Consider the following 123,326-nt stretch of genomic DNA (forward strand, 5'->3'; position numbering starts at 1 on the left):
CGAATTGGAGAATTCTGTGAACTTTAATGACTTTTAGACCGTGGCATTCGGCTTGTTTCAAAACTTCATAATGACAGATATAATTTTTCTTCTTCTCTAAGGTGGCTAGTAACTTGCATTGTTTAGCAAAAGGAGGCGGTTATTATACTGGAAGAAATGGCAACTCGTTGCGATCTAAATCCGGTTGAGTCTCCGGGTATTCAATATCGACCTCGAAAATGAATCCTATCCGGTGTTCGGTAGGAATGCTACACACGTCTTTTAGAGTAATATCTTTTAAATCGCCGCAAACCCACATAAAATTATTGAAGGATAAATACCTACTCATGGCCAGCCGTATAAGTTGTTGGCGTCAATATAGGTAAGGTACTTCCGACAGGAGTGAGAATCAAAACCGTCTTCTGCATAAGAATTATTTGCATAAGCATATTCTGTGACACAAATTGAAATCCCGCCTCGATTACCTTTCTCTAGGAAGAGAACCATATCATAATTTGACAGGAGTTCGAGATTTACTTTCGTTTTGTAGCGTCAAACGAAAAACCTGGTGCGGCACGGTAATGTGCACAATCCAGCCCGTATTCTGTAAGACACAATGACCTAAAGTTTTCAAATACGTTGGCTAGCAACAAAAAAATCACACTTAACATATAGATTACTCTAATCTGCGAGGGTGAAGACGCCATTATGTTGGGATTTAAAATAATCTTACACAGTTTTCTCATGAGCATAATTCTTATCATCTACATTCAAATTGGTTAAACTACTATAGAACTGTTTTAGGTGGCAGCTCTGTATCGTCTAACACAGACCACGAGCTGATATATTAAAAAGGATTCACACCTTTACGCGTTACTAATGGGAGTTCTTTTAAAGTAAATTATTTCATGATATGATTCAATTTACATACCGAAAGATTTAAAACTACAACCTTAAGACTGTCCGGAATTAACCAAAACGAATCCATGAATTTAACAGACAGTTTTTTGATATTTTGTTAGAAAACGAGATACATTTTTCTACTGATTTTGGTATAGTATAAATTATTTTCGTATCGTAACCTTACTGCCTTATAATAAAGCGCGAATCATAATTGGACGAATTATGGATGAATACAGGAATTTTAACACGGTTTTACCTTAGCAGATTACATTTGTGACATAATGCGTTGCGATATTTCCCGGTAAGGTGGCAATGGCCACTCTGAGGCTGCAAGTCACGTGTAAATTCCTTTTCACACTTTTGACAAGACCTAGTTCATTGAAAACCAATCAAATCATCGTCCGTCATAATAAGAGGAATATTTTTATCCATCTCGTGAGATTTTTTCTTAGCCGTGTCAGTAAGACATTTCATAATCCTCTCAGTTGCATAAGGACCTCCATGAAGGATAATCAGAACAGGGACTAAATCTTTAACTGCGGGCAGTCCAGTTTCATCAAACACAAACTACCAAATTATATATTCATCCGAATATATAATTTGGATTCAACAGTGAACGAAGATTTGGGTGATGGTAACCAAATATGGATTGGTTTTAAAATAGATTCAAAATATGCATAAGCTACAATCGGAGCAGGAAATTTATGGTGATAGTTTTTACATTTTAAAATCAGCGCTAATTAATTTTCCGCAGTAGGAACTACAGCTTTCATACTGTTTTTATCAAAAATTCTAAGTTAGTGGCCATCTTACGTTCAATTTCAGAATCGTGTTTTAACGCATAAAACACTGTTTATAAATGATTATTTTGTGACCGTGTTTACTTAGTTGGCAAGAATCTAAACGGGAAAATCTGATATCTAACAATAGTGATTAGTATCATTCTGCTTTAATAAAAGAAAATCGAAATGATCTGCCGACTTGCTATCACATGCCTTGACAGGAAAGACTTGTTTCTTATCGTCTAATCCGTATACGTTTACAGAAACGTTTTTTTTTATTTTCGAAAAGTGTTATTTTGCGTAATAATGTAGAAAAACTCAGCATACTAAAGTCGTACCGTTCCATAATGCTTTTATATCTTTCGTCTACGCGTTCACAAGGCGGTTCTTCTACGTATTTTCAAAGGATAGCCCATTTAAAGCCGTAGTTATATTTTTTTAAATATTTATATCCACTTTTGGTCATACATTTAAATTGGTAAAGGGAGATACAAAGTGTTGCGCAACGGACGATATTTATTATCCTTTTCAGAATACCATCGATAATCATTAATGTCCACCCGCTCTCTTTACCTTCAAAAGCGTCTTCCTCGTAAAGGATACGCCAAACAACGTGATCGACACGTTTGGCTAAGCTAAACATGGCTTAGCTAAACATGTCATTTCTATCTTGAGCGCCTCTACATTTTTTGTTTTAAAACAGATATCTTTGATCTCATTCAGTAACTCCTTACTGTATGTATACTCTACTAGCACATTAAACTTTAAAGGACTTTCCGCTGTTATCGCTTCCGTTAGTAATTCTATTATCTCACTTTTTAAATTTTCTAAAAATTTCTTAATATATTTCGCATTACTATTACTGTTTTTATACCAATAGGTTTGGAGATTGCATGCGAACGCATTTTCTACCAATTGAAATCGGTCTTATCTTATTTGAGCCAATCGGTTACGTTTGCATCTATGTCTCGGTTACTCAAAGCTAATAATATAGGACTCATTGACGTTGAGGTTGTACCACATGGTACAATAAATAATTCCAAAGGAGTAGTTATTGGCAGGGATTGGATGAACTCCACAGAAAATGAAATTGTAGAAGAACTGTTCAGGCAGAGATTTGTTGCTCGTCGACGACTGAATACTTGACGAAACGGAGAAGTTATACCTTATACGTCGCATGTCTTGACGTTTAACAAATCTAATTGTCCTGAAAATAATAAAAGCTTATTTTATAGGCTAGATGTTCGTCTATTAATCCCGACACCATTACGGTGTTTTGAATTTTAGTGACTCGAACATTCAGCAGCGAGATGCATGAGAAAACGAATTGCACGTGTGGCGATCAGTTGCATCAAGATGATCTATGCAGGAACCCACCGCTTTGTATTAATTGTAATGGATATCATAGTGCAAGATCACAAAACTCTCCGAAATGTAAGGAAGAAGTAGCGATACAGGAGGTAAAGTCCATTCAGAAGGTCAGCTACTTTGAAGCGAGAAAAATTGTGCACAGCAGAACTCCAAAGGCCAAATCTTACGCTTAGGTTGTTGCTGCTCCTGCAGCCTCCTTCAAACCAAAGAATGTGATAACAGAACTGGGGTCAGCGTTAGTAGATTTAGTAGAATCTATCATTGATCAAATGCTGAAGACTCGACCATGTAGGACAGTAGCCCAAAGCCGTCAAGGATAAAAACAGACACGATTAAACAAAAATGTTTTTCTCAACCAATGAATGAGCCTTCGACCAGTTTCAAGGTGAAGAAAAATGAAGCCAAATTTCAAAAAAATTCCTGAAGGAAAATTTAAAATTGAAAAAATCTCCATTCAGTGACATAAGAAAGAATAAATTAAAATGTTAGAAAATGAGGATGTAGGACACAATGAAGTCCAGGTAGGTTGAAGAAGTGACTGCTTCACTCACTGAATTTAAAAAGTTAACACTCAATCCCCTTCTTTTGCATCACATCATAATGGAAGTCCTACATCAGGTTCTTGCTCAATTCGAGCACGGACAAGCCCACGTATATAGATTTATCAAAATATATCTTTACCCTTGGCGTGCTAACAGCGCATACGGTCTCGTTATAAATGAGGTATCTGGGTGATTGATGACGTTCGTATCCGTCTGAGATGTAGGGGTTGTTGGCTTCCGCATGTTTTTTGATACAGACCGAAATACCACCGCGGATACCTTTTTCTAGAAACATGTAGATATCATAGTCTGTAATCAGTTCGAGTTGGATATTCGTTTTGTACAACATCGCATCAGAAGAGAATCATCTAGGGTGAAGCAATGCGCAAAGTCTAGACCATATTCCCTAAGGAATAGGGATCTGCAATTTTCGAAAACGTTAGACAGGAGCAGTACGTCATTTAACGTAAATATCACTATGTTAATGTAATGTGTTTAGTTTGAAGTGGACCCATCGTCTTTTTGGATGTTCATAGTCCTTTTCGATTGTAACCGATCCCGTGAGCCTGCTGTATAATTTCTCTTTTGAGGGAAGAGAGGTCTCTTCTAGCGTTTCCTACGAGGTGGTGTACGCAAATGGGTAAACTCATTTTCTAGTCGCTAGAGGCATATCCGACTCGTAGAAAAACTATCCAGTATGGTTGAATTTATCGGTGGGGGTTCTTCCAGCATTTCGGGAGTACTACCTTTGAGGGTGAGTTACTGCTACACTTTTCCATGTGTTCTGCCAGCTTTCTTGCGCAGTCTGTCGATTTGCAGAAAAGAAAACACCACTTACAAATGTTTATTCTGTAATGACATTTCTTTAACTATGATCGAATCAAACATTCGAAATCGGAAATGAAACAGAAATGATGACAGTCGCCGTCGACTAGCATCAAAAGATCGAAATGATCGTTATTTTCAACAGAACAGACCTTAATGGGAACAATGTTTTCGTTCTCACATTGACAACGGCATGTTTTCCTGGGATGGATTTGGGAAGAGGAATGAAAGATGACCCTTTGAGTTGATGATGACAGTATATGCGAACCCCATCGATACTCAGAAGCGTCCAGCTACTCTGCTTACTTAAAATTGGCCTCATTGCAAAGCACTGATTCGAACACCGCTTCTATCGAGCATTCGATATCGTTCATGTTGATGACCTCGAAGATTTTTGTTTCAAAGTAGACGTCTCTATAGTCGTCGACTAGCGGTTTTTCGTACGAAAGCTCGATTAATATGTTGTATTTTATAGCTCCATAACAATCTAATGATTCCGTCAGCAACGATCCAATTCAACCTTCATAGAATCTAAAAGCGGATGGCTACCCTTGTACACCTGGTTGTCGTTCTTATAACAATAGGTGCTCAGGTTGCAATTGAAAGCATTTTCGACGAGGGTGAATTGACCGACCTGATCGACTGCGGCGAATCTTGTCCGCTTCAACGAATTTCTGCAGACAAGTTGCTGCAAGAACGACAATCACGAATTAAACTGTGATAGATTGCGAGCCTATATATATCAAACAGACGACTTAGGCACCTGCAAAAAAGTTTTAAAAAAGTTTTAAACTATCGGGCTAAAATCAGTAAAGCTATCGGGATAAAAAGAGGACAAAACCCTACCCTACTCCGACCCAATTTAAGCGTGTTTTTTTTAATTTGGTTTTAACGGAGTCTGTCTAGATGCTGCATTTGACTACCAATTGTGATGTAATAGACGTAAATTGAACCAAATGAAACTGGTTAAAACTCGTTTGACTTACAGATAAAGAATATTAAAGTTGACTGCGTAAGTAAATCTAACGCTGGTTATCAGAAGACAAACACTCGTGCGACTCACTCTCACGAAATTCAATGCAGGACTGAAGAAATCGGAATGGAATGAAGAAATCGCCCAAAATTGACTGCTTAAGTAACTGTATGGTGGAGTTTAAAAGGAACAGCCACTTTAGTTGTTAGCTGTTTTCATGTTCGACTGAGTGTGTGAATAGAGATACTATACTCTTACAACTATAATCGTTCAGATTTACAATCGGGCCAGAGCTGATACATATATCATGCGAATAATATTTAAAGTAAGTACTCATCGTCCATTTGACAATTCAATTTATTTTAGTAGTCAATCATTCGAAGCTATTATAATGAGATTCATAAAAAAAGATATCATGATTCAGAACCTTGAGCAATAATAATTTGATCACACATTTGTGAATTAACAACATTCTTAAAAGTTTAGACCATTATTCCTTTTGAGACTAATGTTTAGGACTTTCAGCTAAGCGTCAGAGCAGAACGACTTCCCATGTAACATAGTTAAGCCTTCCCTGTAGTCCCGTGTTTATTAGATTGGATTGTTCCTTACTTGTAATTAAATCCTAAATTGCGAATGCCGATTATGTCCTTATCCTTGAGCTTAATATACCCAAGCATTGTCAAAATCGTAATTTTTTCAAATCATCAAGTGCTACCTACGTTCAACAAGCCAGTCGAGCCAATTTTTTTCTCAGTATTTATGTGATGTAGGTTCATTGTTTGTTCCCAAGAAAATATTCACATCTATCTTTTTTAATTTTTTTACTGCGCTTCAGTGATTACTACTTTCTAGCAGAGGATCTGTTGTCTAAAGAATTTTTATGTAGTTTAACGGAATGGTAACAACTCTAGAGTACAGTCGATTCGATTATTAGATGTTAGTTTGTTTAGTTAGATTATTGATTCCCAAAGTGGTCCAGGTGGACCCCCAGGGGTCCACGAGAGACTCGACGGGGGTCTACGTTGGCGTGACAAAAAAATAGGGGTTCACAATTCGTAAGCGGGGTCCACGAAAATTCATCTGGTTTCGATAGTGAAGAACTAAAATGTTGGCTTGACTTTGCGTATCAATCTAGGCAGATAATGTTTTGAGAAGCTCAGCGACTGTTACTTGTAAAAACTTGCATGTTCCATATTCAGTACAACGAACGTGTCGAGACTTGCAAAGCGCCGCCGCCGTCCGCAACGCTTATTCAGACGTGCAAAGGGAAATACGACTTGTGGTGTGTGTGCTAGCAATCTTGCATGAACTTGTTTGATTCTTCACTAATATAAATATTTTTTTGATTGGCCAACTTTAATTTTTTGACATCCACTCACAGCACAGTCAATCAAAAATTAACCAATCAATTCTCACTTTTTTTCGGAAGCTGTTAGTTCGTGGAACTCAGCCGTAACGCAAATTTTCATAGTTAGATCTAATCTTCACATTTTCCGTCGACTGGAAATATGGTAGAAATGTAGCTGCAGGGGGTCCACCGGAACCAGCAAAATTTTGAAAGTGGTCTATGAGAAAAATAAGTTTGGGAACCTCCGAGTCAGATACTTTGCTAGTTCATTAGCTTTCACCTCGGTTCAAAAACCATATTCTTGACGCGAACCTTCGTTCTGTATACATATTTCGGAAAATTAAAAATATTATGTAATTGCAGGTAAACGTTGGAAACGGGTTATTGTTACGTGCTATTATTTTCTAATCAGAATTGTTATGTTTACACGTCTAAACGCTAGTTGTTCTTACGTTTGAGTTGTGGCTATAGTGACTAACTTACACGGTTTCTGTTAATTTTTAGAAATAATATTTATTTTTGTTATTTTATTCCTAGTGCTGCGATATTTTTAGGAACAAACCGAAACTTCGTTCTGCTTAGGCACAGTTTCGATTTATTTTTGTTTATAGTTATGGTTAACATGTTGTTAGGTTAGTTAATTGAAATGGTCAATTCTTTGTTTTGGTTTCTCATTGACCAGGATTAAATTTGTTATTGAACGAATGAATGTTTTTGTTAAGATGAAATTTAATATAACGCTTTATTTTTGGCCAGTTTGATGTAGCTATCGGCAGTTGTTTCTCTTCGGGCAGGCGGTTGAACAATTTTCTAAAACAATTAATAAAATTGTGGTACATATTTATTTACATATCTATGTTATATAGTATTCTGAACAGATAAGTAAAATTTAGTGTTTGATTTTCTGTTTATTAAATCGTAAAAATATAGTAAGTATAAAATTATTACGAAATATTTTTTATTAACTTATGGGTTCTAACGGATCGAAATTCGTAAGGAAAATTGTTTCTCCGTTCAATTCGACTGGTGCTGGAAATTCCAATAGCGAAACAAACATTTGTTGTTCGTCTCTGAAAGGACCTGGCCTAATCGTATTGTCTCGTCAAGGGTGAGTTACTTAAGTTTTGTAGGTTAATTTCAATTTTATATTCATGTGACAACTTTTATTGAGTAGTCATTAATACCAATGTAAATTAGTGTGATTCCGCTAGAATGTAATTCTTAGGTAAATATAAAAGTGTGTGTTTAAAACACATTCAAATATCTATTTTGAAGAATTCTACATTTCTCCCTATTCTTCTTTACTAGTAATTTATATCTCTCCATCTCGAATTAATAATGGAGTCTGTGTGTGTGTTATGAGTGGTATTTTGTTTCTTTTTAATATACATGTAAAATTAATTGAAGATCCCCAAATGAAAAATCTAATTTCTTGGAATATAATATGTTACTGTAATTGGTTACAATTTTTTAGGTGTTTTATTTTACAATGTTGTCTTTTTAAAAGTACTTGTAGTAGTGTTACCAGACAAACTTTTATTTTGATGTTAGAGATTTTCATAATTTTGCTTAGTAGAGGTAGTAATACATTTTAGCCTGCTAAATCACATAGGTTATTTGGCCAATATCAGTATGGTACGGGAGTCCATTTAATGTATACAAAATATTTTTCTTGGAAAGGTCTAAAAGTGTAATACATTTTCTTGAACTAAGTTTGCATCAGTTTCATTCTGTGCAATATGTTTTTTTTTACATTTTGAAAGTTAAAAAATGTTTAAGGGTTATCTGAACAATTAACTTCCAAAGTTTCCCTCTTGCCTTAGAATTTGGGAGTTCTTAGTAAGATTTTACATTCAATTTGGGGAAACATGTTTGTAAATCACATGCTAATTGGAGATTTTTACCTCAGATGTGGCCTAATGTGAATGAGATTTATTTTATGAATTTGTAACTGTACTTGGAATTTAGCTTACAATTCTTGAATAATAGCCAGTAGTGATAAATATTATACAAGAAGATCATCTTGTGGTTAAAATATTTCTATTTTATAAAGAAGTGGAAACTTACACCATTCTAACTGATTCTTTTCTGAGCTTAGTGCCCATAAATACATCTGTGGTTGGGATTTAAGCTGGTGTTAAACTGAGCCAGATATTTTCAATTCTTCTATATAATGCTTAAATCATAGTGTAAAGTAATTAAGATATTTTTCATATATGCTGGATTATGAGATATTATATATCTTAAGTTCTGTAGGAGGCTTCTCAGGTTTATTGAAGAACCCAGCAAAGTTATTCTAAGGTTTTTCTTAGTCTAGATAAGCAAAGGCTTTGATTAGTGATTTTTTTATCCTAAAGGTCATGTTATGTTCAAAAATAATATTAAAAAATTAAGTTACATGTGTGAATTTTTTCTTTTAGAGAAAATCCTAGATTTAGATTAGACCAACTATTCTAAGATATATATCTGTTAGTATTTACTTCTCTTCGATTGCAAGAGAGTACATAATAAAAGAAAGAATGTATAGTTCATATTACATTTTTAGTGTACCATCTTTCTTGGGTGTGGGTTCTGATTTTGTAAGCTAGGTTGTAACTTTTTAAAGACAACTGGTTAGAAGAATTAGGAATGAATGAAATGTTTTCTTTTTATAGGCTTAGGTGAATAGGGTTTGACTTGCCCACATTAAATTTAATGTGTTTAAATTAAAGCAATGATTATTGGTTTTAATTTCTGATTTTAATTAGGGTTTATGGCTATTTTTTCTTTCATATTAATATTGAAAATTTATTCCAGTACAAAAATTCTAATAAACTGAATAACCTGTTTAGCAGTCTGACTATTATTATCTATGAAAACTGCAACTCTAATCTGTTCTTATGATTTCTTGTTCTGGGTATTTTTGTAGTATTACTCTCATTTCTGTTGTTTACATGAGTGTGATAAGAACTATAAACTTAGACTATCTGAACCAAACTTAATATAATGTATCTTGCAGTCATCTCTGAGTTACTGGAGATTTCTATAAGAGCAACTGAAAATGTTACGTACGTTTTGAAAATTTGGCATGATTTGTCATTTAAAAGTTTACAGTTTTTTATGTATAATATTAAGGGATATAATAACATGTGTCAGTGTTAATTTTTTTCCTACTATACATATTAATTTTTTGTGTACTATCTAGAAAAATTACATTCTTTACTACTGTATTTTGATTATTACATTTTAGTAACTGATTTTACACTTATAAACTTTTGCATTTGCCGAAACAAACAAGGAGAAGATACATTTACTGCTACCAAAAGCAAAAATTCAAGAAAATCTGTTCCTGAGCATGTTAAAGAATGCCTGTCCATGAACAGCTACCTCAGAATGAATTGCAACTTTAAGATCACTAGGAATCAGGTTCAAGTATTATCTAAATAAAGTAGTAAAATATATTTTTCTTTTCTAGATCAATGTTTTTTGATGAAGATGGAGATCTTGCTCATGAATTTTATATTGAAGAATTACCATCAAAAAAAGGTTCTAAAGCAAAAATGAAAAGAATTGTTAGCAATCTAAAGCCTCAGGTAATTATGAAAATTAAATATGCATCAGTTGCATATTATCTATTTGAAACTATATTGTTTATTGTATTGCACTTCCTCAGGACATTTTATTTTAACCTGTTGAATACAGTTGACACTTTGGAATCACAACAAATGAGTACATATATCTGGTTTACTTTTATACTGAATTAACAATGTTTCTTTGAAATATCAGATATGTGTGTAGATATATTATTTACAAAACTTGTTTTTTTCCATCTCTTTATTTTTGCATATAAAATAAAAATTTTTGACTTTTGATACAAAATTATCACTGGAATACTTTCTTTGTAGTTTATATATATATATATATATATATATATATATATATATATATATATATATATATATACTTGCACACGGGTCAGTCCATTTGAAGTAACCCAAGGGTGGGTGATTGCTTGGCCATTACAAAAAAAATTGAAACTTACCCACTTGTTTCCTACATGTCTCAGAACCTTTAAACTATTATTTTTTATTTAAGCTGTTTACCTGTGGTGGCCATTTGTGTTATGGTGCCTACTTTTGTGATTGTAAGGGTTTTCAGAAAAAAATCATAACTAAAACACTATTGGTCCTGGAAGGATGAAACAAAAAGCAATTTAATCATATTTTCTCAAGGTAAAAGATGGGTCCAGAGGTCTATTTACGTATCTTTCTTCTTTCTATGATAAAATTACCAATAAATTTGGACATGAAAAACAATGACATTTCACTTTTGGTTATTTTTTCCAAGAGGCAGGGATGGCATACACAGTTTGAATTATTCTTTTTATATCTAGGTATATGTTAGTAGTTTTACCATATATAATATTAATGGTGATATACTTACTCTTAAATTTTTATGAATTTTTGAAAACCAACGTTTTAAAAAAATTCAAATTTTGGCTTCAAGTAACTGATGGGGCTGTTGATAAAAATCTCAAATTTGCACATCTTGCATTGTTTTTGTAGATGTTTATGGCAAATAAAAAATTTTCTTGTGTATTGTACTAATAAAAATGTGTTAACTTCTCAAAAATCATGAAAAACTTGTTAAAAGTGATACCATTTTGACTCGCTAAAGAAATGCTCCAATGGGGTTTCTCGTTTTCTTGGCGCTTTAATATTTTGTATACTTATTACTATAGTTGAAATAGACTTTGTTGAACTATTCAACTGCAGTGTTCATGTTATATCAGGGGCTTGAAGTCATTTCCAGTTGTCAGGAAAATTCATGTTGCAACATGCTCATTTATGCTTGTTGCATCATTTAGCTTTGCAGTTACAGACTGGTCAGTCTGACATTAGTCAGTGACCTGTTCACATCTTTACCAAGTGTCTCAAATTTCATCCTGTGCTTATTAAATAAATAAGTTTTACTTAATATTATATTTGTAAATTTTAAAATCAGTTAAATTTTTACATTATTTTCAAGTAATTTCACATAAAACAACGCAAGAACAATGCTCCATAGGAATGTATTTGAATGAAGAGTGTCAGAAAACGGTGTGTGGTACAGTGTCAAAAGAACTCTGTAAAATTTGTGAATTTAGTGATGAAATCAACAACCAGATCGTTTGACAAAATTCAGCAACTGTATGGATAGTTCTGTTGTGACCCTTTGAGAACTCATAAAAAACAGTTGTGAAAAACTGAAGACAAATAGCATTAGAGCAAGCTCCTAAGATCACATTCTTCCAAATTTAAATTTAGTTTCTGGAAAGTCTCTTTGTGTTAACTGTTTTAAAAGTATTTTTTCTCAGCAGAACAAAGAACTACATGAATGCAAAGACCAAGAGCAATACATTGCCCCACATCACAATATTGAACAACTGGATGCTGCTTGTAGCATTTTGGTTGTATTACCTCCATCAACAACTAACTAACTAACTACAGTGATAGGTTGTTCTAACACAATCTCAAGAGAATTATCAGAACAGATATTACTGCTGTTGGTTAACCACACCAAATAATAAACTTTCATTGCTATAAAAACAGGCTATTTCATTGAAGAATAATTAAAATTTTGCTACAATTTTTTTTTCTTTGATAGTGTTTACAAAAATAAAAAATAAATTCTTGAAAAAAGATGTAGGCTACTCATTGAAATTACAGTTTGGATAAGTTTTACAAGCATTTTTGAATCAAAATTGTATTAGGTTACTGGTATTGGTTAAGTTATTATTAAATTACAGCCTATAATTAATAATTTAAAAAAAAAACTATTTTAAAAATATTGAAAACATCAACTTCAACAACATAGGGGCTAAATATAAAAAAATGTAGAGTGTAAAGAAGACAATAAACCCCCTTGGAGCACTTCTTTAGTGAATCAGAATGCTAGCTTTTTCATGATTTTTGAGAGGTTGTAACTTTTTTATTAGAAAGTACACATGAAAATTTTCTATTTGCCATAAACATCTACAAAAACACTGCAAGTTGTGCAAATTTGAGATTTTTATCACCAGCCCCATCAGTTATTAGAAGCCAAAATTTGAATTTTAAAAAAAATTAGTTATCAAAAATTCATCAAAATTTAGGGGTACGTTACCATTAATATTATTTATGGTAAAACTACTAACATATACCTACATATAAAAAAATAATTCAAAGTGTATATGCCATCCCTGCCTCTTGGAAAGAATTACCAAAAGTAAAATTTCACCGTTTTTCAATTTCAACTTCATTGGTAATTTTCTCATAGAAAGAAGATAGGTAAATAAACCACTGGTCCGATCTTGTACCTTGTGAAAATATGATTAAATTGCTTTTTGTTTCATCCATTCAAGACCAATAGTTTTTTTAGTTGATTTTTTTCTGTAAACCCTTACAATCATAAAGATAGGTGTGTGCACTGTAACTAAAATGGCCACCACAGGTAAACTACTTAAATAATAAATTTAAAAAAAAATAATAGTTTTAAGGTCTTGAAACATGTAGGAAACAAGTGGATAAGTTAAATTTTTTTGAATTGGTCAAGCAACCAGCATATGATTTTTGGGACACTTCAAATGGATTGACCCACACAATTATTTGGTGTCCCAACAATTTAGCTTTCAGTAGGACAGTCGGACATCACATTAGATAAAGTTATAAGGTAGGAGAAACTGATAAATGAAATTCAGGATCATTTTTAGAGGTAACCACATATGAATTGATTTACTAAAAATCAGTGTTTTCCTGTTCTGTTTAAATTTAGTGTCAGAATACTTTATAAATAAATAAATAGTGTAATTTACTTATTCATCTGTAAATATTTTTTGTTGTAAAACTAAATTATCATTAAGTAGCTGACTTTCAGGAAAAAAGTATTTCACTCAGTTAATTGTGTAATTTTCTTTGGAGTAATAAATGGGTTGAAGTTGTTTAAAGTTAGTTGATACATTTTTGTGAGCTTTTTTGAAACTGATAATAGTCATGAACATACAGGAACATATTTGAAAATCAAAAAAACATAAATGAACATACTTGTAAATTGTTTCTTGATTACATGTAGAATAATGTAATCCAGTGAGAATTTCAATGTAATGTCATTGATTCTTTAAATGTATTTGTTTGTTTTTGCGTCACATGATTTAATATAAATTAAAAAAAAAATGTTTTATAATTAAAATATTGTTTCAGGGTGAAGTGGCATACTCGTGCCCAAGACTTCACAACGACTTTCCAATTATTTTATATCAAGTCTGAGTGTTCACAGTTACAGTAAAAAAATAATATTATTTTATAGTGTTTGACAAAGTTTATTTTTAAGAAAAATGAATTTATTAGTTTCATATAATGAAACATTATAGTGCTGCTACTTCTAGCTGGCTATAATTCAAATATATTTTTATATATAATAAATGTAAAATTGTCTAGAGATAAATAAATATTTTTTAATTATAAGCTAGAAATGTTTGTTATTAATCAAATTTTATTGATAAATAAGCTTATCGTTAAAAAGTTTTTGGTGATATAGAATTTAAATAGTTTTATTTATTGCATTATGAGTTATGTATTAATTTTTCGTTTTTGTGAGAATGTTAATGTAGAGTTTATGTACAAATAATCGTTATTATTGTTATATATATAATAATGTTTTGGTGAAGGCAAAAATGGCACTTTTTAGGGCAATAAGCATTAAACGACCCACATGTGGTAACTGCACTTCATTGGTATATTGAGTTAATATATTTGTAACTCATTACTTCAGTTTATGTTATCTTTTTTATTTTTCACTCTAAATTTTAAGATCATGAGAAATTGGCTTAATTTTTTTTCATTTACATTTTTATTAAATGCTACAGTAATAATTTTCAGTTTACTACAAATCTTTTGTTATGGATTATTGCATATATGTAAAAGTACTTTTACTTTTGTCTGATCTTTTCTTTTCTATAAGGCTTTAGTTATTTTAGATTTCTTGCATGAGCATGAACAAATTGTTTGCAGTGACATTTATGAAACTTTATTTTATATGTATATGAATAACTGTGGGTTAAGTTATGTTGTTGAACATTTATCTTGAAATTAGTGATTTTTTATGTAAATAATTAATTGACTAAAAATTAGGAAATTATGAATTTTAATAAAATTGTTTTACTAACAATTAATATTATACATAGTTGTATTTATTTATTTAACTGAATATTACAAACTGTTTGGTTAAAACACAAGTAATGGTTACCAAAGATAATAATTGTTATTAGTATTACATGATTTTGATGGATTTTTTTTGTTTTAACTAATTTGCTTAATCAGTGTATTAGTCACTTAGTAGATTAACAACTGTTCTATCATTACAGTAATTGTTTTATTTCACAGTTAAATGCATTTTTTTTTGACATATTATTAAAATTATTTTGTTGGTTAATAGCATTTTGTTTTATTAATAATTAGTTATATTTTGTATGTTGTCTGTGTGCAAATTTTGTAAAATACATTTTGATGAGTTGTTTAGATTTAAGATTGTTTATGTGGTATTTTGTGTTTTAGCTGTCAATATAAGCTACGTTGTTGTTGTTATTACTGTTATTTCTGTTGACATTTTTGTTTATTCTTTCTATGTTATAATAAGAATACAAATTTTTTGTTAAAAATGCTAATTAAATATTTTTCACATTTTAAATGTATATTCCTTAATGGACCTGTATTGATAAGAATGATCGTTGGCAATCATACTTTTTATCTGAAGATAAAAGTTGACTGTGTTGGGTTTATCTTTTAAAGGTGTACTTTCTTATGGATACATACCTTAAGACTAGAAAAACTCTGTCACTGTAACTGCATCAGAAGGATGGATTTTTGGTATTAGTTAACCTTCAAAACATACCCAAAAACCCAGTTTTTTACCTCTTAACACCGGTTCCTGTGAACCAATTTGCTTGAAAATCAAGGTTATATTTTTATATAATATAAATTACAAATAAATAGAATATAAATCAAGGTTTCATTATTAAAGCAAAAATCAGCGTTCTATTTCTACTAGGGTTACATAATCTTACAGAGTTTCATCAAAATTGGTTAAAAATTGTGTCCAGTAGAACAGAACATCTGAAAATGTACTCAAAAACCCAGTTTTTTTGGCTCTAACTCCAGTCCTTGTGAACAGATTTGGTTGAAAATCAATAGTGCTCTATTCCCAATAGGTTTACATCACCCCACCAAGTTCAGTTAAAATTGGTTTAGATTTGTTTTTGGTAGAGTGGAGGAAAAACTGTTGCATACTTATGTTTATAAACATTGCTTAATCTTGTTTAGGAGACTCCAAAATATAAAGAAAAGTTTGTGCCCTCTCCCCTCTACACTCCCTTATAAAATGTGACTGGGCGCAGTAGCGATTTTATTAATTCTTTGGAAATCTGCTAAAAACAAAAAAAATTGTATTATTGTTTAAGTATTTAAGTTTCTTGGTTAGGATATCAAAACTTAATCAAAAAAAATATTTCTAGTGGCATATACTTAAAACATTTAATTTAGTATATATCATTTATTTAAATTACCTAAGACTGTATAAATAAAAGTATTTTGTATGCTTCACCAGTGTACATAGGCTTTGAATAGAACAGTTGATATGCATCGAACCAATCTTATCTTTTAAAATAATTTATTCATAAGAAAATAAAAAAAAATTTTCCCAGTATAATGGAAAAAAAAGGTGAAAATGTATCCAAAAATCCTGTTTTTTGGATCACTGTGGTTCCTGTGAATTGATTTGCTTGAAAACCAATAGGGCTCTATTCTCGGTAGGTTTACATCACCCCACCAAATTTCATCAAAATCAGTTAAAATTTGCGTTTGGTAGAGTGGAGGAAAAAATCTGATATACATGACCAGGTGTGATAGCGATTTCCAAATTCGTTGGAAATCTACTGAAATTGAGTTACTGATTATCGAACTAATATACTTAAAACCTTTACTGCTCTTTTAATGTTTTTATTTTACAAGCAGTAGTTAATTAGCATATTATCATTGGCAGTTCATGATAATATGTAACTTTTTTTATGTGATGTAATATTCCTTTTATATTTTAACTGAAATGCTCATGCAACTCATCAGGAAGTAGTACCCATACAGGGTAAACTTGTGTACTTCTAGAAGCATTACTCACGCTTAAAATTCTCAGGTAAGTGAGTTCACTATAGTGACAGCTCTGCTTGGTTGGGAAAAAGTATTACTATTATTTACAGGGTTGATGGGTTATTGGCTGAGAAATTCTTTCAGGGTAGCCAGATCGAACTACACTCAGTACAAGTAATGTAAAAAGGTTTTTTTTAAACTTGGAGATTGTATTTTATTTTCAACAAGCTTGCTCCACCCCATCAATGGTTATTGATATCACCATGCTAATGTTTTTATGACGGAGACCTTTAACAAAAAGATGTTTAATTAATTTAAAATTCTAGTCTTTTAAAATCTGCTACTGTTATTCAGTAAAATAGTTTCTCCATCATTATTAGTAAAGTACTATTCCCAACTATCCAAATGTAATTTTAGATTCTAATTAAAATTTGTTTGTAATTGGTTTTTGAGCATCTTTTATTTCAAGATTTATTGAAAAAAGATGCTTATAAATTTTTTTTTTCTTTATATTTTTAAATTGATTTGTTTTCAGCACATTGATTTTAATGCAATAAAAATTTTTGTATTTTATGATAAAGAAAAGCTCTCAAATTGTTTATTATATAAATTTTAAGTTATGGCCTTTCTTTACTAAATAACTTTAACCTGTAATTTATTCCACAAATTTCTGAGGACTGTCCAAAAAACAATCCTGGGGAATACTTTGTATTAAAGAAAGTAACTAATTGCAGAGCTGCAGGACCAAGTAGGAATAAATATTGACATCGCATGTAAATAATTTGATGGTACAGTAAATCCTAGCTTCAATCTTACAAGCCTTGAAAGTTATTGTGACTACCTTTTGTAAACAGTGGATATAAAATTTTTTTTACTCTAGTTATTATTTTCAGTAGCTGTTTGAATATTACTACTTTTGAGGCACCTGCTTGTTAAAAAAAACATATATCAATACATGTCCTCTAAGTATATTCTTATGCTTAATGTATATAATATCTGATCATCATATGAACAAGAACTTCAACATATGATACATTTTTTTTTTGTTGTGAATTTCCCAAAACTAGAAAAACTTACTGCAGAAAAGGTATCCACTATTTTTGGAGTAGTAAATAAATAGGTAGTTCTTGCTTGCGGGTAGCAATTGCTCCTGTTACTCTAGGTTGGTTTGATTGTCTTAAGATACTTACAATTAGTTAATTTAGTTGTACAAAGAAATATAGAGGGTAAAAATGTAAGGAAAAGAAAGCTCAGTATATATGAAATGTAGAATTAAAAGATACAATATAGTAAGAAGTAAAAAAATTTCATTAGATCCGTCATAACAGATAAGGTAAAATATTACGATTGATTTAGTTCAAATTTCACACTGTGTATGTATTTATATATATATATATATATATTCTATCATCTGAGAGGTCAGTGAAATATTTATTTATGCTAAAATGTGAAATTATGTTAAGGGAAATATTTTAAAATAGGGATTTATCTTTGAAGAAGCAAAAACTGATACAATAAACTATGCAACACCAAAAAAGTACAATATTACAGTATGGTCATATCAAAACTATAAAATATGATCAAGTTAACAGGGATTGCTGCTTGTGAAATTCAAGCAATGATGTTCTTGGATCATGAAAGCTTGATACTAACAAAAGTTTTTGTAAAATAACATCAAAATTAGTGATAAGGGTAGCTGACAAAGGATATCTATATTGTTGCACAATAATCCCCATATACATTCTGCAGCTGACACCATTTGCTGAAAATATTTGAATAGGATGTTTTCAGTTGTCCACCTTGCATCCTGGACTTGGCTTCTTCTCTTCAAAAAGTAGAACAACTTTTTAGGTGAAAAAGTGGAGCAATGGTTAAGTGGAATAGTTGCAAAGAAATTTTGTAGATGACAAGATATTTTGAAGCTTATTGATTACTATGACAAATAACTCAATGTTGGCAGAGATGATGTAGCAAAGTACACTGGGAGAAAATTTAGCATGATAACATAAAACAATTATTAGCATATAATAAATAAATAATAAAAACAGATAATATAAAAATTTTAAAAAACATGACTGCCAAAAAAAAATTGAACTAATAAAAGAATACAAGGTAGGAAATAAAGGACTACACATCATTATGGAATATTTAATTAAATAAAATAATGGATGAGCAATCAACTTTCAGACAGTTTTAATTTGTTTAAATATACCTTTTCATATTGTAGAAATAGCAGGCAGTTAAGGTTGTCTAATGATTAAGTTCTCACCAGGCATTACAAGAAAATTTTTAAGTGTAGTTGGGGGAGGGCTCTTTAATGTAGGATTGATTACAATTCAAGCTCTTTAATATAGAAAAATTACTATTCAGAGCCCCCTGACTGCATTTAAAAATTTTTTTTGAAGGGAAAAATTTTCTTATCGATGTAAGACCTGGTGAGAACTTAATCATTAGACAACCTTAAATGCCTGCAAAATTCTACAACATGAAAATATATTTAAAAAAATTAAAACACTGAAAGTTAATTGGCACGGGTTATTTCATTTAATTAAATACTTCATGACGATGTTTAATCCTTTATTTCCATACCTTGTTTACTTTTTTTTAGTTTGAATTATTGTGTTTTGGTTCAATTTTTTCTTATTTGTTTTTTTGGCAGTCGTTTTAATTCTTAAATTAATTGTTTTTTTTACTTAATAATTTTTAGTGATCAAAAAAATTCACAATTTGAAAACTTAGGTTTATAACATAATTTAAAGTTCTGAGCAAAATGAGGAACTGTAAACATTTCAATTTACTTATTTAATTGGCTTATACCAATCCAACTTATAGATTTCTAAAGCAATTGAGTTCCTCAAGAGATTTTATAGTGCAGATCATACAGCAATTTTCTGGGATCTAAACAACTAATGGCTAAACTCTCCAGTTGTCTCACACCACTGAGTGCTATGTAGGCCTTGGCCCTTGGCAAAGATGCGAGTGCTCAGATCTATGACAACTCTATCTAGGGTACAACCTTATAGTTTGTGCACCGTCACAGCCCAGCACAATATTAGGTACAGCATACGCCATTCCACTTTGCTCTGTCCCTGTAAAGCATCAAATACAACAATAGTGAGCTTGATTCTCAACCCGATGCTGACAGCATTACCTCTAATCTTACTACCAAACTCTACAAAGGCCGTTTGTGTGAGTTCAACAGGCAAAAGCTGGTCTCGGCATAATGCAGGCCATTCAATTTTCTGAGTATATCAGTTAATTTTTGTTCTGGTTTTGTTCCATTATGAGTGATTTCATATTATACTAGCAAATACCCTGTTTGAAGTATGATAATCAGAAGATTGTTTGTGAAGATATAACATATCTGAATAACCATGATTTGTTAGATCGAGAGTGTACCTAATGCATGCAAAAGTTAGTCTTCAACCTAACAAATATCCCATTTGAATTTTGAAAATCAGACAGTTGTTTGCAGAGATATTATAAGATCACTCCATTGCACTTCCCAAAAGAGCAACCCGTTTGTTAGTTTATGGTGATGATTGGTCTAGCTTTGCATTAGGTGCTTGCATCACCTCACCAGAGTGGTGAGGTGATATGCATATGGTGAGGTGACTGCATATGAAGCTAGAGTAGCTTCATATGCAGTCCCCATGGGACTCCATTGCTACATCTCTACTACTATATATATATACATATACATGAGGTGCTACCCAAAAGTTTGGGGAATTTGAATTTCGCACACGAACCATTGCTGGTACGACCTGCTGCCGCTAGATGTGGCTAACAGTACTCTTTGTGAATCAGTGTTCCAACAGCTGTGACGGTGAGAGGCTGCATTGTTGACTTTCGTGCGGTTGTGTAACGTTGTGTTTACTGCTTCGGCGAAGTTCTAAATGGCAGATTTTAAAGAGCAAAGAACCTGCATCAAATTTTGCTTCATGCTTAAAAAAACTGGTGCAGAAACCCATCGCGTGCTTGTGGAAGCATTTGGTGACAATGCTATGAGTAAAAGTAAAACTTTTTTGTGGTACAAATGAATCAAAGATGGACGACAACAGTCGATGATGATGAGCGTCCCGGAAGACCATCAACAAGCGCAACACCGGAAAACATCGTGAAAGTGTAGAGGCTATTGTTGCAGATTGTAGACAAACAATCCATGATGTTTGTGCAATCGTACAAATGTCATATGGGTCTGTGCAACGCACCTTGTCGGACAATTTAAACATGAGACGCATTGCTGCAAAATTTGTACCGAGACTGTTGAACAGCGACCAGAAACAAAATCGCATAGCTGTCTGTAGTGAATTGAAAAATTCAGCAAGAGATGACCCTAACTTCATCTCCAACATCATAACCGGTGATGAGACATGGGTGTACAGGTATGACCCTGAAACTAAGCAGCAGTCATCGCAGTGGAAGTCGCTAAGTTCACCACGGCCAAAAAAAGCACGCCAAGTTTGCAGCAACATGAAGTCCATGGTTGTTTTTTCGACATCAATGGCATTATCCATAAGGAATTTGGCCCTCTTTGTCAAACTGTCAATGGGATGTTCTATTGTGAAGTTTTGAAGCAGTTACATGAAAGCATCAGGCGCAAATGTTCACATCTGTGGAGTAACAACAGCTGGGTTCTGCACCATGACAACGCGTCCATGCACACATCACTAGCCGCTCGGAATTTCTTGGCTTCCAAAAAGATGGAAGTGATTCCCCACCCACCCTATTTGCCTGACCTTGCCCCGTGCGACTTTTTTCTCTTTCCGAAAATAAAATTTCAATTGAAAGGCTGTCGTTTTAACACAATTGAGGAGATTTAGGAAGAAACGCAGAACGTGCTTTGAACACTTACAGCTGCAGACTTCCAGGGGTACATGGAATCATGGAAAAAATTTGGGATCACTGAATCAATGCCCAAGGGGATTACTTTGAAGGAGACAGTAGAAATTATAAGTTATGGTAAGCTATTTTATTTTTATGGTAAAATTCCCCGAACTTTTGGGTAGCACCTCGTATATATAGCCAATGACACTCCTGGTAATGTAAGAATTCCAATGCTGGGTTATACATCTAAATCGGTTCAACTGTTGAGTTGCTATGGTGGAACAAACATACATACTTACACCATAAATACAGTGCACTACACAACTGGGCAGTCATGTAAAAAGCTTGTATTATCAGGAAATAGAATGGTTGTATATCACGAAGTTCTCTGGGAACTTACATGACTATTCTACTCGTGAAAATAATGGAATAATGAAAAAGTTCAATAAACATATGGCCTAAAATACTTCGTTTGCGAGTTACTAGTGAAAGATTTCGTTTGGTTTTCAGCTACTCCGGTGAAATGAGATCATACTCAAATTTTTAGGATGTTAATTAAGGGGCAGAATTAGCAATTTCTTATGGTTTTTGACCTGAAAAATTAAACAAATTAGGTCCCAGAACTGTATCTGCAGTAGCCTTTGAGAAATCGGGGATGAAAACCAATAAATTGGGGTAAAAAATCCTGACTTTATGTCTGACATACAATAAATTTGTTAAATGGATAATAAACATGTGACATTTTTAAACAAAACTTATAGAAATTAAATTCTAAACAAAATGATGTAAGATATGTTGAATAAAACAAAGAAAAGTTAAAAACCAAATAAATTACTCAAAGGTTAAATTCAGAAGTACTATATTTAAACTTTTAATAATAAAATGTAGTACAGTAAGTCAAGAAACTAATCATGAACAAGCTTGAAATTGCAGTTAGACTTCAATAATTGCTACAAATGAAAAGGTGATTAAATACAAACAACCTATATAAAATAACTTTCGACATTCATGTGATTTATAAAATCATATCGGTGTAGGAACAAAACAAACAATACTACTGATATGGTTAGTAAAATGTATGCAGATCATGCTGGGGGATGTCAGGAGAAATATTCTTTCATCAGTGTTAATAAGCACAACCAACATGTTCTTATCAAAAGTTCTCAATTCAGATTTTTTACAACCTCTATAAATAAAACAACCACTTTCAACAATCTGTAAATCTAAGATTAGCCATTTTATAATAGATCCAATAGAGTCTGTTTCCTTTGACAGCCTGAAAGGTAATTTTATTGTTTAGGTGGATATTATATGTAAAAAGATTTCACAGTTATTTTTTAATAACTTGTTTATTCATTACTCCAAAACCAACTTCTTACAGATGGTAAAAAATATATAACAGGGATCATTGTTGCCACCTATATTTTAGTACAGCAATATCAGTTTTTGCAGATCCTCTTTGGAAAAAATTTCATCACTAGTGTAGCCAGCTAGACCATTTTGGTGCAGAGATGACAAGACCTGACTTCAAGGTCAGGTTGTAGGGGGTAGATAGTTCTGCTTGAATGATTCACCTCATTACGAGGTGTGATAAAAAAATACGGTGAATGAATTTTTATAGCGGCAACTGCCGACGCTACATCCATATGCTGTAATTTGTCCAATAGCGTGATCAACTGAGACAGGCAGGGACAAGTTGTAACACATTCGAGCTTGCCAGTCAGCTGCCAGAGCCACTAGGGTGAGGTTGTGTTTATCGTGTCTGTTGCGCAACATGGATTTTGAACAACACATTAACATTAAGTTTTGTTTTAAGTTGCAAAAGAATGCCAAAGAAGCTCTCGAAATGTTAGAATCTGTGTATGGCGATAATGTGGTAACTTTGAAGACTGTGTACAAGTGGTATGACCGATTTAAAAACGGAAATGAGTCTGTTGAAGACGAGCAGTGTGCGGGACGTCCTCAAAACAGTTGAAAATGTGCAAAAAGTGGAAACAATGGTTCGTTCAAACAGGCAAATGACTATTCGAGAGCTATCGGAAGACCTTAACATCTCATACGGATCCGTTCAAAGCATTTCAACTAATGAATTGCAAATGAGACGAGTGAGTGCAAAATTTGTTCCCAGACTTTTGAGTGATGAACAGAACTCGTGTGTCAATTTGCACGGAGTTGAAGGGTCGTCTTCATGCACAATTCTGGACTTCATGGACAAAATTGTAACTGGAGATGAAAGATGAGTCTATGGCTATGACCCTGACACCAAAATGCACAGTTCCCAATGGAAAACCAGTTCATCTCCTCGCCATAAAAAGGCACCTCAGTCAAAATCCAATGTCAAGGTCATGCTCGTTGTTTTTTTCGATAGTGAGATCAGAGTTCGTTGCAAGGGGAACAACTGTAAACTCTGAATTTTATAAGGGTGTACTGCAACGTTTGCGAAACGACGTACGAAGAAAGCGACCAGAAAAATGGAGCAATGGCTTCCTTCTTCACCACAACACGCCGTGTCACACCTCGCTTCTCATTCGCGAGTTTTTGGCCGAAAAAAGTGTTCCTGTCTGTCCACATCCGCCATACTCACCGGATTTAGCACCATACGACTTTTGGCTCTTCCCAACTGTGCTTAAAGGAAAATGTTTTGACACCATTGCTGACATTGAGACGGCCACGACCGAGCAGCTGAAAGCCCTTCTGAAAGACACCTTCCAGAAATGTCTCCAGTCATGGAGTCAACGTTGGGATAAGTGCATTGCTAGCCAAGGACAGTACTTTGAAGGAGATTAAATCGAATTCTATGTAACCTTATTACTTTTTTTAATAAAAAATTATTCACCGTATTTTTTTATCACACCTCGTATGACTTGTGGATTGGGGCTGGACATTTTCACACAGAACAGCAACCATTATGAGCATCCAGAGTTATTTGTCTTTCTGACATTATTGTTGTCCAACATTCCATACACATTACCAGGAAAATTTCCTTTGCAATCCCAAAACACTGTAGTCATAATTTTTCTATTCGTTAGTACAGTGTAACATTTTGGCTCATTAAGTGAACAATTGTATCTATTCATTTACCCAATTAAGCTATAGCAATATAAACACTTCGTCCCTTCCTCTTCTTATTCTCTATTTCTTTTTCATCAGATAAATGCCACTACCCTGGTGGTAATATAATCTGTGACAGGCAGCTACTTTTTTATTTGGAGTGGTTATCCTGTGCCTGTGAAACTGTATAGATACTGTTTTCTACACAGCGGTTACAAAAAAAAAAAAAAAAAATAGTTTGCAGCCAACTTTATAAAGAAGACTGTATTCTTCATGAAATTCAATCTAACAGACATTATAATTATTATAATAAACACAACACAACTGTTGAAGGGTTTAGGCAGTGCTGTGTCCTTCCACCTGCAAAAATCAGAAGTGTCTGCCAACCAGAAGTCATCTTTTGAATAGTCCACATTTTTTTATTTTTTTATCAGTGAGTGGGTTACAGGAAAAATTTATGTTTAGTTATTTTATCTTTCATAACCAAACATCTTATTTCTTTTCTAAATATAATTAGCTATTCCAATTTAAAAATCGCAAGTGAATAATTTACTTCAGTATCATTTACTTTTATATTATAAATTTTTAATGGCCATTAATTGCTAATAAATGCCAGCCAACATCATGCAGTAAAACTACATTCTGTGTTGTTCAGCTATGGTTATCTACTGGAGCTAATTGAATAATTGAAGCTTTAGCCATGAATATTTCATCTATTTAATACTCATCAGTTTTCTGAATGTTATTCCCTAAGAAATTTTCAAGGCATCTTAGAACCATTAGGCTGCAAATGATACAACAGTTTACATTGCCCAGAATCCCACTCAGATGTTACAAGCACACTCCATATAGCAAAACATCTATCTACTAAGAGCTGCAAATAAACATGCCTTGTGGTAATCAAAATCCTATTCTTCATTGCGATATTTCTGATCTAAAAAATTAACACTAAATTAACTAATATTGAGATAAGAGTATGACTGATGAATCAGAAAGTAAAATTAAATTTATGTATAAAAAGTTTTTCAATGAATAAATTTGTTATGTTGATGTATATTAAAAAAACAAATATTCTGACTAAAAAAAATCTAAGTGAAATAATTCTCAAACTGTATATAATAAATATGTAATAAAATTTGCAGATTTACACGCAACTAACTTTTATAAATATGAGGAGATATATTAAAACAATTCTATTTCATTAAAAATATATTTATTTTTAAATTAAAACAAAAGTTACTTTGATAATTATCTGATCAAAAATTACATGGAATGTAGTTATTACAACATAATATTAAATACAATTTATTTCTATTAAAAAAAAAATATAAATGGTATTTAGATCAAAGATAACAAAAAAAAATTAACATAATATTTTATAAATCAGCATAAACTATAGTAGTTACCTGAAGACTGAAACATTATATCGTGGTAAGTGTATGAAAATAAACAAAATTAATTTTACTGAACAGGACTCATACAGCCAACACCTAAACAAAGTCAATGATATTACATTCAAATTGTTTGAACTAATGAATCTAACTTTACTCTCTAAGCTTCATAAAACTTAAATCATTACGTTTATAATCTGAAAATTATAAGTATTTATCAGATTCTAAATTAGTTATATCGAAACTAATTTTTATGATTAGCAATACCATATTAATGAATTTTAAGCAGATTAAATTACTCATATAATCACATGTGATCAACACTTACCATAGATTAACTAATGTGGGTAATAAAAAAATTAAATGAAGTATAATAAAATGAGACCTCTTGTCTCTTATAGTTTAGTAGTATATGACCTAATTATAATATTATACCACAGTATAAGTACAAAACTTAAATTATAAACTTTTCTAATGAGCTTGTCTACAATAAATCATTTGCTAGTATACTGCAGGACTGGCAGAAGAGCTTGAGTCAAGGCACTGTTGAAAGCTGTTGAAATTCTATGATAAAAAATTAATAAATAAAGAAATTAATGGATTTTTACTAACGCAATCATAAAAAGCTTGTAAGAGACTTCCTGCTTTTCAGTTACAAACTTGTATTTTTACTCAAAATTTAGTGGAAGATCTCCCTGAGAAATGGAGTTTAGTGACAAAATATAAAATGGTAAATTTGTACTACCTTCTTTCTTTTAAAGAGTAGAATTGTAAAAGAAACATGAGGAAACTGCAGCAAGTGTTAAATGCAATGAATGTATGATGATAATGCAATGGGTATGACTTTTGGAAACTACTTTTTTAATTTTGTACTTTTATCTGCTACTCCCTGAGATGTTGCAGATTTGTAGGTGGTAGAACTTACCATCCTACCCAGAAACTTTTAATAATGTACCTGAATCAGTAATTTCTAACAGGGGGGTCGTCATTGTAGTTTTGACTTAAGAAAAACAATCGGTACAACCTTTTTATATATAAATGGTAATTTAACTGAAAAATAAAAGGAATTTATTGACTTTACAAGATCATTAATTTATATTTTATGTACATTCCAAAAACTATTTAACACATTGGCTGTCGCAATGTATAACAAATAACATTCCCCAGGGGCTGTGAAAGATATACTATTAGTATTACTAATAGTGATGTATATTATACATATATAGGTATAAATACAATGAAAAACCCTAAATTTTTGAAAAAATGTGAGATCACCGGTGATCCTCACGGCCCTTAGACAATATTAAATAATTGCAGGGCCGTGAGATCACCGGTGCTATTCACAAATATTTCATTTTTGTTTACAATGGTGAACTTAATGATTGTTTCTTATGTTTGTACATAAAACAATTTACGCACATATATATGTCACATACAATGCACTTTGTTGAAATAAGTTTAACAGTTTTTTGAGCAACTTTCTTAGTCCTTTCTTAGATGCTTCTGCGTAACACATTTTACAATGTCGTCTAATCTTCCTGTTATTGTTGTCTGTAACTGTAGTGGTAAGTAATTTATGTTGATCAGGTAATGGTTGTATGTTTACAACCATTACACAGGATTTCCATCTTTATCAATGCCCAAAATTTCAAGGACCAATTGTTCTCTGAATTCATTGATTTCAATTTGTTTTGAATGGAAGTGTTTAAAAATTATCCACGAATTCACAACGGCTGTGCTCAAAAGCAATTTGAACACTACCTTATGGTACCACCGGATTGTCTTCCATAGAGGAGTACAGTAGCTGGACATTTGGTCAGATAGGTCAACACCTTGTTTCCTTTTGTTGTAGTCTTGAATAGCCAACGGCTTCATTATAACTTCACCTGTTCGGTTACAACATCCAGTTTCACTCACTTCTAATGTATGTTTCGTTGAAAGAAAATGAACTTTCCGTTTGTCCTTCCATTTCCCAACGACACCTTTGCTGTTTTGCTTCCCCCTTTTTTTTTTCTGCAGCATTACGTCTTCAGATAAGTACTTTCTATTTTTTCTTAAAGTTCCTAATAAATGTGTATTTCGTTGAAGTAATTTACTAGAAAGTGGAATGGACATGTAAAAATTGTCAGTTATCACAATTCTGCCTTCTTGAAGGTACTTTTCTGCCAGCTGCATTACAATGTTTTCAGCAACTCTCCCTGTTTTGTCATCAGACCGACAACAGTACACGACACTTGCAGAGTATAACCCAGAGGATTACACAATTTGAATAATTTAACTCCATATTTATGATTTTTATTACGAATATACTGGCAAAAAAAATAATCGTCCTCGGAAAGGGATCATTGTTTCATCAACAGCTAACATCTCTCCGGGACAATATTGAGCGTAAAACTTTGTTTGTATCAAATCAATATCTCTAATTTTATATAACCTGTCATCTTTATTTGCAAGTTCTTGATCTGCAAAATGTACGCATCTCAATAATATCTGAAACCTGTTGCAGCTCATTACTTTAGGGGCAATGGAATTTCTGAACAAAATGTTGGTACTCCAGTAATCACTAATTTTAGGAAACTTTACTATACCCATGTAAATCAATAATGCAAAAAACTGTTTCATTTCAGTTTCATCTGTACCAATCCACTTAGAAACTCTATATGAACGTCTCATTTTGGTTCTCAATTGAAAATTAGCATGATTCTTGTTAGTCTGTAACACAATCAGTTTCAAAACATCATCGTCCATAAACCTCTTGTACACATCGAAAACAGTAATTTGATTTTTGTCATCTGGGTAGTTTTCTTCATTGTATCGTTCTTCTCCACTAAACGTAATGTATGATGGTAATTTTGTTTCATCAACCTCATGCCATATATTATCAGAAGCATTGAAAACATTATTTACATTCTCATTTGTGGTACGATTGCTGACTGAGGAATAATTAACGTCAGTTTCTTCTTCTGAAGATTCTGTCGAGTCTGAAAATAGAGAAACTTCATCTTCCACATCACTCTGTGAATCCGAATCGTTTTGTAGATCCGCCAACAACTGTTTTGTTGATAATGAAGATCGTTTTCTTTCAGGCCGGGTGCCACTAGTTCCCGGCTGATCCATTGTCTATGTACTATATACTATATATTTTCTATGTACTATATACTACTTACTTGTAGTTCAAAATAAAACACACATACGAAATTGCAAGCACTATAACAATTCAACACACTGTAAACAAACGGACAAAACCTTAGAAACGTTATCCACTTTGTTCAGCTATTACAAGTATAAAAAAAATCTGCTAGATGGCAGCACTTGATAGACATATTCAGTGACATTTCCTCTGTGCCGTGAAACCCATTACAATCATTCACAACAGGCCGAGTAACATTTATAATGAACTAAACTGAACAGTGACTGAGGAACCATCGTGGATCTCATGGCCTGCCAGTTATACTAACGTGGGATCCCCGGTGATCCTCACGGCAGCCAACGTGTTAAATAAAAAATTTACTGTAGATCTAACATAAAAATTACATAATATATTACAAAATATTAAAAGGTGGTTTTTTTATTACAGTAAACAGTACGTAACTTGATAAATCCAAAATGTAACACAACAAAATTATCAAAGTATTAAAATAATACAAAGATAACTATTTACCTATAGTGTTTTTTCCCTGTCCTATGTGGGTAACAGGTGTGTCCCTGGCTTGCGGATAGGAGAAGGGCCATTAGCTGATTGTTCAGCTGCGAATAAGGGTAAACTGAATAAGTAGTCGTGGATAGACAGAGGCAATGTCCAAGGCACAGTGGAGTAGTAGCTAAGAGGAATGGATGGTATTCCTATAAGATGCTACAAAACCGAAATCCCTCATACGCAGTAGCAAAACTTTCAGTCAACAGCAGTGTGTGACAGAAAGTGGTGGAAGACAATGGAATACCAATACCTTAAAAATTTTCCAAGTATAAGCATCGTGGCAGTCTTCTTCTGTTTAATTTTCCAGAGAAATAGCTTTCCACTCAGATCTCTGGGGGAAGCAGCATGAGAAGCTTTGTCAGCAATTGATTAGGGCATATGATAAGAAAATAAGGCACTTGAAATGTGAGAGACTTTTACAAGCTGGCAAATCAAAAAAATTGAAATGCGAGATGGAAATAAATAAAAAGGATCTAATCAGATTACGTGAAATGAGATGGGGAGGAAAAGGTGAAATTAAGAGAATGTACTACTCAGAAAGTCAAAGTGGTACTAATTGGGTAGGAGTAATTTTGAACATAGATTTAGCAAGGAGAGTAAAAAGTACAATTTTCATAAATGATTCAAGCATAGTTGTAAGAATAAGAATGAACCCAAAAAGCTTGCTATAAATTCAAGTTTACATATCTATAAGTAATTATTAAGATGAAACAGTGAAAATGAAGGATATGAAAAAATGAGGCAGATTATGGAAAAGGATGGCAAAGATTGCTGTAAGAGACTAAAGGGAGATAGGAATGCCGTTGTAGGTGAAGGAAAGGAGGATTCCAGTAGTTAGGGAATATGGTCTGCGTAAGCGCAATGAAAGCAGTTGCTATTTTGTCCAAATGAATTTGGAAATTGCTGGTGCAAATAGTACAGTTCTACATGAAGAAAACATGATGCTTAATAGATGGAAAGACTATATGGAGGAACTTTATTATCAGTCGGAAAAAAAGCCTAGAGATATTTCAATTGAAGATCAGGTATAGAAGAGAATGAGAAAATAGGAGCCCCGATACCAGTCAGAACTCAGACAGGGAATAAGGATATGAAATGTGGAAAGACTGTTGGAGTTGATGAGCTGCCAGTGGAGTTGTTTAAATTACTGAAGGAAGAAGGGTTACAGGAAGTGACAAATTAGTGCAATGTGATCTATGACAGAGGCAAGTGGCTGGATGATTTCCTCAAAACGATCATAATTCCTCTTCTAAAAAGTGTGGGGCAGAGAGAAGTCATGATCACACAACAATACGTCTAATCCCTAATGTAGTGAAGATTTTCTATATAATTTGAAGATTAGTAAACAAAATGGAGCAAATTGTTGCTGAGGAACAATATGACTTTAGAAGGGGTAGAAGCACAAGAGATGCAATTGGCCTAATACGAACTACTGGTGAGAGGTATATAGCAAGAGCAAAAGGAGTTAGTATGTTTCATAGATGTGGAAAAGGCATTTGACGTGTAAACTAGGTTAAACTGATGAGCGTATTAAAGAAGGAAGGAGTTGATTGAAAAGACAGAAGATTAATAAGAACTATTAATAATTATAAAATTATTATTAATAAAGAACTATGCCTAAATCAGAAAGCAGCTACAAAAATGTAGGATAGATTAACCGAATGGTTTGACTTTGAAAGGGACAGGCAGAGATGTTGCCTGTCCTCAATCTTGTTCAACAAGTATGATGAGAATATGTTATTATGAGAAGCTCTTGAAATAGATGACAGAATTAGTATTGGTGGGAAAAAAATTATATTTTATAAGATTCATGGATTATATGGTGATTCTAGGAGAGGAAGCACAGGATACCCAAAAAAACTATTAGTAAATTAGAAGATGCTATGGTAGAATATGGGATGAAAATATATACTAAGAAGACAAAGATGATGAGAATATGAAATAGTAAGTCAATGGAAATTCTGACAAAGGAAGGAAATGATAAACAAGTAAAACAGTATAAATACCTGGGAGGTATGTTAACAGAGGATTGTAAAAGTATACAAAAATAAGATCGAGAATAGCAATGACCAAAGAAGCTTTTAACAGGAAAAAAACAGTTATTAAGTAGAAAGTTAGCATGAAATGTGAAAAAACTCTCAGTCAAATGTTATGTCTGGCATGTAATTTTGTACAAATGTGAGATGTGGACATTGCGAAAAAGGGACAGGGAAAAGTTTGAGGTGTTTGAAATGTGGATATGGAGGAAATAGGAGAAAATAAGTGGATGGGCAGGGTGAAAGATGAATTGGTACTGAAAAGAGCAAATAAAAATGTAAGTCTGATGAAAACGATTTGAAAAAGGAATGCCAACTAGTTGGGTCACGTCATGAGAGGAGAAGGATTAGTTAAAATAGCGCTAGAAGGAAGGAGTTACTAACAAGTAAAAAGCCTGATCACAAATAAAATGGAATGGAGACCAGCTGCGAATGACCTGCCTAAGGACAGATAACCATATGATAATGATAATGAAAGTATTTTTTTTTTTAATTACAAAAGGTCTAAGCAACTGCCAATGAAAACTGTAATCCAGAATAACTGATTTCCTATTTTTGATGGATTTAAATTTAGTAAGGAACTGTATATGTATGTGTGTGTGTATATATATATATTTTTTTATATATAAAAATACAAACCACCAAACACACTAATTAGATAAGTTAAATTTAACTTATAACAAACAAGGAATACCTTTGCAAAACCTTGACAGTATACAAAGTAGGACAGATTAAGTAAGGTTTATTTTATATGTAGATATTTATTTTATTTTGTATATACATAAACAAGAAAAAATATCCCTCACTAAGTCATTATTAATGTTATAATTTTACGTAAATTCTAACTAGTTAAAATATTAAAAACAAAAAACAGTGTACTTAATAAATGACTTATTTTTTTAAAAAAGAGTTAGAGTTAGTTAAATATATATTTTAGCAACATATTTTATCTTACAGAAAATCTTTCTATCTATTAGGTAAAATGCATATAGTAATACACTTGAGTCCTAGTAAAGGCAGTTACTTTTATACAGATTTGAATACTACATTGTGGATACCGGTGTTCTTTGGTGGTTGGGTTTCAATTAACCACAAATCTCACAAACGGTAGACCTGAGGCTGTACAAGACTACACTTCATTTACACTCTTACATATCATCCTCTGACGTATTACCTGAATGGTAATTCCCAGAGGCTAAACAGGAAAAAGAAAAAGTAATACACATAAAATGTATATATTATGGTGTGGCTTGGCCACATGTGAAAGGACAATACTTACAGGAAGACCACATATCATTACATAATAATGCATTATTTATTTATACTGATCTGAGAAATGTAGCGTTCCATTTTTAATTAGTAAATTTACATACATTATATTTTAGTAATTTACATGAAGAAATGTGAAACATTTTAGGTGACATGGACTGATTATGTTGACTGATTGGGTATTTTTCTGTTAATTATCATTTTTTTTATAACTCAAGAAAATTCATTCATTCAGTACGAAGTAATACCAAATTATTCACTAAAATGTAATTTTAAGATGCCACTAAACTACTTATAAATAATGTAGTGAAAAAACAATATAATGTAAAAAACCTAAGAAAACTACAAAAATATATTGAAATATTTACCAATTATTTTATTTTTATTTTGTATATTAAAAAAAAATATTTTACTTTTTTTGGTTTCTTCAATTTTCTGAATAAAGTGGGGATATGAGAAACAAAAAGAAATCTATGTCAGTCACACAGCAGTGAAACAACAACCAGTATGAAGGGAGTATCTTCACATTAAAACGTAGTTGTAAAAAAGTCTATGCAAATTGATCTGTTATGTTTAAAACAAAAAAAGGCATTTCTTTGAAACACTTGGAGAAAACATCTTTGAAGCACTAACTGAATTTTTTTTAGTTTTCTGGCACAGTTCATTAGACCTACTTTTACAGATGTTTTCAAGATTTCTTTTCTCCAATTAATTTTTTAATTTTGTAGGTTTTTACCTGAACCTAAATTAACAGATATTGCTATTTTTTTTAAGGATGAGTTTTTTTTAGTCAATCTTAAATTCTTCTTTTTAAGATTATTTAATATTTTATTCTTTCAGTTGACTAATGAGAAAAGAATGTAGTTAGAGAAAAATAATGAATTGTGCAAAAAAACTCAAAATATATTTTGAACATCAATGGGTTTTATTAAACAAAAAACATTGTCTTCAGTTCATGATTCAATTTCATCAGTACAGTCATATATGTGAAGGAAAACCCTTATAAACATAAAAATATTTATAATAAATATGAACTAAAATATCATAATTAAATTAAAAAAATGATAGTCGATTAATTCTTATCATGTAACTGCATAAAAATAATGGACTGAACAATACGGATATTAAGGATATTATACAGATTGTCAATGATAAATTATTAGAACTGTAACCAAATAAATTATTTAGTAAGTAGTTTTATTATTAATTATATGTAAAATTAAATACTATATTTCTTAATTTTATGAAGAATAATATAAAATGCAATATATTTCATTACAACAGCATAACATTAATTACTGAAAACATTTTTATCTGCTACATGTTTAAATTAATGAACAATAAATTATATATTTACAAAAAAAAAATTATTAATACTAATAATTTTAAAGGTATATGACCTCATTCATAATTATCACATCATGTAAACAGAATTTTACGTAAGTAAATTGCTACATATGAATAATCCTGATGGGCAGTATATTAACTGAATTATTTAATTTTAAAGCGATGATCAAAAACAATATTCACAGTATTGTAACAATAAAGATATAAAACAAGGATGATGAAATATTTCGACTGAAAAAAGAAACCACTACAGCTTAAAACTGAAGAAAGGATTACTATAATAACTTTATCATAAATACTTGATAATCCAAAGGTAAATTTAAGTTAAACTGATAATTTTTTTTCTACTAGTGAACTGAATGCAATAATTACAGTTACGTACACATAAATATCAACAACTAGGTTTAATCACATCAACAACTAGGTAAGATAGCTTAAGTTCAATAAAATTTTTACACTGTGAAGATCACTTTTCTATTAGACACCTTAAATTGTAGGAAGGGTAGACAAGTTTTTTTTTTATTTTTAGAAATAATTTTAACAAAATACAAATAAAAGTATCACTTAAAAGTAGTTGCTTTTATCTATCAGAAAAATTAAATGGCAACTTATTAAATACATCTAAAGTAACAGCCATTATATAGAGAGCCCCATGTGCACAACTAAAAATTATGTACTTGGGCATAAAATTTAGCTATTGAATACATACTTCTTGGCATGATACTGGCTTACTATAGAAGTCATGCAGATACAATCTTCATATATATCCAAAATACTTATATAAGTATACCAGCTAAATAGTAACAGACACTGATTGCAAAAAATCCCTTAATTTCAATCAACTATACAGGTGTCTTTAACCCATTTGAATCATATGATGCCCAGAGGTCGTCACGTGATTTTTTGGCACATAAATCATAAGACGACCTCAGGTCACAATACTGCAGTGCTCCATATACATGCATAAATTTCAGTTTGTAGCTCACATATGGCATTGTAATATATTCTGAAGTGAAGTGCTGACATGTGATTTTTGTAAATCCCCTTTCTTGCCTCGCTCACTGCTTATCAAAATAAAATAATCTCTTTGTTCGTATTTTTTTGATGACCTCAGTAGCCATCATGGCGAAGAAAAGGTTTTGCGGTGATGATGAGGAATTATTGACAAAGTGTTTAGAAAGCATTCTAAACAGTGAATGAATTTCTCTGATGAATCAAAGTCTGAAGAAAGTTGTAGTGATTGTTCTAGTGAATCTAGTGATGATAATAATGATGCACAAAGTGCGTACATACTGTGATACAGAAAAAACAAAGTGATTGGAATTGGACAAAAACTCAAAATAACCCCATTATACATTCTTTTACTGAACATAGTGGTTTTTGTGAAGATAAGTATAAGTTGTTTTCAGTATAAGTTAGAGTCAGATCCAGGAAAAAGGTGAAAGATGATGATAAATGATTTCAAACTACTGCAGATGAAATTAGTACTTATTTTGGTTTAATAATTCTGATGTTGCAGATGCGAAAATCGCATATCCAATTGTATTGCAGTAAAAACAGATGCATTGACACACCCATACTTGTTTTGAGGTGTACCACACTCAACAAACATACTAAGGCTACATTAGTGGTGAGTTTATTGTATCAGTAATATGCATGCAAATTTTCAGTGAAAAATCTTTATTGGTTGATTTTATATGATTTTTTTATGTATTACTGTGTTCCCCAACATACTGCCACGGGATTTAAATAGGATCTCTAAATCAGCTGTGTAGGCTTTTAAATGACATCACTGGATTAAAAGGTAAGGCCAAACTCTAAGAAGTGATTCTAGTTAACATACTAAAAAAAAAAGTCCAGTGAACATATTCTGAAAAATTATATTCTTCTGTCTGTCCGCCATTTTGTTTTTTTAAGAAAAAACTTTTCAAGAATGGTTGGAGATAATGTGATAAAATTTTGTACTTTATTTTAAACTAACATTCTTTAATAGGAAAAAAAACAATACTCTTCGTTGACAAATTTTAAAATGGTGGTCATTTCAATTTTTCCATCTTAAATGTCTTAGGAATTATTAGATTTATCAAATTGTGTTGTATTATAAAAATTAAGAAGCATTTTTTTGTGAACAAAGCAATACCTTATTTGTAAAAATCTGACGACAAACAACAGTTATTGCAAAAAGTAGGCCTGAACCAATATGGTGACCATCTTGTTTTTTTTTATTATCGTGACTCACTTGATAACTAAATCAAATTTTCTGATTAAAATTGCTATTAGCAATTAATATATTAATAATAGAAACCATGATAACAAAAAAAAACAAGATGGCCAACATATCGGTTTAGGGCTGGCTACTTTTTGCAATAACTCTGTTGTTTGTCGGAGTTTTACGACTAAGGTGTCGTTTTGTTCACAAAAAAAATGCTTCATAATTTGTATAACAACACAATTTGATAAATCTAATAATTGCTAAGATATTTAAGACTGAAAACTTGAAACGACTGCCATTTTGAAATTTGTCAACAAAGAGTATCATTATTTTTTTTCTATTAAAGAATGTTAGTTTAAAATAAAGTACAAAATTTTATTGCGTTATCTCCAACTGTTCTTTAAAATAATTTTTTTCTTAAAAAAATACAAAATGGCAGAGACAGAAAAATATGCGTTTTCGGACCTATGTTCATTAGACAATTTTTCTTCAGAATATTAAGTAGAATCATTTCCTAGAGTTTGGTCTCACCTTTAAAGGACACTCTGTATAGTTAACAGTTTACGTATAGAAAAACATTTGAAAATAACAAGTGACAAAATACTAGTTGATTTTTTTAATTGTAATAGATGTAATGCAGAAGGTACTATCATCTTTTTTTGGAACAAGTTAAACTTTACCTTTGATTTTTTTAAACTTGCTACGTTCAAGTTACTGTGAACCTATCTGTTAAGTAATTAATCGATGGTGCCACAATTATCAAGTTTTATGATTGAAAAGAAAAAAATAATTAGATGAAAAGGTCAATACTGGATTAAGGATCAAATTTGATAAAAAAAAAATACTGGTGATTGAAAAAGTAAAGAAAACTTCTTTATAAGGAAGAGAGGAATTGAAATCCTATGAAACGTTGAGAAAAAAAATTAACTTGATCACAAGTAAAAATTAAATTATTACATCAAAAGAAAATGAGCTAGGACAATCGGTTTGAGATTAACTTTCTTTCTGTTGCCTCTAGATTTTGCACAGTATATATCAAAAAAATATCTTTTACTAAAAACCTTTTTCTGTTTTATTATTCCACATGGTAGGAGTTTCTCATATGAATATGAAATTTAACAAGACTATAAACAAATTTCAAATTATCGAACAGGTATAAAGAAATGATTATTTTAAATTAATACTAGAAACTGTCCAAAACGTACTTTTCCTACTGATAAAAATTAAATCTGATTATTATAGAGCAGTAATAAAATAGAACAAACCTAATAATGTAAAGATACAAAGGAATTAATTATATTGTTTTTTCCAGATATACCAGCTGGAAATAAAAAGAAAAAAACTCGTAAAAAATTACCAAATAATAGTAATAATTGATATTACACTTAACACTTGATATTACTTAACTGACTATTTGTTTAATAATTACATTATATTTAAGTAATAATAAAGACAAGCGTAATCAAAACATGAAACACTTTTCTAAAATCCAGTACTATGCGAAAAGCATTAATATAATCAAATTAATAATGCTGATGAAAATGAGTTTCATTATAATAAATGGGATATATGTTATAATGATGCAGTAATCTCAAAATTATATTTGACTGTTTTGATACTGTTCCCTATAATACATTCCATGTATCCAACATATTTCAATTTATCTCACTTGTGGAGTAGTTTCCTCACAATTTATTGATTTCTCCTATTTTACTAATATTTAGCATATTAATTTCATGATGAATATCTTTTTAAAACAAATTCCGTTCCCCATTACACATAACTTGCTCTATCATTTGTAATCTCCATAAATGGGTATGGTTATCATACATTTTGAATTTAATACTGAATCTACAGCATCAGTGATTGATGCACAAGTTAGGCTTAGTTTTTATTAATCTTCGTACATAGCATTTTATAGGATAAAAGGTAACTTTAAGATTATTCACTTTACTATTAATAACAGGTTTATTTCGATATCATTCCCTGTGTTCATCTAACAGATTTCTTATTCACTGAACTTACCTGTACATGAGTAAACCATCAAGCAACCAGATAATGGATCAGCATATTTTCTCTAAAAACATTACAACTGATTGAGATGCAATGTCATTGAAAAGAATTATAGACCAGAATAGATAGACGTGACAGGTAAGATATCCAACAAGTAATGGTTCAACAGCTCATGTTTTGATTATATTTAAGAATAAGAAATGTTTGTAAATTTTCAATACGATGTCCTCATAAAAACTACATATTAAAGAATACATCACTATTATTAAAAATAAATAAACAAATACTGTCAAATGATAAGACAAACACCAAATGTGTAAATACAAATTCACATGAAGGTGATCACTTTTCCTACTTAAACTGAATAGCATTTACTGTCTGTGATTTATTATACCTGCTGATGTGAAGGAAGGTAAAGGTAAAGGTATGACTTGGGCAGGCACCGATCATGGTTGGAACGTACCAGACCAGGCTGGCTGCATGGCACAACAACAGCTCCATCTCTAAAAACATCCAGTGATGATGATGATGAGTTACTTTCGCCATAAGGATGTATGGTGGTCAATAAAGGTAGACCAACTTCTGGCAGAGGTACCTGGCCACCGGTTTCTTGACTCATACAATTCACTAGAAATGGGGAAAAACATATAAAAAGGTAATTGTCACACATTAAATTGTTACAAAAATGTGTAAGCAAGCATTGAAATACTCATTAAAAAAAAAATTGAACAAAACTCAAAATTGACAGAAACATAAAGTATCACAAGCAATTGAATGGACTAAATCTTTTTATTCCGGAACAAAAGAAAATAATATTTTGGAACAGAAGTTCATATTTTTCAGTTGACTTTCTAATTAATAATAAAAAGCATATATAATAAAAAAGTAATGAACAATATAATTCTTTTATAAAATAAAGCTGTCATAACTTTTTTAATAGGAAAAACTATATTTAGCCTCAGTATAACTGACTAATCAGCATAATTTAAAACTAATACATAATTTGATGTAAATATTTTAACTTGCTCTGAAAAATAATTTTTACATGCATAACAATACTATATTAAAATTCGCATTCGTTACTGTCTTCAAAGTGTAAATTTGGGTTATTTACATACACAAGTATATTTTTTGAGTATATTGTATTTGTGTATGTATATATATATATATAAATTCACACACACACACACACACACACACACACACACAAAAAAGAGGTTATCTCTAAGGTAAAGACCATTTCATAGTAAAAAAATGTTATTCTGAAAACTTTATAAATATTTTTATTTCGTTTAAACTACATATCTTATACAACTTCTCTATATAATTGCCACATGAATTAAAACACTTATCGTAGCAATACACTAGCTTTAATATCCTTTGTCGTATTTTTTTGCTGCCAGTCCATTTAACAACTGATTAACAGCATATTTAAGTACATCGTCACCCGAAAATTGCTTACCATTCAAAAATTCTTTCAATTCCCCAAAAAAATGGTAAAATTATAACATTTGCAAATGGTAAATTGTAAATTTCCTTTGCAAATGTTTTCAGTAAATCACATGTCAGACCTGCAACATGTCACTTGATTGCCATTTTCCCTCTGGCATGTAATATGAAATCCATGTTTCATCGCTGGTAACAATTGAATTAAGGAACTCATCACCTTTTTCTGTGCAGCACATCTAAAATTCCAAAGCAGCTCCCATTTGGATTTTTTTGTGACGTTCCATTAAGAGTGCTGTACCCAACGTGCACCAACCTTTCTGAAGCCTAAATGGTCATGAACATTGCGACCAATAACAGCTCTTGAGGCATCAGGAAAAAGAAGGACTAGCTCGGAAATTGTTCAGCACGATCTTTTCTGATTTCATCATTGATATGGTTCAACAAGTCCTCAGTGATTATTGAGGGCCTCCCTGAACGCTCTTCAACATGCACATTAATTCAGTTATTTCTAAACCTTTCACACCATTTTCAGATGTTTCTTTCATTGATTACATTATCGCTGTATACAGTAACCAACTGCTTATGAATTTCAGTCGACTTCACGTTTTGATGATTTAAAAAACATATAACTCCACGTATTTCACAGTCGATGGCAACATTGATTTTCCTATTCATTTTACGACATAATAACTCACATGTAATCAAAGACACTACAATGCAATAACTTACAGACAACAAGGCAATGTATGCATTACTAGCGTGGCCATGACCAACACAGGTTTACCAACCTTAAGAAGAGAAATTTCCCAGCGGTTTTTACTTTAAAGATATCTCTCATATATATATATATATATATATACATATACATACATACATACATACATACACACACAAACCCAGTAAAACAGTGATTAATATAGACTAAGTTTACATAAGGAATGTATGAGGTGTGGTTAAAAAATAACAAGACTAATGCTGCTACAGAACTGCGCATGCGCTAAATTCGTACAACCGACAGCTGTGTAGCATGAAGCCTTCTCTTTCGATTGTTGCCATTCCAGTTTCTGTAGACATATTAGTCTGGCTGTGGCCTTTGCTTGGATAACATCTGTTTTTCTGTTTTGCCGAAAAAATGATAAGCATTTTATTAGAGCAAAGAATTGTTGTGAAATTTCATAAGAAACTTAGTAAAACCGCTACTGAAACTTATTTTTTATTAAAAAATAAAAAATAAAGTATATGGCAATGAATATTTATCACGTGTATATTTTTGAGTGGTTTAAGTGTTTCCAAGGTGGCTGAGAGGATGTTGAAGATGATGTTTGCCTGGGTCGCCCTTCCACGTCAAAAATGAATAAAAATATTGAAATGATTGGTAATCTGATCCGATTTGACTATTGGTTAACTATTCTTGTCTTTATTTAAGGTTCTTGCTCAACTCAGTGAAAAAATAAGAAAAAACAACCCAAATTGTGGAAGAATAAGTCATGGGTTCTTCATCAGGACAACACACCAGCTCACACTGCATAGTCTGTCAAGATATTTCTAGCCAAATATAACATCCCAGTGTTAGACCATCTGCCTTATTCGCTTGACCTGACACCATGTGACTTTTATCTGTTCTACAAGGTCAAATCTGCATTAAAAGGAACAAGATTTCAGACTGTTGAAGCTGTGAAAGAAAAAGCAGGACATGTCATGAAAGAACTTACAGAAGAAAACTTCCAGCACTGTTTTGAACAATGGAAAATTCGCATGGAGTGCTGTAGTGATAGAGGAGGGGTGTATGTTAAAGAGGATAATAACTAAATACATATAAATTTAAAATAAAATATTTTACAGTATTAATATTATTATTTAATAACCACACCTCATATGTATTACCGTATTTATTCGAGTACCCCCCCGCCGCTCAATTTTCCAGACCGAAAATCTAAAAAAAAAAATTGAGTTATACCGGTATTTTAAAGCGCAACAGGTATGATAAAAAAATACGTAAATATGAAAATATTCAGAAAGTAAAGTATTTAATTCGTTCATTTAAATTATAATATTAATTTAATATTACGTTTATTTAATATTAATATTACATTAATAATTAATTACCGTAAGTACTACTTTAGTTCAGAATCAGTAGGCTAGTAAAACGAAAAGGAAGTATCATGTTGAAAAGAATCATTTCAGTACGCTTTTTAATATGGGATTTTATTTTTAATTAATCACTGTCACTGTCAATGTCTGTAGAAGAGTTACCGGTAGTCTCCACGTTGCTCTGCCAAAAGTCTTCACTACCATCAAGTTCATTAGATATTCTGGATTTTAAAAAAAATTTCCTTACTAATTCCATGGAAATACTTTCCCAAGCATCTTTTATGCAAACACAAATCTGGTTAAAATCTGGGCGTTTGATTCTTCCTGTAGGCGTGAGAAAGAAATTTTCATCAGCCATCCATTTACTGTACAGTTGTTTTAATGCAGATTTGAACGGTTTATTAATGCAGACATCTAGTGGTTGCAATAAAGATATCAATCCGCCTGAATTATTACTTGGTCTGTCATACCCTTTTTTAAAATGCCTTTCACTTTATCAGTGGTATGTCCCCGATAACTATCCATTACTAGCACACCAGTATTTTTTTTATTAAGTAAATCTCCTGATCGCTTCTGCCATACACACCTGATCCGATCTAAAATTAAGGTTTCGTCCATCTAACCCTGATTCCTGTTAGTTATCTGATAATAACTCCATTTACCTGTACGGTAGGAAGAGTTTTTCTTTTAAAAACAATGTACGGAGGTAATTTTGATCCATCAGAAGTAATGCAAAGCATAACACTACACCTTTGTTTTTCATTACCACCAGTGCGAATCATAACACTTTTTTCACCTTTTTTGTTTACGGTTTTGTCAAATGGCATTTAAAATATAGGTTCGGGGGGTTTCAAAATGTAGGAGGTTTGATCAGCGTTTCCTATTTGAGAAGGCAAATAGCCTTTATCTTTTCTAAGATATTATGTATTTGTGAAAATGTAATATTTTTTGTTCATAAGTGTCTGGAAGTCGTCGAGAAATGGTCATCTTTTGTCTTATTGACAAATCATTTCGTGCAAAAAATCATGTTATCCATCCATGGCTTGCTTTAAAATCAACTTTATTCAATGATTTAGCGATTTCACGAACATATGATCGACACATTTCTGTCATGACAGCATAACCGCATTTCGTTTTTTCCATAAGTCATACAATTTTTTTTCTATGTCTGTGTATTTTGGTTTTAAGCCACAAAAAGCCCTTTTATTACCAGTGCCTTTCACCAGAAGTTGTTTCTTCTTACGCCAGTCTCGAATGCAGCTTTCATCTACGTCAAATTTTCTTCCTGCTGCCCAATTTCCAATTTTTTCATCCTCTTCTATAACGTACAGTTTTTCATTTACCATAAAAGATTGTAGATGCTGTCCTTTTGTACTCATTTTAAAGCCGTAATTAAAATAAATCACTGTATTAAACTTTACAAGATAAACTAAACAGATAAAATGCACATAACTGTCCATATATACAAACAGTACAATGACTATGGTGAATAGACAAGATGACGATGAGTAACTGATACTGTAATTGTAGCGTCATAAGAACCGAATGCAGCCTATACAGAATGAATCAGTTTTATAAAAATACTGTTAACTTCGTTCCTATCAATAATATGAACAGGATGTTAATAATTAAGGATGTATTCTGTATAAGCGGCACCCAGTATTGATAAACGAAAGCCTAATGTAACTATATTTATGTGACTGAATTTAGGTACTTCTAAGAAAACGTTTACATAAATTATCCTGGCTAAAGGCTATGTTTCAAGTAAGCCCTGCACCCTTATTTTTTCTCTCCAATTCCAAGAAAAAAAGTGCGGGGGGTACTCGAATAAATACGGTATTTTTTAAACCAAGAGAATTGTTCCAATGAAGTAATGAAAAATGTTACCATTCATATTTAAACAATGGAAAATATTATATACTTTTTAAATGATGAACTGTATTTGTGTATTAGAATATCTACATTAAGGTAACAATTTTAACAGATGATGATATAAATGCTCTACAAAATGAACTATTTGCCACTTTTTCTCTTTTCTTCAACATTTCAAAAAAAAAAAAAAAAATCTATAATGCATATATACATTACCTTAGGACAATAAAAACTTTGTGATTAGTAAATAATTAATATATTAAAAAAAAAATAGAATTAACTAAGAATGAAACAGTTAGTATGGACCTGATATCCACAGACTGCAGAGTCAAAATATGATTTCAGACTTAAATTTTATATTTTAATGTTGGTCTTCTAACTTTTATCAGTTTGGGTGTAGAAATGGCCCATAGTATTCGCTATTTGTCATAAATGATGACTGAAAGTGAAATTGCCGATTTACCTTTATGTTCCTTCTTTTGTTCCTGCCCATTAAATATCCGATTCGGAAAGTGTTTATAGGAAGGATAAAGCTTAAACATATTATTATGAATAAAATCAGAATAAGTAAGGAACCACAGATAATGGTATAAGACACTGATGTTGTTTCATAAACAATTGGACAATGTGAAAATCTAAATTCTGTCCTTTGAATTGGCCTGAATTAGATTAATATATTGTAGCCCAGACCAGTATTATAGCGAGCCTGAATAATGGATTCCTACCAAAGTATAATAATGGGAGGAATCCAGAAAGGGACAAAAAGGAGAATCCTTTTTGTAAAGAATAGGTCCATTTTACAATCGTCTTTTGTTATACTGCCTGCTGACACACAATGAACACCTGTTGTATGGTGAGAAGAGACCAAGTTTGGAATTCATGGGAACAAAAGCCTCGGTCAACTGTTCTCACGTTTCAACTTGGGTCCGGTCCGGCAGGTAAAGAGGCTAGAAGTATAAATAGCTCTAGAAGACCAGCTAAAAATGAGTTCTATTAGAACCAGTTTGCTAGATGTTACGGTGTTGGTCCTGCAAGGGCAATTCGTGAGTTCAGCGAGGAGATTCTGTGAGCTATGTGGAGTTGTATGGGTTCGGTAGAGTTCTGTGAACCAATCCGGTGAGATGTTAGAATGACGGTGCAATGAGGAGAGTCACGGGTGTAAGTCTGCGAGACGAGAGTCCAGCGAGGAGAGTCTTGAATCCAGTTTGACATGAGTAAGATGATGTCATGAGTAATTCCAGTAAACAAAGAAATACTATTGGTGAGTTACAGTAAAACTCTAAGTGTATAAGTGAAAGAAATAATGCAATAAACTTCATTCATAAACTGTTAGGGAAGATAGCAAAGGTATTTGCAAGTGAACACTATACGATTGTTTGTTATAAGACTAGTGGTTAAAAAGGGTTAGGAATAGCGGTTTCTTTTGTTAATGGGTCTGAATTCTAGTTTTCTATTTATCTACCTGGAATAAATTCCGAATGATTATTTATTTTGTCTTATGTGTAATCTGTATTTATTATTTACTATTGACATTTATCACTATTTGATGTGTAATATTACTATTGTTATTCTTTGTTTATGTTATGTATTATGCTCTATTTTTGTCATGCTTACTGTTTTGATTTTGTTATGTTATTTATGTTATTATGTTATGTATTAATTGTTTGTTGTGATTGACATGTAATATTATTATCATTTACTACTATTATCCTGATTATTATTGTGGTTGTAATTACAATATTAATATTTGTTCATTAATTCTTTTATTATTATCACTTATTATTGTTATTATTATCATTATTGTATTTATCAGCATTGTTATTATTAATTTGTCTGGTTGTAATTATGAACATTTTAAACCAATAAACTGTAATTATATAAACATTCTAAATTGTCAACCTCTCAATATCCTGATTGAGCCGTGAACCACGCGACAATATTTTAAATTGGCCGATAAGTTATCAATGAGGAGGTAAGAACAAGAGTGAGAAACTTGAAAAGAGTGGATGAAAGAATAAAGGAAATTTAAAGAACACAGTTTAGAAATATAGAGAGATGACAAGGCTACCCAAGAAATTATTGAAACTACAGTAAATGGGATAAATACCAAGAGCATGACCTAGGAAGACCTGGTTGGAGGTATTCAAAGAGTATAATGCATCAGAGACAATTCATCATCTTACATGACTAACAAGAAACAAGACGGAAAATTATCACTGTGACCAGACATGACAAATCCATTTGGAAGGGACCTAAAAAGTAAAGTTAATACTCTATTTAGTATACAGAAGTTGTTATATCAAATCAAAAAATTAACACATATTTTAGGATTCTAATAAATTGTTCACTTTCTAATTTAATAGTGTTTATGATTCACATGATTGGTTTATTTAAACTATTTTGATAAAAAGTAATTTTTTTGAAACTGTAACTAGTTTATTACATTTAACAGACTAATAAAGATAATGGAAAAACTTACTTTTTAGTAAAAAAAGCATAGTGATCATTTCATTTGACATGAAATGTATGCTAGATAATAATATTTTTATAAGTCTATAAATTGGCTAATAACTGAAATGACCACAATTATTATAACATCAAAGTTAGATAGGTGGTTTTGAACCATAAAACTGAAATGACCATGTACGAGCTATGACATGACATAGTTCTTTTATATACAAGATTTTTTGCAAATATTTTATCAAATCTTAAAAAACTAAATTTCAAATGTGTTTACATAAACATTTTTGTTTAGTTAGGCTAGAATTAACGGTAGAACTTATTACTATGCAGGATCTTTCTTGCAGAAGACTTTCTTAAAGCCTTCTATTATTCCTACACTTACACAAAAGGTACTAGCAGACTTACTTTCTCAATTAAAGAGAATTTTATTCCATTTTCTTTACAATAATCTACTCTAATTACTTTCATGCTTGATCAGTTATTTGGAATAAGATGAATTATGTTTACTTGAAATAAACATTTGATTTGAAATTTGTAATCCATTTAAATTTTCAGCCAGAAATAATAAATCACGAACTTAGCAAATTATTGCTAATAAATTATTTGTTCGTCAGACAATACAGTAAAATGCAATACATGCAACGTTAATACAATCAGTTAAATAATTAAGTAGCAACAGTGAAACATTTCTGTAGAAATATAATTTTTTAAGATGTCTGAAATGGATGTAGGCATGCTTGCTGATCAGGTTATCATTTATGAGAGATACAATGTTTTGATGCTAGCTGTAATAATACATAAAAAGTAGTTTTAATTCCAAACTTATAAAATTAATTCTTACAGACCAAGTAGAGAAGGAAGTAAGAATATTTTATGACATTTTAACAATATTTTTATACTTCACTCACCTGTCCCCAATAGTAAATCCTCGTGACTTGTTCTTTTGGTAGATTCACCAGCTCCACTATCTTTACTTAAACCAGAATGATCAGATATATTATCTGATGGTGTACAATTAGCACGGCGAAGATGTCTTCGAGTATAATAAATTATAACAACCCAGATAGCTGAAGTTAACACAGCACAGCATACAACTGTCATCATTATAACACCAGTAATGTTTTCATCATTTAAACCGGATCCATACACTGAAAACCAGAAAATTAAAAAATATAGTTCCTTTAAAGAAAGTCAATAATTTTACTGTAAATTACAACAATAGGAAGATTGGAAGAAAGACGGCTGGGTAAAAAGTATGGTAGATAATACAATACTGAGGAAATAACTCTATTAATATCATACAACATACTGAAAGTAACTTAATGAGGAAGGAGATATAAAAAAGATACAATAAGGTGGTTATTCAGCAATTCCCCATCAAAATCTAATTACCTGTTTAATGGAAAATTACAGAAGAAACTCTATTAAACATAGAACCACATTTAAATTGTAATAGGAATGAGAAATGTATATAAGACACTTCACTATCTGTCATTTTTGTGCGATCACCAAATGGGATATAGGGTTCTTAGACAAGCCAACAGATAGAGTTGTTACCAGACCAAGGTACAAAACAAAATAATGACCAGATGGTCCCAGCATAACATCACAGATTGAGCTGGTGTAGTAGCTGACTAATACAGGAACTGAACCATGGTAATTATTAACAAAAAAAATTGAGAATTAAGACAGAAGATAAGTGGGGAAAGTTGATCATTACATAAAGGGACTGCCTTAGGAGTTATAGTAATTATTTTTCTTTCCTACGACTGCCAGCCATGAAACAGATTAAAACCACTGATGGTCCTTGGCAAGACGGTAAACACCCTGATTGACAGGTTTTTCACTACCCACCAGTTTTTCTTATCCTTGATATTTTCTTTCCTGTTATCAGTTGTACGGGTAAAGGCATATCTGACACTGTGAGGTTCTTCATACTGAGAAAACAAGGTCTTGAAGACAGGGTATCTTTGGCAGCTGGAAGAGAGGTCATCAGTGAACTGATAAGGTACTTTCTTTTCCTGTTTAGTGGTTTGACTTCTGGATATATTCTATGTCTTAACTATCAATGATGCATTATTGCTAACACATACCTTTTTGTTCTTTTGTAACCTCTCTATTAATATAGAATGCTTGGACAGCATGATCCATAAAGAAAGCACAGGAAAAAATAGCAGACAAGAATGTTGGGATGGATGCTAGTGTGACAAGGCTAGATAAAACTGGGAACAATACATTTGAAGGTGAAAAAACAAATAGAAGTGGAAGAAAGGCTGATGCATTAGTATGTTCTTGATATAAGGAAGTATTATGTAATAAAGGAATGATAAGATTGGGAGATAGAGTGAGCTGCAGAAAAGGTAAACCAAGGAGGTGAAAAAATTTTCTGGAGAATGATCTGTAAAAAAGAGGTAATGAACTACAAGAACTGGACATGACTTATGAAGAATAGTGACCATATATGAACAAGGAAAACGCTATGGAGAAAGATGAAGTCTGGTTTAGTAAACTAAACCTAACTTAATGAGTATGTACGAATATATTTATTCCCTATATGCTTGTTTATTAAATTTATGTACACAATTGATTTATATGGATATATTAAAAAAATTATGCTATTTAAAAAAAAAATTAATACTCCAATTTCATTTTAAAAATAAGTAGTTCAACAATAAAATACACTCCAATCAAAATGCTAGAATACTAAATGAGGAAGGAAGATCAAAAACTTGCCTTATTATTCAGTGTTTGTAGTATGTGTTATTATTAATTACCAACTTTAGTTTAAAAAAAGAACTCACCATTCTTATAAATCCTTAACAGGAAGGTGTATTTTATGAAAATATAGAACAGCAGGCACCCTGAATAATAAATGTTGATGTAGCAAATAACATTATTCATCAATCAGTAAAATATGGTTATAAAGAAAAAGGAACTATCATACCTCAAAACTCTTCGCCTAATCTATCTACTTTATATAGCATCTTATGGTATAATCAGTGAGGCCAAACAGCCTTCACGGTGATGCTTTACTTATATAACTAACTGAAATTTTAACAAATGCATGTTTATATGTAAAATAATTTTAACAAATCATAAAAATTCGACATAATATCAATATACATTTATTTAAAAAAAAAAAAATACTTCAGGATATATATAAACATAAACATGAGCCAATAAGATAATAGAATACAGTGAAGATACATACTCGGTAATACTGTAAGTTGACTTTGATCTTTCTTTGATCCAAGAGGATTTGTAATTTCACATTCATATACACCAGCATCAGAAAGCATAGAGTTCATAATAATAAGCAACTGATCTTCAGCTGTAAAAAAATGCCTATCTGTTAAAAGTAATGGCCCTTCATCTTTTGTCCATGTGAGATTTGGCTTTGGAGAACCAGATACCATGCACTCCAAAACTATAGCTTCTCCAGTGGTGATTATTTTATCTTCCATATTCTTGACAAATGATGGTGGTTCTATGAAATCCAGAAAATTAAAACAAAAATTAATACATAATTAAAATAAAATAGACTATAACAATGACTTCTTTTATAATGTAAAAGATTTTATTTGAGTGCATATAACTGAACTGCTATTCATTTCTGAAATAAAATGTACTGAAATATTTATTTAAATTAAATCATTTACAATACAGACCAGCAATTAGCTAGCAAATAGTTCAAAATTTTGATTCTGAAACAATAGATCAGATATGTACTTACCTGATATCCAAACTGCTTACGTCTGATGTACAGAATTCTGTGACGATTATAATATGCTGATAATCTTTAAAAACAAGAAATATTTATTTTCTTTAAATTACATTAGTATAGGTCATTTATTTTATCAGTAATTCTATGTTTATATGTATATATATAAAAAGATAATTGCTGAAATTATTACTTATAACTTTATAATAAAATTTATAACTTATAATGAAATACCTAACAGAAATAAAGGTAATAATACAAGTACTTGACATCTTTAAAGATCAACAACAAACAAAGCATCAGTAATATTATGAAACAATAGTAAAAAGATTAGTACAGGTAACTGATAAAATTAGTGTTTTATATATATATATATATAAAACACACAAAATGATTTTATATGTACATGTAAAATCATTATTTCTCCTGCATGCACTCAATATATCGTTACTTTTTTTAATTTGTAGCCTTCACAGAAACATGACAGGTTAATATATATGACTATTTTTATCAGTGATCTTATACTAATCTTATTATTTTTATTACCCAATATTACTGATGTTTTGTTTGTTAAAAATGAAAAGTTCTTGTATTATTTCCTCTATTTCTGTTATGTTGTTCATTATAAGTTGTAGATTTCACTATAAAGTTATAGTAATAATTTTATGTATATACAAGCATAGATTTACTGATGAAATAAATGACTGATATTAATGTCATTTAAAGAAGATAAATATTGATTGGTTTTTAAAGATTATAACCAGCATGCTATAATCTATATATACATATATATATATATATATGGAAAAGAAACCTATCATATTTCTGTGAAAACCCCAAATAAAAAAAGTAACCATATATTGAGTGCAAGCAGGAGAAATTAATGACTTTATTATTAGGTTGTGCGATGTTATACACATTAAAACTTAACAACAATTAAAGAATTTATTTTATACATAAATAATCCCTTAAGTGTTATTAAACTAAAAAAAAAAAATGATACAAAATGTAGGAATTGATATATTAGAAACGTTTTTATTAAAAAATTAATCACAATTGTTTAATTCAAAACGAGTTCTCTGTAGGGCTGTAGGGGGTTATTTAATGGTGGTATGTTGGTTATACGGTCATCTTTTTTTGCCACTGTTATAATATTTTATATTTGTTAATCTTCATCTTCAATACAAATGCTACTTGAATCAGTTATGCTGAAAGTTATGAAGCCTATACAATATTAGTTAAATAAATAAGTAAAGGTTAAAACAAAAACATAGGGTTATAAAAATTAAAAGTCATCTTTAGCAACTTTTTTAAAATTTATTTTTAGAATTCTTTTATAAATATTTTTATTTTTATCTTTATCTAGTGGGTGATTGGCTGGTGGCTGAATCACATTTGGTAGTTGAATATGTATAGCAGGAATCACAGCCAACAACCACCACCTGCTGATAATTATATAATAAACAATATAGACTGTATGGTGGAATTACATATGACCTACTCTTCTTTCTTAAATTCATCATGCTTAAGACAGTACAGTACATATGGCATAATATTTGAGGAAGGAGGGCATCTGTAGATTGTTATGCCTTTGATCAAGATGCCACATAAGGGAATTTTATATTCTGTTGATCAGAACTAGAGAAGCACAAAAAACTAAGCTTGAAAATAACATTGAATACTTCATAATTTGATTTCTAAGATAAAAACACAACTTTTTTATGGATGTTTTTTATTTTCTATAATGACTAATTAAATCTATAAATTAATATATAAAAAATTTATAAAATATTAATATAACTTGTAATTTTATAATAAAAATTACAAAAACATACATCTCTCTAATTTACTGACTTACCCTAATATATCAGAATATTCAATAAATTTAAACATTGGAGATAATAATGTAGGTATAATTTTATATATGCCAAAGTAATTTCTAACTACTCTTCAAAATCCTGTTAGGAATGTAGAATTAAATTTTTTATAATAAATCACACCAATCATAACGATTAATGATTTAAACAAGATAAAATATGAATATTTTTAAAATTATTGTTATAATGAATTGGAACAGATTCTAAAAAAAAAATTAACTCTAATTTTGGTAATTAAAAAGGATTCTAAATTAAAGTCTATGTGTATGTTTATAATAAATGAATGGAAAATAGAAAATTCAAATGAAGGTTTTTTAAACTTTCCCATATAATTTTTGTTTTCAAAAATAGATAAACCTTTTTCTGATTTAGCAAACGTTCATTCTATCATTCTGTAACAAAAAATTTCTAAGAACAGCAGCATCATAAAAAGCCTTCTGTAAATAGATTTTATAATTGTAAAGTCTCAAATAGTCAGCACAGAGTAAAATTTTTCAGTTATTAACAAGATTTATGTGATTAAAAATATTAATATGAATAAAGGACCAAGATATATTCCCTGTTCAATATCTGGTACAACAAAAATGATTACACAAGATTATTTATATATACTTATGAATATTTACTATTTGAATGATATTCTTAAGAAAAGAAAAAAAAAACAACAAACATTTAGATTACCACAATTTTTATGAAATGGATTAATCATAAATTATAATGTAAGAAATAAATAGTATAGCTGTTAAGCAATATTTCATAAAAATATCAGGGTAATTTAACTAAAACAATAAATTAAAACAACAGTAGAAATTCTAATTGAATTAAAACCCAAATATTGGACAAATTGGTTTTAGTTTACATAAAAAATTATAAATATTAGCACACATTTGAAATTTGAGAAAAATTGATATCTGGTTAGATGAATGAATTATACACTCTTCATAATCTTTAAAAAGGACCTGAATAAGTTCATGGATTTGTAAATGAGCTATCTTATATATTCCTGACTAGCTCAGAGGAAAAATTACTATATTAAACACTTCACATTCTCTTCGGTCAAACTTTACGCGGCTTATTCCGACATTGATATATTTTCAATTAAAAATAAACAACACGCATTAGTAACGTGGAACATGTGCAGTAACCTATTAATCTCATAATGTCCATCGATTCTGTTCAGTGTTGGTAAAGCATGGTCAATGTAATTAATCAGTTCTGAGATGCTAAGGAGCATGGTATAATTAAGTTTTTAGAAGAGAACACAATACTATTAACAATCACAGACAACAGTTTTGTGTTTATGGTAATAACATTTTTACTACTGTTAGGTGAAAGAATGGATGCAGCACACATATTTATCTCTAACAACCAAAAATTCCAAGCAAGCATTACTGAACTAAAAATGAGAATATAGCATTTTGGGACAAAGAAGGAATTTTCCTCAAAATTCATTGAACATAAGGCCACAATAATCCCAGAAATTTATTGTGAAATGATGAAGAAGCTTCAGAACTGAATCCAAAACAAACAGTATGGATTCTCATTAACAAGTGTTCTGGATTAAAATGCATGAATTTACTTAAGCAGTTCAAGTGGGAAATTTTCAACCATCCTCCGTAAGTCTTGCATGCCACTAAGTGGCTAAAATTTATTAACCATGATGAAGTTCTTGCTGGCTAGCCAGCACTTTATATAAAACTAATGAGTTTATGGGTGGGGGTTAACAACTGGAGGTGGAATTTTTATGAGGGTCGTCAAAGCTGGTGGTGTGGTATTTGAATTAAGCTGTCAGTGGAGTTGCGGCTGCTGCCAACGAGCATGGTTTCCATGCTCTAGGGGGAAGGGGGGTGTGCAGTTTGTGCTTTGACGAGGGCATTTTAGTGAGCAAACGACACTGTCGGCAGGACGTGGCTGCATGCCATTTAGCCATGGTATGTAGTGACGTTTCGACGGCAGTTTATGGTGGTGGTGAATGTCACACGGGACTCCACGATGGAGCTGATCGGGAGTAGGCGTTCATTCTCCTCTCCTCGGTAGACCAGACCGGAGTCCGTAATTAGCTTGTTTGCAAACTCAAGTTAGAGTTATTTAGCGGTAGCTGGGTTCATTTAAGGGAACTAGGTCTAAATTTCGTTGTTGTGATCCAACACTTTTGGTGGGAAGTTGTTATTGTATTTGCCTCGAATTACGAGACATTCACGAAATTGGCTCATTATAAGTAGAACCAGGCATAGGGTTCGCGCTTCCGCGTGTAGGCTCTCAGCTTAGTTCTTGAGGGCGGTGTGGTAGTGTTAGGTGTCAGGTGTCTGATGTCTTCTTCGGAAGGCAAATTTTACTGGGGCAGAATGACTGATGTAGATGTCCCTCGGGGCATCTGCATCGGTGGCATCTCATGAGGCTGGACTGAACACTGTGGAATGTGATCAATATGAAGGCAAGAAGCAAGAAGATGACCTCTGTTAAAGCCACAACTGGCAAGGAACGGAGGGGGTGGTGTAGCGATCAGACACACTATGAGGCGGGATCTTCTCCCCTCGGGGGGAAATTGAAATGGTGGTGCGGTATGGTATCCTGAATGGGGTGACGACAAGAAGTAATGTATGTTTAACTTATGATTACAATCATATATTTTTTCTAAGCTAGCTAAAAGGAAGCAAAGTTTGGTTGTAGATCTTAATAATTTCTTACAAATTATAAACTAATATTTGAGGTTTAAATAAACTTGCTGAAGAAAATTTGATTATCCTAAGAAATATTATTTATACAGCTACTAATATTCTATTATTTAATATTTATTGCAAAAATGCTCAAGAAAGCTGATGTAAAAAAGTACTTTTTATTTTATATTTATTATATTTAAAAAAAAAAAAAAACATGTTTGGATAGTGTTTTACAAAACAAAATGGGTAGTATTTACGTACAAAATATCGAGCTTCAAATAACAAAAACAATTAGATAGGAAATACTGTAGCAGTCATTGTAGTATAACATTTGTTGATGCTGTAAACATTACCTTCTTATAACTTTTATTAAGTTCTGTAATTAAAGAATATGATAAAAACAAGGTTATGTAACAAAAATTAAGAACCTAGGGACACAGTATACACTAATACGCAATTGAGATAACTGTAAAAAATTACACACCAAGAACTGTAAGTGAAGCATTAGCAATAACAATACCAGCTGCATTACGTGCTGTACAAGTATAAACACCAGTATCCATCGCTTTAACATTAACGATAAAAAATACATCATCTGTTGGCATCACGTGCATTCTACGTTCTTGAGCAGCAGGAAATTCACTTCCACCGTCTTTTTGCCATTCTATTTGAGGAGGAGGCTGTCCTGTTGCAGCACATTCTAAGCGTGCAGTGTTGCCAACTTTAGCAGTTACATTGGTGGGTCTCTTCACAAGTACTGGAAATACTAGAACATAAAATTAAAAATTAACTAGATAAATGCCAAATCAATAACAGTAAGCTTCACTTTATCATGCTACTAATAACAAATGCAATATAATATGAAAATAAAGCAAATAATCCTTTTGTGAAAATGAATAAAATTTCTAAAATAGTAATAAATAAAATCTAATAATTGAAAAGGGATATTTAAACAGTTTTGTTTTATCTGCATAACTATCATACAGTTAACAGTTAATGAGAAGTTGTAAGCTCTACTTTTAAGCAATAAAAAACTAAACGAATAATGAATCAAAGTAATTTGTAACTGTTAAAGAAATATTGGTTTTTTTGCATATAAATTCTTGTTGATGTGAAAATTCTATATTTATCTTTTATTTGCATTATTAATTTTTCAATGAAATCTTTTTCAGTTTAAATACAAGTAATAAAATTGCAACATGGTATCATTTCTACAATGATGGCATGTTAAACATATTGTAACAGAATCAGTAAACGGACCTGCGTAACAGATTCCTTACAATTTAGAAGAAAGTATGAGAAAATTATAATGAAAGGGATCTAGAAAAGGGATCCTTTTCTCAGGTTAACAGACCTGTTTAACAATCTGTACTTGGTAGTACTGACAATAGGCACACCTCCAACAGCTGTTGTTTGACAAGAAGGGTTACCAGACCAGAATAGGAATTTATGGGAAAATGTAAGTGCACAGATGATGAAATTATTATGCTTCAACAGTTAAGGAATGAGGCAGACACTGGTTCTTCAGGCAAGGAGATACAAATACTGCCCAGACCAGTGGGAACAGTCAGTTGTTAAGCGACTGCTGCAAGACCATGTTTGACGCGATTGTGTGACGGCGTTATCAGTAAGTGTGTAGTAATAGAAAGTAAAAAGTACATCACAAGCATTCCAGTGTGGATACTGGGTAAATGCAGGAAGTTGCTTGGTGAGTTATTGGTAGACAGTGGTGAAAGATACAGTATTAAATTCATTCATAAAGTGAATGAATATTCACTATTATTATTTTTATTTATTTATCTTATTTTATATGTTCTTAAGAGTAATAAATCGTATTTATAAAAACATTTTTAGTTGTTAGTCTCTCAATATCCTGGCCGAGCCGTGAACACATGACAATATCTTGGACGTAATAAATTAATCAATTTATTTTATTAAATTAAATTCATCATGTAAGCTCAAGACGTGTGTGGGAATATGATATAAAATAACAACTGAAGTGGCTATCTAGTTTTAGAGTTTAATAAAATAATTTTGTTTTGAAGAATTTTCTTTCTATTTTTTTAAACTTATTTAAATCAAAGTTGTAAAAATAAAGTCAAAAATATTATAGTTTAATTAACATTATCGTTATTTCATAACAGCTGTTAGCTTCATTAAATTAATAGCTGTTAGAATTATTTAGTTAATAAGTTATGTTTATAATTTTCATAATTACTCACGAATAATTATAAACAAAAAGCCTACAGTATGTGACTAATGGAAAAGATATGAGGCAAATCTGTTTATTGTTGTCTGATGTGTTACTACATATTAAAAATAAAAATAAATATGGTAATCATTTAAATGAATGAAAATTTAAGCTAACATCTGGAGTAAACAGTATTATCTGAATTACAAAGTTGTGATGGTTTTTTTTTTTGTTAATTAGAAAAAAATCATACATCTCAAATTTATACCAGTAATATTACATAGCGGTAAAAATATTAGTCCATTCAAAAATATCTTAAATGATATTTTTGAATGATACTGATTCCACGTATCATGATTTATCTCCATAGATGTGTTTAACAGTTTAAGGAACTACATCTTGCAGAATGTTTGTTCTAGAAATTATTATAATTTAAGATTATTTACAACTTTAGAAATATTAATTTCAATCCAGACAATGAAATTTTCTTGAGATAATTTTTGAAATGATAACCTCCTTTGGATTATTTTCTCAGAAAAACAATTTCTAACTTTGAAAAATCTCGGAACCCAGGTATTCTGAATGGATTGTAACAAAAGTAAATGGAATATGTTCCTTAGACCCACTAGAAAAATATTTACCTATTAAAAATTTGGGCTTTTTAGTTTATAATAAAATTTGTTGCAAAATATGAAAAAAATGAGTATATCAGTGTTTAATTGACTTTATGTTTTAGATTTTGTTTTAGTAAGTACGGAAAATAATATAGAATAATTGTTTTATCTTAAAAACAAAAAAAATATATAAATAAACTACAAAAAAAAATTATTTGACTAATTTTTAGAGTTATATTTGTTTCCTTGCAGCTAAGGAACCTTAAAAGTTGGTTAATAATAATAATAATATGAAAATATTTTTAAAACATTGTACACTGAGAGAAATTTTATTAATTTAATGTGCTTATATTTATTATTTTTACAACATTAAATACATAAATGTATTAATTTTAATTTATTTCATCATCTTGTCTCTCTTAAGTGAACTATAGGTGAGGGATTTAAACAGCTGTTCCCATTGCATCCTAAACATGCAACTGTACAATATAAACTACTTTTTCTAAATCCACAAGCAGCTCCGCATCCTTTTTTACACGTGGAAAAAAAATTTTTAGTAAATTTTCTGGAGCTGGTGCCTGAGTCATAGTAGTTTAGGGTGTCATTTTCTCATATTCATTCCCATGTCTCTGGTAAAATGTCATTTCCTAACTATAATTGAACTTGAAGATAAACTCTTTTTAAATGCTCAAAAGCTGCATTAGATGTAGGAACACTGCTTTTTTTAATAGTTGCTTTGATAAACATACTGTATTGTAAATTTCATACTGTATCTAAATTTTCAATTTTTTTTTTGTGCACTGTATAATACAAGTATACACGTAATTCCAGATTGATAGATAGAACTAAAACTTGCATGGGCATTTGTGAAAATTTTAGCAGTGTCATGTAAATCCTTTCTATTTTCCAATGATCTGGCAAATTTATTTTTACCTCTAATGAAAAATCAAGAAGTTGTATCGCAGCCAGTCAGTGCGTGTAAAAAAAGAATGTGTTCTCTACATGTAGACAATGTTTTTTCTAAAGATTTTGATGAAAACACTTTCTCACTGATTTTTCCCTTTGGTGGTTTTCGAAAATAAATTACACAGTCTTCAGAACTTTGAGCAATAAGTAAAACCAGAACATCAATATCTTCAGAAACCACATTTCGTGATTCTGGATTAATTGCCATTTCTACTATTAATAAATCAGCATCAGCTTCTGCTTGGAATAAAAAAATGTTATTTTTAGAGAATTTCTTTCATATCAGATCAATAAATCTGCTTTTATTGTTTGTTACTGGCGAGGAACTTATCTCGAGTAATTTTTAAGTACATGTGTTCATTGAAAATAATATCAGCTGATGCATTTTCATAAAGTGCACATTTCTTTCAGCTGATTTTGTACACTGTTTTTTGTAGCCATCAAATATTACATAAACATTCTGACCATAGTTATTTTATATACGCCTAACATAATGATCACGTATGCTCCCAAACGTTTCTTCCATTTGCCATTTGCAGTGATGCAGCAGCATTCCTCCATCAATAACATAACTGAGGTTATGTATGTCATTAACATTTACTGATAATTCCAGAAATAATTCATAAAATGTATATTTCCAAATTTTTTGCATTTCACCATTTTCGAACAGAGCTAGAGGATAAGGTGCTAGTTCAAAAGACATGTAATTTTGAAGTTTGTCTGTAGATTTTTTAACACATAAATGCGTTGAAAAAGCAATAAAGGATCAATTAGAAGAATCTCATCAACTTTAATTTTACTTTTAGTGGTCAATAAGAAGTTACTTTGTCTTTTCTTGATAATTTTAACCAGTTAAAATGTTGTCCATCAGTTTTTTTCATTATTTTCATACCTTCTTTGAAAGCATTGAAACAACTGACTTTTACATTGCCGGCAATCCCTACAGCAATAGATAAAATAAATGGAGTATCAGGAAAGGGAGAGTTGCTCAAAGAATTCTTCTAATGTAATAATATCAATATTATCCCTTTTAATTCTTGCATCTGTAGTGTCAGCATGTTGATGGCTCTTTATGAACGATACATTACAGTAACCTTCCACTCCTTCAACTATATATTTTGTGTAAATTACTCCTTTTATCTATTGACTTAACTCCTTTTATTACTATGCTTTCAGTAACTCCTCTTTTAAAAAGGCCTCCCTCAACACTCACAGATTTCATTAAAATTTGCTCGATTGTTTGATTTGTCGCAATTCCTGAAAAAAGAAATCTGAATGTCTAGCTGTAAAATATCCACCTGTAAATTTTGTGAACTCCAAAGGATCCATTTTTGTTTGCAATTCCTTCATACCTTGTACATATAACTGAGCGGCTTTTGCATGTATGTGGTATATGTCCTGCTGAATGAAAAAATGGTATCACTAATTTCATGGTATATAAATGTAATGACCAATCACCCATTCCGTCTGCAGCAATGAAATCTTTCAAAATGGAGACCATTCGAAAATAAGTTATCCATAATTTAAATGTTCTGTTTTTATTAGCCAGTTCATCTAGTTTTATCTCGAAAATTTCAACTATTTCTATGAAACATTTGTTTTCTATTATTTCTGTAAAATTAAACATTTCAAAAATATTGGAATTTTGTTCATCATTGATTAATTGTAGGAATTTAGGATCGCTACTCATAAGTCTTTAAAAATTAAACGTGATAAAGTTTGTTGTAATAATATATGAGCACGTACTGCCCTTGCATAGGCACATCCAGACAATATGTGATCTACTGTATTTTCAGCATACATGGAAGTGAGAGCTTCCTTAATTCCACAGGCTAATAGCTCCCATGTATGACATGACTGTATGAAAAGATCCTAACTAATATTTAATTGGACAAATTCAATGCTGAAACAATATCACGAGATTTCATATATAATGGCTGATCAAACGTTACAACATTATGTTCTCATAATTAGAGATTTTGCATTTTCTACTGAGGTTTTCATAGCAGTGTATAGTGCTATATTGTTTAGTGTGTACTGAGTACAGTACACACTACTGTACTGTATACACACAGTACTGTATACTGTGTGTATAGTGTATAATCGCTGGGATATGCATTAATAAATGGTAAAAGTATTATAAATGAAAAATCAAAATCTCGTGCATTTGTTAACAAACTCATAAATCCACTCCATTTTGTGAAATCATTACTGCTCTTGAATTTCAAAGACAACCAAAGAATATTTAACTTTAAAGTTATAGTTAACCTTAGATTCAGTTCTTCATTTGGTAGTGTAATGGTTATATTTTTGAATCCTTGACCAGCTGAGGAAGGATAAATTTCAATCGGAATATTTCCTTTTTCCACAACACCAGACTCTGATGGCATTTTCTCCAAACGTTTTATTGCTTCTGCAGGCAGTACACCGTCACTTGAAGTAACAATCTCAATTGATCGCATATTATGAAAAGTTCCTGTGCCATCAACTGTATTCATATTGAAGTCAGCGTTATCATGGACAAATTGAACAAAAGTACCGGGCTGTTTTTTAGGTAGACTTGTGAAAGTCGCTGAAACTTCATATAACTTTGCTTCTTTATATGAACTACAAAAACTCAAAGCGTTACATATATCTATTACTTTTTTTATTCAAATTTTTGATGAAGCATGACAGATAAAGAAACATGTAATAGTGATATGAAAGATCGTGGTTGTACTGCAGAAATAATAGCGTGGGTTATTGAGGTGTATTTATTTTCATAATTACAGATTTTCCGGCTTGCTCTGTTTATTACAATTATTTCAGATAAGATGAAGTGTAATGATTCTGGAATAAATTTGTGAACACTCTTAAAACATTTTATTACTTTCTGGGTAAATTTCTGTAAACTTGCAATTAGATACCTCTTCGAATATTCTCACCAGCAGCTTTTAATATTTTTTTTTCTGCTTCCTCATCATCCGATTTTTGGTTATACCAGGTATTAGATAAAGTTTCATGTGAGACATTTTAAAAACAAATAATTGCGTTGGAACAAAATTTACTGGAAAATAGTATATCATCATCATAATGATTCATTAATCTGTCTTTATTGTTTTTTCATCTGGAATATGCTGTTGTTAAAATACTTCTCAATTCTTGTAATGAGAATTGATAATCATCGTTTTATAAATCAATCATCATCATCAATGTATTTATAAATTTGTTCCACTGCTGCATCAACTTGTAAAACTTGAGGATGGACTTTTTTTTTATCATGATCAGCTATATTTGTGGAATTTTGTAATGAAGTGCAGCAATCCTTGTGATATTTGACTTCAACAGCTACTAAGTCCATTACACCTGATATTCTTTGAAAAATGTCTGAGCCAAAATCATCTTTTCATAATGCCATAAACCAAGTATTGATTCTTTAAAATCTAAATTGTTTACAATTATAATTTTTCTTCGCATCACCTTTGATTGCTTTTTTCTTTTATTTTGTCAGCTTCTTTTCAGCAAATAAAACAATTATTTTTCCAATCAAAAGCTACTGATGATGACTTATGCAGTTTTTTCTTCTGTGAAGAGTAAATTAACTGCTATTGATCCTTCCTTTTAAATGCTTCGATATATTTTTTGTTAATATATATTTGACAACATACTGCAAGTGCAAAAACAAATTCTGCATTATTTAAACAATTAAATCAATCATCTCCTTGTTTTCCAGATGCCTGTCATAAAGTAGGTAATCTTGTAATTTTTATTATTTCTCCTAAATCTGCGTTTTTCTCCAGAACCAGTTCCCAATTTTTCGCATATGAAGCAACTGTCAGCTTCACAATGATTGTTTGCATTAGCTTCATCCATCCTTAATGAAAATCTGCAGAAATAAATGAAAATGAAAGAAAAATAATTTGAAGTAAAACTAAATCGTTTTAACTTTTGCAAAGTAATATAATTGTCAACAATTATATTACTTGATATTTTAAAAAGTGATTACATTCACATAATATAAAACAAGCTGCTAAGAAGTTTCATTATTTACAAAAAAAAAGTTATATACAAACCTTTCATGTTTAAATAATTTAAATATATTCACTATTTGGACACAGTAAAAATGCTCTAATTATTGTTTATTGTAATTGACAACATATATGTTATTATCATATATATATATTGTTATCATATGTTATTATTAACATATATATATATATTTAACTATGTTTTTTCTGAAGTCAATACTTATAAGATCCATATTCCTCTGCAGCAACATATTGTATTTTTATAATAAAAAACCAACTTGAACAACCCAAGTACAGAATTACAAAGTAAATGAAATGACACTTACCTTATTTATTTTTATTCTAAAAGCACTTTCGCGGGATCCGCATTATCAATTGCATATAGGATATATTTATATAAAATTACAAATCAAACATAATTTTTTTTTTTTAAATTAAAATTATAATCACATATACAAAAACGTATGAAGTCAAATAAATAAAGTAACTACATATACGAGGTGCTTCCCAAAAGTTCAGAGAATTTGAATTTCACGCGCGAACCATTGCTGGTATGACCTGCTGCCGCTAGATGTGGGTGGTTAACAGTACTCTTTATGAATCAGTGTTCAAACAGCTGTGATGGTGAGAGGCTGCATTGTTGACTTTTGTGCGGTTGTGTAATGTTGTGTTTTACTGCTTCGGCGAAGTTCTAAATGGCAGATTTTAAAGAGCAAAGAACCTGCATCAAATTTTGCTTCATGCTTAAACAAACTGGTGCAGAAACCCATTGCATGCTTGTGGAAGCATTTGGTGACAATGCTATGAGTAAAAGTAAAACTTTTTTGTGGTACAAACGATTCAAAGATGGACAAACGAGTCGATGACAATGAGCGTTCAGGAAGACCATCAACAAGTGCAACACTGGAAAACATCCAGTGTTTGGCTATTGTTACAGATCGTAGACAAACAATCCATGATGTTTGTGCAATCGTACAAATGTCATATGGGTCCGTGCAACGCATATTGTTGGACAATTTGAACATGAGACACATTGCTGCAAAATTCGTACCGAGACTGTTGAACAGCAACCAGAAACAAAATCGTGCATTCAGCCAAAAAATTCTCCACCCATCCTATTCACCTGACCTTGCCCCATGCAATTTTTTTCTCTTTCCGAAAATAAAATTTCAATTGAAAGGCTGTCGATTTTACACAATTGAGAAGATTCAGGAAGAAGCGCAGAACGTGCTTCGAACACTTACACCTGCAGACTTCCAGGGATGCATGGAATCATTGGAAAAATGCTGGGATCACTGTATCAATGCCCAAGGGGATTACTTTGAAGGAGACAGTGGAAATTATAAGTTATGGTAAGCTATTTTATTTTTATGGTAAAATTACTCAAACTTTTGGGTAGCACCTCATTCATAAATATGATGTCATAATTAAAAAATGTAAAATTAAAATGAATAGAAAATTTATACTATGTAATCTGGCCTTTAATTGACTTCATATGTTTTTGTATATATGATTTTAATTTTAACTAAAAAAAAAAAAAAAAAATGTTTGATATGTAATTTTATATAAATTACATATACAACTGATGATGTGGGACCCCACAAAAGTGATTTTGGAAAAAATAAAGTAAGTGCCATTTCATTTACTTTGTAATTCTGTACTTGGGTTGTTCAAATTGGTTTTTGATTATAAAAATATAATTTATCTACGAATATGCATAAATAATTATTTTAAATTCTTATGCAATTATTGTTTTTTATACGCAGAACAACCACGTGTTTCATTCAATTCATTAGTATAACTGAAACTGAACTATTCTGTGATATGGCAACAGCTGCCAACTTTGGATTTTGTTCATCTGCCATTCTCCCTCTACGATCCCCATCAAAGGTCTTTGCTTTATACCAATGATGTTAGTAATATGTTATAAAAAGTTTGTCTAATGAAATTCAACTTTTAAAGCAGAAATATATATTTTATAATCATAAGTGGGATATTTTAAATAATTGATCATTGTTAAAATAATTAAGAAACAAAAAGTGCAAAGATTTATTAGGTAAACATTTTATTATTATGTATAAAAAACAATATCCAACAGATTTTACTTAAATTTGTTTAGAATACTCGGGTTTCGAGGTATAAATCTAAGGGCACCTCCCCAAAAAAAATTGAACTGAAAAAAACTACAATAAATTAAACAAAAAAGAAGAAAACAAGGTATGGAAGTAAAGGACTAAATATCATTATGCAGTAATTAATAAAATAAAATAATGGGTGATCAATAAACTTTCTGACAGTTTTAATCTGTTTAAATGTATTTTTCATGTTGTAGAAATAGCAGGCATTTAGGCTGTCTAATGATTAAGTTCTTTCTCACCAGGTCTTACATCGATAAGAAAATGTAGTCCTTCAATGAAAATAATTAAATGCAGTCAGGAGGCTCTGAATTGTCCTATATTAAAGAGCTCTGAGTAGTAATTATCCTACATTAAAGAGCTAAGCTTATTCTTCGGAGTATAACAGTTAATTTTTGTTTTGATTTGGTTTCATTGCGATCTTCTATTATACTAGCAAATACCCTGTTTGAATTTTGAAGATCAGTTGTGAAGATGTAACAAACTTTCCAAATAACTGTGATGTATGAGATTGAGAGTGGACCTGATGAATGTAAGATTTAGCCTTTAACCTATCACCTCACCACTTTAGCCTCACATGCAGTCCCCACGGGAAACCCATTATTATTAAACAGAAATTTTTTAATTTAATACTATTTTATTTTATTTAACCAAATTTAATTCTACTATTTTTGTAATTTTATTAATTTTATCGAACTGAATCATTCAGTTTAAATTCAGCTAAGACAGTGATAGAGGCTCACAGTTCATTGATTCAATTCATTAAAATTTGTGCTTCAACCGGCAAATCTCCAGTACTATATATATATAGTCTATGACAATCCCAAAACGTAAGAATTCCACTAGGTCATATATCTAAATCGGTTCAGCCATTGAGCTGTTATGGTGGAACAAACATACATACATACACCCTAAAAACTTTTTAACTCCTTTTTGGGCAGTCGTGTAAAAAGTATAGTAAAAATATGTTTAGGTAAGTCTTAAATGGGTTATAAAACCACATTCAACAGTTACCTAAATGTCATAAATCCACTCTTTAGTGACCGTTTTGTATCTTTACAGTCTATTTACTGGCAATATTAATCATTACTGAAGCTATTCAATTACAAACTTTTTATTTTATTTTAATCAGTTTATAGAATTAATGATCTAATAATCAAATTTTTATTTTTTATAAAATACTTTTACTTATATCTTTTAATACTTGAGTTATAACTTAAAAATACTCCAGCTGTTACTAATTAGGCTGTAAAAGTGATCAAGCAGTACTAAAAATAGAAACTGTATACATAATATCAAGAAATCTTTTTGAGTTGAACATTATCTACTTAACAGATACTTTTATTACTGAATAAGTTATTTATATTAAACCAAATTTAACACACACTCAGCCTATAATGCATTAATTCCAAGTAGTTGTTGTTCACAGATATAGTCATTCTCTGTACAGACAAAATTAGTTCATGGCAATCGCCCATGCTAGGGAGATTTCAATGTAAGCACAGAAAATTCCTAAAAATCATAATTATTACATGCATAATAACTAAATGTATAGATTTCATACAAAGATAAAAACCCTCTTCTTACAATGATTGGTATGATATATGCAACATAATCAGAAAAATTATTTTAAAGAAATGTTATGTATTTTATGGCACAAGTGAATTAGAAATGATAAACACAAAAATAATATTCTTGCTTTTCAAATGTTGAAGTCTTAAAACTGATGAGTTTTAAAATCTGATTAAAAGACAAAACAACCCTTTAACATTTTATATGTTATATATTAGTGTTAATATGGACACGCATTTACAATTTAACTGTTCTGAATGATAGTAACGCGTTAAACTTTTGTCCTATATATGATGTCACAAAGTTAAAAATATGAAATACAGTTCAAAATGTAAAATATGTTCTATATTATCATGGTATTATTCATTGTAGTATGATGAAGGAGGCTCTATTATACCTTTTAGCATCAAATGAATTAAAAGTCATGTTTTACTAATCACAAATACTTTTAAACAAAAATATTAAAAGAGTATATGAAACAGAAAAAACATCTTACCAAGAACATTGAGCTGTGCTTTATGAGAGTAAACTGTACCAAAAGCATTGGATATTATACACTGATATTTAGCAGAATGAGCCGATGTAACATTATGTAATTCGAGATCAGACTTTTGTTCACCACCAGCAGTAGAGATCCATTCTTTTACTTCGTGGTTGTTTCTTTTCCACTTGAATGTCATTGGACTTTCAGATGAAGATTTAGCAATACATGTCAATCGAACATCAGCACCCGCTAATGCCATCTGAGAGTTTGGCTCTTCAATTATGTGAGGTTCAGGTGAGTCACCTGGGGCTAAAATAGGAATCAGTTATAATTAAATTTGTCCACAGAAAACAACAGCAACAAAATGTGAAGCAATAAAGTGCATTTATCATTATAAATTATATATTCTATTAAGAATAATAACAATAATTAAAAGCTACTTTAACATGTATATTGTTATATCTTTGTATGTATGGACCAGATAATACTGCAACATGCTCCTAGTAACCATTGGACCTAGGATGTTTTAGTTTTCATTTTACAATATAAGAATTAAATTAAATTTTTTCTAATAGAATAAATTCTAAGAGAAAATTCTGCTCATAATTTTAGATTCTATGTATTTTTTGAAGCCAAGCACTGTACATTTTACATTATCGCTGTAAATAATATATATATATCAACTTTTAAATACTTTCCCCTAAAGATTACATAAGTTGAACGATGAAGTTGGGACAAAAAATAGCATAAATAAATTTTTGACAACCTTTATTAGATTTGAAATACAGTTTATGTTTAATAACACATACTACCATGTTTGCATAAAGCATAATTAATAGAAGACAAAATTTAAGATTAGGATGAATACGAGTGAAAATGAGCAACATAGGGTTGTGTTCACAACAATGAAATAACTGTTTATTTATTTTGAAAAGGATTGTCACCTGTCATTTTTTATCAATATTATTAATAATATTATAACATATATATATATATATGTTACCATGAAAGACCGAAATTAGAGAAAGTCAATATTCTCCAGTGAATGTCAACACATACCAAATACGTTGGTGAAAGACTGAAATATTTGCTTATATTATTATACATTTGGACCTTTGCCAGTACATGTCTATAGATACAGATAAGCACTGGTAGGGGTCTAAACAATAACTAGATTAAAAAAAAAATCACCAAATATCAATCTCTAGGTAAATAGATTTTGAGAAACCTCACAAAAAAAAGGAAGTTTAAATTTAGGCAAAACAAAACCTACGCTCGCTAACCTCAGCTAATTAACATTAAATATACAAATTATATGTGCTATTTTCTAACATTGGAGGTGATTAATCAAATTTAACGCATTCAGCATGCACTGATAGTGAAAGTTAAAAAAAAATATTTTTACAAAAATCTGAATAAATGGCAAATGTGCTTACCATTAATTTGTATCGTTATTGTTCATCCATGCAGTTAATATATTATGTACATCCTGTTTGGTCCTTTCAATTTATAAAATGCTGAAAATTTGATTAAATTTTTTTATAAATGCAGTGAATTTGACTATTCACCTCCAATGTTGGAGACTAGCATATATAATTTGTATATTTAAAGTTAGTTACATGAGGTTAGCAAGTGAAGCAAACGCAGGTTTTATCTTTGGCTTAAATTTAAACTTACTTTTTTTTTGATGAGGGTTTCTCATAATTTATTTACCTTAGAGATTGGTATTGGGTGATTTTTTTTTTTAAATTTCTAATTATCGTTTCAAATCCACCCCCCCCCCCCCACCAGAGCTTATCTGTTTGTCAATATATACCGGTAAAGGTCCAAATAAGCAAATATATATATATATATATATATATTTTTTTTATATGGCGAAAAACACATTATCATTACCTAGAATAAAATATTTTTACAAAAAAAATTAACAATCAGACTAGCCTAAAAAATAAACAAAAGCTTACTAATATCACAGCTAAAAAGTCTCTTAAAACACATTTAAAATTAATATCACAGTAGTAAACATAAAATTAATATCACAGTTGTAAACATAAAATTAAAAATCTGTGTAAACATAACAAATATAGTTTAAATAACAACAGATAGAATTTAACAAAGTCTGAAAGGGGTGTAAAGGGGCCCTTCTTGGATAACAGAAAGACTAAGACATAAAAATCATAACTAACATAAAAACTAAAATATTTAAAATAAACTAAAACTTACAACTAATAATACAGATAAAATATCACTAAAAACTTAAAACTAATATCACAGTAGGAATCTTAATAAGGTAAATTTATTTCAAAGGATACAAAAAAGTAAAAAAAAAAAAAAAAATTAAATAAACATGAATAAAATTTAACAAATTCTAAGACGGGTGTAAAACGTCCCTTCACGAATAATAGAATAAAAAAAATCATAACAATTAAATGAAAAAAGAAAAACAGCTACATTAAAATAATTCTTCAACACTAGAACTATTTACACTAAAATATTAAATTTTGTGTAAAATATTACCACTTTGTAAAAGTAGCAACACTTGGTCTAAAACTTCCTATTACTGTCCAGGATTAAACGAATGTTTCTGGGCAATTTAAATTTACGATGTAAGGTCGCATAACATATGCAATCCACAAGGATGTGGCACACTATCAAGCTGAAGTTGTATCGTACGCATAATAGTGCGTTTTCTGCTGACATGAGATACCTGTGTGTGATTATGGTATGTACTAACCGCAATATACAGAGGACCACTTCCTCACAACGAGTTTTACTGGATGAGGAGTCCCATGGCAACACAGAATCTTTAGTGTGCTGGAGTTTGTTATCTACTGTAGCTGTCCAGTCACCTTGCCACTTTGTCCGAAGAGTGTTTTATACAATTAATAGTCAGAAGTAGCAACATGAATGGTGAAGGGAGATCAACTACATGCATCTTTAGCAGCAGAATCTGCATGTTCATTACCTGGAATTCCCACATGGCTAGGAATCCAGCAGAATCTCACTTTGTTGTGATGGTTCAACTCAGCAATTGCATTATAGATTTCAGTGACAACAGGATGTCCAGAGTACAAATCTTCTAAATCTTGGAATGAACTACATGAGTCATTATAAATAAGGATATGTTAGTATTTTGGGTTAACAATATTCTAAGCCTTATTGATAGCATACAGTTCAGCAGTAAAGACATTTGTAATACTAGGTAGACCAAACATATAGGTTCTGTCTTTAATTATAAATGCGCATCCTACGATATTATTCTGTTTCGATCCGTCTGTAAATACTACTCTGTCTGGATTTATCTTGGAGAAAATGGTAAAAAAATTTGCTGAAAGACAAGAGGAGCGGTTAATTTTTATTGTGTATCGTATGGTTAAAATTAAATTCTACAGGGTTCAATGTCAACGGAGGATATGAACATGGATAAATTGGAAAAATAGAAGGGATGTTAAAATTTACACCCAATTTATAAGGTATTCATACCCAGTGTTTACTATGAACACTGGGTATGAAAACCCATAGATGCTGTATAATGTGGATGGTCCTCATTCTGACATAAATAAGGATTTGCAAAGACCACATTAAAATTTGAGTGATTCAGATGTTCTTTAAGATTGGCAATGTAAGATAATAAAAGTTGGTCCCGTCTATTCCAAAGTGATCGCTTACTGCAGTCAACAAGTATGCTTACGACAGGGCTTGTTCTAAAGGCACCTGTAGCAAGTCGGAGGAAAGGATGATGTACAACATAGCAACGCACGATTAGACTCGCTTAAGAGTACAACCATAAACTAAACCATAATCTAAATGGAAACAAACTAAAAAATAATAAAAATGTGACATACTTGACAGATCAGCTTTCCAATTGACGTTGCTTAGGACATGCAGCATATATAGAAGGTTTGAACATTTTGTTTTTAATTATTTGATGTGTTTGCCCCATGTAACATGGCTTTCAAAAAATACACCTAGAAACTTAGAAATAACAATTTGGTCTCCATTGAGAAAGACTTCAGAGTAAAAGGGTCCCGCAGGTGAATTTTGTTTTCTCAGGTGAAAAGGTGAAGCCAGTAACCTTGGACCAAGCTTCAAGGCGAGATATAGTGTTCTGTAGTAGTCTTTCTGCCGTGGTTGTTGAACGGGACAAGACATATACAGCAACAAATAAATTACATGAAAAATGTGGTTACACATTTAGTAATACTGTTGACAGCTACAGCAAACAAGGTAGCACACTTAATACACTTCCTTGAGGCACTCCAGTCTCCAAGGTGATGTTACCGATAAAAATTCTCCAACATGAACGTGGAAAGTTTGGTCATTTAAAAAACCCCTAATAAATGCAAGCATGTTGCCCTTGACTCTCCATTCTTTAAGGTTGTTTAGAATACCACATCATCAGGCTGTACCATACACCTTCCTGATATCAAAAAAGGTAGTGATGAGGTGCTGGCGGAGTAGGAAAAGCGTTTTGAATAGCTGTTTACAGTGACACTAAATGGTCAACAGAAGATTGTCTTGGCAGAAACCACACTGTTCTGGAGATAACAAGTCATGTCTCTCTAAGTACCATGTAAGCCTGTCAGGTCCAGGGGAGGTGTCACGTGAGTTTTTAAGTCTGTGTGACAATTCATTGAATGTGAATGGAGCATTTATTCATCGACCAAATCACCCATGTTTAACGATAATACTTGTACTTCTGAAATTCGTTAGTGTACGATGAATTGAGAGACACCGAGTGGAAAGCTCACTGTCTCTTTCATCGTACTCTAGGCAGTGGCAAAAACCTTAGCAGATTCGAAAAGAATCTGCTAAGGTTGTTGCCACAGCAGAAGATGATGAAAAAAGTTCTCCTTCATGAATGACATTCTAAGAACAGATTGTTTCAGTGATCCGCAAATTGCACGGATCTTCTTCTACACAGTAGACATAAGAGTATTGTTTGAGATGGTGTCCACGTATTTCATCCATGACTTTCTCTTAGTGTCTAAGAATACCCGACAACATACTGCTCTTGCCTTATGATACAAATTTAGATGTTCATTTGTAGGCCTGCAGTTAAATTTCTGCAGTGCCTGTTGTTGTTTGCAATTAGTTTGTTATGTTTTAATTCTCCAAGGAATGGAGATATGTCTAGGGTTTCCTGATGTTTGTGGGATATATCTATTAGCATTCTCAAGTACGATGGTAAAGTGAAAAGAGGTAAGTAGAAGAAGGATGTCAGCACCATCGTCAAACTGTGATGAGAAGGCTTTATGGTAACCATTTCAATCTGCTTTTTCAACAATCCATCTACGTGGCCTTTTGTTCACCTTGTGGTTGACACCAAAAGCAACAATAACTGTCCTGTGGTCACTGCCATAAAGGTCCTCACAAACAGACCAATTAAAACAAGGGAGTAAACTTGATGAGCATAAGGAGAGGTCAATGTTGGACAGTGTACCACACGTAAGGACATGAAAGTATATGATCCATCCAACTAACCAACCCACCCTTTTTCAATTAAAATTTTTCCAAGGCGCCCTACTCTAAGTAAAAGTATGGCTACTCATAAGTAAGAGATAAAAATAAATAAAACTCATGTTTTTATTATGTTTTTACTTTAACATTAAATTAATAATTATAAATATCTTGGTTCAATTAATCATGAAGCTTTTACAATATTTCATGGTGCCTCTGTGAAGAGGCTGTGGCTCTCCAGGGAGCTGCGGCACACAGTTCGGGAATCGTTGGTTGAGAGCATTGAACTCAAAAGTTTGGTGAGATACAAATTGCAGATATGCATACAATTTGAAGGGGACTGAGATTTTTACAGCAATAGCAGGAATGAGGGTAGCTAGTGATATCCCTGTAGCCGACACCTCATTCTGCATGAAAATAGCTATTACACCACTTTCTCTGCTGTCTATGAGACAGTCGTGTCTCTCATAGGAATAACTGCTGAATCTTACCGCCTCTTGTTGTAGAAGGTATATTTCTTAGAAGCACATTATTAACACTTCATGTGCAGGCATCAATACTTCAACATCTTCAATGCGGGACCGTAAACCTCTAAGTTCCACTGAATAATGCTCATAAAAATAGTTAGATACAAAAATACAGATAAATATATATGAAACATTTAGTTGTAGGTAATTCGGTTTTTCTTTTTTGAATTGTTTGTTTTACAAAACTCCAATGACCTGGGATTGAGCAGTTCCTCTACCATATCCTCCAGTAGATGTGGTGTTGGAGGGGGAGATTTAGAAAAATGGGAAGTCACAGACGATGAAGAATATTTTCAGATGATGAGCTGAATTTTTTTCAGCTCATTGCAGGTTCTGCACTGTTGGATAGCTGCATTTACAGAGGCTTTACTTAATGTCGCGGCAGCAAAAATGACATATAGTTTAACCAGATTACAGGAGGTAAGTATCTTTTTATATTCTCTTCGGGTAGCTGGCAAATAAAGCGTTTGCTCGGTACAGATTTTTAGGAATGCCTTCATTTTTTTAAAAACTGGGCTATCTTGTGAGTGAGCTGAATATGTTGCCCCACAGTTAGCACATGTCTCTTCCTTCTAGCAGTTAGTGTTGTTGTGACCTTCTTTGCACATTGAGTGTGAATTACAGTTTTTGAACAAGATGTTGTGGTATGGCCATACATTTGGGATTGGAAACATCATCGTGGGTTGGGGATGAAAGATCGTACCTGAACTGACAGTTAACCCACTTTAATCTTCTCTGGTGTTATTGGAAGATTAAATGTTAATATAAGGGAAGGTGTAGGTTCTTCCACTCTGTTCTGTTGTTTAGTTATTCATTTCACCTCCACAACTTGCTGGATATGAAGCTTAACAATTATTTCACTTACAGGTCATGGCAAACAATTACTCCCCCGGCTGGTATTTAGGGTCTTGTGGCATACTGCACTTATGTTTATGCTATCCATATTGTTGAGACGTAACAGAGATCGACTCTGCTCATCATTAAATGTTTCTATCAGAATCGTTCCATCTTGAAATTTTCTGATGTTTTTTGGAGAACCACCTGAACCTGTTACAACTTTGTTATTCAGGAGAGGCAAGATCTTATGGAGGAAGCCACCTTCTTTATTATTCCAAAGTACAAGAAATCGAATATTTTTATATTTTAGATCTGGTGCATTAGAATTTAATGTACTCTCTTCTGCAGGACTATTATCCTTGTCAGACAAAGTTGACTGAGGTCTTTTCACTAGACAAACTTTGGTGGTTTTTTTCAGGTGGACCACCAACCATCATAGAATTTATTCGTGGACTTGAAATTTTGGTCCCACTAGTACTGGTGATATAACGAACCACTCTGGCAGAGTGCACATTTACTAGAGTTAGAGCCAGTAGTTTTTAAGATATTCGATGTAAAGCATAAAAGTTGGTGTCAAAAAGCAAATTTCCTTACAAAAAAACTTTGTAGTACAATCACTTTGTTAAATGACTAACAAATGCAGAGGATTTAGCAACAAAACTTGTAGAGAATTTAATTCTGAGAAAATTAATGTAACTACAGTTAATAAAAAGAAAATAGAAACTTTTAAAAACTGGCTTTTTACTGAAACAAAACAGACAAAAAAATTTATTATTCTTCCTGCACCTAATAAATATTCTTTTTAAAACAAAGACTTTTTCTTTGGTGTATCAAAATTTGCAGTCAACGGATTATCCCCAGCAGTTAAACTTCTGTCACTGGCTTCTAGACAACGCTGATAAGGTAAATTTAATTTTATTTACTGATGAAGCCACTTTTACAAGAAGTGGAGGCTTCAATTCTAAAAACAGACATTTATGGAGCAAAGACAATCCACTGGTATTGTGGAAACTAGTTTACAACATAGATTTCACATTAATGTTTGGTGTGGCATTATTTATGAAAAAATTCCAGGACCATTTGTTTTCAATGAAAACCTTATGAAGAAGCATACGAACAATTTTATTTTCATTATATTTTGTGTAATTAATTGGTTTATTAACTATGTTTGTTTATGTATTAATTTTGTGTGACCACAGATGATTTGAATATCTATGTATTGTGGTTTTATTGGTTGTGGGTTTCCTATATACTAGTTATAAAATAATTATTTTTATTATTAATTTTGATACTAACATCTAATATATATATGTACATAAAATATACATTGAAATTATAATATATATATATATATATATTCAAATTCAATACTGTAAAATCCATCCTCCAAATACTGCACTATACCAGGTGTGTAAATATGAAACTGGAATTTTTGTATAGAAAATACACATTCATTGTACGAAAATTATAAAAAGTTTTTTATTTGAAATATTGTCCATTGCTAGCTATACATTTTTCCCATCTTTCTGACAATTTATGAATGCCACGCCAAAAAAACTGTTGATCTTTTGAGGCAAACCAGTCATCGAGCCATTTTTGTACAATTTCATAAGAAGTGAAGTGCTGCTCGGCAAGTGTGTTCCATCGATGCAAATAAATAGTAGTCAGATGGAGCAAAGTCTGTTGAGTAAGCCGCATGCGAAAGTATTTCCCAGTTGAATGCCTTAATCATTTCCTTGACTGGTTTTTCTGTGTGTGATGGTGCATTATCATGAAGCAAATTCACTTTGTGTTGCCTTTTTTGATATTCTAATCATTTTCACGCAATACTCAATTCAAATCGATCATTTGTTGTTGGTAGCGTTCAGCATTAATGGTTTTGCCAGGTTTTAGCAGCTCATAATAGATCACACCCTTCTGATCCCATCAAACACAGAGAATTGTCTTCTATCCATAGCGATTTGGCCTTGAAATCGACGTCAATGGTTTGCTTGGAATTACCCATGATCTTTTACGTTTACGATTCTCAAAATACATCCACTTTTCATCAACTATCACAATTCGATGTAAAAATGACTTTCTTTTGTACCTGGAGAACAGCATTTCACAAGTGGTTTTTCAGTTTTCTGGCTGTCTTTCATTCAGTTCACGTGGAACCCATTTTCCCATCTTCTGGTCTTTCCCATGGCTTTCAAACATATGAAGACAGCTTCTTGTGTTATATTTAATTGATCTGCGAGTTGTTTTTATATTTGAGCATCATCCTCACCCAACAGTGCTTGCAATTCGCTATCTTCAAATGTTTTCTGTGTCTTCCACATTCTTCGTTTCTCACGTCAAAATAGCCACTTTTGAATTTTTAAAAAAAAATTACTCAAAGAACTGTGATTCACCAAGAGTATGCTCATCGTAAGCTTTGACAAGCATTCAATGCGATTCTGCAGCAGTTTTCTTTAAATGGTAACAGAAAATCAATGCTGTCTGCAAATCATAGTTTGTAGGTACAAAACTCGACATATTTAACGCTAGTTAAAACTATGCTGTTGTATGAAACTTGTATTGTTGTGAGTTGAAAATCTTTGTCAGCTGTCAAGGAAAGAAAATGGCGCCAATGATACAGTTTGATGGTAATTACATTGACAGCTAGGGCCATCTGTGAGCAAATTCCGGTTTCATATTTAGACACCTGGTATATATATTGATTAAGTAGGTTATGTTTTAAGTTATATTTGAGAAAGCTTCGAATTTAAAGTGAAACATTTTATTTTTTTGTGTTCATTTCTGTTTAATTATATAAAATGTTATAAAATATATGTTTTATATACATATATTTTTTTTTCAAAAAGTAAATCCTGTTAAAGGAGAACTATGAACAGCAGATGTGGTTACAGTGAAGTAAACATGAATATAACATTTTATATGCCATATATTAACTATCCTAGGTATATTTTCCCACGCTTAACTTTTATTGCAAAAATTATACAGAAATATTCTGGTGTTATCCGAAAAAAAATAAAACAATATAAAAGCAATATTTCAGCACAGAAGACAAATACTAATATCTTATTCAGTAGTGTATATGTTAATATATACATATTTAAAATGACAGCTAAAGACATACATAATACTTACAGCAAAAGAAATCTTCTAGAGGTATATCAGTAATTTGCTTCCCTTTTAGTAAACTAGGATGGCCACATGATACTTGAAGTGTATTCACTTTAGAAAACTGTTGTAGCCAATCTGGAAACCAAGCCAATCTACAATCGCAAAGAAGATTAGTTGTATTCATATGGATGATGTTTAATTTGGGCAGTGATAAGAATGCATTTTCTTGAAGGGTTAATATCCCATTACCTTTAAGGTTTAATTCCACCAGATTTTCCAATCCGAGAAAAGCTTTTGGTGGTATAGATGTAATCATGTTACCTGCTAAACCCAATTTTGTTAATCGTTTTAAGCCCACAAACACACCATTTGTATCTTCAAATGTCCATGAAATATTGTTATTATTTAACTCTCTGTAAAATAAAACAAATGCATAACTTAAAGAAAACAAAATAAAAACTAAATCCTTACAGAATAAACTTAATATTCCTTTAAATATTTTAGATGACTCATCAGTAAGGCAGTTTGATTGTTTACAAGCGTGTCAAAGGTGGAAACACATGCCTATGTATTAACTACAGATTAAATGTGCTAACTAAATACTCTAACTATTAATAAACTGTCAAATAATGTAATAAACCTATCTTGACCAGTTAATGTTAATGAACTCATATTATTATATATATCAATATTACCTTATTGCTAACTTAATATTAATTGCAATCTGGCTGAATCATAGATTAATATTCTGATAAACTCGTTAGGTAAAATTAAAATCAAACTGATGTTATGCTATTCTTAATGAAGAAATAGCAGTTATTATAAATAAACTTATAGCTATTGACAGTGCAAATAACCTACTTAAAAAAGTGCACAGAATATGTACACTGCTTTTCAACAGAATATGAAATTTCAGGCACAGAACTAAATAAGGAAGATTTAAACACACTTAGACAACATGAAATTAAATATTTCAAAGACACTGTACAGTCTCTGAAGAAACTTAACCTAGAGCAAAAACTAGGCCAGAAAAAAGGTAACATTTTTTCAACTGGTTTAACAAGTACAATTGATTTTTAAAATTTTAAATTTTTAGGTATTTATCCATTCTGCATACATGAACAGAATAAAATAAATACAACTGATGTGATGTAATATTTATGTCTGGACAAAAGTAAAACCATGGAAACTAGGAAATAATTAGGTTTCTTGAGTCACTAGCACAATGTTGTAAAATGCATATACAGTAGTCAATGGAAAGAAACCTCAATTTCCTTTCTCCTATCATGGAAGAATTCTACAATGAACAGCAATCTTTCAAAGATGTACAGTTAGGTCTGTCTTATCTAGTATTAAAAAAATTACCTATAAAAAAGGAGTGAAACTATATTCTATGCACTAAAAAAGAACACAACAGGTGATCTAAGACATGTTGCATTCAGTCTAACTGTGGTATGCAAGCCAGGTAAGTCAAAATATGGTTGTTTATCACATAATCTATAGTAATCTTCATGAAATCAACAAATATTACAAAAAAGTGTCTGCATGGAATTTTTTCCTTTGTACTTTGAAGATATTTGTCTTCAAATTTTGTGTAATCGCTCTAATTCAATTTAAAGATAAAATACAAACAAACCTTCCTGAAATCCATAATATTACAAGAAAAAATTGGTGCTCATTTTAATGTTTTACTTTAAAAGTTAATCACTTTTCTGTTTGTTAGTATAAACATAAAAATTTGTAAAAGTCTGGAGATTCCATTGCTGATTAATAGTTGAGATTTAATACTTAAATCTTATCACCTATAAATTTTAAATCGGTCATATAAACCAATGTAGTTATTATATTTGACACATGACAATAAAGAAAGAAACAAATACTTAGTGTATTAGTCCTAACTCTCATCCAGCTAGTGAAATTCCCATAACAATAATATAGTAAAGCAAGCCTGATCAAAGCAATATCAAAATCATTACTTTACCAGAAAAATTGAATTATCATGAATTTTTTTTAATTGCTACAAAATATTAACCTCTGCCAGTTTAAAAAGCAGTATTAGGAAAAAGGGCCTAATTATAAAAGAGTTAATATTTTATTTTTTTTATATAATGGTGCTTAAAATCAAAAAAAAAAAGTTCTGCACAATAAATTTAAATTTATCAACTACATACATTCTATGGTAAAAAAAGACAGGATGCCACAAGTTCTAATACTCACAGTACTTTAAGAGATGAAGTATGATTGAAGGCTCCTTCAGCGATACTTGATATAAAATTATCATTTAATTCCAAATGCTGTAATTTTGATAAATGCTTCAATGTGTCTACTTCGATTTCATGTAATTCATTAAATGAAAGATTCCTGCAATTTAATTATCAAATTAACAAAAATATGAGATGTGTATTCATCTATCTGAATTAAACTGATTTCAATAAAGTTTTCTTAAATAGGCAATTTATATATAAAAGGTATATTTAAAATTATATATAAAAGGTATATTTAAAAGGTATATTTTGATGTAAAGGTAAGCAATAGCAAAACATTCTCATTCTAAACTAATTTGAATTTCTTTACACCTTAAACACCTGAAATAAGAAAAATATTTCTTGACAGTGACTTGAAATTAATGTGCTTATATTATTTTAATAATAATTAAATGGATATATTACATACAATATTAAACTTACAACTCTACTAAATGCATGCAAAATTCCCATCCTCCTTCCTCTTGATTCTCCTGATTCCTGTTGATTTTTCTGATTAAATTATGACTAAGACTAAGACGATGAAGTGACTCTAATCCGTATAACCAACCTTTAGATACTTCAGTTATCTTATTGTCATCTAGCTGCCTAAGAACAATAACAGTCATAATATAATAACAAAATATATTTTACAAAATATCACAATTTTATGCTTTCAAATTCATAAGATTCTCATTTAATAACACCAAAAATTAATTTAACAAATAAACCAAAATTATCTTCACACTTTAAATTTATAAAATGAACTGTTATGAAGAGATTTTTCTTTCAAACAATATAAATAAAATTAAAAAATTTAATCATTTTGGTTGTAGTTTGGTCTGGAATGTTGTTTTTATTTACGGCTCTAATCCTTACTAAACTTATTCATTACTTGGTAAAACAGTCACTATCTTTCTCTCTCTCTCTCTCTCTCTCACATGCATATATACAATAAAAACAGAAATAATGTTGAAATATTAAGTTCACAAACAATAAAACATTACTACAGCCAATAACAAAGAAAACATTTCAGTCCAAACAAGTTGTAAAAGAATGAAGCTAGCCTACATTAAGTAAAACAATCTGCTTATATTTTTTTTTAATAATATACAGGATATCCTACAAAGAAACTTTCAGGATATGTTCTGCTGGTGAAAATAATGAAGAATGTTCATATAAACACAGTCTGGAAATGCTTTGTTTTCAAATTACAGCTAGTGAAACACTTCACCCAGACTCCAGCTCTTCTAATATAAGAAGCACTACTGTAAGTTTTAGGACCCAAATTAAGTTGGTGGTTTATTATGTAATTTGAGCTGGGAAATAGGATAAAACAGGTCCTAGAACTGTAACTCCAGTAATTTTTAAGATATCTGATGTAAAACACAAAATTTGGTGTCAAAAAAATAGTTTTTTTAGGTTTGCAGTGTAATATCATTGTTAAATGACTAATAAATGTGAAAGATTTAGCAACAAAACTTGTAGAGAATTTAATTCTGAGGAAATTAATGTAAATACAGCTAATAAAAAGTAAATAAAAACTTTTAAAAATTGTCTTTTTATTGAAGCAAAACAGATGAAAAATAAGACAGAAAATCATATTATTCTGACCTAATGAACATTATTCGTAATATGGCAAAACAAAAAAATAAAATATATGAAATGATAAATGGTAACACAATAACAAACCTCAGAGTTATAGTAATTGTTTGAAATTCCCTCCTTCACAATGTAAACAGTACTCTACCCGATGTAACAAATTCTGGTGGCTTTCTGTATTGTCTAAGAATCATTTCATATAAATTCAATGGTATTTTAATGAGTAATTCTTAAGTATTAACTTTTTGTTGATGTACTATCTTTTTCATACGGCCAAATGAAATAATCTAGTGGTGTAAAGTCAGTTGATTATGGTAGCCAATCAATTGGTCCACCACATCAAATTCAGTTTAAGAAATTAGCATTGAAATGATTTCTAGCTACTAAAGAAATAGGTGGCATTTATTTACCAATAAATGCTTAATCACTGTGATCAATATTTTAAAAAAAATTATTATTTATGTGCATTTATTTAAAATTTGGTTAAATCAGTTGAATTTTTATTTATTCAAACATAGATAAATTGAAATACATTTTTTTCAATTTTAAAATAACAGTCCCTAAGAATCTAAATTGCTGGAGATGCCTTTAAAATAACAGTCTTTTAAAGTTTAAATCATGGAATTGTCTTACCTTTAATTTTTAAAATACGTTGACAGTATTTTTTGCTTGTACGATATTTGATCAGTTTCTCTAAACCAATAATAGTTACCCATCATTCCAGGATTCCATCTTCCTTGGTACCAATGCTCCATGATTAGAATATCCTCACGGAAACGTTCTCCTTGCTCATTGCTGACAGAGCCCAAATTTTCAGGAAAAAATCTAGGTGGAAGTGTAGGAAATGAATTTTTAATGACATCCTACATCCTAAATGTTTGTAGTTTTCTAACAGCTTACTAACAAAAAAAAACATATTTTCATTTTTTCTGTTGCCTAAAAAACTACCAACAACATTTTTGAAGGACTTCCATGCAGCTAGTTCACATTTGCCAAGTTAATCGTCAAAAGTTATAATCCTTAAGCAGTTTCTTGACTTGTGGGCCAATAAATATATCCTGCAGCTTACCATCACTCAATTTAGGAAAACTTATTCTTAAATGATTCAATTTTAGTCCATCTCTGTCTACTGCCTTTACAAAAATTTTCATGAGTCTGAGTTTTATGTGTAGTGGTGATATTATGATTTTATCACTTTCAATTTATAATAAATGCCTTACTTTTTTTTACCGGCCCCAAAGTTCTGCCACAATGGCCAGTTCTTTACTTGATAATGACTTTTTGTATTACGATTATCCCAAAGACAAAGAAAACAACAATATTTTGTAAACTCACCTTGTAAACCAAGAAGTAATGCAACTTTTAGATCACTGCAAACTTGCCACAGATGCTCTTTGTATTTTATTGCTTCTAATATTGATGCTATAGTTTCATACATTTCTTTCATGTCGACTGCATGAGCTAATGGAATGGATGGCTGTTTGTTACTACTATGCAATAAAACTGATTTCATACTAGCTTTAGAAGAGTCAATAAAAAGATGTCATTATTCAGGAATACTCTGAATTCATCAGGCCACTGACATCATTACAAACCCAGAATGAATTGTTCATAGAAAATAAGTTGAAAGAGTTTTACTTCATGCTCTAAACGAAGTAACTTTTATTTTTTCTGCTAAAAGATTCCACTGTTGCAGTTAGAATCTGAAAGTTCAGCTTGCTGCTTTGATAAGTTTAAATTGCGAACTAAATCATTAAGTTCATGTTGTTGAATTAAATGAGATTTCTCATCATATACAGGAAGAAATTCTTCAATATGCTCTACTTTATCTGCTTCATTTTTAGATTGTTTTAGCAATGTCAGGTTAGATGGTGGTACATGTACAGGTAATTACTCTCCATGTAGTACTGACTTTAGAGCTGAGAATACATCTGCATATTTTATGAACTTTCTACTTTTGAATAAAAATCCAAATATATTTGTCATACAAAAGTGTCAGTCAGTGAAGAGGTCCTAAGGCTCAAGCCAAACCATCGGTACAGCAAATGGCATGGTTTATCGTTTCCCCTTTAACCATTCAGTTAGTTACTGAGCACGATTAGCAAATAACATGAGGCACCCAGATTTTATCTTGATCCCAGAGCGCACAATCAAAATAAAATTTATAAACTGTTTTTATCAATTCAGAAATAGTCTTTCTTTGAGATTTAGGTGTAAATTTACTACAGACAACAAAAATTGTCTGGATGATTTGAACATCTGGTTTGATCTGCAAACTTCTGCAGAAGCCATTGTAGCAAATAAAAACGAGAAAAATCATTTTTGTATTATAAAGTAAATAATTTACTTTTGTAAATAAAATTGATGAAAATAAAGCAGAACACTAATACACTGTGTGAAACACAACACATAATATAAACAAATGAAGCTAAAGTGAATAAAATTTTAAGCTCTGAAGTAGGCAAAAGATGTCTGTATGATATACAGACATGTTTGTACATGTCTACTTCTCATGATATAGTGTACATATTAAGTATGTATGCATATCGTTTAAAAGTAAAAATACAGAAACTATTCTTAATTGTAACCAGTAGTTGATCAAAATCAGTTTATTATAAAAATTGTTCAGAAATTTACAATTTACATATAACCTGTACATGGTAACACAATTTCAATAGCGTATTTGAAATCAGCTCCCAAATTACAGTGAGAAAAGTTGTGTAACATGTTAGATACAAATTTTGTGTTAACTAGTGTTAGTTTTCAAGAAATGCAGGTATGCATCTCCTGTAAGGTTTTTATTGAAAACAAATGGCAAAGATTTAGAAATCAACTTGTCGACTGCAAAGCTTACCCTGGAGCAGACATTGATAGCAACCATAATTTAGTGATAATTCAATGTAGACTGGGGTTGAAAATCCTGAAGAAAAGGTGTCAGATGAATCGGTGGAATTTAGAAAAACTTGAGGAAGAGGAGGTAAAGAAGGTTTTTTAGGAGGACATCACAAGAGGTCTAAGTAAAACAGATAAGGTAGAAAATGTAGAAGAATGGGAGAATGTTAAAAAGGAAATTCTTAAATCAGCAGAAGCGAACTTAGGCGGAACAAAGAGAACTGGTAGAAAATCTTGAATTTTAGAGGATATATTGCAGCTGATGGATGAACGTAGAAAATATAAGAATGCTAGTGATGAAGAAAGTAAAAGGAACTATCGACAATTAAGAAATACTATAATCAGGAAGTGCAAACTAGCAAAAGAAGAGTGGATTAAAGAAAAGTGTTTAGAAGTGGGAAGAGAAATGAACATTGGTAAAATAGACTGAGCATACAGGAAAGTTAAGGAAAATTTTGGGGTACATAAATTAAAATCTAATAATGTGTTAAACAAAGATGGTACACCGATTTATAGTATGAAAGGAAAAGTCGATAGGTGGGTGGAATATACTGAAAAATACGGAGGAAATGAATTAGAAAATGGTGTTATAGAGGAAGAAGAGGAAGTTGAAGAGGATGAAAGGGGAAGTTCCAACAGACTTCAAAAAGAGTGTTATAGTCATGATACCAAAGAAAGCAGGAGCAGATAAATGTGAAGAATACAGAACAATTAGCTTAACTAGTCATGCATCAAAAATCTTAACTAGAATTCTGTACAGAAGAATTGAGATTAGAGTGGAAGAAGTGTTGGGATAAGACCAATTTGGTCTCAGAAAAAATATAGGGACAAGAAAGCAATTTTAGTGCTCAGATTAATAGTAGACGGAAGATTAAAGAAAAACAAATACATAACATACTTTGCATTTATAAACCTGGAAAAGGCATTCAATATGTAGAATGGAATAAAATGTTCAGAATTAAAAAAAAAATTAGGGTTCAAATACACAAATAGAAAAAGAATTGCTAACATTTACAGGAACCAAACAGCAACAGTAATAATTGAAGAACATAAGAAAGAAATTGTAATAAAAAAGGGAGTCTAACAAGTTTGTTCCATATCCCCGTTACTTTTTAATCTTTACATAGAACTAACAGTTAATGATGTTAAAGAACAATTGAGATTCGGAGTAACAGTACAAGGTGAAAAGATAAAGATGCTATGATTTGCTGATGATATAGTAATTCTAGCTGAAAGTAAAAAAGATTTATAAGAAACAATGAACGGCATGGATGAAGTCCTACACAAGAACTACCGCATGAAAATAAACAAGAACAAAACGAAAGTAATGAAATGTAGTACAAATAACAAAGATGGACCACTGAATGTAAAAATACGAAGAGAAAAGATTATGAAGGTATAAGAATTTTGTTATTTGGGATCTAAAATTACTAAAGATGGGTGAAGCAGGAGCTATATAAAATGCTGTATATCACAGGCGAAATGAGCCTTCAGCCAGAAATATAATTTGTTCATATCAAAAATTAATTTAAACATCAGGAAAAGATTTTTGAAAGTATATGTTTGGAGCGTAGTTTTATATGGAAATGAAACTTGGACGATTGGAGTACGTGAGAAGAAATTATTAGAAGCTTTTGAAATGTGGTGCTACGGGAGAATGTTATAAATCAGATGGGTGGATAAAGTGAAAAATGAAGAGGTGTTGCAGTAAATTGAAGAAAGAACCATTTGGAAAAATATAGTTAAAAGAAGAGACAGACTTATAGGTCACATGTTAAGGCATCCCGGAATAGTCGCTTTAATATTGGAGGGACAGGTAGAAGGAAAAAATTGTGCAGGCAGGCAACATTTGGAATATGTAAAACAAATTGTTAGGGATGTAGGGGGTATAACTGAAATGAAACAACTAGCACCAGACAGGGAATCTTAGAGAGCTGCATCAAACCAGTTAAATGACTGAAGACAAAAAAAAAGTAACAAACATTTCAATTCAGTTTTTTATCATTTCATTTTACCTGTGTAAATTATTGAATATGCACAGCTAAAATATTGTTTTATAAATTTTGTTTCTTTTAAAATTATTTTCAGTAATTGGCATTTTTGTTTTTAAAAAGAATGTTTATTAGGTACAGAAAGAATAATACGATTGATTATCTATCTATTTTTCGTCTGTTTTGCTTCAATAAAAAAACCAATTTTTAAACATTTTTATTGGCTGTATTTTCATTATTTTCCTCAAAATTAAATTTTCTACAAGTTTTGTTACCAAATCTTCCAGATTTATTAGTCATTTAACAAAGCTACTGTACTACAAACCTAAAAAAACCTTGTTTTATGACACCAAATTTTGTTTTTTACATAGAATATCTTAAAAATTACTAAAGTAACAGTGCTAGGACCTGTTTTATCCTATTTCCCAGCTCAAATTACATAAGAAACTACCAACTTTACTCCTTAATTCTGGCCCCAAAAATTATAGTGGGGCTTCTTTTTATTAGAAGAGCTGAAATCCAGGCATAATGTTTTGCTAGCCATAACTCAAAAACTAAGTGTTTCTAGACGTATGTTTAGATGAACTTTTTTCATTATTTTCACAAGCAGAACATGTCCTGAAAGTTTCTCGTATGACACCTGTATAAAACAAAAAAAAATTTTCCCACAGCTCTAATATAATCTTATTATCTAAATAATAAATTTTAGAGATTTACGATACTGTTTTAAAAAATACTACATGAAAAATGCATTATTATTTTTTTTTTACACATGATGGCAGAATTTGAATATTAATTCCCACTTATATAATTTTATAAATTTATTTAAAAAATGAAATATTATACCATTTATTAAAGAAAAAATGTAGTCAAATAAAAATTGTTATAATAAAATACTTCAGCACATTGTTCAAACACATTGATACATGACCAATGTCTTACATCTCAGGTCAAATCAATCTCAAATCAATTACAAAGTACCCATTATAAATCATCATGATGAAGCATTATCATAATAAAAAATATATTTTTAAAAGCAACTAACATAAAAAAAAATAAGTTGAACAAACATTTTTTAATAAATTTCTTCTTCATTAACTAGCATTTATGGTTATATGGTCATTAGCCATTACAATGTCAACAGGATATAAGGAAACTGCAGCCATCAATAATTAGTTTTGGCAGGTTATAGTAATTAATTTATAAAATTTGACTTCTGTCAAAGGAATTTTATCTTAAGTTCAAATCCTTCAAGTTTAGGAGGCTACTCCCAGGGACAAGAACAATCAATTCAACTGGGAACAACTAAATATATAATTATTAACTATATTAAAACAGAAACCTCAAAGCAACTGTAACTGGGTCTGTAATTGCTAGGGTTAATAAATAATCTCTTATAACAGGTGTTAACATTTTTTAGCTGTGTCTCACTCTTTCTCTCTCTATGAGTGATACTACGAAATACCATCAAAACAAACATAAGACAAAAAGTAAGGTGAATAAATAAATGATTGATACATATGCAAAATTCATCTCAACAAAAGTAATTTGAAACTAGGATAATAACTTACAATGTCAGCAAATTGTTTAGCCCCCAGAATGCACCATCCTGAAGCAAACTAATATTATTGTATCGTATTTTTAAAACAGTCAAACTCTTAAGTCCTGTGAAAGCTAAACCTATAATTACAGTCAAATGGTTACGACTTAATTCTCTGAAACAAAAACATTACAATGAAAAATTTTCCATTGGTGAAGATTAGCAGAGATGAATAACTAACATTTTTAAATTTAGATTTCTTCTTTCTTTTATTTTTGTTTTTCTTGTTCTTCTTATATTGTACATAAATAGATTTAAAGAAGAAATATACTCTACACAAAAGTAATAACAGAGAAAAACAAATTAAGAAAAATTTAATTTGACTTATTCATGGACTTACCATTTCATTGGTTTATTTTTGTTAATCTGCACTTTTTTTGTAAATTTAAATTAAAAAATGTATTAATAAAGTGTTTTTAATTCTTAAATTAATATTATTTGAATCTTTTTCTTTTGTACTATGTGTATTTTTTCAAGTGTATATGTAAAAACACAATTAAATTACCAGACATAAAGACAGCAAATGCTATATTCAGTGTTTATAAAAGTCAAACTGCATAATAATATACAATTCACTGTTTTATTATTATTTTTGAACTATCTTTAATAAATAAAACTGCACAAATAGAATGTCAGCAAAATGAATCACTGATTTTTGAATAACATAAAGATATTTCAGACCATTTACAACTGAAGAGATAAAAAACTAAAGAATAGAAATTGGTAAAAAAAAGGGGGGATTTGCACAATCATTACTGTATCTTCATAACTGCTTAAGCTAGAACCATGAAATTTTGTAGAAATACTCCTTATAAGTTATAGATAACAAAAAAAACAGGCAATTTTGTTAATTCAAAATGGCAAAACCCAGACTTCTGGAAAATTCTAATTCCTTAACTGTTGGAGACATTAAATTGGAACTCTTTTTAATTGATTACCAGGCCAGAAACTAAATTTTTGATATCAAAAGTAAATTCTGTAAATTTCATAACATTATAAGTTTTAAATAAAATACCCACTGAAAGTGTCTTTTCTTGTCTACTGTATTCTCCTAATCTGATATACTTTCAGTCTACTAGGTAGGTTTGTACATATTTATTTTAACCAATATAATTTTATATTAGTCTGATACAATTTATGGCATTTTATAAACGATATAGAATTATAAACACAATAAATATTAGTCAACATTGCTTTGCTGCATGACTACTAGCTGTCATGCATCAGTGAAAGAACAATTACATGAGCCAAAAGAGGTAAGGCAAAGTGAAATACAATGTAATCTCTTTTGATTTTTATGTAACTACAGTAAAAAAAACAAAAAAAAAAACAGACTCACATTTTAATGGTTGATGAACTAGAGATTTTATTAGATTATAATCTTTACACTAAGGAGCTGTGAGAACACTGAAGACCAAGAAAGGCTAATTTCAGCACAAAAAGGAGCAAGACAAGAATGCAGTCTATCTGTACAGTTTCTCAACTTGTTTGTCTAGTAAAGAATTTCAAGAAAAAATTTGGGTAGAGTAAAAATGAAATAAAATATTAATATCAGCTAGTAATATTTAAAAAGGAGTAAATATATTTAAGAGTAGGTATATACTGATGGTATGAATGATTATTGCTAAATAAAAATTAAATATAAACATAAGTAAAGGTAAAACAAATGTAATGAAATGTGACAAAAAGGAAGTTAGTTAATAAGACATGAAACATTAAGATAGAGGATAAAATACACCAAAGTAAAAAATATTTACTGAAACCAGTTTTATTTTAATATTTAGTGAAATCACACTTTTAAAACAATGTAAAGAAGCTATCAAAATAAAGTTAACAGAAGAAAGAAGTACTTTGATTCAGAAATTATCAAACAAAGATTTAAGAACTGAAAAGAGATTTTTAAAATATTTTTATGCAGTATAGTGTTTTATGGCAATGAAAAATGAGAGTAGAAAACCCAAAAAGATAAAAGACAGAAGTGGCTTTTGAAATGCGGTGTTACAGTAAAAATTCAATTTTAAAATATAAATGTCCTTATTAAGTTAAAAATATAAAGGTTTCCGATGAATCCAATAAGAAAAAAACCTTGTGAGAATTTTATTAAAAAAAAAAAAAAAACTAGATAGCTGGAAGAAATCAAGAATCTAAGGCATCCTCAATTGACAAATTTGTTTCTGCAAGGTAAAACTGTTACAAGACTAACACAGTAAGTAAATACAGTGAAATTAAAAGGAATGGAGAAATACACCAAATTAATGGTGAAAAAACTTGTGTACAGTGGTTTATCAGACTACATAAATCAAAAGACTTCATTATTCACAACAAAAACAAAATGACCAAATATCATTTCTAAAGTTCACAAAGTACTTACAAAATTTTAAGATTAGTAACATTAGTAAAAGTATCTTTATTTAAAGCTGTCAAATTATTTCTATTTAATTTCAAATCATTTAATGATACTAGTCCGTTCAAACTTCCATTTTCTATTTTTGCTATATTGTTATTATTAAGATTTCTGAAAAATAAAAAACAAAACAAATTAATAAGAAAATGTTCATAAAATAATAAGCAAACACTTTTGAATGGATTCATTGTACATTTCATAATATACAGGAAAATAAAAAAAAAAATTCTGAACAAACATTTTAATGTTTAATAAAATAATGCATACCCTTTTATAATAAAATAAGATATACATTAATCTCCCACTAGTCTCAGTGAAACAATACGGGTATGTTCTATGAATTGCACTTATGTTGACATAATATTAGGTTTTCAGCTTTTATCCAATTTTTCTATTTTCTGTTGAAACATTATTGTGAGTCTGTATAAATCCTGTTTAATACAGTGAACATCCTGAAATAAATCTTTATGCATAGAACTAACAATATATAATGAACTTTCTGATGTAAGGAAATGATTCTTTGGTGTTCCCTGATGGGAATTTAAACTGATCTTGATTACCCAGTTTGTCAGCTCTTTTTATGATGTTACATAAAAATAATACTTTTTTTAACAATTAATCCGATACCTTGGGCAAACTGAAATGCAATAATATGGGTTTGTTACGGTTGCTATAGACAGGTTTATAACAAGTTTTTTGTCATTTTAACTCTTTGGTGGTAGGAATTTAATAGCTTTACTTTTCTAATACTGTAACTATAGTTTTTAGAAGCTGTAGGGTGGTTTCATTGGTGTGGAAGTACATTCTTCTATACAGGTGTATCACAAAGTTCTCCTGGGATTTTCATAACCATTCTACTTGTGAAAATAATGGAAAAAGTTCATATAAACTAAAAAGCTTCGTTTGCAAGTTACAGCTAGTGAAAGATTTTGCTTGGATTTCAGCTACCCTGGAAAAATGAAGTAGTACTGAAATTTTTAGGATGTTAAGGGGCAGAATTGGTAATTTCTTATGGTTTTTACTTGAAAATTGAATAAAAAGGTCCCAGGACCGTATCTGCAGTGGTTTTTGAGATATCTGAGTGAAAACCAATATATTGAGGTAAAAACACCCTGCCTTTTATGTCTGACATACAATAACATTGTTAAATGGGTAATAAACATACAAAACTTTTAAAACAACACTAGTAGAGAATTTAATTATGAACAAAATGGTGTAAGATAGTTGAATAAAACAAAGAAAAGTTAGAAAAATTCAAATTTCCAACAACACTATTGTTGGTAAGTTGAACCTTTATTGTTTTTATAGTTTATATAAAATACCATCAGTGGTATGCTAAGAAAATTTAAATTCAAATTTTGTTTAGAAACAGTACATTATTATATTTGTCAGAAAATTAATGTCCCAGAGTTTATTATCAATTGTAGCAGTCCAGTCACCTTGCCACTTTGCTCAAAGAGTGTGTTTTACACAATTAATAAAATCGCATGTAGTAACATGAGTGGTGAAGGATGTTTGACTACATGCGTCTTTAGCAGCGGAATCTGCACTTCATTGCCTACAATTCCCACATGGCTAGGGATCCAACAGAAAATCACTTGTGTTGCGATGCTTCAACTCAGTGATTGCATTATAGATTTTTGTGACAAAGGATGTCTAAAGTACAAATCTTCTAAAGCTTGGAGTACACTATATGAGTCGCTGCAGATAAGGATATGACGGTATTTTGGGTTAATGATATTCAAAGCGTTATTGATAGCGTACAGTTCAGCAGTAAATACACTTGTAATATTAGGTAGACCAAACATATAGGTTCTGCTATTAACAAATGCGTATCCAATGTTATCATTCTGTTTCAATCCACCTGCGTATACAATTGTGTCTGGATATATCTTGGAGACAATATGGTGAAACATTTGCTGAAAGACGATAGGTGGTGTTGATTCTTCATTGTATATGGTAAGGTCAAAAATAAAATTTATAAGGTTGATTCTCCACGAAGGATATGTTGGAAAAACAGAAGGTAAGTCAACATTTAAAAGGTGTAGTAAACGCTGGGCATGAACACCCATAGGTGCAGTATAGAGTGGATGGTCTTTATAACTTTGATTAAGATTCGTAAGGAAGCATTAAAAGCCAGGTGATTTGGCTGCCCTCTAAGACAGGCAAAGTAAAATGCTAGAAGTTGGTCACATTTATCCCTAAGTGATGGTTCATCACACTCAAAAAGTATGCAAGTAACAGGGACCTTTAGCAAGACGACGAGAAGCATGAGGTACAGTATTTAATATCTTCAGCGCTGTTGTTGATGCGCTGAAGAGTAGGCGACACAACCATAATCTAAACAGGAACGAACTAAGGAATAATAAAATCGCAACATACATGACCAATTGGCTCCCCAACTGGTGTTCCTAAAGTCTTGCAGCATATCAAGAAGTTTGGAACATTTTGTTTTTAATTGTTTGATGTGTATGAACCATGTAAAATAGCTGTCAAAAAATAAACCTAAAAACTTATCAGGAGAGATAGAAATTAACTCTGTTAGAAAGATTTATGGTATAAAAGGGTCTCACAGGCGAGAAAAGACTACACCTTTTTGTTTTCTCAGGTGAAAGGTGAAGCCAGTAACCTTGGACCAAGCTTCAAGGTGAGATATAATGTTCTGTAGTAGTCTCTCCGCTGTGGCAGTTGAATGAGACACAATATAAATAACAGATAAAGAACATGAAACAGGTAGCTGTACACATTCAGCAATACTGTTGGTGGCTATAGCAAACAAGGTGGCACTTAATAAACCTCCTTGAGGCATTCATTCTCCAAGGTGATGTTACCCAATAAAGTCTCCAACACAAACATGGAAAGTTCGGTCATTTAAAAAACCCCTAATAAATGCAAGCATATTGCCCTTGACTTCCCATTCTTTAAGAGTGTTTAGAATACCACATTGCCAGGCCATGTTATACGCCTTGCTGATATCAAACAAGATAGCAATGAGGCGCTGGCAGAGTAGGGAAGCGTTTTGAATAGCTGCTTCCAGTGACACTAAATGGTCAATGGAAGGTCTTTCTTGGCAGAAACCACACTGTTGTGGAGATAAAAGGCCATGGCTCTCTATGTATCATGTAAGCCTGTGGTTCACCATTCTCTTCATCACTTTGCATAAAACACTTGTCAAGGAGGTAGGGTGGTAACTTGAGGGGCATGCTTTGCCTTCATCAGATTTAAGTAGTGGTACGACAATAGCTTCTGATCAGACTGGCGGGAAGACTTGTGCGGTGAATAATCCATTATAAATATACAGTAGGTGTCATAGCATCGAATTGGGAAGGTGCGAGAGCAAACTGAGACGAATGTGTCAGGTCCACAGGGGAGGTGTCACTTGAGTTTTCAAGTGTGTGTGACAACTCATTAATGTAAATGCAGCATTTACTTCACCAACCGAATCACCAACATTTAACGATAACACTTCCATCTTTATCTTGTACCTCTGAAATTTGTTAGTGTATGATGAAGTGAGAGATACCAGGCAGAAAGAATCTGCTAAGGTAGTTGCCACTGCAAAAGATAATGAAAGTTCTCCTTCATAAATGAGCCTGAGAATGGACTGCTTCAGTAATCTGCAAATTGCATAAAGCTTCTTCCACACAGTAGATGTAGGAGTAGTACGTGAAATGGTGTTTACATATTTCATCTATGACTTCTTCTTAGTATCCAAGACTACCCAACGGCATACCATTCTAACCTTTCGATAAAAATTAAAATGTTTATTTGTAGGCCTGCGGTTAAATCTGTGCAGTGCCTGCCGTGGTTTCCTAATAACATTTTGGCAGTCATCAATCCACTAAGAAATGGATGGATGTCTAGGGTTTCCAGATGTTTGTGGGATATATCTATTAACATTCTCAAGTATCAGGGATGTAAAAGAGGTAAGTTGCTGCACCATCGTCAGTCATACTGAGTTGGGAAGGCTTGATGGTAATCATTCCAATCAGCTTTTGCAACAATCCATTTCCGTGGCCTATTGTTCACCTCGTGGTCAACTCCAAAAGCAATAATAATTAGCCTGTGGTCAATGCTGTAAAAGTTGTCACAAACAAACTAATTAAGACAAGGGAGTAAACTCAGTGAGCATAAGGAGAGGTTAATGTTGGACAGTATATGAAATGATAAGGATATGAATGTGTATGATCCATCATTCAGTAGGCAGAGATCTAAGTCTTGTCTCACTCAGTTTCTCATACTTCCTCAAGAGGAACAGAAAGATGAGCCCACATGAAATTCAGTGGACATTAAAGTCTCCAGAATCTGTGTGAGGAAATTTGATGTGCCTAGAGCGTTGAACTAAGAGTTCAGTGAGAGGCAGAAACTGCAGATATGCAATTTAAAGGGGAGAGAGATTTTTACAGCAACAACAAAAATGAGGGTAGCTAGTGATATCCTTGTAGCAGACACCTCATTCAACATGAAAATATCAACTCCATCACTCCTCTACTGTCTACAAGACAGTCGTATCTCCTACAGAAATAGCCAGCGAGTGTTACTGCATTTTGTTGTAGTAGATGCATTTCTTGGAAGCACATTATTAACGGTTCATGTGCGCGCATCAATACTCTAACATCTTCAATATGGGACCAAAGAGCTCTAATGTTCCTCTGAATAATGCTCATAAATAGTTATAGATACAGAAATACAGATAAATATATCAAAAAAATTAGTTGTAGGCGATACGGTTTTTCTTTTTTGATTTTAAAAAACTGATGCCCTGGGATCAGGCGGTTTCTCAATCATATCCTCCAGTACACGAGGTGATGTAAGGGAAGATTTTGAAAAATGGCAAGTAGCAGACAACATCCTGGAGGGGGTGGTTGTGTGGCCTCCCTTAATAAGGAGTTTATTTGGTGGCTTACTGCCAGTGGAATTTACTCCTGCCTGTACAGGTAAAATTTTTGGGACAGGAACTTTAAGAGGGATTCTGCTAGTGTTAGTTTCACTAGCTGCAACTACCAACTTCTTATTCATCTTCGTTAGCTCAAAAATAGTTGCAGTAAGTGAAGCAACCTAATCAGATATCTGAACAAGCTTTTTCAGCTCATTCCAGGATCCATGCTGTTGGTTACCTGTATTTGCAGGGGCTTTAACTGATGTAGCGATGGCAAAAGAAACATCTGGTTTAACCAGGTTATGAGAATTTTTTATCTTTTTATATTCTCTTCATTCAGCTGGGGAAGAAAATTTCTGCTGTGTACAGATTTTGAGAACTGCCTTCTCTTCTTTAAAAGTTGAGCAATCTTTGAAGCAAGCTGAATGTGATCTACTGCAGTTCGCACACTTTTCATCTTCTTGGCAGTTAGTGTCATTGTAACCTTCCTTAGCACATCGTACACATATCTCAGTTTTCAGGCAAGATGTTGTGTGGCCATATGCTTGACATTTGAAACATCGCTGTGGGTTAGGAATGAAAGGTTGTACTCGAACTGACAGGTAACTAACTTTTATTTTTTTTAGTGATACTGGAAGGCTGAAAGTCAATATATGAGAAGGTGTTGGTTCTTCCACTCTGCTCTGCAGTTTCATTATTCGCTTAACATCAACAACTTCTTGGGGATGAAGCTCATCAGTATTTTCCATAATATTCATATCCAGAAGGTCAAAAAATTACCACCTTGGATTGTATTCAATGTTTTGTGGCACACCTCGCTTATGTTTATACCACCCATATTAGTAAGTGGTAAAAGAGATCAACTGCTCATCATTATATGTTTCAATTAGAATCAATGTATCTTGCAATTTCCTGATGTTCTTCGAGGAATTGCTTGAACCCATTATGACTTTATTAATCAGGAAAAGCGAGACCTTATGAAGGGAGCCACTTTCCTGTTTATTTTGAAGAACAACAAATCTGATGTTCTTGTATTGGAAACTTGATTTGTCACCATTTAAATTGACACTTTGTTCAGAACTATCCTCATCAGATAATATTGAGCGAGGCCTTTTCAAAAGACTAAAGTTGGTGGTTTTTCAGATGGACCACCAACCACCATATGAGTTTTTTGAGGACTTGTAATTTTGATCCCACAAGTACCAGATATAACAGACCACTCCAGCAGAGCGCACAAGTACTGGAGCTAGAGTTAAATACTTCTGGGTTTGCCCAGCTGCTCAGACGACATTGTCAGAGACTTAGAGCAATTCACCCATTGCCATGACAGTTTCCACCACGAGTTACGGTTGTGTTTTGTAAGATGTCGTAACACCACCGAGTGCAAATTAAGAAGAAATAGTGTAGGATGTTGTTGTGTAAAGGTATATGTTGTAATGTGTGTAGTGTTCTTGGTGTAATGTATGGTTCAGCAGCTCTGTGTGTAGTGGAAGAAAAGCTGCAGAGGCTAGGGACATGGGGTCACCAACTCACAAAGTCTTAAAGAGTAAGCCTCCTTATTGGGGGAAAAATTGTGTTGTTGATGGTGAAGGTTTACTGTAAATTTTAGTTTGAACGAGAACGGTATGCCATTGAAGTAATGCTGTACTTATTTACAACAGAGGAATATGAAATACATTAACTGAATTGCAGAATTCCAGATCCCAAAACAATTAGCTCAACTTTTTGTAATCTTCGGGAGATAGGTTCACTACCTAATACTAGTACAAGCTAGGAACAAACAATCTTGTTCCACCACAACGATGTTATTAATGAAATTATTATCGATTCAATTCAGTGCAGTCTAGGCATCAGTACACATCTTTCTAAGGGGACTGTGTTTCTTTCGCATTTGATGGTTTGGAGAACACTTAAAAAAAAGAAGTTTGATACTATCATAAACAGCCAGTTCAACATCTACACCAGGAGACAGTTTGCTTCACTTAGAGTTCTGGTTCTGGTGGAATACAAACTGACAACTCTAAAAGTATGTTTTGTTTACTGATGAGCCAAATTTCACTCAAGATGGCATCAACAACTTATGCAATGAACATACATGGGCAGAAGTAAATCTTCATGAGATGTTGGAGGGCAATTTTCAACACTGATTTAGTGTCAATGTATGGTGTGGCCTTCACAGTCAGCTGTTTTAACTGTTTATATTATCTGGCCGCTTTTATGCTCAGTTCTACTTACACTTTCTTCAAGAAGAATTGCTGCAGCTCCTTGAAAATGTTCCTCTAGCGGTGAGACACAAAGTATACTTCCAGCATGGTGGCACGCCTTCCTACTTCTCTTGTGCAGTTTCCATTCAGGATAGTTGAATGGATAGCTTTCAGTAGCCACAACTCACAAACGAAGCATTTTAGGACATTGTTTACATGAACTTTTTCCATTATTTTCATGAGTAGAATAAGTTATGAACTACCGGCAGAACTTCATGAAAAACCTGTTTGTTACAGTAATTTGTCTGTTTACTGTTTGCTAATCCTATGAAATGTTGCAGTAACAATTAGACAAATCAAAGACGTGAATTATTTGTACATTTAATATACTTAAGTATCCATGCACTGGCTGCACTTCTGCTTAACATATAAGATGCATCTGTCGTAATAAGATTGAAAAAAGCTTTAATTTGCATGTGCAAAAAGTAGGAAGACTGTTTTTTAAGAAAATATTTAAAAAAATAGAATTTAGACTATACGAGGTATGATCAAAAAATACGGTGAATAATTTTTTATTAAAAAAAGTAATAAGGTTACATAGAATTTGATTTAATCTCCTTCAAAGTACTGTCCTTGGCTAGCAATGCACTTATCACAACGTTGACTCCATGACTGGAGGCATTTCTGGAAGGCGTCTTTCGGAAGGGCTTTCAGCTGCTCGGTCGTGGTCCTCTCAATGTCAGCAATGGTGTCAAAACGTTTTCCTTTAAGCACAGTTTTAATTTTTGGGAAGTGCCAAAAGTCGCATGGTGCTAAATCCGGTGAGTATGGCGGATGTGGACAGACAGGAACACTTTTTTCGGCCAAAAACTTGCGAATGAGAAGCGAGGTGTGACACGGCGCGTTGTCGTGGTGAAGAAGGAAGCCATTGGTCCATTTTTCTGGTCGCTTTCTTCATATGTCGTTTCGCTTTGAGCGGATCCGTACGAGATGTCAAGGTCTTCCGATAGCTCTTGAATAGTCATTCGCCTGTTTGAATGAACCATTGTTTCCACTTTTTGCACATTTTCAACTGTTTTTGAGGTTACTGGACGTCCCGCACGCTGCTCATCTTCAAAAGACTCATTTCTGTTTTTAAATCGGTCATACCACTTGTACATAGTCTTCAAAGTTACCACATTATCACCGTACATTTCATGAGCTTCTTGGCACTCTTTTGCAACTTAAAACAAAACTTATGTTAATGTGTTGTTCAAAATCCATGTTGCCGCGACAGACACGATAAACACAACCTCACTCTAGCGGGTCTGGCAAGCTCGAACGTGTCACAACTTGTCCCTGCCTGTCTCAGTTGATCCAATATTGGACAAATTACAGCATATGGATGTAGCGTCGGCAGTTGCCGCTATATAAAAATTCATTCACCGTATTTGTTGATCAGACCTCGTAAAACAGATAGTACAGTCTTTCCTGGTGGATCCTACACATTATTCTTATAATAATGTATCTTACTAATAATAACAATATTCACAAATTTAAAAATATTGCCTTAAATTAAAAAAAAAACCCAAAAAATATGATATAAGGTAAAAAGTAAAGGCAAACAAATTTATGAAAATGTCTGCAACAAATTTTTAACTTATTACCAATGTCCTTGCATTAAGATTAAGCATCGCCTTCCCTCCTTTATATTAAAAGAAAATTATTTTAAATTCTATAATCTTATTAAAAATTAGTTACAAAAAATTTAACAGGCTGTAAAAAATATAAAATATACAGAACAGAGATTGTCAATAATATAAATAATATGTTATAAAAGGGCATAAATAAATATTATATTTACTATTCTATATATATTTATATATAATATTGTATTTTATATTTATTTTTCACAAATATACAGATATATAATATGGGCTAATGTGTGGGCAAATACTTACAATATTTCTAGGTTTGTACTGTTTGGAAACATTCCTCTCCTGATTTCTAGCAAGTGGTTACTGCTCATATCAAAACTTTTCAGAAAAGGAAGTCTTTCAAATACCTTATAATTCAATTCACCAATTTTATTATGAGATCTAAGAACAAAAATTTGGGAACACATTACAACACGAAAAATTGATACTTGTAAAATTATGCTTCAAACTGGTTTCTTATAACTAGGCAATGTTCACTCTTCATCCAACATTTAATTAATATTATTTTTTTCATTTTATGAACTCTGATATGTACAAAATAATGGTGTAAATATACATAGAAAAATGAGTAAATAAAGTTTCATTTCTTATTATATTTGAAACAGCATGAAATGTATGTGTTCACAGATGACGATCTCAACACTATTCAGCTTTCTTTCCACTTTAATTTTTTTATATACTTACACAGAATAGTTCAAATCCAAGTAATTACATACAGAGAAATCTGCCAAGATGATGAACATGTTTCGCAGTTCTGGTTTTTTGAAGAAGTGTTTACCTTTGAGAATACAATATATACACAAAGTGAATCTTACTTTTACGAAGTTATTCTTAAATAAAAAAAAAAAAAAAAAAAAAAAACGCTGACAACACAGTTTTAGGACTTTCCATCTAAAGCTGCTTTCTGGTAAAGTCATACAACTGTGACTTGTTTCTGATGCAAGGTTTATACACAACTTAATTTAAAATATTTAAATATTATAATATTTTTTCATTTATTTAATTCAAGATTCTAACTAAAGCAAGCACACTTACTGTATTTAATTTGCATTGTGTGCCAGTACTAGTGGCGATGATCGGCACTAACTAAAATAATGTCAATTTTACAACTTGCATAGAACGAATTTTGCTTGTACGTTCAGCAGACAGGTACAGCTACATGACTTAATGCACCAGGTACCAAGTCAACCGGGTGATTGAGTTTGAGACCCAGCCAGACGAGTAGCTTTTTTACACTTTAAATATTATTCATTTATTTAATTCTACTGCTCGCCTGTGATGTCACAACATAGCAGACCACTATAACAGCTGTATGTCAGTGCTACACTAGATCTCCTTGTGGTAAAAAGGGGTACTATTGATGCAATATGCCTACTTAGCCACTAGTTACATCATTTTTTGGAGTGGGAGTGTAATTTTGTAAATAAAAATATTTTGCATGTATTGTTATTTTTTAATTGTTAACAAATAAGCCCAAGAAAATTATGACCTTAATTAGGCGAAATCTCCAGATACTAGAGTAACCTTGTTCTACAGCCTCACCCCCTTGACCATTTAAGTTGAAAATTTAATGGCATCAGTGCATTATATACAGAAGTAGTCTGACCAAGTTTGGTCAAAATTGGTCCAGTAGTTCTGGAGATTCTGTACCTTAGACAGAAGGTGATTTACAGGGCAACACTGAACACACATATGTACATGAACATCCAGACAATTTCCATCCACTATTTTTGGTTCCTTAGGTGTCAAAATATCAAGATCCAGTGAAAAGCACATATGCCCAAATCGGACTGATTACAATACTTTCCTTACTAGAGCTATAACGCTAGACGGGAAAGTAAAATTAACCATTGATTAAGATGTTTACTTTAAATCAGTATTAATAGTTATTTATAAATACTATATCAGAAAAAAATTATCATACAGAAAGCAGGAAAAAACCTGTTATAGTTTTGATATCATTTTTTTGACCAAAAATCAATTAATTATCTTAATATTTAACTGGGATTATGAAAAAAAAAAGTTAAAAATTTATACTTGGCAGTAATATTAAAATTGATGCAAATAAATGTAAAAACAAAAAAATCTAGGGCCGTAATACAAGGACTGGATTTTTGGCCACCTACAGATATGAAGAACTTCAATGATTAAGGAAATGTATTTACACCATCTTTAGAGGTGGTGATGTAGCAGCCAGGGTCGAAGTGATTGCACGTGTAACAGAGACCCTTCCGGTGCCCACAAGCCTCCTGTGATGGCAAGCATGTAGTTAAGGTGCCCATGTGTTGGTGCATGGGAGAACTGAAAATGCCAGTGTGTAGGAGTCAGCGCAGAGATTGCACATCTGCTCTCTGTGAGGACATATGGTGGTTCCACTGGAGTACTGGACCGGACCTCCATGGTTGGTAGCCCTGGAGTGGGGTGACCCTGGCGGTTAGCTTTGCTACAGAAGGGACAGAAAATCATGGAAGTTGAACATTCTCCAAATGTGACAGAGGGATAACGTAAACAGCCTCATTTAGAACCACCCCTTTTGCTTGAAGCAAAACAGAGGAAGAGTTTCGAGACTGCAAGGTTAGAGAAAGCAACATACAGTATCCAGAGAGCTTTGTAAAGGAGTAGTATTTGTAAACCAAAATATTTGGTTATCAGTAGAGAGGATAGCAATTTTTTGAGGATAAGCCCTTTCCTTATCGCTTAAGAGACAAATAATTGTGCTGAAGGCCCAGTAAAGGATATCTGTAAGACCTACAACAAACTCAATGTAGAGACAGTTTATGAAAACCAGTCACAGAAGATCCTTGGGCTGAAGAAGATAGGTGAGTTTGCTGCACAATTGATCCTCACAGCACCCTCAATACTTCAAAGGGTTTTGTGTTTTGTCAGTATCTATTCAATTGCATGAAGCAGGAAATTGAAGAAGAGTTGACAACTAAAGGAATTACTGAATGCCGAAGGCTGAACACGAGAAGGAACAGCAAAGTCCTTCCATCTGCCTCTCATGTCTTAACTTATAACAAACCAACCTTGCTGGAGAAAATGCATGCAGGGATACAGAGATTGGATGTGTGAACTTTTGTACTGCAACCAATGAGATGTTTCAGGTGTCAACATTTTGCCGCACCGCTGCTCGGTGCAAAAAGCCACAAATATGCATATGTGGTGAGGAAATTCATGATACAAGAACCATGCAAATATCCTCCTACTTGTGTAAACTGCAAAAAGCCGCATTCCTGTAGATCAAGAAACTGCCCTGCTTACAAAGATGAGGTGGCTGTGCAGGAAGTCAAAACCTGCAGAAGGTCAGCTACTTTGAAGCAAAGAAGATTGTAAGCACGCAAGCCTAGAGCAATAATAACTTATGCTCAGGCTGCAGCTGCAGTTCCTGCTCCAACTGCTGTTGATACAGACCAGCTTCTCAGCAAACTTGCACCCACATTGGCCACTATGACTGAGAGAATAACTGACAATAGAATGAAGTCTCTCACTTATAAGGAATTTATAAAGCCTGTGATAATGATACATCCTCCAGAGCATAAACCGGTAATGAGCAAAAGTACATCAGACCAGACACAAACAGCTGCTAAACCAGAGGTTCCACTAAGTCTGCACAACATTATGGATGACAGTGTGAGAAAGGTGGTTGCTTTGGAGTCTTCTATGGAAGCTCCTAAGCCTCCAAAAACTGAAGTGGTTTCAAAATCATACAGGAGGGGGCCTGTTTCCCCCTGCCAGAGGCAGTTACTGGTGCAGCTTCTGTACGGGGTCTTGCAGGTTCCCACCTCACAATCGGCACCTAAACCAAGCGCCGATCCATGTCTGTCGTTGTCTGTGGCTTTGATGGCCTCTGATTTTAGAGGCCAGGAGCTGCACAGATGATGACATACTTACTGAACACGAGGCTGTTCGGAGAATGGAACAGAAGAGGAGAAAAGGATGGCCTTAAGTCAAACCTAGAGTTTAACTAATTAAAAATCATCAAGTCGATTCTTCAATGGAACATCAATTGATGTTTGTCAAACATCCATGAGCTTCAATGCTTGGTACAAGATGTAGAACCAATCTGTATATGTTTGCAAGAAACACATTTTTGCCAAAATGAAAATTTCCAAATAATATGATACAATACATTTTGGTGAGATCAACCGCCAAATATGAGTTAGAGGTGGAGTAGCTATATTAACATTGACTAGAGCTACCAACAAAGCGGTTAAAATAAACAAATCTGCAAGCAGTCGCAATAAGAAAGAAGCGTCGACTGTAGATTACTATCTTGCTTACTTGCCAATTTTGATTGGAGAAGGATGACATAGCACAATTAACCGCTCAGCTTACCCCGACTTTACTGATAGTGGGTGACTTTAATGCACATAATTTTCTTTGGGGGTCGGATCGAGTAGATCCCCATAGAAGAGAATTGGAAAAGTTCCTGGAGAATTCTGATTCCGTTATCTTAAATGACGGTTAAGGAACATTTTTCAATGCCAGAGGTGGATCGACGTCCTGTATAGATCTAGTACTTATAAGTGGATTGATAGCACCAAGGTACACCTGCCATGTTTGAGGATCTACATGGAAGCAATCATTTTCTGGTGCAAATTGTAACTGACATTACAAGAAAAAAAATGCATCCCATTTTCAAAAGATGGCTGTTTGATAATGCAGACTGGACACGCTTCACGGCTAGGACGATACTCCCTGATACAACTGGAGTTATCGAAACCGATGTCAACGCTATAACTAATACCATATGTGACTTGACATCAAGATATATTCCCAAAACATTGGAAAACTCAAGAAGCAACCCGTTCCGTGGTGAAATGATGAAATAAGTGAAGTTATTAAAAGAAAGTAAAAAAAAAAAACATGTAACGCTTTTATGAAACGTTCAATATTAGAAAACCTAATTGCCTTTAAAAATACAGGGTGTATACAAAAAAAAAGCATATGATAGATGCTAAAAAACTATCCTGGCAGCAATACGTGTCATCCATTGACAGAAATACAACTGCATCAGATGTTTGGATGAAAGCAAGGGCTGTTTGTGGGCGTTTAAACATTACTTCGATAACTTGCCTTCAATATGAAGATGAAATTAGAGATACTACAAATGAAATTGCAGAGTTACTAGCTAATCGTTTCGAAGAAGCAAGCATAACGGCAAACTATGATAAATATTTCAGAACAAAAAAACAGAACTTGAGGTTCTGCTAAATAATACAACTGAAATGAATTCATATAACGTAGCATTAAAAATAGAAGAATTTGTGAGTGTTGGAGAAAGCCGACAATACAGCTGCTGGACATGATGAAATTCATTATGTCATGATCAGGCAGCTGAATACCACTGCAAAATGTAGATTGTTAGAACTATATAATCAGAAATGGTGGATGGAATGTACCCACAACAGTGGAAAAAAGTACATATTGTTCCAGTTCCAAAGAAAGATAAAAATCTAACAGATCATAATAGTTACTGTCCTACTTCATTGACGTGTGCTACAGGAAAATATTTTGAAAAAATGATAAATAACACTTGTTTGGATTTTAGAAAAAGAAAATCTCTTATCCTTACATCAAGCAGGTTTCCGACAATCTTACTCAACTACTGATCAGATGATCAACTTAGAGAACATCATATATAACAGTTCCATCACAAGAAAACATTGTTGGAATATTTTTTGATCTGTAGAAGGCAATTGATATGATCTGGTGAAATGCTTCAAATACATGAATGGGGCACTCGTGGCAATCTGCCACTTTTACTCAGCAACTATATGAATGACCATACTTACCATGTACACGTCAACAATGAATATTCATCAGAAAAAAGGTTAGATGTAAAAATGCCCTAAACATTATTAAATATTTATCCAATATCAATTGCGGCTCAGATAAAAAAATACTACTAAGGCTGCATAAAGCATTGGTTTAATCGAAACTAGACTACGGATGCATTGTATATTCATCCGCTTGGAAGTCGCATTTTAGAAAGTTAGACGTAGTACATAACAGCGAAATAAGTACGCTACAGGCGCATTCCGTACAAGTCTGGCGACTAGTCTAATGTCGGAAGCCAGAATAATGCCACTACATTTCAGAAGAGAGGTCCTATTGCTAAGATATGCAGCAAATACATGGGCCTTTTCTACCGATATAAATAAAATACTTTCAACAATTAATGATTGTTGCATTATATAAACATTGTGCTACCTATTCCAGACCAGCAAGTATAAGTTATCAAAGACTGACAAGAAAACATGAAATTACTTTACCGAAGACATTAGCGATTTCTACAAGAGAAATACTGCCATGGCGCTTGGGATTTGGATGCTCCATATATGTAAACGGAAGCCTATTTTTGGAAACTACCAGATATGGCAAGTGTTTATAAGGCAGAACTTATTATCATACAGCAAGCTCTTTGCTAATCAGAACACTACTGTGAAGAGAGAGTGCTAATATGTTCTGACTCTCTAAGTGCACATACTGCAATTCGGAAAAAGAACATTAAGGACGTCCTTATTGCAAACATCCTGTCCATTTTGTGACTCCAGGTCATGCTGGTACTGCAGGGAATGAAAGAGCAGATGAAGCTGCCAGAAATTCCTATGTGACATTTTATAGGGAGCTGCCATAGCATCCTGGGGTGGCTGATGTGCTGCTTAACAGCAGTTCCAGTTGCCCCGGAGGTGCTTAAAAAGAAGAGAAAGAAAAGTTCTATGGATATGGGCTCCCTGGATATGAATAATATTGGTATTGTTAAAGACATTTTTTTTAATTTTTGTTTTGTGTTTTATTTATTGTTTAATTTTAATATCAGGGTCCTTTACACCCTGTAAGTGTTTATGTTTAAATGCTTCTGTGTTGATCATTTTGGTATTTTTATATAAAATGTAAATGACCCTTAAATATGACGAACCTTATGGTGATTCAAACCTTTTTTAAGAATGTGATGAGGGTTAATGACCGTGGAAGTTGATGCCAATATATAAAAAAAAATTCCATAATCACAAATGAAGCAAGTAAATGAAATGCGACATCTGTATGATGTAGTTGAAATATTGAGAGACTACTGTTATGTTATTAATGTGGCAATATGTTATGTTGTGTACGGACAAGTAGTTTGTAAGAAGACAGTAAATTTTCAGGTCTGAGTCAGAATAAGGCAAAATTTTATATTTTTCAACGTTTTATGTTATAAAATAGTTTATAGCCTTTTCTATTTTATGGAAATTATGAAGGAATATTAAATTGTCAAATTTTTTTATTGCTACTTAACAATTTAAATTTAACTTTTATAATTTACAAAAGTAAAAATAACATAACAGTATTTAGCAACTAAAATAATATAGTTCTTATTTGTAAAATTGATTCTGCTGCATTTTATACAATTCATTCATTAATTAGGCTCTACCTGTTGAATAGTTTTATGATAACTGTAATTCAGTAACTCAAAAACTAAAAATGTCTAAATAAAAAAAAAAATCATTAAAATTAATCCTGGAACTATAAAATACCATGTTTGACAATCCAAGGAGTTTTTACTATTAACAACAACCAATTACTGCTGGACCAATAATTTATTTGTTTCCAGACAATGATTAGCCACATGTAATAATAGAGAAAGTTATTCAACAGCTATTTTTTTTGTGCTGTTTAAATAAATATATATATTATATATTACATTACATATTTATATATATTTTTTTTCATCAATTTAGCTGTAATAAGTTATAAATAGTACAGAATATCCCACATCTTTATCTATCATTATCATAAACTTATTACATACTTATAAAAAACCTGCTTAAAATGATAAAAATTAAATTAATTCTATACTCTTATTTTATCATCATAATCACAAACATTGCAATCCAGATTATAATTAGTGATATTAATAACTACTTTATTATCATTATAAAATAAATTTCATGATGTTATTAATAAAGTTTACAAAGGTTCAATTTCCTTATCTGAATTAAGGAAGCTATACCTCTTGTCAAGCTTATGTATGTTACTTGATTCGACGGGAGGAAGCAATGATTCCTTGAATGAGAAATTTTAAATTCAAACTGTCCTACATCAACAACCTTATGTACAAATCATCAAATATTACAATAGTTTTTTTTAGAAAAGCCCTTCTCTCATACTACTTAATATGTACAGATTTTTAAAACTTTTTTTTTAATTGCCTGAATTTTCTGATTGGAACAGGATCTTTTATAACATAAAATCAATGCACAGTATTATAAAAGAGATTTAATAATGATTTGGAATAACTTGTACGGTAAGGTTTTGTTTAATTCTTATTATGGTTAGAACAATATGAATGTTTAAAAAGAATAATTATAATTACAAACTAAGTAATAAAACTATATAATCATAATGATAATCTGCATAGAAATTTAAACTACATTCATTCAAACCTTAAAATTAAGTTTCTTTCTTCTATGAATAATAACAACTAATAGAAACTTTTGCATGGTATGAACATTAAAAAAAAAAAAAAATTAAGTTGGCAATTTAAAATCCCAATTAACTTTTAAAATACAAAGCACTTTCAGAAGCATGCAGGAATATTACAAGTGATTTTCAATGTTCCTGTTATCTCAATGAAATTAGATCCAGGAGAGCTACCTTTTCCCTGAAAGCACCTCAGTCATTAGAACGGTTTAGTTTTTTATGTGACCTCATATATAAAATAGTGTCCCTGGCAGTTAGTTCCTCAACAAAGAAATAGCTACTGCAACGTCTACATAGCCTCACAGTTAAATCAAGGACAGTGGAGGACAAAATTCTTAATGTGTCTACTCAAGGAAGAACAATAGGGAAAGGGGTGATAAGCCTACAGGACTACTTCTCATTAAGGCAGTTAACCATCAATTTGTTATTATAACCTAATGAAACTTAGATTGTAACAGCAAATAAAGTTTTGATAAATCATATTATTTTGAATCACTGTTTAAGAATGAAAATAGAAAAAAAATTACCAGATATTAATGTTAGAGATTCTACAAAAATCAATGTTGTATTTAAAATTGAGAAGATACTTACAATGTAAGGGTAGTCAGATTCATAGTATTTATCACAGGCACTGTATGAAGTAAATTTTTATTCAGTTTTCTGAAAAAAGGAAAGAAAAAGAATTTTATATCACTAATGCGCATCAAAGTACAACATTCATTTATTAAATACTGAAAGTTTAAGCAGTTATATACATTAAATGCATCTGATTATTTTTCATAATTATGGCTTAAGACTCTTTCCTTATCACTTAATAAGACTAATAACTAATGATAATTTTTAACTCAAGCTGAATATGGATGTATTACAACTAGGGAAAGTTTCAAAGAAACTTTCTTTTTGGTTAAAAGTACTGATATAGTTTTTGCTAAAGAAGCTAATACTGTAGCAATGTTTAACTACGGTTTCAAACTTTTTATCATGTGAAATTTTCATTCAGTACTTTTTGTAATTGATTATCTAATTTCAATAATATGTCTTAATATCTTTTGAGTGTAACCTAAACAATTTTTATTATTTCTACAGCACACATGCTGTAAATATAATATAACACATCAACTTAATAGTAGTTACAACAATGCATATCTTTTATTTCAATTATGATTACAGGTTCACCTTTATTGAACATTAGTCATTATTACTGCACTGTAATGACAATGGAAAATGTTCTTACTGATCAGTTTCACAATAAGAAGAAGCATACCTGAAATATGCCAAAAAAATTCTGAATTCTATTACAGCTAACTGTATTTGTACAATTGCAAATAATATGAGAAATATTTTTTAAAAAGGTTAGTTTTGAATTTGCCACCTACATACATGATTTAAATGGCACTTGCATAGCTCAGTTATTTCAATCAATAGTCAGCTGTTAGCAACAATAGTTTAATCATTTTGTTGTTAGTGGTTTATTTTCATCAATATATAATGAGTGCTAAAATTCATTCAGCCAAGTGTGAAGTACGAGTAATCTGATTTTGATGACAAAAAACAATTCTGTGGCTGAGATTCACAAGCAAATTTGTGATGTTTTCAAGACAAATGTTATGAGTATGCTACAGTACGATGGTGGTGATGATCATTTCAAGAAGGGCAAATGAACGTTCTTGATGAAGAATGTAGTGTAGCCATCTATGATAATGGATGATTTGATTGAAAAAGTTGATGAAAAAATTTGAGAAAACCAACATCACCATGTTATACTGTCCTTGATGTTTCATGATCTGATTTATGAAATTTTGGGCTATAAAAAATTGTGCGACAGATGGGTGCCAAACATATTAACACCTACGCACATGAGGAAAAATGTCTTGCTGCAGTGTATGAATTTTCTGTTTTACAAAAATGAAGGTGATGAATTGTTTGATTGCATTGTTCCCATTGATGAAACCTGGATTTCTCATTCAATTGTCGAAACAAATCAGCAGTCAATGCGATGGTGGTGTTCCATCATTTCCTATATCAAAGAAGTTAAAAGAAGAACGCTTGGTAAAACGTTTATAGCTACTGTTTTCTGGGACAAAAAGGGTGTCTTGCTTGTCAAATTTAGTAATCACAGAACTACTGTGAATACAGATATGTATTGTGAAATGATAAAAAATGTTAGAAGAGCTATAAAAACGAACATGGGATGCTATCCTGAAGGATTTTGTTTTTGCATGACAATGCCCATCGACACACAGCAAACCAGTGAGGTGATCAGAAAAATTTCATTGTAAAATCTTAATTCATACATCCTATAGCCCTGACTTAGCTCCCGGTGATTCTTTTCTTTTTCTTCCCCTTAAACAGTGGCTTGAATCACAAAGGTTTGATAATGATGATGAATTAAAAAATTGGATTACTGTCTGGTTTAAATCGCTAGTAATGGAATTTCTTGAAGAGGGAATGAAGAAACTATGAAACGCAATGAAAAATATGTTGAAGTTGAAGGCAGCTATGTCGAAAAGTAATAAATAAATACATGTAGTTTTTAAGTGTAGCTAATATTGTTCACATTTTTAAATTTTGTTTTTATTTAAAACAGACCTTACTTTAAAAACACACCTCACAGTATACCAGTGTTTTCTACGTATTTATTTTTTGCAGATATGTTGGTTTTTTACTTTGAAGTACATTAAAAGTAGTTATAGTTTAAGTTATGACTTTGGGTGTTAAGTTATTATATTAATTTTTTACCACAGACTGTCCAACAAGTAATGTTTATTAGTTTCCCTTTATATTCTACATAAAAAATCTTTCAAACAAAAAAAATTCTAGTGAAATTTTGAAGTTTTCTTCTGCATATATTAAATGTAGTAGTGTACAATAATCCCTCATTATTTGCTGTAGAAAATTAATATAAAAAAAGGAACTCAGTGTTATGGTGAAAGAGAGTACATCCCAAGATAAAAAATCTGAATTAAAATTTAATACAAAACAGCAGATGGTGAACAAGATGTATATTGCATAAATGAAACCATACATGGCATAAGTACTTTTGATACAGGTATTTGAAAACATACTGCGATTATTATCATAATACCATACTATATTTTTATTTCTTACTAGAGGAAAAAATAGAGCAGCAAGAGAAAAATTTAATTTATAAGCTACAATTATCTTCATAAACAGCTGAGGATGGAGATATTTAAATAAAATTTTAATTCATTCCAGTAAAACATTTTCACCTTCATATACAATGCATCAATGGTATGAATCTTAACACAATGAAAAGCATTAAAAACTGACTAAATTACAATAAGTAAATATACTTACAACACAATGAGGAATGGGTATTTATATATATCACCAGCAATTCTATCACTGATACGATTAGAACTGAGATCCCTAAAACAAAAGAAGAAAACCAAGAATAAGTAATGTAAAATTAATTCTGGATATAAAAAATTCAATATCATTAAAAATGTAACCACTTTACAAAAATACCTAACATAGGAATGATGAATTGTTATTATCTAAAACCTGTTCATCTAGAAAAAAAAAGAAATTGATGAAGGCATAAAACAATCACCATTATGCTCTCCAAAAGAGTACAGATACAACACTTTATCATAGGATGAATACTTTTACTTTGGGTCAGCAGAGTTTCTTCTTCTTTGAGTAGATGCACTATATTTTTACTACAAAAATGGTTTATCTCACTATAGGCTTATAAAAGTCATTGATAAATATCTACTTTCAAATCGTACATTAAAATGAAAGCAAAATTCATTAATTGGTGATAGGAGTTATCCTATATTTTTATTTCTTACTAGAGGAAAAAATAAAGCAGCAAGTGAACAATTTAGTTTATTAAAAACATCATCGAAAATATTTTTTTTTAGTGCAGTTTGGTATGATTTGTGATAAAATGTGATTAGTGTTCTTAATGTTTAATATGTTTTAAAATAAAAATACACCAAAATGTTGTTTTGGCACCAACTGCAATTGAGATACTTTCTTTTTCCTGTTTAGCCTCCGGTAACTACCGTTTAGATAATACTTCAGAGGATGAATGAGGATGATGTGTATGAGTGTGAATGAAGTGTAGTCTTGTACATCCTCAGTTTGACCATACCTGAGATGTGTGGTTAATTGAAACCCAACCACCAAAGAACACCGGTATCCATGATCTAGTATTCAAATCCGTGTAAAAATAGCTGGCTTTACTAGGACTTGAACGCTGGAACTCTCAACTTCCAAATCAGCTGATTTGGGAAGACGCGTTCACCACTAGACCAACCCGGTGACTTGCAATCGAGATACTGCATATATTATACTATCTACATTATGTGTAGATGTACCATCTACAAAATTGGTACACATAAAGCTAAAATGGAGATTACCATCATAACAAAAGATAATAATCAGTTTACTTCATGAAACGGTAAATATGAATTATTTATATTTCATATGTATTCAAAAATAACAGTAATAATAGAGGTTGGCCAGTGAAAACAACCGATATAATTATGTGAAACGTATAAAGCAAAATAATAAACATGAAGATGAAGGAAATCATGTTTATAGATTTCTTTTTTTCATCACTTTAAACAATTTTTGATTAATTCCTTTTTTAAACAAAATGCCAACTGTGTTCATTTTATCATCTAAAATAAACAATGTACCCAAGCAAAGGAAATTATGTATAAATATCATTCTTGATAAATATTTCAACTTTTTAACGCAACTAGAAATAAGTAAAAGTATTTATGTATATTTAGTGCTAGGCACCATATAATTAACTTGAACAGAAACAAGGTATAAGAGTAATAGTCATGCACACCGTTAAATTTCATCAGTTTATTGATTTAAGCACCACACAGAAAAAGAAGTTTTCAACGAAATGAAAAACTATTAGAATACTTTTGAAGTCTACATTTTAAAAACAAAATTGTAACGAGAGACCTAACCTTAACAAATAAAGTACTTTTCTGTTTTAATGTTGCGGGTTTAAAAGTCTAGTAAATAATTGTGAGGAAAAAAATTAGTTGAAATTAATGCAAAACAAACTTAAATTAATTTAACGTCACAAACTTAAATAATATTTTAGGGTAAAAAATTTGCTTTCAAACATTTAAGACTTACAGAAAACTTAGCACTTACAAAGCCTACCCAAATATCACTCGAAAAACAACAAATTAGTCATTCTTTATCAAAAATATTAAAACGTACAAATAAAATACTCACAGACGGTCAACCCTGAAAGGTAAATTTTCTGGTATATCAATTAAATTTCGGTTACTACAGTCAACAAACTGCCCTAAACAATCACATTTTTTAGGGCAGTCAATATTATCGCAGAAAACTAAAATAAAATTTAATGTAAAAAATAGCACAAAAACAATACTCCTTATCATTTTTACAAAGGCTGGCAATTTCCTATTAGGTGACAGCCTTAAGTTCTGAATACAGCCCGAGATGAACCATCTTATAAGTTCAGAGGTTGGTTACCGATTCCGTATTTTGTTTTTCTACATTTACAACAGTTTGTGATACTGATATAGATTAACATATACATTTACAAATTACATCCTAATTAAAAAAAATTATGTATTTAATTCTGTAAACGAAAAACGTAACACTAAAACAACACAATTCGAATTCGACCATCGTAACATTAACACTAGTTTTTATTCCCTTAATCGCTTCATTGTTAACACGCGACTGCAGCGCTACAGCGGTAAAAGTTAGAATAACGTTCTCCTAGCAGCAACTATTTTGACTACAAAAGTTGTGTTATAAAATAAAAATTATTTTTTATTTTATATTTATATTTATTTATTTTATATTTTTTTCTAAATTGTACAGAAGAAGAAATAGTGGAGAAAATGTTGAGTGATAAAGAAAATGAGTAAAGGAGTGATTCAATACCGTAAGCTAACCATGAGAAGAAATGGAGAGGTTCTACCTTCAGCCTCGCATGTATTGACCTTTAACAGACCCAATCTTCCGTAAAAAGTACGAGCTGGCATATATCGGCTTGATGTACGCGCATTCATCCCGCAACCCATGTGATGTTTTTAGTGTTAACGTTTTCGACCCACTGCGGTCAGATGTGAAGCAACAGAGATCTGCGTGTGTGGAATGAAAACACATGAGGGTGATCCATATAAAGATCCCCCAGTCTGCATTAACTGCAAAGGGCACCACAACTGCCAATCAAGGAACTGCTCGGTGTATAAATTGGAAACGGCCACTCAGGAGGTTAAAACGCTTCAAAAAGTAAGCTATCCTAAAGCGAAGAAAATTGGTAACCTTAGAACACCTCGACCGACAACTACATACGCAGAAGCAGCTGCTCCCCCTTCATCATCTAGAATTAACGTGGAGCAGTCGCTTACTACGATCGCAACAAGTCTTGCTACAATGATCGATAGAAACATTGATACTAAGATTGAGTCTAGTCAGTGGAAAGAACCATTAAAACTTATGAAGACTCATTCCCATACTGAAATCATTGACACAAGGAAAGTACCTGCGCAGCGTAAAGAATCAGCAAAACCTGCGACCATGACACCACCAGTCGATGTAGTAAATAAAGATCCTAATATATCTGGAAAAGTCAAAAAAATCACTCCGTCGAAAAGTCATAAGGCAAAGGAGTTTGTGGCAAGAGTACAGGAAATATCTGAGAGTAGTGCAAAGAAAGTGCAAGGAATTGCAGAGAAAGAACCAGACCCAGACGACATACAATCTCTACCTATAGAACCTCCTAAAGCCCAGAGGACAACTACGCGGAGGGCGTGTATTTCAGCCACCCCAAGTATACCTTTAGAGGGCATTTAAAGGGCCTAATCGATAGGATACCATGGGCCATAGTAGACATTTTCAATAGAGAACTGGAAGGTGAGACCTTCCCAGCCTGTTAGAAGGAAGGGCGGCTTGTCTTCCTTCCCAAAGGTGGTGCTGATGACATGGCCGGAGGGTTTAGACTGTTATGTCTCCTTAACAATTTGGGTAAAGTTGCTGAGAGGTTGTTGGCGTCAAGAATCATGGAGGAGCTCAACAGAGAAGTTGGTATACATGAAAATCAATTTGGTTTCGTGCCAGGCTGATCGGCCATTCAAGCTGTATCACGAGTAGTACACTGGGCTAAGAAGGTTAGACAAGGCACATGGAGGATGAGGAGAATCCCTGTTTTGGTGTTCTTGGATATCCGGAACGCGTTTGGTTCTGTGCCTTGGAACGTTATAATGTCTGCCCTGGTAAATAAGGGCATTACCTGATTAAGGCGATTTACCTGTCGGTGATTATTTAAATGAGAGATGGATCAAGACGGAGACTTTGGAAGGGTGTTTCAGTTTCCAGATGTATGTGGGAGTCCCACAGGGTTCAGTGTTGGGCCCCCTCCTTTGGGACATTGTTTTTGACGACATATTGGGTGTTCGGTTGCTGCAGTATACGCAGTCAATTGCTTATGCGGATGATTTAGACCTTATGATTAGTGGAAGGACGAAGCAGGAGATCCTACACAGGGACAATACTGCGCTTGACTATCCATGTATGGTTGAGAGACCACAGTCTGGAACTTGCTCTTGATAAGTGTCGGTATATTTCTTTAACAGGGAAACGTAGAGTTGATCCCATCAAGTTGGTAATCGGGAATCACCGCATACAAGAAAGCTTTAAGGTGAAGTACCTTGGTGTGACAATCGACAAGTCACTACGGTTCAGTGAACACGTTTTGGAGTGCTGTGAAAGGGCTGAAAGGACTCTTAAGGCATTAAGTCATCTGATGACTTCACAGGTTGCACCGCAGGCGTCTAAATGTCAAGCCATTATGTCGGCGGTTTCTTCCATTATGTTATATGTCGCACCTATCTGGAAGTATGCAGTGGTATAAGAGGAACCTAGTCAGACTAGAGACAATTAATCTAAGAGCCTTGTTAGATGTGGTGGCAGCATATCGGACTGCTTCTTATGACGTGGTATGTGTACTAGCCGGGACTTCTCCCATAGACCTTTTGGTTCTTGAGCGTGTCCATAAGTATGAAGGTGGTGACAGTACTAAAGGTAGAAATGAAACACTAAGAGTGTGGCAAGACATACTCTTATATGTGTTGTTTTTGTTTATTGTTTTAGATTAATGTTATGTATATTTTGTGCTTTTTAAATAAAAATGTAAGGGCCCTTTACATATGACGATCCTGATGGTGATACCAATCTCTGTTTAAGAATGTGACAAGGGCTAATGACCTTAGCAGTCAATGCCCGTAAAACAAAAAAACCAAAAAAAAATAATAATAACAATGCCTTGGATAAATCAAACCACCCCCGTCCGTGCAACAACGTCTATGCATACGTCCAGGGCGGGCAACGACATGTTACTTCGGTATCTTTACTTATGTCGGCTGACGGGGGAATGGTCTTACTCAGGAACTCCTTTTGGAGTACGGGATTGACGGTCCCGAGCTATCCGAGCTGGTGGCGGTTGGGCTTCTCGGTTTCGCTGTTTGCAGCGGGAGTGGGAGGTATGACTGTGATCTGTTTGCCGACGCTGGGCGGAGTGCGGAAGGGGAGTGCCCATCCCTCTTCCCAGTTGTGGAGCCGGGTTGTGGGTGGGCTGCTGTGAGCTTGCTCTGCCGAAGTTTTGCGCCGTCCAGTGTGAGTCAGTCACTTCGGCCTTTGGCAGGGATTGTCCCATGGTTAAGAGTATCGGAGCCTTTACTGCTACTTGTGAGCCCTGGGATGTCGGTATCATGTGTCAGGCAGTACCTGACTCCCCGGCCCGGTATAAATTTGTGGGAGACGACTGATTGGGGAACTCAGGCAACATCATTAATCCGAGGGACGCCCAACTGTTTTTCCATCCGCAGCTTGTGACATCGTAACTGGTATTATTATAGTTTATGGACAACTTAACATCCACATCTTTCGTGGCAGTGGGTGCACGTAAAAACTTTCGTTCTGGAGAGCCTTTGATTTCGCAAGCGAAGAAAAGGAAGAGCGTAGAATTTAAGGAAGAAGTTATAGATCTGAAAAAGGAGAAGGAAATTCGTAAGTTTAGACCGAAGCGTACTACTTCAGTACCAAGATATCTGTTACAAAGAAGAAAGACGATGACTTTTCAAAAATTTGCTCTTTAACTAGTTTTTGAGAAGTTTTAACTAGTTTAAACTTTTTAAAACTAGTTCTTTTTTTAGAAGCATCACGGGAGCTGCTGATGAACCGATTAAATAGACTCTGAAAACTGTATTTGGGCTTTTTTTGGAAAGTGTCAACGATGTTGAATCTTTGCAACTATTGAATTCAAAGAAGATCGGAGTCATGGACATTGAGGTATCTTCTCATTATATGTTGAACATCTCAAAGAGAGTTGTCATGTGCAGGGATTTGTTAAACTGCGCAGAAGAGGAGATTGTAAATGAACTACATAAACAACGTGTAGATTTGCGCCGTTGTTTAAACATGCGTGGGAACGGGGAAGTTCAACCCTCTGCATCCCATGTGTTAACTTTTAATTCACTAAAGTGCCGGAGAAGGTAAAAGTTGATTTTCATAGGTTAGATGTGGGTCCGTTTATCCCAACACCTGTACGTTGCTTCGGTGTCAGAGATTCGTACGTAAGGTGGTCGTTGTACATGAAAGCAGATATGACTGTGTGGTGAACCATTACACCTTGGTGACCCATGCAGGCATCCTCCTGTCTGTGTCAACTGTCATGGACACCATTCTACGAGGTCTAGGAACTGTCCTATTTATAAATAGGAATTAGCTGTCCGAGAAATCAGGACCAGAGAAAGTCAGCTAGTTTGACGCAAGGAAAATTGTGCTTGAAGAATGCCAAAGGCCGCGTCTTATGAACAATTTCCTACTGCTCTTGCCGACTCCTTCACACCAAAGAACATGGTAACGAAATTGGTGCCAGTCTTAGCAAGCTTAGTGGAACAAATCACGGAAAGGAAATTAAAGAATCGTAAAATTAGGGACAGTAGCTCAAAGTCGTCGAGGAAATTTGATGTAACAAATTAAAAGTGTCCTACTCCACCATGGAATGAGCCTTTGACCAGCTTAAAGGCGATGGAAATTTAGACAAACATTCAGAACAAACTAGCAACTGAAAGGCGGACTGTAAAAATCACAACTTTGGGAGCTGGAAACAAGAAATCTTCATTTTGGAAAACAAAGATTTAAAAAAGACTGCAATTGGGCCTCCGAAATCACAGAGGCCTTTAGCTTAGAGGGCGAGATACTCGGCCGCCCCACAGGTTTTTGCAGCGAGTGCATACAGTCTCGAGTGTGATGTACTTCTGACTGCACCAATGGAGCCGATGTCATCTGATGCCGGCAGCAGGACATCCTCTGCGATTTCTACCAGAGGAACTGAGGGATCGGTCGCGGATGTATCAGATACCACAAAATTTGACATCGAGGCCTTCAGAAAAATGGTGAAGAGGAAGAAAAAAGGATGGCCTCAAGGGAAACCCAGGCGATAGATTTGAATAAGAGAAAGATCAGATATCTCAATTTTTTTGTAACAAATATATTTTTAATTTTGTTAATGATATGCATTTTTTGAGGTTTTAATATAAGTGTTTTGTGTGATGTTTAATGGCAAGGGCCCTTTACATCCTTGTCAAACGTTGTTTAATAGATCTTTTAATGTGTGTTTTAGTTTTCATCACAGACAAGTTTAAGTTTTGAGGGTTTTCACTAAAACCCTGTTTTCAGGGTTTTAATAACCATTGACAAGTCTTTTTTAGATGCTCTTTTCTGACAAGACTAGTTTTTGACTATGTCACTTGTGTTCTTCTTTCTGGGGAGGATAAGATATTTTTGTTCTTTTTTTTTATATGGAAGGGGCTAGTGGCCATAGCAGTCGGTGCCCCTAAAACTTAAAAAAAAAAAAAATAATAATAATATGCCTTGAGGTAGATAATCTCCACATCTGAAACATAACATCTACGTTCCACGTCCAGGTTGGAAACAGCTGTACATAAGTCCTATTCATAATGCTGGCTAACGGGGCTCGAAGTTTTTCCCTCGGAGATGGAATTATCTTCGCCAGATTCCACCTAAAGGCCGCAATATAAGGACTGCATTTTTCGGTCACCTGTAGATATGAAAATTTAACTGATTAAGGAAATGGATCTACACCATCTTTAGAGCAGGCAATGTGGCGGCTACGGTCGAAGTGATTGTAGGTGTAACGGAGACCATTCCGCTGTTCACATGCCCCCCACGATGACAAGCATATAGTTAAGATACCCATGCATGTCGGTGCATGCGAGCCCTGAAAACGTTGGTGTGTAGGGGCCTGGAGTCAGTCCAGAGATTGCACATTCGCTCTCTGCCAAGACATATGCCGGTTCCACCCGAGTACCGGACCGGTTCTCCAGGGTTGGTAGCTCTGGAGTGGGGGTGTACCCCGGCGGTTAGCCTTGCTACAGAAGGTATCAACGCACATGAATATTCTTGAACAATAATTCACATAAATACCCTCATTTGAACCAACCATTTTGTCTGGGGCGAAAAGGAGAAAGAGTACTGATACTGGAAGGGTAGAGAAGGAGGTAAAGAACATGCAGAGAGCTCTATTTACGAATAACTTCGGTAAACCAACATATCTGGTTGATAGTAGAAAAGATTGCAATTTTTCGAGGATAAGTCCATTCCTTATCGCTCGAGAGATAAACAATTGTGCTGGAGGCCCAGTAAAGGAAATCCATAAAACGTACAACGGACTTCAGGTAGAGTTAGTTAATGACATCCAGTCTCAGAAGATCTTGGGTTGAAAAAGATAGGTGAGTGTACTGTACAAGTTGATCCACACAGCGCCCTCTGTTCAGATTCATGTGTTTTCTTTAGGCTCTTGATAAATGTAAACATATCCTATCATTTTCTTATTTTTTTTTTTTTAATAATGAATCAGCTGTGAGCTTAAGTATTATTAAGCAATTAATAACTTATGACTTCACTTTTTCTTTGAATGCTACACAAAACACATTACTTATTTTATATCTGTTCTAGCTAGACAGTATATTTAACATACATTTAAAAATGTGTATTTAACTAAATGTATATTAAAATATTGTGATTTAATGTATTGATTAACTTAATGTAAATTTAAAGGTAAATTAAGGAAGTGTAAATTATCCATATACACAACATACTCGTTCAAACTGATTTTAAATTAAGTAATGGTAAATTTAGCAATAATGCTATTGATCACAATTAAACAAAAATTTAATTTTGTCTACTGCTGTGTGTAATGTAAATGCTGTTTTTGGTCATTCTCATTCGTGTAGAGTGTTGTTAGACTCAGGCAGTCAATTAAACTTTTGCACATATAAGTTTGCTCGCAAATTGGGAATTCAACTCAATAAAGAAGATTTGCCTATTTCAGGCATAAATAATTCATTAGTCAGATCTGATTATAATGTAGTACTTACATTGCATTTGCTATACAAAAACTTTTCATTCAAAGTGCATTGTGCTGTTTTGCCAGACATAACTAATAACCTTCCGTTACATACATCTGAAATTTCTCATCTTAATCTACCTCAAAATCTATTCTTTGTAGATCCCAAAATTTAATATATCAAATAATATTGATATTTTAATTGGAGCCTAATTTTATTTAAATCTGATTTTGCCTCGTAAACTTATTTGAGATTCAAGATATCCTATTATTCAAGAGACTAAGCTAGGATATATAAAAATATATATGTATTTTTAGTGGTTGTCTCCCTACTAAATTTAAACATAAGAATACTGGTACATCCCTTTTTACAAGCATCAATAATTTAGATCATTCAACTGTACTTGATTCTGTTTTAATTAATGAAACTTCTACATGTGAAACACACTTCCAACTTCATACCACTAGGAAAAGTCAAGGCAGATTTATCGTCTTATTACCATGTAAATCTGATAAACTCCGGCTAGGTGATTCTTTCATTAACGTTAAAAATAGGTTCTTATATCTGGAACGAAGATTATGCAACAATTCTAATCTTAAAGGGGAATATTCCACTTAATTCGGATGATTTATTAACTAATGAATCAGATATATATATATTACTTACCTCATCGCCCAATATTTAAGCTCTCAAGTCTAACTACTAAAATGTGAGTTGTCTTCGATGGCTCAGCTAAAATCTCTAATGGTTTATCTGTTAATGATACACTATTAGTTGGGCCTGTTGTCCAACAGGATTTATTCTGAATAATACGTAGAGTTAGAATCCATAACTATGTCATTACATCTGATATAGTGAAAATGAATCGTCAAATACCAGTTAAACCTTAATGACATTAATTTAAAATGCATTTTGTGGTGTGAATCTCCAGATCAACAACAATATGCTGCACTTAGAACTATAACATATGGAACCGCTTCTGCTCCATACTTAGCCACTAGATGTCTAATCTAAATATCAATTGAAAACCAAAGTAAATTCATTTCACTTGACCCATTTCTATTATTTAGAGTGGGAAGTAGATTACAACACTATTATATTATCAAGCTAAACATCCTATTATCCTACACTCAAAGGCAAATATAACTAAATTAATTATTATTGCTGAACATTTACGTCTTTTACATTCTGGTAGACAATTAACACATCATTCATTACGTCAGAAATGCTGGATCTTAAATGCTAAATAAAGCATTTCATCAATCAGAAATAAATGTTTGAATTATTTTCATTTTAACGCAAAAGTTCAATTAGATCAGATACCACCTTTCAGAGTAGTACACACACACACACACACACACACACACACACACATATATATATATATATATATATACATATATACACACACACACACACACACCACAGACATTGTATGCATATTAGATGCAATAAGTCACATATTGCATCTAATTGCATCAATATTGCATCTAATTGCTGTCATATTGTATGCATATTGATGACTTATAAGTCATCATTATTTACACTTTCTATCCAATGGCACCATGGTTATTCAGACCATTGGACACATCTTCTACTGCATCACGAACAACATATTTAAAGAAATCCTAGTCACTATAAGATAATAGTTACAAGTTGGTTATTTGCCCTAAGTCACTAAATGTGCAATAAGTATCATTATTTACACTTTAAATCCAATGGCACCATGGTTATTTGGACTATTGGACACATCTTCTCCTACGTCACAAAACAACACGATTAAAGAAATCCTAGTCATTATAGATTATAGGTACAAGCGTACAAGAATATATCTACATTATGTACATTATTATAAAGTTATTAATATTCTGAGCATTATGATTATTCTTATATTCTTATTGTATTACTATTCTTATACATTTCTTATGATTATCATTATTACATATAATATACTGATAAAAAAAAGAAGTTAATTACATGTATACAATTGTATTATAGCAATGTACTTGGTCTATCTTGTATTATTGAACAATATTTATATTTAAATTTATATTACTATAACATTTATGTACCTTACATTATATTCTCATGTTATTATAAGAAAAAAGAACCTCTTTTTTTGATGGGCAGTATGTTTAGATTCATGTGTTTTCTTTATACTCTTGATAAATGTAAACATATCCTGTCATTTTCTTATTTTTTATTTTTTAATAATGAATCAGTTGTGAGCTTAAGTATTATTAAGCAATTAATAACTTATGACTTCACTTTTCCTTTGACTGTTACACAAAACGCATTACTAATTTTATATCTGTTCTAGCTAGACAGTATATTTAACATACATTTAAAAATGTGTATTTAACTAAATGTGTATGAAATTATTGTGATTTAATGTATTGATTAATTCAATGTAAATTTAAAGGTAAATTAAGGAAGTGTAAATTATTCATTGTTTATTTATCTGTCAATTTCTTAGTGTATACTATTACCACAACCAACATATTACACTGCGGCTGGAATGGCTGTATATCCTCAATACCTCAAAGGGTTTTGTAGTTTGTCAGGATCTTCTCAATTGTACAGAGCAAGAGATTGTAGAGGAGTTGATACCTCTACAATCATTATTGAATGCTCATTATTGGGCATTATTGAATGCTGAAGATTGAACATGAGAAGTAACAGGGAAGTTCTTCCATCTGCATCTCATGTTCTCACATTCAATAAACCAACCCTGCTGGAGAAAGTGCAAGCAGGAATACACCGTCTGAATGTGCGAGCTATTGTGCTGCAACCCATGAGAAGTTTCAGGTGTCAGTGGTTTGGCCACATCGCTATTCAGTGCAAAAGGCCACAAATATGCTTGTGTCGTGAGGAAATTCATGATAAAGAACCATGCAAATATCCTCCTACTTGTGTAAACTGCAAAAAGCCGCATTCCTGTAGATCAAGAAACTGCCCTGCTTACAAAGACGAGGTAGCTGTGCAGGAAGTCAAAATTCTGCAGAAGGTCAGCTACTTCAAAGCAAAGAAGATTGTAAGCACACACAAGCCTAGAGCAACAACAACTTATGCTCTCAGGCTGCAGCTGCAGTTCATGCTCTGACTGCTGTTGATATAGACCAATTTCTTGGCAAACCTGCCCCTACATTGGCTAAGAGGATTGAGAGAATAATAGATAATACAATGAAATCTCTCACCACAAAGAATTTAAAGAACCTTTGATAAAATACAAACGCCAGACACTCAGTTGACTATGAGTAAAAACAAATCTGACCAGAAGATGGCGTCTACTAAACCAGAGGTTCCAATAAGATTACATGATGCTTTGATTGAGAGTGTAAGTAGAGTGACAGATTTGCAGTCTATTATGGAGGCTTCCAAGCTTCCTCTAACCGAGGTGGACTCTAAACCACAGAGACCACCAAAAACCACACAGGGGGGTCATGTGCCTCCTGCCTGAGGCGATGACTGGTGTGGTTCCTATGTCAGGGGTCTCTCAGGTTCCCACCTCTCAATCGGCTCCAAACCAAGCACCGATCCATGTCGTCGTCCGTGGCTTCGATGGTCTCCGATTTGGAGGCCGGGAGCTATACGGGTGATGGCATTCTGAACGTACACAAAGCTGTTCGTAACATGGAAAAGAAGAGGAAAAAAGAATGACCGAAAGGTAATTTAAGATAAAAAAATTAATTAAATATTAACGAGTCGATTCTTCAGTGGAACATTTTAATGGATTTTGTCAAAAATCCATAAGCTCCAACGCTTGGTACATGAGGTACAGCCAATACTGGTTTACACGGGATTTCTCCCGCCACCATCCCATATGGTCGCCCTAAGCATAAGACCGAATATCTGTGATACTAACGGCTACTGAGCCTAAAAGTATTAAGCGAACTAAGCGTGGTGCCACACACTACTCGCTTTGTGTCCCACCACTCACTTGTCATATATTACTAAAAAAAAATGAATAGGCGCACCCAGTCAACTAATAAAACATATATGACCCTTAATAAATTAATTTAATCGTCAATACAGCGAATTGCAGTCTTGACGATGTAAACCCTCCTACGCAGGCAGGAGATGGGCAACTGTTCGAAATTTAGAACCGGTGGATTGATTGAGATCACCGGCGCCTCTGGGGTTAGTGAGTGGTGAATCCCAGGCGGGAGACTTGGCATTAGCGTCCAGAGGAACCAGCACTCTGG

General features: G+C 32.2%; 2 protein-coding genes across 3 annotated transcripts; one reads left to right on the forward strand and one right to left on the reverse strand.

The window, feature by feature from the left end:
* The first annotated feature begins 6,804 nt into the window (after window positions 1–6,804).
* On the forward strand, window positions 6,805–15,408 carry LOC142323093 (tumor suppressor candidate 2-like). The gene is made up of 3 exons (XM_075362270.1): window positions 6,805–7,834; window positions 10,181–10,298; window positions 13,923–15,408. The coding sequence occupies exons 1-3, from the start codon at window positions 7,695–7,697 to the stop codon at window positions 13,986–13,988; spliced, it is 324 nt and encodes a 107-aa protein (XP_075218385.1). The 5' UTR covers window positions 6,805–7,694; the 3' UTR covers window positions 13,989–15,408.
* Window positions 15,409–19,763: 4,355 nt separating this feature from the next.
* On the reverse strand, window positions 19,764–112,400 carry lbk (leucine-rich repeats and immunoglobulin-like domains protein lambik). 2 transcript variants are annotated; one of them, XM_075362271.1, is made up of 15 exons: window positions 111,947–112,400; window positions 110,033–110,104; window positions 107,306–107,374; window positions 98,492–98,629; window positions 89,436–89,579; window positions 87,036–87,179; window positions 79,424–79,588; window positions 78,954–79,097; window positions 76,761–77,149; window positions 66,817–67,113; window positions 55,320–55,601; window positions 49,789–50,064; window positions 47,486–47,725; window positions 39,097–39,329; window positions 19,764–19,948 (listed from the first exon to the last, which is right to left on the reverse strand). In XM_075362271.1, the coding sequence occupies exons 1-15, from the start codon at window positions 112,114–112,116 to the stop codon at window positions 19,877–19,879; spliced, it is 2,835 nt and encodes a 944-aa protein (XP_075218386.1). In that variant the 5' UTR covers window positions 112,117–112,400; the 3' UTR covers window positions 19,764–19,876. The 2 variants fall into 2 exon arrangements, with proteins under 2 accessions (XP_075218386.1, XP_075218387.1); XM_075362272.1 differs by lacking the exon at window positions 19,764–19,948 and adding an exon at window positions 25,946–26,227.
* Window positions 112,401–123,326: the final 10,926 nt, after the last annotated feature.

The sequence above is a fragment of the Lycorma delicatula genome, chromosome 4 (genome assembly GCF_047948215.1).
Source record: "Lycorma delicatula isolate Av1 chromosome 4, ASM4794821v1, whole genome shotgun sequence".
Classification (NCBI taxonomy): domain Eukaryota; kingdom Metazoa; phylum Arthropoda; class Insecta; order Hemiptera; family Fulgoridae; genus Lycorma; species Lycorma delicatula.

Excerpts from the sequence above, each read along its gene's own strand:
- LOC142323093 (XM_075362270.1), top strand. The coding sequence starts at position 7,695 with ATGGGTTCTAACGGATCGAAATTCGTAAGGAAAATTGTTTCTCCGTTC. Across the intron at positions 7,835-10,180 it reads ATCGTATTGTCTCGTCAAGG|ATCAATGTTTTTTGATGAAG; the intron begins GTGAGTTACTTA and ends TTTCTTTTCTAG. Across the intron at positions 10,299-13,922 it reads TTAGCAATCTAAAGCCTCAG|GGTGAAGTGGCATACTCGTG; the intron begins GTAATTATGAAA and ends ATATTGTTTCAG.
- lbk (XM_075362271.1), bottom strand. The coding sequence starts at position 112,116 with ATGATAAGGAGTATTGTTTTTGTGCTATTTTTTACATTAAATTTTATT. Across the intron at positions 98,630-107,305 it reads AATCTGACTACCCTTACATT|ATCTCATAATAAAATTGGTG; the intron begins GTAAGTATCTTC and ends TTTTGTTCTTAG. Across the intron at positions 55,602-66,816 it reads AGCACAGCTCAATGTTCTTG|TATTTCCAGTACTTGTGAAG; the intron begins GTAAGATGTTTT and ends TTTATGTTCTAG.